This window comes from Peromyscus eremicus, chromosome 3 (assembly GCF_949786415.1).
Source record: "Peromyscus eremicus chromosome 3, PerEre_H2_v1, whole genome shotgun sequence".
Lineage (NCBI taxonomy): Eukaryota > Metazoa > Chordata > Mammalia > Rodentia > Cricetidae > Peromyscus > Peromyscus eremicus.
The window spans coordinates 111,500,565-111,644,379 of record NC_081418.1 but is presented as its reverse complement, the minus strand read 5'-3'; the positions used below and the strand labels follow the sequence as shown (position 1 = coordinate 111,644,379).

General features: G+C 45.9%; 4 protein-coding genes across 7 annotated transcripts in view; 3 read left to right on the top strand and 1 right to left on the bottom strand.

Annotated features, from left to right (window-relative positions):
• The window catches only part of Prok2 (prokineticin 2), a 15,036-nt gene extending 863 nt beyond the window's left edge, over positions 1-14,173 (top strand). The window contains exons 2-4 of one of the 2 annotated variants that reach the window (XM_059256807.1): positions 2,714-2,839; positions 11,049-11,111; positions 13,031-14,173. In XM_059256807.1, coding sequence (XP_059112790.1) covers positions 2,714-2,839; positions 11,049-11,111; positions 13,031-13,135 — 294 coding nt within the window. In that variant the 3' untranslated portion in view covers positions 13,136-14,173. The remainder of the gene's footprint in view (positions 1-2,713; positions 2,840-11,048; positions 11,112-13,030) is intronic. The other variant, XM_059256808.1, reaches the window with a different exon arrangement.
• Positions 14,174-21,296: 7,123 nt separating this feature from the next.
• On the top strand, positions 21,297-21,663 carry LOC131906019 (large ribosomal subunit protein P1-like). The gene is made up of 2 exons (XM_059256806.1): positions 21,297-21,389; positions 21,423-21,663. Exons 1-2 carry the CDS (start codon positions 21,297-21,299, stop codon positions 21,618-21,620), a joined length of 291 nt encoding a protein of 96 aa, XP_059112789.1. The 3' UTR covers positions 21,621-21,663.
• A 12,273-nt stretch (positions 21,664-33,936) lies between these two features.
• Positions 33,937-35,623, bottom strand: Gpr27 (G protein-coupled receptor 27). Its single transcript, XM_059256805.1, has one exon. It carries the CDS (start codon positions 35,621-35,623, stop codon positions 34,484-34,486), a length of 1,140 nt encoding a protein of 379 aa, XP_059112788.1. The 3' UTR covers positions 33,937-34,483.
• A 449-nt stretch (positions 35,624-36,072) lies between these two features.
• Eif4e3 (eukaryotic translation initiation factor 4E family member 3) lies at positions 36,073-106,399 on the top strand. Of its 3 annotated transcripts, none has more exons than XM_059258281.1 (8): positions 36,073-36,180; positions 61,075-61,218; positions 80,563-80,635; positions 91,484-91,578; positions 93,024-93,084; positions 95,956-96,022; positions 100,912-101,067; positions 106,151-106,399. In XM_059258281.1, the coding sequence occupies exons 4-8, from the start codon at positions 91,553-91,555 to the stop codon at positions 106,195-106,197; spliced, it is 357 nt and encodes a 118-aa protein (XP_059114264.1). In that variant the 5' UTR covers positions 36,073-36,180; positions 61,075-61,218; positions 80,563-80,635; positions 91,484-91,552; the 3' UTR covers positions 106,198-106,399. The 3 variants fall into 3 exon arrangements, with proteins under 3 accessions (XP_059114264.1, XP_059114263.1, XP_059114265.1); XM_059258280.1 differs by lacking the exon at positions 36,073-36,180 and adding an exon at positions 60,401-60,626; XM_059258282.1 differs by lacking the exons at positions 36,073-36,180; positions 61,075-61,218 and adding an exon at positions 64,404-64,528.
• Positions 106,400-143,815: the final 37,416 nt, after the last annotated feature.

The window sequence follows — 143,815 nt, the reverse complement described above, 5'->3', positions numbered from 1 at the left end:
TCTAAAGAATGAGTTCACAGCACAACATTTCAGAAGTCTGTTTTAATAGCCCAGCAGAACCTTGGCTGCTGGCTGTTGTTTTACTCCTTAAAAAAAAAAAAAAAAAAAAAAAAAAAAAAAAAAAAAAAAAAAAAAAAAAAAAAAAAAGTTGCAAGCATATTTTTTCAGTGGATCTATTTATTTAAATCATTTTTAATATGTAAGAGTACGTTATTGGACTTTAATATAGATGTGTTTGGAACGATGACATACAGGCAATAAAATAACATGTCATTTAAAAGAAGGGCCATCGTGTTGAATAAATGAAGATTGATGTTCTCTGTGTTTCCTAGGGTACAGATTGCATTCTGAAAGCTCTGGGGCTATGACAGCATTGAGTTATGTCCCATAGATATTTGGTTTTATGCCTTGTGGTACTTATTAGAGCAGAGATTCTTAAAACCACTTACATAGCTTCAACCATAGCCAGTTGGTGTGCAGTGAACAAAAGTCTCTACAGTGTCTTTGTAACACATGCGAATGGAAACATGATTGGGTGGGTTTTCCCTCCTTCCCCTGCTGGTTCATTCTAAGTGTTTCCTAATCCTCTAAGCCCCAAGGTTCCTGGGCAGTGCAAGTGGGTTTTGTTCCATTCACAGGAGGACACTGTTTGCACGGCTCTGCAATGGGTTAAGAAGAATAAAGAGTACTAGGAAACAGCTGTCTAATTAAAAAGATATAAACTTATGCAATTCTCTGTAAATTTCCAACAACTGAAGCTTTTTGTTATGAAATGAAATTTTATCTCATTTCATGTTTATATGCTGGTGGGATTCGGGGGTGGGGGGAATTGGTGGTACAGTCATGTGGACTCTTGGGGTTTTTTTGTTGTTGCTAATTCAATGTTATGAAAAGAGTATTGGAAAAATTTTTCTCTAAAGCAACACAACAGTAAAGTGAAGTTAGGTTCCCCTGGCAGAAACCATCTGGATTCAAATGAAAAAGTCAGTTATTTATCTAGATATAGTGTGTACAGGGTGATAAACATCTAAGTGATTGATTGAATTTTAAAAGATTTTGGTCTGGCTTTTTTTATGGTCTTAGAAAGAGCTGCTGGGGCTTTAGAAGTTAGTCTTGTACATCTGTTAAAACACTGGTTGAAATACCCACCTTAAGTTTTTACTCCACACACACAAGCACAGTCTTTGAACTTGATATCTCCGTATAGATGTATTAAAACCATATTGCAGAAGATTGTTGAGTAGACCTAACATTTCAGGGCTATGATGGTCATGTTTGCATGATTTCTGGTGTCCAGACAAAAATTAAAAGGTGGGAATGTTTAAACATCATCCTATAACAAAAGAAGAAAAGCCACCCAAAGTTAAAGTTGTGGTTTTAAGCCTCTACTTATTTTGAACAACAAATGGATTGCTACACATTGCTGAAACAAAGCATCCCTTTTTTGTTGTTGTTGGCTCTGAGAAAGGGCTACAGTTCTTAAGATACATTTTCATGCAAATAAACGTGGGCTTCATTTATCTAGCACTGCATGGCAAGTCCTCCATGTTGATTCTTCCGCTGTATAGACTTGTAGTTTGTGTATGCGGGGTGTGGGGGTGGGGGGTGTACTTTGAGGAGTTACTGCTGCTGGTTGTATCTGTGCTGTCCTGTGCCTGTCCTCACCTGCTGGACCTTTGCGGCTAGTTTCCCATGTACACGTCTGCTGCTCCGAAGCCAGTCAGCTCCTTTCTGTGTGTCATTCACGTGAAAGACTAGTGGGAAGGGGCAAAAGTCTTGGTCTGTCCCTTCCCACCCTTGGACAGTTTATATTTTGAAAGAGGAAATGGTGAAAATCAGGGTGCCCATGCAGGAAGCATCTAGTCTCACAAAGCACAGGGCAAATGTTTGAAAGGGAAAATGAGCACTTCTAAATGTTACATTGGTGTCTTTACAGGTCTGCAGCACTTCGTGCCCAATTTAGAGACTATTTCCATCTCTTTTTTAAAACTAGGCCCCCTACATTCAGCAGCTAGTAGTCATAAAATCTTGTGATTTGATTTGTGTAGTTCCAAATGGCTGTGTATAGCACAGGGCCAGCGTAGACTCCTTCAATTTTAGCCATAAAGCACCAGAAGAAAGCCAAAGTGCTCTTCCCCCTCCTCTTTTCCTTCTTAATCCTGGGTTTCATCATACAGGAGCTCTTCAGTCTGTGGAAACATTCTAATCAATGTTGATTGTAGATGTATACAAGCAAATGGAGCTTATGGTTCTGTTTTATTAAAATCACCGCATTAGTATACATGCTGGGTGAGGTGTTCACACACACACACACACACACACACACACACACACACACACACGTATGGGCATGTGTGTGGAAGGCAGACATTAAGCACAGATGTTGTCCTCAGGTGCTATCCACCTTATTTTTTGAGACATGGTTTCTCACATGGCTTAGAATGCCCTAATTTGGCTAGACTGGTTGGCCACCAAGCCCCAAGGATCGGCCTGCCTCCATCTTCCCAGAGGTGGGATTGCAAGCGCGAGCCACCATGTCTGGCTTTACCTGTGGGCTCTGAGGATTGAACTCGTGTCCTCGTGCTTGGGTGGCGAGTACTTTACTGGCTGGGCATTTGGATAGTTAAAGAGGATTTTCCCCGCTAATTTTAGAGTTCCCCAGCCTGAGCCTTTCCCACTGTCTATATTTATCTGTTGGTTTATTTTGTTCCAGGCTTGCGACAAGGACTCCCAGTGTGGAGGAGGCATGTGCTGCGCTGTCAGTATCTGGGTGAAGAGCATACGGATCTGCACACCTATGGGCCAAGTGGGAGACAGCTGCCACCCCCTGACTCGGAAAGTTAGTATCTGTGCTGGGACTTCTGGTATACCTGCCTGCTGAGCAAGGCCTATATGATGGAAGACTCGGGTAGTTTGCTTGACATTGGAAGTCAGAGGACAAAACGGGGAGGCGGGGGAGAGCACTATTTCTCTCTTCTCTTCCCTTCCATCCCAATCACTGTTTCTATACCATTGCTCGCCTGACATTCAAAATAACCCATCAGCATAATTCCTAACATGTCAATGTACTCAGGTTTAAAACAGGCAAAGTAGATATTTTACTGGAACAGGCTTTGTAAAAATCAAAGTAAAGAGTTCTTGAAAAGACTCCATACTTGACCAGCTGATGGAGGAGTCAGTTAGCTTTGTGGGTTTTGTTTGTTGCGTTTTATTTTCAGACAATCGCCAATAACTAACTCACTTACTCTTGTATCTTAAATGTTCTATTTTGTTGGGTTTTGTTTGTTTGTTTTTGAGACAGCTTCTCGTGTAGTCTAGGTTGGCCTTGAGCTTCTGATTCTACTTTCTCCCCCAAAGTGTGGAGCTTATAGGTGTGTAGCACAGTGCCCAGCTAAAGTTTGGTATTCTAGACCTGTGAGATATGATTTTCATAACTTTGGAGATTTGTGACATTTAATTTTCTAACACCATTGCAGGGCGGCTCAATGTTATGGTAACCTAAAGAATTTTGAAAAGGTTATGGACCCTGAAAGGCAAGGCCACAGGCCTTCGAGGGTCAGACATGGCTTAGAGGCTGTGTTCCTATGAACTGCGGATTCTCCAACTGGAGGGCCAGTGCATTTCTGTTACATCAGGAGGTAGATAGATGGAAGGTGATCAGACAGTGTGTAGAACTGTGTCACTGTCCTTCACATGGAAAAAAAAATATCAACACAGTGTAGTGTCAAGCAAGTGGCAGCCCCTTCCTGCTATCTCTCTTCTTCCTCATTGTGCCCATCAAGCAAATTTGATCCAGAGGCAGTGGTCCAGGGCAGGTGGCTTCCTGGAGAAGGACCCTATACTCCTTTACAAAAGATGTAGCGTATTTTCAAATCAGACAGAATTCTACTGCTTTCTTTTTTTCCCCACATGTCTTTGGGTTTGAAGCTATGATGGAAGCCATCGTCCCTGTGATTCCAGCTGTCCCAGATAACACTCCGTATTTTCACCCACTCAGAGTGGACATAAGGAGATGAACTTGGGTAGCCTGTCAGGGAGGTGCACCTCAGTGTGGGGACCCCAGAGTTTGGCTTCTGTGCAGCCTGTCTGAAGGCTGTGTTCGCGGCCAGCTTTCCTGTGGTTGGTTGCCTTGTGAAATGCTTCCTGCTGCATTTGAACCATTCTTCCTGTAGTCTGACAGTGCAAGATTTCACTGTCATTTTTTAAACAGGACACACACCTTTTATTCCTGGACATTCTGAGATACAGCGGGCGTTACCGTTAGTCACCTGTCTGAACACCAGGCTTCTCAGGAGCAGGTGAGGCTGGCTCCGCTGCTTTGGACACTGAATCAGGTTTCTTCCTTACACCTATTGAGTCTTCTCTTGTGCACTGAAGCCATTGTCCCTAAGTAGCTTCCTGTTGCCTTATTGCTCTGAGAATCACGTATAGAACATACCTAAAAAAATAAAATGTGGCCTTTTGGTCTTGACAGTATCTACTCTCATGGGTCAGCTCGGATGAGCCATCCAGTCCGTATACACTGTTGTGTATGTCGCCCTTACCCAGTGTCTCACACCTGTACTGCATGTCTCGATTTGCTGTGCACTCAATACGACATTAAGCCCAGGTGAGGTCACACACAGACAGTCTGTGAGACTATACACAGCAACCTTTCCATCTTCCTGACACCCCCTTGCCTGTGGCCTGTGTGGCCTGGATTACTCCATTCCTCTACCCAAGTGAAATCAGATGTGGTCATCTGAGCATTTTTTTCTGAACGGAAAGCCAAGTGGCAGAGACAAGATGGCCACCAGGGTAAGCACTAAAAGTACAGGTGTGTAATTTGCGCCATGTGTGTATCCATGTGTACATGCTTCTTTGTTTGCCTGGGAATGTCCGCCATTGATGTTGGCTGCCTTCCTCACTCGGTGCCCGGCGTTTTACATAAGTGCTGAGGATCTGAACCTGCCTAGCTTGACAAGCAGCGTACAATCTCAGCCTTCTCCCCAGGTCCTTCCATTTGTTTTGTTTTGTTTTGTTTTTCAAAGACAGCATTAGCAGGGTGACAGTGGCTCACGCCTTTAATCCCAGTACTTGGGAGGCAGAGGCAGGAGGATCTCTGAGTTCCAGGCCAGCCTGGTCTACCAGGACAGCCAAGGCTACACAAAGAAATGCTGTCTTGAAAAACAAAACAAAACAAAAAACTCAAAATCAAAACAAACAAACAAACAAACAACAACAACAACAACAACAAAGCAAGAAGAAAGCATTTAATTGGACTTCCAGTTGCAGAGGGTCAGAGTCCATGATTGCAGAGTAAAGGCAGGAACAGCCGAGAGCTCAGAGCTCGAACCATAAGCAGGAGGCAGAGACTGCCCAGGGAACAGTCTTTTGAAACCTCAAGTCCATCCCCAGTGACATACCTCCAACAAAGGTACGTCTCCTAATCCTCCCCAAACAGGAGACCAAGTATTCAGATGTCTGAACCTATGGTGATCATTCTTATCCAAACCACTACAGACAGCTTCGTGCTGTGGGCCGGTCAACAGAATGTCTGCTTTGCTGGGCAGAAACTTGGCCCATAATTCCAGGCATCAATTCTTGTTTTCTCTACTTTTGAATTTGATGATTTACTGTGTTAGTATTTCTAGTATTTCTTTCTTACTCCTCATTGGCATATCTCTTTTTTCTAGTGGGATTTACTCATGTTCTTAATGATAGTATTTACTAAATTCTCTCTCTTTGGGTATAGGATTCTCTCAAGCATCTTTTGTATTTTTGGTTTAGTGGTGGCCATGAGTTCCCTTGATCTATTTTTACCACAGAAGGTACATACTTATCCCTTGTGAAGGACAGCCTTGCTGGGTACAACAATCTTGGTTGGTAGTTATTTTCATTCAGGACCTGAAATACATCATCCCATGCCTTCCTGCCATTTAGAGTTCCTTCTGAGAAGTCTGCTGTTTGTCTAATATATTTGCCTCTAAATGTTACTTGACATTTCCTTCTAGCAGATTTTAATATTCTTTTTGTCCTACACTTTTAACAGCTTAGCTGTGCTATGTCATGGTGACATACTTCTGTGGTTATGTGTGTTTAAGTTTCTAAATGCGTCTTGTACCTGGATGTCTATGTCTCTCTCAAAATTTGGGGAACTTTCTGCTGTTATTTTTCTGAGAAGGTTTTCTATGCCCCCAACCTGTAACTCTTCTTCCTCATGTGTGCCAATAATCTAAATATTTGAGTTTTTAAGAGTATCCCAAGGTTCCTGCATATTCTCTCTCTCTCTCTCTCTCTCTCTCTCTCTCTCTCTCTCTCTCTCTCTCACACACACACACACACACACACACACACACATATATCTTTTGTTCTTTCTTTCTGACACTAACAATCCAAATGATGTGTCTTCAAGCTCTGTCTTTTTTTCTTCTGCTTGGTCTAACACTACCGAGGCTGCCAAGTAATGTTTCTATCTGACCCGCAGAACATGTTGTTTCCTCCAAGACGCCTGTCGGTTCTCCTTCAGATCCTGTGTTGGCCTTCCTTAATTCACTTAGCTGCCTGTGATTTTTCATTAATCTTGTATTTCTGTTGAGAATGGTTCATCTGCTGGGATGGGTATCTTTTGGGACATCATGTGACAGGCTCCTTAGTGGCTTCCTTTTGAAAGTGTGTCTTGGGAGGTCTCAGTCCTGGAGTTTGATTGATCGGAGGCATGAATTCTCTCATCCTTATAATAATCTCCAAGGCTAATCTTCCGCCAAGGTTCTTCCTCACAAGACCCCAATATAGGCAAAAGCTAAAATTAGAAAGAGGCTAGCTGAGTGCTCAAGTGGGCAGGGCAGGGCGGGGCTGGGGCAGGGACTTTCTTGCTATTTTTGATATTTAAAAAGCAACCGAGTTTTGTTTCCATGATTAACTTGAAGTTCCTGCTTGCTGTAATGCCAGTTCTGAATGCAAGTGAGACAACCTTCTCTCACACCCCTGCTTGTGCCCCTGCAGTTCCTCTTGATGGCAGGGCAAATAAAGAAACCTAGGAGTAACTGTGGTTTTATAGTGAAGCCAAGTGGTAAACCGACAGAATTGCTCAAGACAAGATTCATGTCAGGTTTACCTTCCCCCATGGAGATGTCGCCATGAAATGTATTTCTAGAACTCAATTTTTATGACATCCTATATGCTTCTCTCCTATCCTGGAAAATTTGAAAGGTCATTTTGATGAGCTATTTTCAGGGTCGGTGCTGAAGCTGGTAATCTTGGTGAAGATTAAGTCAATGTAGTCTAGAAAAGTGTAGTTCTTCTAGAATGTTCTCGGCTATGTTGTCCCCAAGATAAGTAAAGAAAAATGTTTCTATAAATATGCCCTGATGAACATTACAGTACAGTTTTTCATTTCTACTCAAGTTCAGTGATGGTTTCTTAGTAATTTGTAAAAATATAGATCCTTTATGGAAAAATTCTTTCTCTTACTTCAGATTGGCATAGTTAGTAGCCCCTAAATCTGACTTTTGAATGAAAAGAGCGATATTTGAGATGAAGCCAGAGCCGTAGGTGGAGACAGGCAGTTCTGAGGTCAGGTCCCTTCTTTATCTCAAGTACGTCCATTGGCTTGTGGACTTACAGTTGGTGTTAGACTATCATTTAAAAGTTCAGAGGTTTTTATTTTATATTTGATGATTCAAAGTGGAATAAAACAGTGGGACTTGATTGCACATGCCTATAATCTCAGCACTTGGGGCCCCGAGGCAGGTGGATCCCAGGTTCAAGGTCAGCCTAGGTTAGGGAGTGAGTCCCTAGGGCAGTAGCTGAGGGTTAGAGCGAGTTCCTCATGTAACCAAGGACCTGAGTTCAATCCCAAGCACCACCCAAAGCAAAATAAACAAGGAAGCAAAGAGCTCAAAACATTGGTTTACCTGGAGAAAGCACATTTTATAGGAAACAATGGTTTTAATTGGCGTCATTTTTAATGCTTCGAGTGACTCATGAAATCATGTCTTTAGAAAACACTGTTTTAAAAACACACTATTTCGATTTCTAGTAAATTAAACGTTGTGGTTTTCACTAGATTGTAGTCTTCATAATTTGAAAAACAAGAGTACTAAACAGGAGGATTTTTATGCCAGGTTTTCTATTCGATTTGATGAATATAATTAGTACTTGATTTTTTTATTTTTTTACTGTTTTACTATTTTATTTGTTTTTTATTTATTAATTTAAAGAGCTGTTCTGATCTCATCCACCCTCTGGTTTGCTTGTACTGGAACTAAACACAGAGCCTTGTCCATGCTAGGCAAGTGCTTTCCCACTGAGCCGCACACCCAGCTCCAGTCCGCTTTGTATGTGTGTCTCTAGTATATGTTTTCGTAGGTGTGTGCGAACATGCGTGCGCATGTTGAGGACAGGGGTCGATGTTGCTGTCTTCCTCATTAAATTTACACCTCATTGTTGGAGACAGGGGCTGTCATTGAACCTGGAGCTCAGGGTTTAGCTGGGCTGGCTGGCAGGTGTTTATCAGTCATGCAGCTGTCTCCAGCGTTTCAGTGCTTGGGTTACAGATATACACTACGCCTGGCTTTCATGTGGATGCTGGGATGAGAACTCAGGTCCTTACGCAAGCACTTAATTGACTGAGCCATTTCCCCACCCCCACCCACTTTTATGTACACATTTTAACAAAATTTTCTTCCTTTCCTTTTTCTTTACTCTCCTCCCTCTCTCTCCATTTCTGTCTCTATTTCTCTTTCATTTCTCAATTGTCTCTTACTATGTAGAATTTATACCTTCTACCTCCTGAATATTGAGATTATAGTATAGGTGTGCATCACCACACTCAGCTACAATTTTTTAAATTTCACTTTAAAACTTGGCCTGTACATTACTCTTTTCTGAAAGAAAAAAAATACAATTTGAGTCTTGCTAAAAAAGTTTTTGAAGATGTCAAACTTTATTAGTGATTCCTGTTTTGAAGCCAGGGTATGACGGAAGACTGTCAACATAACTTAAGGATGTGCTCTTGTCAAAGACCATAAGTGTATTTGCTAATGTTGAACAGTTGTAGTAGGACTAAAAGGTAACTAATGTGACTTAACAGTTGGATGGTTGGAGAGAACCGTGATTTCTTCATTCCTCCTCCTGTGGCCCTCAGGAGTCACTGATGCAGTGACCTCTTGGAGCAGCATCCTAGCTGTGGCTGCAGGCTCTCAGTTGGCAGTGTCCCGGGACAGAAACATACTGCAGTTTCACTCAGGGCTCTCAGTCTTCACCCTGTACCTAGTTTCTCCAGATGGTGGCATCTTGCAAAACTGGAGGACACTCAGTAACAGGTAGTCATGCAGTCAGGATAGAAAGCAGTTCCATTAACTATGGAGCCATGTTCCTCCCTCCCTCCTTCCCTCCCTCCCTCCCTCCCTTCTTACCCCGTGTGTGTGTGTGTGTGTGTGTGTGTGTGTGTGTGTGTGTGTGTGTGTGTTGTGTGTGTGTGTTTGTGTCTGTGTCTGTGTGTGTGTGTGTGACTGTGACTGGAGACTGAAGGCAGGACCTCACCCCTTAGGTAAGCACTCTGCCACTGAGCTATATACTCAGCCCCACATTTTCTTTTTACTTTGAAATAAGGTCTCATTACGTGGTCCAAGCTGGCCTTGAACTCACCATCCTCCTGCCCCAGTCCCCTATAGGATTTTACAGCTCTATGCTTCAGTTTTCCCTTTAAATGTACCACAAGCAGGTTAGAAGCACGCTCTTTCTGTCTTGGTGAGTTAAGAATTTGCTATTTGGAATTGTAGTCTGTAAGAAGTTGGTTCTCCACGGATGCTAAAGCAAGCTACCACCAAATTTGGGACTAGTAGTTAGAATGTAGATCGATGTAAACATTTCTTCACTCCAGGGATACCCATTTGCTTCATTTTCTGAGGCTTCTGAACCTAGAAGTGAATGGGCCCAGGGAGAAGCAGGCAAGAGTCTGCTGAATGGATGACTTCAGGACTCATGCTGTTTACCACTAGGGACTTCCAAAAGGAAAGGGAGAAAGAAAAGTGCTGTGAGCTTGGACTGCTTGAAAATGATGCTTGGAAGGAGAGATGCAGATTGGGTCTTGGTTTGCATGAGAAAAGGCAAGCACCAGGATGAGGGGCCCTGAAGTTCATAGGGGTGGGTCTGGATTGCTGTTCATGCAAAGGGCCTTTCCTTCTGGTTCACTGTTGTATCCTTCAATACCTAGAATAGGGGCTGGAGATAGTAGGTAGCATATCAACTTGAAACCCGCTTGCTGGATCCTGTGCATAACCCTTTGATGGGAAGATTATTTTGCACTTGCCTGGGACAAGCACAATGCCTTGAATATTGCTGCTGGCTGCTAGTTATTAGCTTCGGTACCATGTACATTTTGAGCTAGCTTACTGTTTACTGAGAGGGCTATCCTGGATATTTAGAAATTTAGTAATATTTCTAGCACCTACACACACACACACACACACACACACACACACACACACACACACACACCAATCCCAGCTGTGACAGATACAACTGGCTGAGTATTGCTGTGTGGACAGAATCATCCCTGGTAATTGAGAGCCACTGGTCCATATCAGACACTAAGGCTTGCCTTGGAGAAGTCTTGCAAAAACTCAGAGTCAGAATGGATTGCAAAGATCTCTGGTGGTCACATCCCACACTGCCCAGTTGTCATTGTCTAAGCTGGCCAAGCTATACCCAGCTGTTGGATGTGTTCTGAGAGGTAGCCACATCCCCCGCCCCCCCCCGCCCCCCCCCCCCCCCCCCCCCCCCGCACCTCTGCCTTATCCCAGCAGTCTTGACTCCCACAGTGGCAGAACCATTCTGAGCACACCATCTGCCCGAGCCCTACTGGCAGCGTGGTCGTGGCTGTGTATAGATGCCATGTTTAGCCCCCTTGGAAATAATCACTCATCCAAAAGGCAAAGGGCACCAGGGGAGCCTGGCTGTGTGCCCTGCTCTGCCTGGCGACCACACCACAAGTCCTGCCCTCTGTCGCTTCCCTCACTTCCCTTCGTGTTTATTGACGTCAGTCATCTCCCTGACCCATCCAGAGCCATGTTGCAAATGGAAGGCAGGAAAGAAGAAGGGCGAAGAGAAGAAAAAAGAAAAAGGAGGTAAGAAGAAAGAGAAAGCACACGGCCTCGCCGAGGGATACACCCAGGACTCCTGGTTTTTACTCTGTACATGAGCATTGGGTCCACCCTCTCGCCCCCTCAGGTCAACCCAGGAGTAAGGTTGGAATGGTTCTGCCACTGTCTGAAGATAGCCTTTTGCCTTTCTTTTTTAATTTATAAAGAAATATATTTTGAAAACATCTGGGTAATTGGTGTGGGGTGGCTTCTTTTGATAGGATAGACCAGAAATACATAGAAGGACAGCTAATAAAACATTTGAGTTGGAAACAGGGTTCACATTCTGTCTCTGTCTCTGTCTCTGTCTCTGTCTCTGTCTCTGTCTCTCTCTCCGGGGTCTTCCCCCAGGCTATTCTCCCATTCGTGATTCTCCTTTTCAGCATCCTGAGTGCTGCTGTTACGGGACTGAACCACCCAACCAGACCAGGGTGTTAACTGAGCTCCAGGCCCTGTACCTATGGGGTCGGGGGCGGTTTCCCTGTCTCTCCTTGTTCTAGAACTTTGGAAAGCATACATATTGTGAGTGCTAGCTGTCGGTCGACCTGCCTCAATCCAGTGCCACCGGTGGCTTGTACAGGGATTGTGGAGTGGCTTTGGGCACGAAGCAGGCCTTCCCCTCTGAGTCAGGCTGAGAGCCTCTGGGTGCAGTAGTTATACAAATTGATTTAGCTCTAGACATCCTCAGTGACTTAACTTTGGTCGCTATGTGTGAATGTATGAATTTCCGTATTCCTGACTGGCTATGGATTCATTCTTGTGCATTGGATCCATGTGGTCATACCTAGGCTTGCCTTTCCTTGTGGAGTTTACAGAGCAAGACACTTTAAAACAAGAACAAAATGGAGGGCTAGACAGAGATGGCCCATTCAATAACATGCTTGCCACAGAAGCATGAAGACCTGGGTTCTAGCCCCCAAAACCTCAGTACAAAAGCCAAGGGCAGCGCTGAGCTTCTGAAATCCCCACATTGAGGAGGAAAAGGCAAGTGGATCCTGGGACTCAGTGGATCCCGGGGCTCAGTGGCCAGCCAGCCTATTGGAATTGGCCAGCTCCAGTTTTATTAAAAGACCCTATTTCAAAATGGAAAAGAGATTGAAGAAGGAAGGCATTCAACATCCACCTCAGACCTCCACATGGACCCTGCATAAATTTCCATGCACACCCACACACGTGTGTATGCATAACACACACACACACACCACCACCACCACCACCACCACCACCACCACCACCAAAGTGAAAAAATGCAGAAGGCAAAAAGACTTGGTATTTCTGGTCCATCTATAGCCAAGCCTTCAGCTCCAGATGTGTGAAGTTGGGCTATTTGCTCATCTCTGCACTTCCATCTCTCATGTGCAAAACAGGTGTGAGTCTGCATTTGAAATCTTCACATGCTGATGGCAGGGACGGGAAATATGATGTGTATGTAAAGACCTCTGTGTATTGCCTATTGCGCGTTTAGTAACACAGATTAGGATCCAAGCATCCACAGAAAGGCTTCATTTGTTTTTATTTTTATTTTTGTAAGAGTGATGGGCAGATGGCTCAGTTGGTAAGAGTGCTTGTTCTGCAATCTCAAAGACCCTAGATCAAATCCCAGTGTGCACATAAAAAGGCAAGCATGGTGGGTGCTCAGTGCCTGTGACCCCAACACTGGGACAGGGGAGGGAGGGGGATAGAGATGGATGTACCTCAGGACCTGACTGGCCTGCCAGCCTAGTTGAAACAGCAAGCTTATCTTCAGCAAGCATGTTACTGAATATATATATATATATATATATATATATATATATGTATATATATATATGTACATATATATATACTATATATATTGTACTAAATAAATGAACAGGTAATTGAAAAATCAAACTTTTCTGACTCGGTCCCCTTTTCTCTTTTAGGTTCCATTTTGGGGGCGGAGAATGCATCACACTTGTCCTTGTCTGCCAGGCTTGGCATGTTTACGGACTTCTTTCAACCGGTTTATTTGTTTGGCCCGGAAGTGATCACTTTGAAGTAGGAACTTGAAGTGTGAATCTCCACTGCACAATGTCTGTCAAGTCTCACTTGTGATTGTGTCCCACAAAGAATACGCCAGAAAGAAATGCTCTCGCTTCCTCAACTTTCCAAGTAACATTTTGAAGTGACTTTTTTTTTTCTTTTTGAAGGAGAGTTTTGATTTTTGGATAGACTTATAAAGGGCAAAGCATTCTGGAATGGCTTCTCATTTCCCTGTTTATGTTTTGGCTTGACATTTTTTGAATGCCAATAACAACCACTTTCACAAATAGGAGAATAGGAGTAGGTGTTTCGCTGCAGAAACTTTTTTTGTGTGTCCTTTGCAAACCGTCTGCCCATCCTGCCCAGTGCACAGACACTCCCTCCCTCCCTCTTCAAAGACTCTGTGGCCCTCACTTTAGCCTAGAATTTTAAAGTGGGGTCTCTACAACCCTAGCCTACTGCCAGAGCCACTGCGGAGGCTCAGACAGCTAGCTCTAGACTTATTTGGAGGCAAGAAGATGCATTTGAACCAGACACTCCAGACAGCTCATTGGGAGTGGAATTTGGGAGTGCTTCTGGAACTTTGCTGTACCCATCTAGCCCGGCGGCTTTCAGTTGTACTGTTTAACTGGTGGTAGGACAAAGTTAATGGACACTGAAGGAATGTGGTCCATTTTTCTAGATTTGTTTGAGTGAAAGGTGTTTTCTCCCTAATGGAATATTACATTTCTTTTTTCATTTTTTTTTTTACTTGAAGCTCTTTTTTATTTTTAATCTTCTTGTTGGAGACATTCTAAAGAACGCCACTTGAGGAGGAAGCATTGGTTTTCATCTGGTACGACAGGAGTCATCATTTAAAAATCGGTGTTAAGTTATAATTTAAGCTTTTACTTGTAACCCAAAGGTCTATTGTAATGGATTTCCTGATATCTTGCCATTTGTACTGGTATCAATATTTCTATGTAAAAAATTCTGTATCAGAATAATGACAATACTGTATATCCTTTGATTTATTTTGATATTATATCCTTATTTTTGTCACAGTTGTCAACAGTTTTTATTACAAGCAGATTTCTATATAGCCCTCGTCCTAAAGTGGGCAGACACCCCAGAGCTGGTGAACTCACCCTAACACTGTGTGGATTTTCATTTCATTCAGGAGAGTTGTGTTTGTGTGAATTTCAAGGCAGCACAAAAATGAATAAATAAACCATGTGTACCCATCAAAAAGGCTTTGGAGAGTGAAGGAAAAAGTGACACCCAGAAGTGACTGTTAGCCAGGCTGGCCCTGCAGGTTTGCCCTGCAAAACCTGATGGAGTGCGCATGATGCATGGGCTAGGCTCTCACGGCATAGCAGTGCCAATGCGCTCTGGCCTTGAACAACTCCCTAAATGTTGTCGGTCCATGCTGCATCACAAATAAACAACATCTGAAACCTTAAGTTGAACTGACTACACATTTGCCCACGCCCACCCACCACCTGTTCCCCCAAAGTAGATAGCAGTTGTCCATTCCGTGGTGATTGGCTCAGTTAGGGCTTACACAGGTATGTTGGATATAATTTATCCCTCAGGCCAAAGTGTGGCACAATTGTGTGGGATCTGGGTGCACAAGTCGCCATAGCTTCTCAGAGAAGTGTTTTCCATTCACTTTTCACCGAAGGAAACATCCTTAGCAAGTCTATTGAAAACAAAATAAAAATCACTTGAACAAGGGGAACTGTGGGAAAGAAATGGGCGTGTCGGCAATTTGGCTAACGTTATTTTCACATAGCGTTCAAGACATTTTCCAATAAGTGGCAAAATGTAATTTTGATTTTCACCAATTAAAAGCTGAGACTATCCTTTATACAATCTTGCTCTTACGTTTATCAATCCAGTTCAAAAGGCTCATACCTAAAGGGACAGATGGCGTCTCAGGTGCCCAACCCAGAGGACCAAAATGTATAGAAAGTAAACAGGTGAGTTGGGCACTCGTTAGCACCTGCCGCCCCAGAGCCTTGCTCTCTCTCTCTCTCCCTCTCTTTGCCTGTTACTTTCATTGTGTCTACAATCACACACTACTTGGAGATTATTTTAATTGCCATCAAAACCAACACCTTTCCAATCACTGTCTCACAAACCTTGTACTCTCATTTCTCAGAAGGTAAATGTTCTTTAAGTATTGCTATTGTGTGTGTGTGTGTGTGCGCGTGCGTGTGAGTGTGTGCATGAGGAAGGGGAGAGGGGAAAGGCGAGTGTGCCAAGGCACCCCTGTGGAGGTCAAAGACAACTGTGTATGTTGGTTCTCCCCTTCCATCTTTTCGCAGAGGCTCTGGGGAGCGAACACCAGAGGTCAAGTTTTCACGGCAAATGCTTTAATGGGCTGGACCATCTCACCAGCCCTCGGAGGTTGTTTAGGATGGTTTCGTGAGACACGTGTTAGGTGTATACCCTGGTAACTGCGTTTTCAACTCCCAGGATGGCCCTTCACAATGTCTGGGGTGTCCTGAAACTCTATAAGGTAAGGCAAAGTAAGGATTTTCAGGTGAAAAACCAAATACCCGGTGTATGTATGTATATATATATATATACATACAGAGTGTAGTGAGTTCTCTGGAGAGCAAGGCAGAAACAGGTCTGGTGCTGACAGCTAGTAACCAAACTCAAGTGGACCATCCAGCTCTTTCCCACTGTCAGCTGTCATGGACAGTGTTGAGATCTGATGTGAACTGTTCTCCACTTGGCCCTCATGGCAATGGGCCACCACGAGGCTTCTACCCTTTGTGTTTCCTCACTCTGGGTGCATTGTGGGCAGCAGCTTCAGACTTCTGCCGCCATGCCATCCCCTCGCTGATAGACTGTAGAGTCTCCTCAAGCTGGGCACCTACATAAACCCTTCCTCAAGTGGCTCCTTGTCAGGAATTCTGTCATAGTAATGAGAAGAATAACTACTACGGAGCGCCATTTCTACCTGTTTAACTTTGTACTTAAAAACTTGTTTTCCGCCGGGCAGTGGTGGCGCACGCCTTTAATCCCAGCACTTGGGAGGCAGAGGCAGGCGGATCTCTGTGAGTTCAAGGCCAGCCTGGGCTACCAAGTGAGTTCCAGGAAAGGCGCAAAGCTACACAGAGAAACCCTGTCTTGAAAAAAAAAAACAAAAAAAACAAAAAAAAAAAAAAACAAAAAAAAACCCTTATTTTCCTTTGTTGTTTGACCAAAGGAAGTTTGTGCCAAAACTACTTCTCCCGCAGCTGAAGCTCTGGTGCTCATCAGCATTTCAATATGGCTCTGGTTAAGGTCCTGCAAAGTCAGTCAGTTGAGGTACAAACCAAACATCAGTCCAATCATCCTCTTCTCTGGTTCTCATCCTGTTATTTCCTGGCTTCACTTTCTAGGGGATGAAAGGCAGGGGCTGTTTTTAACTTTAACATCAGGACACTTGCAGTGTTTAGCATGCATCACTATAAAACCCCTGACAACCTTTTGTGACCTTTCCATTTTCACATTGTCACACATTTCAGATAATATCCTTGGAATTGATATTTCATTAGTTCTGTTATCTTTTCTCCCTAATCCATTCATTTAACATCTGCACATCTTCCAATAGTGAAAAAAATGTTAATTGGCAGATAAAATATGTCTGTCTGTGATAGCCATAGTATTTTGAGTTATACATATACTGTAAAATGGCTAAGCGGCACCAGCCATTAGCATGTATCTCACCTCATATGCTCTTTGTTGTGAAGACACTGAACATCTATGTGGGGATGTAACACTAACACTGATCATCATTCCATACCACAGATTTCCCTGTTAGCTTTTCTAACGCCGTTCTAAGGATGAGTGTACTTTGTCCCTGGATCCTTAAGGGAATCAATCTTTATTCTCTACTCCCACCAAAGATGCCAGGCTGTTTATGGCATACACATTCCCCAAAGGTAGAGGCGCTATTAATATGACTCACTCTGTTAGAGGCAGGGTCTCACTATGTGTCCCAGGATGGCCTGTGAACCATTGTGTCCCTACCTCAGCCCCCCAAGTGCCACGGTGCTCAGCTGATGAGCTGTTTTGGAGGTACTGTTCCCAGTTTTCCCATTTACCATCCTCCAATGCGCTAATTTGGTTTGTTTTGGATGAAGCCTTGGTGTTGTGAGACTTTTTAAATGTTTTTCCCTTTAAGATCCACCTATAGTTAAAAGCCATTGATTAAAAATAAAGGATGGCACGTCTATGGATGACGGTGTTCAACAAGACCGTTTTCTAGTTAAATTAGAAGGCAAGAGCTAAACGTAGTTGGAAGTTCCTTAGGTCCTTGGTGTAACTGACTTGGATTTCTTTCTCATTCTAGAAGGAAGCACGGGGGCGGGGGGGGGGGGGGGGGGGGCGGGGGGGGGGAGAACGCCACTGGAGAATTCAGGGGTGGTTGCTGTAGTGTGTAGCTCATTTGAGAGGCAGGTGAGGGAGGCAGGTGGTGGGAGGGAGGGTTCCACCCAGCTGAGCTACGGTAGCTCAGATCTCCCTTGATTGTAGACTTTCCAGGGGGCCAACTCAGGTGACTCATTGTCTGAAATCCGCCAACAGCTGGTCCTTCTCCTTGAGTCTCAGGACTTCTGTTCTACTGGTCCATAAACCATTATTTCCACAAAATGTGCATTAGTCTCCAAAGACTAAGAACATTTGAAAAAAGGGAAATTGCAACATTAAATTGTGATTTGTGGTGACAAAATGCTCAGATTGCATACATGTTTGAGTATGTGCCCTTGTGTCCTCCTGGGGACTTCCTTGTAGTGTCTGGAACCCTCATGTCTGTAGCTGTGCCGTGGCCTGCTTTCTGGAATTACCACTCATGAATATTCCCAGGCACTCTGTCCCATGAGTTCCCCAGGTCCATGGCCCGGGCCCCCGCTTACTTTCTGGATCACAGTGTTCCACACTGTGGGTGATTTCTTAGTTGTACTAGGATTCCTGCAACCCCAGCTCTGACAGCTGGCAGGGTCTTTAGACATTGTCATGAATCTTCCAGAGGCAGCAGGTACAGATGAGGACCTGTGCTTTAGACCACAGCTATTCTGTGTCTGTTTGATATTTTTTAATTATACACTTTCCTTCTCAAAAGGTAAAATAATCGTAAAAGTTAACCCTTTGCAGACTGGGGAGACATCTCAGTTGGTCAAGCACTTGTGCAAACACAACGGCCTGAGCATAGTCTTCAGAAATCACATAGAAAGTAGAATGTAATGGCAAATGCCCATAACCCCAGAGTCAGAGCAGCGGAGACAGGAGTCCTGGGGTTCAAACCAGCCATCCTTGGTACTTTGGTGAGCTTAGATTCGGTGAGAGATCCTGTCTCAATAAGTAAGGTGGATAACTACTGGGGAAGAGGCCAGACGTTGGCCCCTGGCCTCTACACTCAAATGAGCATACATGCGAACATGTACACACATGTGCACACAGACACAGAAGTAATTATGAAGAGCTAAACCTCAGCAAAATCTGAGGAAATGAAATACATTCAAAGTATTAGAAAGCCGCAGCATGTCACTTGTGAGTCAGCGCCCAAGCAAAGGGCCCAGTGACATTCATCACTGAGGAATGATTTGGCCTCTAGGTTGTACTGCTAATCAAATTTCCACAATTGCTTAAGTTCATATTTTTATCTTCTTGATTAAGATGCAAGCAACGTATGTGTGGGAGGGGGATTTCCACTGAAGGAACTCGGGCCAATGTGGAGAAAACTGTGTTTTATTAAGTGTGGTTCGAGCGGCTGTTGAGAAGTTTCCTGGATTGCATTTCTCTGTGACAAGATTAATGCTGGCATGAGGATGTTTAGCCCGTTCTTTAAACACACAAGCCAACCAGCAGAACTTTTTACTATGGAAAATGTAAACAGACATTCTGAAGAGGAGGGTTAGTGCGATGGCTCGGCAGATAACGGTGCTCACCGTTCTCACTCTGCGAGCCGAATGGCCTGAGTTCAATCCCTGGGACCTGTATAAAAGGGGAAGGAGAAAAGAGACTCCACAAAGCTGTCCTCCAACCTCCACATGTGTGCCTTGACACATGTGCTCTTGTGTAGATGCATGCACATGCACACACACGCACACACACACAGTAATAACAAAATTAAAAATTTTAACTTCTTAGAAATGATAAAAGGAAACATCACAGAGCTATCACCCAGTGTCTCATCAATGCCAACAGTTTTGGTGGTGACCTTATTCCATCCCAGGCTCTTGCACCCCACCCCTCCTCCTCACGGTCCTAGTGCAAACCAACTTAGTATCTTCTTGATAATCTTCTTGTCACTGTATGTAGTATTCTGTTCTCCATTACTGTGACAAAATGCCCCTTGTTAGGTTTCCATGTGTGTATATCTCTGTGTGTGTGTGTCCATGTGTGTCCGTGTTCTTGTGTATGTATATACGTGTGTGTGTGTATATACATGTTCTTGTATATGTATATACTTGTTTATATGTGTGTGTGTGTGCATGTGTAGGCAGGGGCATGTGTGTATGGAGACCAGAGGTCATCATCAGGTACTTTCCAAGATCACTCTCCACCTTTATTTTTTTAAGATTTATATTTAATGACATGTCTATGTGTATGTCCATGTGTGGATATACACACTTGTGTCCTGGTGCCCATGGAGGTTGGAGGTGTCAGATACCCCTTGAGTTGGAGTCAAATGAGTTTTTAGCCACCTGATGTGGGTGCTGGGAACTAAACTTGGATCCTCTGGAAGAGCAGTACATACTCTTAATCACTAAGCCATCTCTCTAGCTCCTATCTATAGTTTTGAGACAGAGTCTCTCATTGAACCTATTTATTTTTTGGCTAGACTTTCCAGCCAATGAGCTTCAGGGATCTGTAGAGAACCTTTCTCTGTCTCACCAGCCAGCTCCCAAATAATCACATGGAGACTTATTATTATGAAAGCTCAGCCAATAGCTTAGTCTTGTTCCTAACTAGTTCATATAACTTAAATTAACCCCGCATTTTTTAATGTACATTCTTTTATGTGGCTTGGTTACATTTTCTCTGTACTCCCCATCCTGCTTCTCCCTGTCTGCCTGGCAATTCCACCTTCTTCTTCTCAGCATTATTTCTGCCTCAAAAATCCTGCCTGGCTATTAGCCATTTAGCTTTTTTTATTAAACCAGTCAGAGTGACATATCCTCACATACTGTACAAAAAGATTATTCTGTAGTTGGTTTTCTTTTCTCATTGCTTGATCTTCTTCTCCCAGATTTCTCCTCCTATTTATCCCCTCTGCCTACCAGCCCCATATCCTTTCTCCTGCCTTGCTATTGGCCATTCAGCTCCCTATTAGACCATCAGGTATTCTAGACAGGCACAGCAACACAGCTTCACAGAGTTAAACAAATGTAACATAAAAGAATGCAACACATTTTTACATCATTAAACAAATATTCCACAGCATAAACTAATGTAACACATCTTAAAATTAATATTTCACAACATTATTCCACAACAGGATCTGCCTGTCTTTTCTAACACACACACACACACAAACACACACACTGGGGATCCAAACTTAGATCTTCACGCTTGTGTGTCAGACAATTGGATGACTGAGCAAGCTCCACAGTCCCTGGCTAGGTTCTTTATAAAGAAAATAAAAAATAAAATAAGGCAATAATACTTACCTCAGGTTTTGAAGGCTCCGAGGAGCACTTTCTGGCTGCATTACATCTTAGTAGACGGCTTGATGGCGAGAGGGAGCAATCATGGGGTGCCACATGGAGCATGAGGAGGGGAGTAGCTAGGAGGACCCAAGTTTGCTTTATATATAAAAGCTTCCATCAGTGCACACCTTTAATCCCAGCACAAGGGAGGCAGAGGCAGGTGGATCTCTGTGAGTTTGAGGCCAGCCTGGTCTACAGAGCTAGTCCCAGGACAGCCAGGGCTCCACAGAGAAACCCTGTCTCAAAAAGAAAAAAAAAAAAAAAGAAAAAAAAAAACAGTCTTAGTTAGGGTTACTAATGCTATGATGAAACATCATGAAGAAAGTGACTTGGGGAGAAAAGAATTTATTTTCCCTTAAACATCAATATCCCTTTGCTCAGCTGCCGCCAAGGTGCTCGGTCTTTCTGAGGAAGCAAAGGCTGCGTTGGGGTGAGGTCCTCGCTTCATCTGGAGACTAGCACCATGCCAGTCCACGACATGGCCTCCGTCTGCAAGCTCGCCTGCATCTACTCCGCCCTCACCCTGCAGGAGGACAAGATCAATGCCTTCATTAAAGCAGCTGGTGTCAATGTTGAACCTTTCTGGTCTGGCTTGTTTGCAAAGGCCCTGGCCAATGTCAACATTGGGAGCCCCCTCTGCAGTGTAGGGGCTGGTGGGCCTGCTCCAGGAGCTGGAGGGGCTCCAGCAGGCGGTCCTGCCCCCTCTACTGCTGCTGCCCCAGCTGAGGAGAAGAAAGTGGAAGCAAAGAAGGAAGAATCTGAGGAGTCTGATGACGACATGGGCTTTGGTCTTTTTGACTAAACCTCTTTTGTTAACATGTCCAATAAAAAGATGAGCCTGTTTAAAAAAAAAATCAACATCATTGTTCATCTCTGAAGGAAGTCAGGATAGGAACTCAAAATAGGGCAGGAACCTAGAGGCAGAAGCTGATGCAGAGGCCATGGAGGGCTGCTGCTTACTGGCTTGTTCATCATGGCTTGCTCAGTCTGCTTTCTTAAAGAACCTAGGACCACCCACCCACATGGGCTGCACTCCCCCATCAATTACTAAGAAAATGCCCTATAGCCTTGCCTACAGCCCAATCTTACAGAGGCATTTTCTCAATTGAGGGTTTCTCCTTTCAGATAAGTCTAGCTGTGTCAAGTTGATATAAAACTGGCCAACACAACTCCTTTGAGAGCACTAATCAGATTCTCAAGGGAATTTCAATTTTTTCCCCCAAGAACATCTCCCCCAATGGCTCAGTTACTTCCCTATAGGCCCTACCACCTAAAGCTTCCACCCCCAACACCGCTGGCCAAGTGCCTAACATGAGGCAACTGTGGCACAAACCATCCAATCAGATGCAAACTGTAGTACTCTCCTCTCCTTCTGTCTCTGAGGGCCATGGAAGGGTGGGCTCCTTAAACAATTACTTTTGGGGGTATAGGGTTGAGTTTGGAACTGAATCTCATGGAGCCAAGCTGGCTTTACAGGTTCTGTAATGGGATCTTACCTTGAAATTATGAGCCTCTGCTTCTGCCCCCCAAGAGATGGAATCCCAGAATGCTCCTACCACACCCAGCTTAAACACTAACTTGAGATAAATTTTTTTAAATCCCAAGTTGGAGTACAAAATTAAGAAGCCAAATAGTTCAGGCCAAGAATCTTCACATAAATGAGTATTTGTTCCTGTGTAAAATTTTAGAAGATAATATTTTGCTTCTCGAACACAAGATGCATAGCCGATATCATTCGCTATGTTTTTATGGGGATATAAAAATAAGTTATTAGTCCTTTGCATGGCAAATGTTAATATTCTCTATTATTTTTCTTCCATTTCATTAAGAGCAGAGAAATCCATCAGTAGAAGAGGAGAACTGTAGATTATAGCTGCCCTCTACGGATCATTTGTTCCCCCATTCAGAGTCCGTCCACGTGGGACTGTGGGACTTAAATTCTGATCAAGGGAGAGAGAAGATATAATCTCCCTCACTTTACTAAAAGGAAATTGAGCTTCCTCTGCCATGGGGAGAGGTGAGTACTTCTGGCATATGGCCCGGGCGGTGAAGGCCCTGGGAAAGCTGGTTGAGTTGACCCACTGGCCAGGATCTTGGGGGAGCCTCCTGAAGCACACACATGCAAAGCATGAAGAAACACTCAGGTGGCTCTTGTTTGGAGTCATCTTGGTAAACATCTTCATCATCTCTTCCCTGATCACTAAGCTGAATATTTCTTTCTAATGCATTATCATTTTGTTATATTTTAAACTTCAGTATGTGGTAGCCAGAAGTTTTCCTGGGTCCCATCTGGTCCTGCAGCCACTCAGACCCAAGCAAATACAGAGACTCATATTACTTTCAAACTATATGGCCTAATGGCTCAGGCTTCTTGCTAGCTGGCTCTTACATCTTAAATTAACCCATTTCTATAAATCTATACTTTGCCATGTGGCTTGTGGCTTACCAGTACTTTACATCTTGCATCTCCTGGTGGCAGTTAGCAGCGTCTTCTTCCTCTCCTTTCTCTTCCCACTATCTCTCTTGGATTTTTCCCTCCTGGCTCCATCCTGCCTGGGCCATAGGCCAATGCAGCTTTATTTATTATCAACCAATCAGAGCAACACATATTCACAGCATGCAGAAAGACATCCCAAAGCTGTTTGTTATCTTTTAAAATAACCGTGGGGTGCTAGAGATATGGCTCAGTGGTTGAGAACACTCTTCCAGAGTATCATGGCCTCCAGGGGACCCAGACATGCATGTGGCCCACAGACAAACATACAGACAAAACAGCAATACACATAAAATGAAGATGAACAAATATTTACAAAAAAATAAATAAAATAGTGGTGGCTAGATATGGAGGCATACGGCTATAATCCCAGCACTCAGGAGCTGGGGGCTGGAAAATCAGGAATTCAAGGCCTTCTTATTATATAGTGAGTTTGAGGCTACCTATGTAGCATGAGACCCTGTCTCAAAACCAAAATTTAAAAATAAAGATGTCCATTTGGTAGTGCTTGTCCTTCTGAGAACAGGATTTAACCTCACACTGACCTCAAATTGGTTTGGATGTTGGGTCTGATGACAGACCAAACCCCAAATTTGCGTGTTCAGACTTAATAAGGATGTGTGGTAACAGCCAACAGGCACACATTAGCAACGACAAGGACAGGAGATCTTAGCCCTTAATGTGACCAGAAGTAAACATGGGGCTGAAGGTCCTGTCAGGGGCTGGCTGGTTCGGGAATGGAGCCAGAATCGGGGAGAGGATGTGGCTCGGGAGTCACGGTGTTCACAGGTCAGAAATGAGTTCTCCTCCCCACTGAGGTCTGAGAATGTTCCAGCGATGGAGACCTAGACTGGCATGTGTTTCCCGTTTGCAGTCTTGATTCCCCACAAGAACTTGCTAACCAAGCAGAGCTAGGGTCACAGTTGAAATGGAGAAACCTAGGTAATTCGATCATGAGCACATCAGGATGGCAAAGACCAGTGAATCTATTTGTTTTCTTGCAGCTAGCATCCAAAGCCAGAAACGTGTCAAATACCTACAGATTAAGAAATATCGGGGGTCAGAGAGTCACAAAACAACTGGAAATTTTTCCCGTGGTGTTTAAGTGAATTTAAATCTTTCTAAGAAGTGGTGGTGGGGGCAGTGAAGGAGAAATAAACTTTAAATATTAAACTTTTAGTGAACAACAATAGCAAGGGTAATAAGCCATTGACAGCAGACTAATGGCTTTATGTAATTGTGTTCCTTTCAATAGAGACAGGTTATTAAATATATACCTACCACTATTTAATTCTAATATCCTTACAAACCTTATAAAGCAACTTAACAAATTTTTTTTCAAAAATCCTTTGTCAGACCACACATGTCACCGTATTCATAAAAGATTAGAACAATTATGCAAATAGCATTCTAGAAATAGCTCTGGGTATCCCATAATTCCTCAAGATAGATATGCAAATGAAACTGATGGTGACTGTGGGCTTAGAGAATTACACATGGCCCAATTCCACTCTCCGTGCCTCTTTGCTGAATGCACGCCTATGATGGTGGTCCTTTCTTTCTCGGCCTGGCACATGGCCACACTTACAGGGAAATAGTCAAGGACTATTGTGGAAAAAAGGGGAAACAGAATGTTCAATGAGGAAAAAATCTCATCTTCTGGTGTATTTTAATTTAGGATTTCCCCTCCCTCTCCCCACCCCAGGGCTGGGGATGGAACCTAAGCCCTGTGCTTGCTATACCAGTCCTCTACCACCGAGGTAAATCCTCAAACTGCTATAGATTTTTTTCTCCTCTCTTACTCTCTCTCTTTTTCTCTTTCCCTCTCTCTCTCCCCCCCCCTGTCTGTCTCTGTCTCTGTCTCTCTGTCTCTGTCTTTCTGTCTGTCTCTGTATGTCTCTGTCTCTCTCTGTCTCTCTCTGTCTCTCTGTCTCTCTCTCTCTCTGTGTCTCTCTCTCTCTCGTGTGTGTGTGTGTGTGTGTGTGTGTGTGTGTGTGTGTGTGTGCAGTATATATGTGTATACATGTGTGCAGATGGAGGCCACAGGTTATCCAGTGTCTGCCTCAATCCCTCTTCACTTTATTTTTTGAGACAGGGTCTCTCACTAGCCTGGAGCTCATCAGTTCGTCTAGACTGGCAGGCCAGAATGTTCTCTGTGGCCCCTAAACTATGGGGCTTCAGTCCTCTGCTGCTGTCCTTAGTTTTTTCGTGGGTGCTGGGATCAGAACTCAGGTCCTCACGCTTACCTGCCAAGCACTTTACCCACTGAGCCGCCTCCCCAGCCCTACTATGTAACTGTTAAAATGAGATTCTACTAAGCCGGCCTTGAAACGTAAATGACTTCCAGGGCCCTTCTGAAACTGATGTGTGGCTCTGTCTTCCAGAAAATGAATCTACTCTGCTCTCTCCAAGTTCCAAGCAAGAAACCAGGTGGGCTTCTCACGTGTCATTTCCTGGCAGAAAATTAAGATATCCCTCCCACAAGGCTACACAGACTGTCATTCTACAGGTAATATAGTTGTACCCAAGAAATGTTTATTGCGTAGCTTTCTAACAGTTTATATTCTCTTCACCTGTTGTACGGTGGCCACTTAAAACTTAATTTGTAAATGACTAAATGACTCCTTCTGGAAAGCAGGAAGTAATAGCTTCCATTTACCTGTCTCTTTAATGTTACCAGGAAATGAGATGAGTGCATTTATACCTCTTAAATGTGCTTGCAGTTTCTTGGTACAATTATAACTGACTTCAAGTCTTCCAACTTCCAGATGTAAATCTCAGGCTATTTATTTACCAGGATGCCGGGTTGGCTGGGTACCTCCTAAGCTTTCCCTTGATTAGGTCTGTTCTTTCTTAAAACAAAACCCACAAAATACCTAAGCCCTGTGGTGCAAGCCTGTTCCTCCTCCCTTGTGCTTTGGGAGGGGTTCAGTGGTCTCTTTGAGGGGAAACGTGTTTGCTTTCTTTAAAGTGTGGACAAAGCTCACCAGTGGTACCTTTGCCAGCTCTTCTGGTATTGACAAAGTTACATAACAAACGACTTCCACAAAAATGACCCCATTCCTTTCTGACACTAGAATATTCAGATACAATAGGGGCAGGAAATTTTGAAGAGAGAATTCTGTGATTTTATTTGACTGAGAGAAATAAATTTTTTTAAACGGATTCCAGAGTGAAGGGGCCGCTGAAGGAATCAGAGGGAAATGTACAGCCCAGGAGGAGGGCAAGGTGGAGCCTGGGCCATTTTGGTTCCAGAGCCCTGGTTTCCCCTTTCTCATCAACTGGGAAACCAGAGCTGAATGCTTGTCAGCCTTTCCAGTCAAGCTGGAATGAAGTCTGGCCTCTGTGTTAGCCCAGCTCTGTGTGGACCCGTCTTGGCATCTGTCTGGTTCTGCTTTACTTTATGACTCGGAGTTCCTTTGCCAAGTTCCCCCTGCTAATTAACTAGTAACCAAGAAAACTGTACCCCATTTGCCCCTGTGTCTGGCACTGGCCAACACAGAACAGGCTTCGTGCTGGCTTCCAATGCATGTTGATTGGGTGGGTTTATATGTCACTTCCCAGATTCCTCTAATTAGATATATGGCTGTTGTAGTTACTTTTCTCTTTGCTGTGACCAAAAATATCTGATGGAAGCAACTTCAGGGAAGAAGGATTTACTCTGGTATTACACGAATCTTAAAGGGTCTTATTAATAAAAACAAACCCAGGAGCCAGGTATTGGGGTGAATGCTGGAAGATCAGAGAAGCAGAACAAGCCACAGCCACTTCACCTCACCAGTTCCTCAGCTGATCTTTTTTCCTTAGACTGGAAGCTTCTGTGTCCTCATCCAAATGGATCTCAGCTGAACTGCTTCTCGAAAGCTTGAAAACTTAACCAGCTCTAGTTCCTCGTCCTCACACCTTAAATACCTTCTGCTTCTTGCCATCACTTCCCGGGATTAAAGGCTCTTGTTACCACACCTGGCTGTTTCCAGTGCGGCCTTGAACTCACAGAGATCCAGGCAGATCTCTGCTTCTGGAATGCTAGGATTAAAGGTGTGTGTGCCACCATTTTCTGACCTCTATATCTAGTGGCTGTTCTGTTCTCTGACCCCAGATGAGTTTATTAGGGTGCACAATATTTTGGGGAACACAATACCACCACACTCTGGCTTACAGTTCAGGGAATATAATTCACCATGGCAGATCATGAGCACCCTGTGAATGCCACGTGAATATAATTCACCAAGGCATGCTGACTAGAGAGTGGGTGGGTCTGTGATGGTAGGTGTCACAACAGTGGCCTCTCACAGAGAGTGACCGGGAAGCAGAGGCAGGACAGGAAATAAGGTGGGCTATGACCCCCAAAGTGTGCCCCTGTGACCTATGTCAGCCTACTGCCTATTTGCCAACTGCTCTGCAGCTTCCCAAAATAGATCCACTAGCTGAGGTACCAAATATTCAAACACATGAGCTTGGGACAAGGGGAGAGAGCGACAGGAACTTTCATATTCAAACCATAAGAATAACCTTTAAAATTTATACATACCTTGATCAAAAAAATTTACTACAGTATAATTATATAGAACCAACCTTGTAATAATAAATAATAAAAAACTATTTCAACCCAGGTGTGGTGGCCCACGCCTTTAATAACAACAGTTGTGAGGCAGAGGCAGGCAGATTTCTATAAGTTCAAGGGCAGCTTGATCTACATAATGAGTTCCAGGCCAGCCAAGGTTACATATTGAGACTCTGTCTCAAATAAACAAACAAAAAAACCTAGTTCATTATTTTTCCGAGGTCAAGATTATTAGCAGCAGACAGGACAATCTGAGAGATAGAAAGTGTGACTTTCGTCTCCAACTTTGTGTGTGTGTTCGTGGGTGCAGGTGCATATATGTACAAGTGTGCAGATGTGTGAGGATGCATGTGGAACTCAGAAGACACCCTATAGTGTTATCCCTCAGGCACTATCTACTTTGTTTTTTTTTAATCTTGTCTTTTCGAGGTGTGTGTGTGTGTGTGTGTGTGTGTGTGTGTGTGTGTGTGTGTGTATGTGGTGTTATACGTGTGTTGGATGTCAGTTGCTCTCCACCATATATATTGAGGTAGGGTCTTTCACTTGAACTCAGAATTCACCAGTTGAGCTAGTTTAGCTAGCCAGCTTGCTCCAGGACCCTGTCTCTAGCTTTCTTGTTCTGGGGTTACAATCTGGCCACCACACCTACCATGTGCTTGCATCGGTCCTGTGGATGAACTCTGCTCTTCTGATCTTCTGGCTTGCTCATCGAGTGCTTTACCCATACTTTTAAAATGTATTGATGTATATGAGTACTCTATTTGCATGTATGCCTACATGACAGATGAGGCCATGAGAGAGAAGAGGCCATCAGATCCCGTTGTAAATGGTTGTGAGATGGAAATTGAACTTAGGACCTCTGGAAGAGCAGCCAGTGCTCTTAACCATTGAGCCATTTTTGTAGCCCCCAACCCCTCTTTTTTGAGACAGGGTCTCTCACTAGCCTGGGACTCATTAAGTAGGTTACTCTTGCTGGCCAGTGAGCTCTATGGATCCTTGTAATGACTGAAACCATGGTTGATTTTACTTCAAAGTTAAGAGTCTAGAGATTATGGCCTTCACTGAAACCAGTGTCTCTCCTCATGATCTCAAGATAGCTGGGCTGCTGTGGCTGTGAGCATCACGTCCTCACTCAAGAGCTAGGTTCAACCCTAAAAGTTTTGTTCAAGTTGGAGAAAAAGGAGAAAGAAACTGTTGAACTCAGCTCCATCTTGCCTTTGCTCCTCTTTCCTCCTGGGGCAGGGAAGAGGTGTGGAAAGAGTGCTGACGCAGAACCAGGTGTCAGTGGGTAAGGATGCTCCCCACTTTCTCCCTTACCTCTCACTGAGAGGACCTTAGGTCACTGGTCTTGGCTGCCCACATGGGGGAAGTATCTCCCAGGTGATCAGAGAGAATTCTTTGAGGCAGCTGCATTTCACAACCCAGCCACCTCAGTGTCCTGACAGTTTAAGGTGCTTGAGATAGACAGTAAGCCAGTGGTTGACTGCTCCAGCCTGCTCCAGGCAGTAAGAGTTCATGACTACAGCAGCTCCTCAAATCTCTCCCACAGTGTCCAGATGGGATGAGGTCCACCACGGCATGGAGTGAGGCATTCACTCTTTTTTTTTAAAAAAAAAGATTTATTTATTATGTATACAGTGTTCTGCCTGCATGTCAGATCCCATTATAGATGGTTGTGAGCCACCATGTAATTGCTGGGAATTGAACTCAGGACCTCTGGAAGAGCAGACAGTGCTCCTAACCTCTGAGCCATCTCTCCAGCCCCAAGGAACTTATTTTTTAAGATTTACTTATTATATATATATATTACTTTATCTGCATGCACACCTGCATGCCAGAAGAGGGCTTCAGATCCCATTATAAATGGTTGTGAGCCACCATGTGGTTGCTGGGAACTAAACTCAGGACTTCTGGAAGAGCTGCCAATGCTCTTAACCACTGAGCCATCTCTTCAGCTCTGGCTTTCACTCTTTATGTCTTGCCACTCTTTAGGTCTGAAGTTTAATATGTAGTTCAGAGGCATGGGAGCAGTAAGGTCTTTGGACACAGGAATGAATCATAATGTGTGTGACACTGCCAGTGACCAGGGGTGGCTGGAGGACAATAGAGGGGCAGAGGAGAGACTGGGGGAGGGAACAGGAGATACCATGTGACTCATGATTTGAGGCACAGCCTTCCTGGAGGGAATAGAGTGTAGGGCATTGTAGCTGGTCAAGAAGAGTTTCCCACAGACCTTGGCCTGCATCTAGCACAGAGCCAGTGTCCAGGCAGGACCTGGGGCACTGTTGTTTGTACAGTCTCCTTGGGTTCATGCCTCCTGAGATGTTGGCCATTTCACCTATTATCCTGCTGGACATAAAATGGGGAGGAACCCCCAGGCAGATGTGGAGAGCATGGAGAGTTATACCCACAGGCAATTCAAGAAGGGAATATGGAACTACAAGGAGACCCAGAGCTGGAGGAAAGAGCAGGGCCCATGAATGCCCTCCTACGGCCACAAAGACGGTCCACCCAGTCCAGAAGGTTGTTAGGAAGACATGTGGTACATCCCACCTACTCAGTGACCCACTTGAGCTCTCAGCGGGGTCCCATCTTCCTGGGAACTTCTGAAGCATTAGAGTAAAATGGCAGAAGAAAGAAAGATGCCGAGGAACCAGGAAGTTGGCTTGTGCACCCATGGAGGCTGCAAGGCAGGAATAAGGCCTGCCAGAGGCTGGGATGCTGGTGGAATTGCCGGACTCCGTGTCATATCCATAGTTGGTCGGAATGATTGGGAATGTCACCATCTGATCACTAAGACCACCTCTGAGGGACTGCCTTGACTTATGAGCCAGATAGTCCTTGTTAAACCTCTGCTCCAGACCTGGGGCATTTGGGGACTGGTTGTGTCCTCAGCATCTCTTCTGCTATTTCAACATTGAAACCACCACCACCACCACCACCACCACCACCACCAAAAACAAGCAAACAACTAAGTCACAGATCAGACCTAGACTCTCGCCTCTCCTGCAAGGCAGGGCATCTGAAAAAGAGGGGCCTGAAATAATTTTATTTCCTTTCTTTAAAAAGATCCAAAAAAAGGGGGGAGATGGGAGACAGAGACGTAATAAAAAGGAAAGGGGGAAGAAGAGGTGGGCTGGTGAGATGGGTCAGCAGATGAAGCAGCTTGCTGCTCACCAAGCCCAAGTTGTTTGGTCGCCAGGACCTGCACAGTGAAGGAGAGAACCAACTTCTTCAAGCTGTCCTCTGACCTCCACATGCACACCATGGCATGTACTCGTGTGTATGGCACATGCATGCACTCACACACAGACACACGCATAAAAAGAATGGGAACCAATTTGACAAATTGACAGGTAAGACCGCACAGTGGATCCAGCGATTACTCATCATGATGGCTGCCGATTTGTTACACGCTCCCCATTTTGCTAGGAGTACCCACGTTTTAAAAAAACGAAAAGTCAGGTTTCAATTTGCACAGCTCTACTCTTTCTGCAAAGCTCTTTGGTAGAGGGTACCAAAAGACCTAAACCTGCTCATTTTAAACTCGATAAATCCATGCCAGGACATGCAGATGGAGATTTCTATACATAGCTTTTTTTTTTTTTTTTCCTGTTGCTTTCAGTATGGGGACAACTCATTCAGCTCACCCTGGGGAGGGGAGTGTGCTGAATTAATGTCCCAAATTAGCAAATGAGGCTTCTCAGTGCCTGTCTTCCTTGAATGCACTGTACCTGCTATGCTACAAGGAGCTGAGTATCGGGGACACAGCTGCACTTGCCTTGACGACCACTTTGTGCCGCTCTGACTTGAATCCTCACTGGAAACCATGACCAAGTTTGCACACAGCATGGAGAAAGTAAGTCATGTCTTGCTTTGGAGGGCTGTGGAAGATGATTCTCCATGGAGAAGGGCTCCTGGCTCAGCACACCCCAACAGGAACCACTGCATTGTGTAAGCATGCCAATCTAACTCCTTTGAAAATACCCCCAGGATCTCAGGGCCCCCAGTGTCAACAGGTGAGACTGTCTCTGCTATAGTCTAAATGCTGCCTGAAGCTGGAATAGCTCAGGAATGTCCTGTGATGGGTGGGGTCTGGTGGCATGCTAGGTACTAAATATTCTGTATAAAATATGGCCTTGGTGACCTCTGTGTTTTGAACGTGAATTACTTGGACAGGTGTGTGGCAGAGGATTTACTTCCCCTGACCCCTCTGTCTATGGCCCTTGAAAACCCAAGGGCAGAACTCTATCTGAACTAAGGTCACAGAGAGTAAAAGAGCCTTCCAAATAGAACAGTGTCTTCAGCTTTCACAAGCAGAACAAAATAATGCTGTTTAGTGGAGACAGATTGCCCACACGGACTTATTGTTCACCTCTCTTGGACTTAATGTTTAATAGTTAATATTAAGCTCAAAATAAACCACATATTTACTACATCTATTATAAATAGTATGTCAAAATGATTACTTTGGTCATACCTTTTATTTATTTATTTTTAATCAGTGGATCTTTCCTCCTTGTGTCTCTAGGAATCAAACTCAAGGTCTCTCAGGCAAATGTTCCCCTACTGAGGTACATCTCCAGCCCATTGGTTTTGTTTTTAAAACCATTTAAAATAGTATGTGTGTTCATATTTCTTTCATTTAAAGAGAAGGTTTGCCGGTGCCCCCCCCACCCCGATTTTTAAGATTTGTTTATTTATGTATACAATGTTCTATCTGCCTGTATCCCTGCAGACCAGAAGAGGGCATCAGATCTCATTACAGATGGTTGTGAGCCACCATTTGGTTGCTGGGAATTGAACTCAGGACCTCTGGAAGGGCAGCCAGTGCTCCTAACCACTGAGCCGTCTCTCCAGCCCCAATTTACCCATTTTCATCTTGCACTTCAAAGTTCAAAGGCAATTGCTGGGGAGATGGCTCAGCAGTAACCTGCTTGCTGCAAAAGCGGGAGAAGCCGAGTTCAGATCCCCAGTACTCACGTAAAAAGTAAAACTCTGGAGGCACCTGTAATCTTCAGTGCTGAGGAGGTATAGACAGGAAGGTCCTCAGCCAATTGGCAAGATCCAGGTTTTGAGAAACCCTGTCTCAAAAAATAACATGGAGAGGAATAAAGGAAGACCAATAGAGGCCAACTTCCAGCCTCCATGTGTATATGCATGCACATCTACACACACATACACTAGCCCCAACCCCCACTCACAAAGGGCTCCCAATGTCTCAGAAATGCTAATGTCCAAGCCGAAAACCTGAACGGGGCCAGCACGTCCTAAAGGACAGAACTAAGTAAGTTCCTTAGCCACAGCCTAAAGGGAGCTCAGCCTCAAACAACAGAACAGCCACTCCAGAATGAAAATACTGGTATATTTGTGTAATGCAAAGAGAAGTACAGATAGAAATCTTCAAAACGCAAGTTACATTAATAAAAACATAGCAGTTTAAGCAAAAAGTATTATACAGTACTTGCAATGTAGTCCTTCAGTTCCAAATGACAATGTCTAACAAAGAGATAGTGTTTTAAATTATAGTTCTTATTAATCATTGAAATCAGCCATCAATAGAACAGCACCACCTAACTCAGCAAACACCGCAGGAAAAACGTTTTGTCTCCTGGGAGAGGCACCATTTATATCCCATTTCTTTTTACCATGGACAAAAGTCTTCAGAGTGTAAATTATTTTTATAAGACAGAGCAAAACTGGGCTTATCAAAGCACAAGCCATTTCCACAAAAAAGTATTTTAACTTTTTACTGGGGGGGAAAAAAAACCCAAACCCAAACCCCAAACCCAAACCAACCTGTGGTTCTCTGCCCTCCAGAGCCCGCCCCATCCGCAAATCACGATCAGCACAAACACATGCAATAACTTTTTTTTTCTCTCCACATTACTATCCAAAACACTTCTTACTGTTTAAAAGCCAGTCTCACAGAAAGTTTCCGTTCAAGATTGATATACAGAACAGCTGTTGCTAACGCGTCGTCTTTAAAGTAATATAAACAGGGCTCCCAACCTTGCTTGTTAACTGACTCCAAAGTGACTGCCTTCCTACCCATTCCCATTTCCTCTTAAAGTTCAGTGTCACCGCTGGGGAAAGTTCCCCGCACTTCCAAACAAGGTACACAAGACACCTAGTCCTGTGGCCTGCGATTCAGAGGGGTCTTTAGACAACTTCGTCTCTCTCTTCCATCTCCAACAGAAGATCCCCTAGCCCTCTCTCCTTAACTGCAATGCAAAGGTAATGCCACTTGAGGTTGTCAAAAATAGCTTCTGTAGAAAACTGGCCATGGTCTCTAGGAAACTTTGCATGAATAAAACCAGTGTAGCCTTTATTTAAAAAAAAAAAAAAATCACACGTGGAAGAAAAGAAGTCGGTACCAGTACAAAAAAGACTGCAGGGCCTACGGCCAGGAGGAAAGAATAATTATAAGGACGGAACTGGACCACGGCATCCCCTCCCCCGCCCCCAGAACAGGAGTCTGTACAATCCAAGTGCGTGTCCACTTTGAGAGTCTTGTGAAGGCAGCGGAGAAAAACCAGACACGGGACAGAAGGGGAAGAAGCGGTCACAATCGAAGCCAGAGGGAGCCTGGGTGGCAGAGCGCGCCTCACAAACCAATGCCTTTCAGGTCGCAGGGGAGGGTGGCCTGCGAAGCCTGGGGGCTCTGGCAGCAGGGAAACTGGGCTCTGAAGCAGTCCCTCAGCTCCCGGTTGAAGAGGAAGCACACCACGGGGTTGATGCCAGCCTGCGCGAATGTCAGCCACACCGAGGCTGTCAGGTAGGCCTGCGGGACAGCGCCCGGCTGCACCAGGACGCGCAGGTAACTGGCCACCACATAGGGCCCCCAGAGGAGCAGGAAGAGCAGCGTGATGGCGTAGAACATCTTGCACAGCCTCTTCTCCGTCTTGAACTCCTCCAGCACCAGGAGGCGCCGGGCGCCGCGGCCCGGGCCTGCAGGCCTGATGCCCACCAGCGCGGGTGGCGTGGGCCCGCGGCCGAAGCCCGCCGTCCAGTTGGCAGCCGCTTGGCCCGTGGCTCCCGGGCCGTGGAAGGTCCAGTCGTGGCTGACGGCGGGCACCAGGCGCGCGGGCCGCATCTTGCGGCGGTCGTGGATGAAGAAGAGCAGGCGGAGGTAGACGAGGTGCGTGGCGCCCACCACGGCGGCCAGCAGCAGCAGGAAGCCTAGCGCGCCCGGGGCGCCGTCGGGCCGCTGCTCCAGGGCACACGGCGCGTCCTCGTCGTCCGCGCCACCGCCGTCCAGCACCGGCGGGAAGGCCGCGGCCAACGCCAGCGCCCAGGCGGCGCACACCAGCATCGCGGCGCACGGCCAGCCGGCCAGGCGCTCGGCGTAGAAGCGGTGGTGCGCGATGGCCAGGTAGCGGGTGACGCCCACGCCTAGAAGCAGGAAGGCCGCGTGGAAGCAGAAGAGCGCGGCTAGGAAGGCCAGCAGCTTGCAGCCCAGCGCGCCCGGAGGCGTCCCCGCCGCGGCCGCCGCGCGCCGCGCAGCTAGCATGACGGCCGGGAGGCAGGCGAGCGCGCGCAGCCCGTCGGCCAGGCACAGGTCGAGCAGCAGGTAGTAAGGCGCACGGTGCAGGCTGCGCTCCCGCACGATGAGCAGCGCGAACAGCACGTTGCCCGCCAGGCTCACGCACAGCAGCAGGCTGAGCGTGGCCAGCCTGAGGCCCAGCGCGGCCGCCTCGGCCCCGCCGCCGCCGCCGCCGCCGCCCGGCTCACTAGCGTTCGCCATCGCGGCCGCGCTCCTCCCCGCCGGCCCTCGCCGCTCGCCGTAGGCCGCCCCGGGCCTGCGCTCCGCCGCGTGAGCTCCCCGGGCCCGCGGGGCTGTCAGCCCGCGCCCGGCCGGCCCTGCCCCGGGGGCTCCGCGCGCCTCGGCCGCGCCGCCGCCATCTCAGCCGCGGTGCGCGCGGGAGGCGACGGCCACTCCCTGCGCCCTGGGCGCGGCGGGCTTCACTGCGGGCAGGCCCGCAGCCCCCCGCATGCTCCGCGTCCTCCTCTCGGTCCTCTTCCGCCGCCGCGCCTCTTGGCTCTGCCCCCCGCCGAGCCTGCCGCTGCCGCTGCCGCTGCCGCCGCCGCCTTCGCCACCGCCTTCGCCGCCGTCGCCGCCGCCGCCGCCGCCGAGCCCCCTCCCCTCCGCCGGAGCGCGCAGCGTGGCCGCCGCCGCCGCCAGTCCCGCCGAGGCATCCCGCGCCGCACCGGGCCTGGCTGGGCTGGGGGCGCCGTTGCGACAGCCGGGAGGGGAGGCAGGGCCCAGGACGCGAGGTGGCGACAAGTCGCGTTTGGCCCCAGGTAAACGGGGGTCCGGCGGAGGTGGCGTCAGGCGCCAGCGCTGGGGTCACTGTGGCCGGGAGCTGGGAACACGGTGGCCTGGGGTGGCAGGGTCTGGGAGGCCTGGGGGAAGAGGAGACAGGGATGTCTGGGGTGAACCTTCTGTTGGCAAGCTGGTAAGGATGGGCAGCAACATAGCTGGGTAATCACAGAACACTAATACCCAGGTGAAGCCTGATGTGGGCGGCAGCCCGCGGGGGACGAGCATCCCCTGCCACCCCCACCTCCAGCCACAACTGCAAAGTTGCTTCTGTTCCAAAACCCATCAGGTACCCCAGGAAGCCTAGGTTTAGAGGGCAAGGGAGTCCAGAGCCAGGAAGTGGCCCCCCGGCTGGGCTCTCGATGTTACTTAGTCCTATTTCCAGGACTGGACTTTCAGGGATTCTCAAGCATGCTTGCTTTCTAACTCTTAAGTGGAACGTCAGCCAAACACGTACCACAGCGTTTTCCTTAAGTGATGCCTGCATTTCGTGGGGTATCCATTTCCTGGGTTAGTCTGAAATGGCCAGTCCCATGTTCTGGTCCTTAAACACCTTTAATCCTGCTGGGCCCACTGTCTGCACCAGCTTCACAGACAGGCTCTTCTTCTTCTTCAGGCTTTTGGAGCAGCCTGCCTACCTTTCTGTCACTGGCTTCTGTTCATTTGCTTCTTGGTACTTTCACATCATCTGCTTTTTTTTTTTTTTTTTTTCAAGACAGGGTTTCTCCGTGTAATTTTGGTGCATGTCTTAGATCTCAATCTGTAGACCAGGCTGGCCTCGAACTCACAGAGATCCGCCTGTCTCTGCCTCCCGAGTGCTGGGATTAAAGGCATGTGCCACCTGCACCCGGCCCATCACCTGCTTTTATTTCTTCTTGAAATCCTGTCCATATAACTAGTCCCTAAATATTGTGCATGTGTGTGCGCATATGTGTGCCTGCATGTCAGTGTGTGTGTTTATATCGCTATCTTCATTTGCTTAGCATGGTAAAACCAGAATTAAGGGCTGTATTGTTTTTCAGATATATTCATTTTAAAAATAATCTACATGCATAATGGGCCTCTTGGTGAGCATTCCTAAGATCACCGTTACAGAGAGTCAGAACTTAGCCTGTGATAGAAAAGGAATCTCAAATGGTGCTGGAGAAGAAGAGGGACGAGGAGAGCGGTGATGAGCAGGTTGTCCTGGCAGAAGGGTTTAAGAGGGATGACAAAGTCCTCGTGGTACCTTGCACCTGTGGTCTCAGCGCCCAGAAAGCTGAATCAGAAGGATGGCAAATTGGAAGCCCATCTGGGCAGCGTAACAAGTCAGAGCCAGAGAGCAGAACTTGCAAGTTAGTCCAGAGCCTCAGATTTTGCATTTGGAAATCACTGGGGATTCCCTTAAAATGCGGTCCTGACTCAGTATGTCCAGAACGGGCCTAAATAATGACACCAGTATTGGCTTTTGGCCCCACTTTGAATGGTAAGACCTTTGAATACAGTTTGGACACTTGGCAAAAATCTAAAGGGACTGCCCTTCTTGGTACTCCTAAGTGGTCACGGGGAAGTGGCTGACGAGGCAGTCCTGTAAATATATGTGACAGAAAAAGAGCAGTGTGTTTGGGAGGCTACACTGGTTAGGAATTGGGTTTTGATCATGGTAGCAGAGACACGTTTGGAGGTGAGTGGTTGCTGGTGTTGGTTATTGGCTCACAGACGGAGTCTGTGAAAGTATTTCCCTACCCTCATGATCACACTGGGCTACAGATGTCTCAGGCAGAGAAAGAGGGGAGAGCGCAAGTGTTCCTGGCATGTAGGTGGTTAGCCCCCATTGTGTAGCTTTCTAGAAGACCTACACTACAGCAAGCAGGATGTGATGGACTCCCACGCTCAGTGAGAGAGGGGGAAAGGGTTCTTTCTCTTTGTTTAAAGCCAGATGCGTAGCCCTAGACAATGGGATCTTGCCATCGTGTGGGCTGTACTTGCCCAGAGAAGGAAATTCCTTACAGTCCATGAAGATACCGTCTGTGGGTTCTTTATGTTGTTATTAAAGGCAGCTTCCATATATTGAGCACACAGCTATCAAACTGTGTTAAATAACAGAATTATTTGACATCATTGCCATGGGCGTGTGAATTATGTATGGGTACGATCTCCACTTTGCAGATGAAGCAGTGTGCACATGCTGGCTTGGAGCTTGCAGAGTAGACTGGGCTGCCAGGCTAGCCCCCAGGGATCCATCTCTCTCCTCCTCCCTAGCACTGGGGTTACAAGCAAACTTCACTGTACTTGGCTATTTTATTTTAACATGAGTTCTAGGGATCAAACTCAGGTCCTTCTGCAAGGCACGTACTTTAGTAACTGAGCTCTCTCTCCAGCCCCAAATTCTGACTCTTGAGATGAGAAAGTGGTTGAGTTTATAAAGACAGCCGGCAGTAAACAGCAGGTGCTCAGGACAGAGAATGATAGACCCTTCAAGGGGAGAAGGACTTTTCAAAACCCGCTAAGCCAATACTGAGGTTTTACAGAGTCATTCATGGATGAGTGAGAAGTAGGGCCCAGGTCCTCTCATTTCAGGTCAGACCCCTCCCCACTGAGATGGAATATTGACAGCATTTGTTGTTATGAATATAAATCACTCAACAAGTCATTTAACCTCTTGAAATCTAGAATGTTCACATTTACAAAATAGGGTATTGATTTCCTAGGTTCTTGGAGTCTTCAGTTTAGTTTGTATGTGAGGGGGAAAAAAAATGGAGTTTAAATGGGTCTGTTTCCCAAATGGAGAGAGCTAATCTTCAGAGAAGGTGAGGAAAAAGAATCCATAGTTCTCTTGTGCTTTATATTATATATAAAAACATGTTTGTATTTTTATATTTATATTTATCATATTTATATATTATATATAAAAGTGTATTTTTTCTTCTTTTCCACTGCTGCCTGTTTAGTCTGGTGCACTTCTCTTTGGCATCTGAGGTTTGGTTTAATCATTTACCCAGAATCAAACAGGATCAGCAGCAGTAGGACATGTAAATCTGGACCGTGGTAGCACTTACTTGTCCACAGCTTTCATTCTCAGTGTTTGTTCAATAGATTAACACTTAAGGAAAAGCCATTAACATTTCATCGGCCAGAATCAGCTCGTATTCTTTTTACTTCGGGCCAGGCTTTTAAATATTTTCTTAGACACCAGGTTGAATGTCTCATGTTAAAGGCAAATGAGATTTTTTTTTTCCAATAAAATTTTCTACTTTGGAAGCAATTCTTTTCTTTTGCATATAGATAAACGAGTTGGAAAACCCCCTCCGTCAGTTATGCCACCTCTTTGATGCAGATGGTGTGACTGGTAATATAAACCAGCTTGTTCAGAGGGACTAGTTGGCACACTTTGGCACATGCATCTGTGGCCCTGGGTCTTGTCATCATGGAAGCCATCTTGGCCGCTGCCTCGGGCTTCTGTCTGGTCATTTGCCTGTGGGTACAAGGAATGCCAAGTTGGAGAGGATTGCATTGACAGCCCCATCTTGACTCTTAGAAGCAGTGAGGCAGAGTTTGGACCCATTGGATGTTAGGTTATCATAGCACTGGGCTGCTCTGTGGCAGTCAGCTGTAACTTCAAGAATGCAAATGGGCTTTGGAATTAGATATACCCTGGCTCACACCCAAATCAGTCATCATCTGTGTACCTCTGGGAAAGTCCTTTTCACTCTGAACCTCTGAACCTCAGAGGCCTGTTGTGAGGAAGAATCAGTTAAATGAGACCTACTGATAGAAAGCGGAGCACAAGGTGTGTACACGGTGGCATGGAATTAGTGATAGCTGCAGATGATGACCGGGGACAGATGTGTCAGGTGCCTTCTCAGATGCTCATACCTCAGTCCGGCAAACAAGAATGACTGAAGACAAGAACAATTGGATCCCAGCTGACCAAATATCAGGCAAGATAGCCTCCATGCGTGCACACACTGGCTTGAATGGCCATGGATTGTAAAATATGTGCACCAGATTTATGGGTCTCTTAAAGAAGCAAGGAGCTGCCATGAAACCTGGGGCCACATGACCCCACCAGCAAGGCAAGACAGCAACATAGACAGAAGTTAGTTTGCTAAGGTGCAGTTATAGTTGCCTTGATTTTATGGATTTACCTCTGTGTGTGTAATGCAAATATTGGAAATCTACTGTGTGACAAGATGACTTGAGTTTGAGTTGACGTAGAGGATACATAAATGGGTCAAGCTACAGTTAGTTGGGGCGCCAGTCAGGTAATGTCACATGACCACACACAGTGGTCACTGGTTTCATGCCACTTGTGCACAAGCCTTGTCCTCTGCAAATTCATAGAGACAAAGTTGGTTGGGGAGGAGATTGGAGCAGGGCTGGGCCTGGCTATAGCATTTGTCCAAAGAGTGAGGAAAATTTCCTGAAATTAGGTAATTCGGAGAGTTATACAATCCCGTGAATGGCCCAAGAAAACAGAATTGCAAATAATACAAAATAAAACCCAATTTGTATTCAAGTAAAACCAGCACTACGACCTTATTAAAGAATGGATTGTTGTCTAAAAGTGATACACCCTCCTGCTCATAGTTTTCTGAATGAATGTCAGCCTGGAGGGTCTGGCTTCTGGGACTGTCCTGGGAATGGCCACAGAAGCCAGTCACATTTTCCATATGGTCACATGTACAGGCTTGGCTCCTGCATGGGCTTCAGGATTTGCAGCAGGAGAATGCTAATGTGAGTTTGGGAGGACATATAGAGGGTTTCAGTCAGTACCCTTCTATCAGCATATATGCTCAGAAAGCTGTCATTTGTTGGCATCCATGATGCACTGCGGTGGTTTGTGTACATCATCTAGGTACTTCTATAAAAACATTCAACTTCATAGAGTGATGATTATGTAAGCTAGGCACAGACAGAACAAAGTGGAAAGATAAGGTGAATATCTCAATTCTTTTTTTAAAAAAAGATGTGGGGGCTGGACGGTGGTGTCACACACCTTTAATCTCAGCACTTGAGAGGCAGAGGCAAGCAGATCTCTGAGTTCAAGGCCAGCCTGGTCTACAGAGCAAGTTCCAGGACAACCAAGGCTGTTGTACAGAGAAACCCTGTCTCAAAAACCAAACAAATAAACAAAAAAAGATGTGTTTGGGGGTGGGCAGTTATATGTACTATGTGTTGCAAGTGCCCTCAGAGGTCAGAGGCGCTGGAACCCCTGGAACTGGAGTTATAGGCAGTTGTGAGCTGCCAGATGTGGGTGCTGGAAACTGAACCTGAGTCCTCTGCAAGAGCATGTACTCTTAAATGCTGAGCCATCTCTCTAGTCCTCCGTTATTAATAAGTGACAGATAATTGCAGGAAACCATCAGCATGACGTTGTCAAACAGACTGCACCTCTTACTACAACATTGAGAAGGAAAAAACAACACTGTATTATAGTACACGCTCCTTAAATCACCTGAAAGTGTTCTGAGACTCAAGGTCCCCGTCTACAGCTGCATGCAGCGTTTTGTTAGGGGCTTTGGGTAGCATATGCAAAACACCCTCAGGTATCTGCGTCTGAACAGATGAGAGCTCTTCTAGGGGGTACCCTGCAGTGGACAGGTGATTCTAGCATTGTAAAGGGTCATGCAGGATCAACAGTGATGTGCCATTACCACCAAATTTCCACCATTGATGCTTGTTTACTGCATTAAATTCTCAAGTGACTTAGAGCCATGCCTCCACATGAGGAAGAATGGCTACCTTTTCAGGTTTTTAAAACTATAATGTAATTATGTCAGTTTCCCCTTCCCATTTCTCCCTCTAAACTCTCCCATGTACCTACCTTGTTCTCTTTTAAATTCATGTCCTCTTTTTCTTCAGTTGTTAATATATGTGTGTGCGTATATATACACACATATACACATTTGTGTATATATGTGTGTGTGTATGTATATATATATGCATATATATATACATGTATATATATTGCCTGCTCAGACAATATTTATCCTTCAGGGCTAACCATTTCAGGGTTGAGGCCTCCTGAGCTTTCCCCTCTGCATGATAGCATGTCTGTGGGTATTGTCCTTATTCAGGTCATGGTTCGGCAGCCATGTTGGTGAGACTTCATAGGTGTACATTATCTGGCATTTCTAGGAGACACAATCTCACATCAGATTTCCTGTTGCTCTGACTCGGATGATCTGTGTACCTGCCTTTCCCACAGTGGTCCCTGAGCCTTAGGTGCAAGGGTTGTGTTGTAGATGTATCAACTGGGACTGGGTTTCACAACTCTGGATTTGGGTGGAGATTTTGGTGTGTGATTTTTCTCTAACAGTCTTCATCAATTGCATGGAGAAGTTTCCTTGGTGAGAAGGGGTGAGAACTAGACTTACCTGTGGGTTTAGACAGGATAAGTATGTAGAACGTAGTTAGAGATTGTGTGAGTTTGATAAAGTGGTGGTTGTAGATTCTCCTCCACGACCCGTGACTTCTCTAGCTGCCAGGGCGTTGGCTAGGTTTCCAGCACTAGGCATTATTTCCCTCTTGTTGATGTCAGTCCAATTAGAGAGCTGCTGGTTACCACCGAGTTACATGTGCCACCTTTGGGTTATCTGCTGTGCTGGCCATTGTTGCTGGTGCTTAGATGTCATAGGTGGGTCGGACTATTGGTTGCTTCCCTCCTTTGGAAGTGTGCATGGTGCCTTCTAATATCATGAGAGCTAATACTTATGGAGGAGGCTTTGGGCTCAGGTCCACCTTGGGTCCTCAGGTCACTGTGTCTGAAGCATATGGTGTCTTCAGCAATAGGGACTTGCCTTCCACCTCCGGGGGACAACCAAAGGCAGCATCCTATAATGTTTTGGGAGTCTCTTAGACACCCCTCACTAACTGCTCAAAAGAAAGCTTCACAAAAGAGGGCTTCTCATGCCTCGTGCTGGGATCTTTGTCAGGCTATGACTTTTGAGGCAAGCATTGTCAGCAAGATGAGAATGTTTCATTTCAATTATATTTGTTTGTGTATTCACAGCTATTTCTAGGTAGATGGTTAATAGCGTTCTCTCTTATGGCTTTTCAGACCGCTTTACTGGTACTGTACCCTCCCTCATCTGTATTTATCTCCCTCCCCATCTGTAGTTGAAGTCCTCCCCCGTTTTCCTCCTTCCCCCATCAGATCACTTGGACCCTGCTCTTCCCTCTCTATCGCTCACCCGGCCCCGCCCCCTCCACAGTGGCCCCCTTTGACTTTCCTGGTTTCTGCAGTTACTCCAGGTCACATGCTCACATCTGAAGACTGGGGGCTTTGGAGCCTTCTGTTATGTGACCCTTCTCATTACCAACTCCACTCGAAAGCCGAGTGGACTCCCTCTAGTGGTTAAACTAGCTAGTGTTGTGATCCTCACTACTGAAGGCAGGATGTGGGTGCTGCCCCGAGGTGCTGCCCCGAGTCAGATGATTAACACCTCAAACTCCACCCATCAGTCCTCCTGTGGTGCTTGGAGCTAGCAGCCATGGATAAGACCTCATGTCCTGCCCCTTCATCCTCTCCTCCACTTCTTTCTTCACTCATAAACCAAGCAGGAGGGGTAACGTAGTTGGTGAAGTGCTTGCCTTGTAAGCAAGCACACCTGAATTCGAGCTCAAGAACCCACATCAAAAAGCCAGGCCTGGGGATGTGTGCTTATCATCACAGTTCTGGGGAAGACAAGATGGGCTCCCTGCCTGGCTGGCCAACCTAACTTAGACTAACTTGGCAACTCCAAGCCAATGAGAGAAGATGTCTCAAAAAACAAGGTAGATAGCACCTGAGAAATGACACCCAAGCTTGTTCTCCGGCCTCCACATGTTATGCACACTCTGACACGTAGATGTATCCTCCAACATACATATACACAATTAAATAGTGCACGGAATATTGTAATTCTCTTTATTTTCTGAGGTGTAGCTTTTGTGGCACATTCTTTTAAAGTGTCTTAAGCTGTGGAACTGAGAGGTCTATCATTCAGGATACACCTGCTATTAGTTGATTTTTCTAGTTTGTTGCTGTGGTTTGGGATGTGGTTTGTGCCCTCCCACCCCAAGCCTTCCAGTGTTGGAAGCTTGGTTCATAGTGTGGTAGCATGGGAAATGGAGCGGAGGCTTTGGGAGGTGGAACATAGTTCAAAGTCCTCAGGTCACTGAGGCATGTTGGCTTGTTTCTGCCTGCCCACCAAAGATCATGCAAGGTCTGATTTGGCATTACAGGGCATTACAGGTATTAAGCTCTGGCACCTCTCAGAAAGCCTCCCAATGCCACCATCCTTCCATCCTCCTTCCATTGCTCTGCTCTGGTCTGGACCACTCTGCTCTGCTGCTGTCTCACCCCTTCCGTAGCATTCTGTTCCCCAGTTGAGTGTCAGAGCTGCCATGCTGTGTGGCTCACATCTTTCCTTTTTTCCTTTAGCCTCATATTCATGTGCTCTAGATAGGCCAGGCGACTCCGGAGAAAGGTGCTTGGGAGGTCAACATGTAAGATGATTGTAGACCTCTGGAAATGGTGTATTTTGCCATTGTAGCTGGCAGCATGGCTGACAGAGTCCTACTAGGCTGGAAATAACTAATATAGGCAATTTTCCATATGCTTACCTGCCATTTTTATATATCCTTTACTGATTAACTTACCCATTTTTGCCCATATATTTCAGTAGGCTATGTATTATTACTGACTTTGAGAGTTGGCATTCTTGAGGGCCATCATGGTTTTGAATGCTATTTATGTCATAGATGTAGCTTTCATGGCTTGAAATTGAACTACCTCAAAGCTCCTTTTGTGTAGTAAGCAAAGCCCAGTGGGTACTGTCATGGTGTCTTTTTCTGTGAGTCACTGAATGCCCCTGACATATTTTCTCATTGTATGAGTCTTTTGGTTCTTTATTGTCTTTTTAACAAATTTCATTCATGTGTGTGTGTGTGTGTGTGTGTGTGTATGTGTGTGTGTGTATGTGTGTGTGTATGTTGCATATGTTTGTGTATTGCATGTGTGTGTGTTGCATGTGTGTGTTGCATGTGTGTATATATGTGTGTATTGCATGTGTGTGTATGTGTGTGTGTATTGTGTGTGTGAGTGTGTGTGAATTGCATGTGTGTGTATATGTGTGTGTATTGCTTATGTGTGTATTGCGTGTGTGTGTGTGTGTGTGTATGTGTGTATTGCATGTGTGTGTATGTGTGTGTATTGTGTGTGTGTGTATTGTGTATGTATGTGTGTGTATTGCGTGTGTGTGTGTGTGTGTGTGTGTGTGTGTATATGTGTGTGTGTGTGTATGTGTGTGTACACACTGCACATGTGTGGAGGTGAGAGAACACCTGTAGGAGTTGTTTCTCACCTTCCACCATGTACTTCCTGGTGATCAGACTTAGGTCATCAGGCTTGGTGGCAAGTGCCTTTACCCAGTGAGCCATCATGCCAGCCCCTTTAATGTATTTTAAAAAGCAGAGGATTTTCATTTTTATCAAGTCTTATTTTTATTTAGATTATTAAAGGGATCATAGTTTTGACAAATTCTTGCCTAAACCAGGTCACAAAGATTTTTCTTCCATATTTTCTTCAAGTAGTTTTATTTTCTTCAAGTAGTTTTTGGATTTTATGTTAAGCTTTTTTTATGTTCCACATTTAATTAATTTTTACAAATAGTCTGAAGTACAGGTTGAAGGTTCTTCTCCCCCACCCCTACCTCCACGGATATTCAGTTGGTCTAGCACCCTTTGTTAACCTTATTGGTTACTCAGTTGCTTTTATATCTTGGTCAAAAACTAATTGTCCATCATCTGTGGGTCTATTTCTGGACTCTCTCCTCTGTCCCAGCTCTCTATTTCAGGATCTTAATGCCACACTACATTGATTACTGTGGTTTTACAATAAACCTTAAAAAGAATGTTCTTTTTTATTCTTTTTATCCAGCTTTAGTCTTTTTCCAAAATTTGGTTATTTTTTGAGTCATTACCATTTAAATATGTGTTTGAGAATAAAGTTATCAACTTCTGCAAAAATGCCTGCTGAGCTTTTAATTGGGATCATGCAATAAAGAATTAAAATCTTCAGAGCATTGTTTTCTCCCGAACAGGGTGGAGCTTCTTATTTATTTGGTGAGCTGCTTTGTGTTTTGTTTTTGTTTTTGAGACAGGTGCAACAACTTTGGCTGTCCTGAATCTCACTCCCTAGACCATACTGGCCTCACATTACAGAGATCCGCCTGCCTCTGCCTACCTCCCAATTAAAGGCTCAGGATTAAAGTTGTGCACCACCATTGCTGGTGAGCTACTTAATTTTAACTTGACACAACCAAGAGTCACCTAAGATGAGAGCCTTGATGAGGAATTATCTAGATCAGGTTGGCTGGTGGACATGTCTGTGGGAAATTCTCTTGACTGTTGATTGAGGTGGGAAGACATACCTTTAATGGTGGCATCATTTCATGGCTGGGCCCTGGGCTGTGTGGATGTAAAGGAAGCTAGCTGAGCCACTGAAAGCAAGGGGCCATGCATTTCCTCTCTCCGCTGCACTGTGGGTGTGACACTTTGAGTTCCTACCTGAACTTCTTGCATTAATGGAGTGTAACTTAGGATTCTGAGCCAAATAAGCCCTTCCTCCCCTAAGTTACCTTTTTCTACATAGTTACCACAGCAACAGTAACGAAATCAGGACATTTGGGTCTTCCTTAGTTTCTTTCACCAGATCTGTATTTGTCCATGTGTATTGTTTGTCAGATTTATTTGCCAGCATTTCATGTTTTTAAACTATTATAAATAGTATTTCAAGAACTCTCTCCTTCCACTATAAAAAAAAATTGGATTAAATTTTGTAAACTGTTCCTGTATTTTGAAACTTTGCTAAACTCACCCACTCTAGTAACCCTTTGGGGAAGTCCCGTCAGGTTTCCTACATATAGATTATTGTCTGTGACTGAAGAGGATTTTAACTTCTTTTCCAATCTGGAAATTATTTTTCTTTTTCTTAACCTTATTGCCTTGGTAATAGGCTCCAACAATATATTAAACAAGGGCAGGCCTCAGTGGTCTCTCCCTTATATTAATGGGAAAGTGTTTGGTCTGTCACAGTTAAGTATAATATTAACTGCAAGTTTTTGTAAATACCTGTGTGTGAGGAAGCTCCTTAACTTGGCTGGGAGTTTCCCCATTTTTTAAAGTTTGGGTATAAATGTTAGGTTATGACAGATGCCTCTTTGCATCTATTAATAGTGTTGTGGATTTACTTTAAGATTTTTACATTTATTTACTTTATGTTTATGAGTGTTTTGCCTGCATGTATGTATGTGCACTATATAAAGGGGTCAGAATATGGTGTCTGATCCCTTGGAATTAGAGTCGTGGATGTTTGTGAGTCACTATGTGGCTGCTGGGAATCGAACCCTTGTCCTGTACAAGAGCAACAGGTTCTCTAAACCACTGAGTCATCTCACCAGCTCCACATTTACATTCTTAGTTTGTTGTGAAGTGTGTGGTTGACCCTTACATATTATGTGTTTCCAAGGTAAACTCTGCTTTGTTGTGAAGTATTGCCACTTAGGATATGCATGTGTTACACTTGTTAACATTTTGTTTAGAATTTTTGCGTTTATATTCATGAGAGTTATTATTTTTCCTTCAGGGTAAAGCTAACCTAATAGAGAAGTACTTCACACACATTCTCTCTCCCTCCCTCCCTCCCTCCCTCCCTCCCTCCCTCCCTCCCTCTCTCTCCTGGAGTTCACATGAAGTTAGTGGGTTTTTTTTTTTCTTATGTGTTGTATAGAATAAGTCTGTGAAGCCATTTGGGCTGGGGATTTTCTTTAAGGAATGATTAGTTATATTCCAGTTTTGGTTTCTTTTTCTTTCTTTTTTTCTTTTTTTTCTTTTTTTTGGTAGATACATAGCTGTTCTAATTATGTTTCTTTTTGAGTAAATGATGTAGCTTGTGTCTTTCAAGGAGTGTTTACTAGCTCGGTGACATTCCCTTCTGTGTATCTATAAAAACAACATTGATGTCACCTGCCTCAACTCCGACATCAGTAACTCGTGTCTTCTCTCCATTTTCCCAAGTGCTGTAACTGGAACATCATCATTTTTTTAAAACCTTGAAGAATCACATACTGGTTTCATTGTTTTTTGTTTTTTTTTTCCTGGTGGTGATTTTGTTTTCTTGTTTTCTGCTCTGACCCTAGTTTCCCTTTTCTTTAATTTGTGTTCAGTTTTGTTTCCTAGTTTAACGTGGCAGCTGAATCCCTTGACTTGAGGCCCTTATTCTGTGTGTGCCATACACTGTCCTTGGTTGTTGAAACAGCATCCCATGGAGTTAGTGTATGTGTTTTCATATCTACTCATTGCAGAATGCTTCTAAATACCCTTTTGATAATTCTACTCACCAGAGAACATTATTATGTGACTGAAGTTCCATTAAATTGGTTGGCACTAGGTTTATGGCCTGGGATATGCTGTGTCTTGGTTTAAAAAAAAAATAAGCTTCACATGCACTTGATAAGAATATGTTATGTGTGTATTAAGTGGATGCTCTATAAATGTCAATCAGATCAAGGTGATTGACATTTTGTTAAAATCTTTCTGTGTTGTTTGTCTACTTTATTGATTACTGCGGGAGGAGTATTAAATCTCTTAACTGTAGCCAGAGGCGGCAGTGGCACACGCCTTTAATCCCAGCACTCAGGAGGCAGAGGCAGGTAGATTCTCTGTGAGGCCAGCCTGGTCTACAGAGTGAGATCCAGGACAAGTACCAAAACTACACAGAGAAACCCTGTCTTAGAAAAAAACAAACAAACAAAAACAAACAAACAAAAAAAAACCAAAACTCTTAAGCTGTAATTCTGGATTTCCATATTTCTTCTTGAACTGGTAACTATTCGCTGTGTAGTCTAGAGTGCTGCCGTCAGGGCCAGAGTCTGAAATTATTGTATCCTCTTGGTGCACTGGCTCATCTGTGTCGCCAAAGAGTCTTCATTGCTGGTGTTAAAAACAAACATCCTTTGTGCTCACACTTCCTTAATGTGGCATAACACGAAAAAAACTATTGCTAGAACAAAATGAAAGTGCATTGTCCACACCAGGGGGACGGGGAGATCGATCCCAGGCCTAAATTGAGAGAGAGAGATCCCAGGCCTAAATTGAGAGAGAGATCCCAGGCCTAAATTGAGAGAGAGAGAGAGACTCCAGGCCTAAATTGAGAGTGAGATCCCAGGCCTAAATTGAGAGAGAGAGAGAGATCCCAGGCCTAAATTGAGAGAGAGAGAGATCCCAGGCCTAAATTGAGAGAGAGAGATCCCAGGCCTAAATTGAGAGAGAGAGAGAGATGGCTTAAATTGTGGGCAAAAGTAGAAGTGACATTGATTTGTAGCTTGTTTTTATGATCATATCCTGAGTATATCCAGCAATAAAATTATTCTACAATAAATAAGACTGAGGAAAGACTCTCATCTATACAATTGGAAACTATGGTACTTAATTTTTTAACTCTTTTTTTTTTTCAGAGGCATCTTGTAGGTAGCTTCTACTTGACTCTTGCTTGTTATCCAGCTTGCCAGTCACTAACACGCAGTTGGGATATGGTCTGTTTACAGTAATGACGATACTGATATCATAACATTTAAATCCATCTTCTTGCTGTCTGTTTCTGCTCCATTTGTTTGCTCTCCTCTTCTGAAATTCAGTACCTCTTTTGATTTTTTTTAGAGCCTTCACTGGATTATTTGCTATACTTCGTTGTGATTTTAGCACTTTCTTTAGGGTCCCAGCATGCATCTGTAACTTATCACAACCTACCCTCAGATGCTATTTGGACTCCTCACGCACTGCATGGACCTACGGCATCCCCAAGCATCTCCTGCGTGTGGCTGTCACAGGTTTCTGTTATGTACATTATGAAACTCACGATCCACTACTATACCAGAGATGTTCTTAATAAAAATTGTGGGCTTGTGTTTCCTTTGCTTGGAAGGGCTCCGAGCACTTCTCATAATGCTCATCTTCTGGGGATGATACCTTTTTAACCTTTGGCATACTTGAAAGTATCTTTCTTTGTTTCTCCTAGGTTTTTCACTTGGTTTTTTTATTTCTCTCCTAATTTAATTTCTCCATGAATACCACATTAAGTTTAGTTGATTTTCTCTATTCTTTCTATACTTTTGACTTCTTTTTCTCTTGTCTGCTTTGGGTTGACTCCCTTCCCCCTCTTCTCTTCCTTCCTCCTTCCCTCCCATCCTTCCATCCATCCATATTTTTATGAGGCAGGGTCTGAGACTGGCCTGCTCACTCTGTGCGGCTCCCCCTGCCCCAATGGGGCAGTCACTGAGTGCTAGGATAACCGGTGTGAGCCAGCATGCCCAGCCTTGCAGTTCCTTGTTGTAAGGATCTATGCTGTTGATGGAGACCTGTTCTCTCCTCTCGTATAGGCATCTAGTACTATACACCCCTCCCCCTCAGCAGCGACCTGGCTGCTTTGACACATTGGCCCATCTTACATTAATTCAGGTGTATTTATATTTTCAGTTCTTTGCTATTTTTTCTCCCTATGAAAACTGTTTCATTTTCAAGTGTTTGGAAATATTCTGTCTGTCTGTCTGTCTGTGATGTATGTGATATATGTACATACTGATGTGGGAAGGTGGACATGTGGGGGGGTGCACATGCATGTGTGTACCTGAAGGCTGGCCACTGACAGCCAGTATTTTTCTCAGTTGTTCTCCACTATTTGGGGGGACAGGATCTCTTGGTGAACCTGGACTTCACACTGGCTGTGCCGGAAAGCCAGTGGCTCCAGGATCAGCTAGGGTTACATGTGCTCTGAGCCCTGCTTTCGTGCCAGCCAGCAGGCCCTTGTGCCTGCACATCAGACACTCACTGAGCTGTCTCCCCAGCTCCCAGATTTCCTTACTGGCTTTCTGTTACTGGTTTCTTTTAAATATTGTACGGCTTGCTCTATTGTCTAGTGCATAATTTATCTTGTGGAGCCATTGGAAATACTGTCTGTTCTGTGAAAACGGTGTGTGTGTCAGCGAGGTTGTATTAGCTGGTTTGGGGGTTCTTCCCTTCTATACCTTTGTTGATTTCCTTCCTGCTATCAGGAGGGGGAGGCCCAAATCCCCAGTTATAATTGTAGGTGGCCTGCTTCCTTCCATGCCCATCAGGCATAGCTTCATGTACCTCCAGGCTTTGAAGCCCCGTTGGTTGGGGCACAAGGATTTAGGTTGAGACATCATCCTGGCAGGGGATGCTTCCCAGTGTGCCGTTCACTTCCTTGTTTCCAATAGACTTGGCTCTGCTTTCCCTGACATTCAGGTGGTCACATCCATCGCTTTTCCCCTCGCAGTGTTGTGTTGGAAGTATGTCTTGTAAGTAGCATTTTGTTGGATCATGATTATTTTAACTTATGTGTGTTGTGCATGAGTGGACATGTGTGTGTGTGACACACACACACACACACACACACACACACACACCTGTGGACGTCAAAAATCAGCCTTGGGTGTCATCAATCCCCACGCACAGTCCACCTTGGTTTCTGGACATGGAGTCCCTTGCTGGCATGGAACTCACAGGTAGGCTAAGCTGACTGGCCAGGCAGTCCCAGTGTCTACCTGTCTCCACCTCTGGAATGGTTGGCAGATGTCCTGGATATCTGTCCACGCACCCCTCCCCGCACTGGGATTACCAACACAGGCTCTTTGCTACCTGGGTGCTGGGGATTGAACTCAGGCCAGCAAGGCAAGCTCGTTACCACCGTACAGACTGCAGTTTCCTCAGCCCCGGCTTTTGTTTCCCTCACGCTGCTGCTTGCTGGGTGTCAGCATCTCAGCTCCCTCCTGGTTGCTGGCCTGGGTAGCTGCACAGTGACAGCTGTGTCCTTTGTGTCTGGCGGGTGGCGTTGTCTGTGAGCTGCTTCTCTTGCCAGCTCCCCGCTTCCTGGTCCTCTGTCTAGAGAAAGCCCTTTCTTAGGACTCTTCTGTCTGTGCTCATGGGTATTTCTGGGTACCAGTGTCTCCCGCTCCAAGTGTGGGCAGTAGGAAGCGAAGGGAAACCTAGGGTGCATCCTGCCGTATCAGCCCAGTGTGTCAAGGCCCCCAGCCGGAGGCTGCCTTCTCCCCCTCCTCACTGTCATCTTGTGGTTTATTTATGGCACTTCGGGGCTTCTGTGTGCTGGATGGGAATGATCGGGAAAGCGTGGTCACTGTCTTTCTGGGATGGATTTCCTCGCTTTTGCAATTGAACAGTGTTTGACGTGGTGCAGAGTCCCGGGTGGACAGTCTCGCTTTATCTTTTCATTAAGTTGCAGACCTTGTTCTCCTCGTCCACCGTCTTTGCACCCGAATTATCTTCTGTAAAAAGAACCCTCTAACTTTGCTCTTGTTCTTCTCCACACAACTCTTCTGGTATTGAGCTACCTGATTATACCGTTTTGGTGTGATTTTTTTTTTCTTCATTTGTTTGTGCTTGGGTTTCATTGAGATTTTCTAAAATTAATTGATTGATTATTTAATATGCTGAAAACGTAATGTAATTTTCATTCAAATCTGTAAATGAACTCTGAATATATTCCCTCATTCCTCCTGTATGCCAGGCAAGCACTGAACCATACCATCAAGTCCTAATTGAGATTGTATCTGTGGGCTTATGACACGTAAAAAAAATCCTTCTCTAACTGCAGATGACTCAACTGAGTTTATGATAAATATCAGCTTTCTTTAACTTGTAGTCTGACATGTGCTGGTTCCTCTACTGTTTATTTAGTGGATAGGTGTCCACATTCATCAGGTACAGAGAGGTACTTCCCTCCACCATGCTGTTTCAAATGCTCAGAGACATAATTCAAATATGTGCCCAAGTCAGGAGCCCACGTCATTTCTCAGAAGACAGAGTTGCTTTGAGGGGAGGGAAGTGTGTGGTGGAATGGGCAGGTGTTATAGCACAGGCTTAGACGCTGGGAGTTGAGTTTGAAGTCCACCTCTGTTGCTACATGTTGGGAATGCTATTAAAATCTAGAGAGTCCAGTATATCAGACAGGGAGGGTAATGTTACCTGCCTCATAAGACTGATGTGTGGATTATATAAGTGAGTGCAAGACATGATTAAATACTGATGAAAATGGAGGGGTGTGTGTGTGTGTGTGTGTGTGTGTGTGTGTGTGTGTGTACACACCTGTGCATACTCATATGAATGGAGGGGGACAACATTGAGTGCCTTGCCATAGTCCCTTGAGATTGGTTCTCTTACTGAACCTTGATTGGAGGGCGGGGAGGTGGGTGGGTGGAGCTGAGCTCAGCTTCCTAAACAATATGCTCCCAGGATCCACTTGTCTGTGCCCCTCAGTGCTGGGGTAACAGCGCTCAAGTCACCCCAGAATTCACATGGGACTCCAATCTCTGGTTTTCATGCTTGTGCGGCAAATACTCTCTTACCCATGGTGTCATCTCAACAGCATCATTAATGGTGTAGACCAGGCTGGCCTCCAACTCATGATCCTCCTGCCTCTGCTTCTTCAGAATATCCTGCTGGCATACACTGCCATGCTGGCAATTTCACTCACTAAAATAGTTTGAGCTTCACAGCCAAATTGGGCAGAAAATACAGGGATTTCCCACATGCTTCCGACCCCTTCCCTCAAGTGCATCTTTGAGATAGCTGCTGTGGCAGCATCACCACACATCATCACCTAAGCTTTGCTCTTGGTTTAAGCTTCTGCTAGTTTTGGCAGGTACATAATGACATGTGTCCACCATCGTGGTCACATAGAGAATAGTCTCACTGCCTTAAAAAGTCCCCATATTCTACTTGTTCATCTCCTTCTTCCTTCCAGGAGTCCCCAGCCCAGTGATCTTCAACCGTCCCCATAGTTTTCTTTTCCAGAGTGTTATGGGCTTGGGTTCACACAGTTGGTGGCCTTTTCAGATTGGTTTCTTTCAACAAATAAAGTGTGCCTAATGTTCCTCCCCGTCTTTTAACAGTTTAATAACAGGCATACTTCTCTTTAATGGTCAGTACTAGTCCACTGTCAACTCGCCCGCTAAAGGCCACCTTGATTTCATCTGACTTATGGCAGTCGCGAGTATATCTGCTGTAAACATTTGTCTGTGGCTTTGTAACTCAGATGAAGAACTGGGGTGCTATTGCTGGGTCTTCTGGGAAGAGGACTCCTTGCTCTGTAGGGTGCTGAGGGGCTCTTTCCAAGTGGTTGTACCATTTGGCACTCGCAGCAATGAATGTGTGTCCCACTGCTCCACATCTTTGCCAGCATTTGTGTGTGTCAGGTGTCAGGCTTGAGGTTTATCGTCATTCTAAGAAGTTGTTACGTCATCGCTGTTTTAATTTGCAGTTTTCCCGTAACGTAGGATGTTGAGCATGTTTCCATATACTACTTGTTGCCTATATATGTCTTCAGTGAGATATACAGATTTTTTTCTTCTTTTTCTAGTTAGGTCATTCATTTTCATGTTGAGTTTAACGTGTTCTTTATGTATGCTGGAGCTGTTCCTGTTTTTATTATAATATATTATTGTCCCAAGTGCCTGCACAAGGGACTTTTTTTGAAACCTGAGCATAGCTGAAGAAAAAAAAAACCCACATACAAATATTTTTTTCCTTTTTTGTGGAAGAGATGGAGAAATATTTTTTTTCCTGGAAAAGATTGTTTTCCTAGGTTCCTTTGATCCAGAAAGCTAGCTCTTCAGGCTGTCTCTTGTAAAGAGCCTGCACTCCGTGTTCCTCAGCTATTGATGAGGGGTGGAAACTGCCACTCAGCTCAGCATCCCCTCCCTTCTATGGCTCCATTAGGAATCCAGGGCTAGCATCAAACCTGTTAGCAAGTCACCTTAACTTCCAGGCAGCTATTCTGGCCTGGATCGTTCTGTTCAAACTAGTTGCTGTTGCCCCTGAGGAAAGGCTGGCCCTGTGGCGGGTAGGAGGCTCTACATTAAACTGTCTGGCTCCCGCTCTCCAGCTTCACAGTGATGGGTTTATATTACAGGGCTCATTTTCATTTTGTGTCCTTTTATTTACACACCAATTCTTTTGGAAGTAATTTTAATTCTCTGTTTTATGAGAGAGGGGCTCTGTGTCTGTGCATTCCTATATAAAAGAAAGAAAATGATTGTTTTTAATGCAGATTTGAAGGAAATATAATGGATTTCAGCTACAACAATTTCTCCTCATTTAGAAGAGATGAACACCTAGTTAGATGAACAATGTCATTCCTCCTATAATCAGAATATATCCTGTTTCCATGACAACCTGTACTTACCAGATTGCCTGGTAAAAGAAGTATTTTGATTCTGTCTTTGATAAAGGACTTGACCACTTTCTTCTTCATTGTGATAGTTTAATTCTATTTGGGGCTTTTTTTCCCCCACCCTTTAACATGGGCTGCTTTTGAGAGTATGGCCTCCAGCCCATTTTAGAGGTAGATTTCCTTCAGGAGGAAAGGAGAGGCCTCCCTAGCCCAATGCCGATGAACACAGGAAATGAAAACACTGTCACCCTTCAGGTCCTAGTCATTTTGGGGGGACCTCCCCATTAAATCAACAGCCGCAATGCCCCAACTTCGGAAGAGGCTGTTTGACCCGCGGAGGAGCGACTCTGCTGTTCGTTTACAGCTGGACTCTCCAAATGGGAAGCTTTCTCTCCACTACTAATTTATATCTTGTCTTTAGGAATGGCCTGTGTCCTCTTATAGCTAAATTCTGTTCTTGCAAAGAGAGTGCTGTTAATGATTTTCTCTCAAAATGAAAAATAGGGAATTATTTGCATCATTAACTATGCTTTTTCAAAATTTGAGAAATAACGGTCCTACATTTTATCGACAAGATTATGTTTAATGTAACATAAAATATTTAAGTCCAATATGCTAAGAAAACATGACCCTTGGGCATTTTAAGAATGGTAGGGAATTAAACAAAAATGTGGGAGTGTTCAGTCTAGTTCTGAGGGTTCCACTGGATTTAGGAGAACAAAGTGATTATTTGGTATCCCCAAATCATTGTCAACCATAGCCATTATTTATAGCCTGAAACACCCAATACAAAGTCACCAGAGGGCCACCAGATATCTCACTGTCTATCAGGCCTGATATTTTGTAATAGACGTCCAGTGTCAATAGGTACATAGTGATAGCCTCTGAGAGTGAGTTACTGACAAAGAAACTTTTAAAGCAGTGGTACAGCACACAGTGTAACAGTATGTATATGCTGTTTAACAAATGAAAATAAAAACAAGTGAGATATCACCAGGCCTCTCTGTATTTAGCATCCCTGCTGATATATATCCCAGGTCAGGAGATTTAGTAACTATAGAGGTTCCCCCAGCTGAAGTTTTTGTCCGCCCGGCATCTTCATGGTTCCTAATTAGCACTTTGCATGGCAGTTACAGTCCTGAAAAAGTTACACAATTCTATTATTTTGTAAAATGTGGCTTCACTTTAAATCCTGCTTTCTTTTTCTTTACTTATTGACTGATCATCAGTTGATGATGAATTCTCAAGCTTTAGTGTACTCAACTCTTCAGAAGTAAATTGTTGTTGTTTGTTTTTTACTCTTTGGGGAGGAGGGTGCCACCCAGCTCCCAAATAAATCACACACAGAGGCTTATTCTTAACTTTAATGCCTGGCCTTAGCTTGGCTTAGTTTCTAGCTAGCTTTTCTTAACTTATATTATCCTGTCTGCCTTTTGCCTCTGGGCTTTTCTCGTTCTCTTACTTCTGTAAATCTTACTGTTATTATGTGGTTTGCTGTGTAGCTGAGTGGCTGGTCCCTAGAGTCCTCCTCCTCCTCTGACTACTTCTCTTTTTTTCCTCCCAGATTTCTCCTTCTATGTATTCACTCTGCCTGCCAGCCCCACCTATCCTTTCTCCTGCCTTGCCATTGATTGTTCAGTTCTTTATTAGATCAACAGGTATTTTAGACAGGCACAGTAACACAGCTTCACAGAGTTAAACAAATGCAACATAAACAAAAGTAACACCCCTTCAAATACTGTTCTACAACAGGAGATGACTGGTCTGGAGAGATGACAGGTCCATTAAGTGCTTGTCCACACAAGCACAAGTGTTCTGAATCCTCAGCATCTACATAAACATCTGGGCACGGAGGTGCGCTCCCACCTCTGAAGAGGCAGAGGCAGAGGGTGCCTGGATCTCACTGGCCTCCCAACACAGCTGAATCAGTGAGACCAGCTCCAGTGAGAGACCCTGTCTCAAAAATCTGGACTGGACTGAGGGCTGTACATGTGGACCTGTGGCCTATACTTACACACGCACATTAACATATGCACACTCACATAAGACACACGTGCCACCCCACCACACCAAGGGGAAAAAAGAAGACACGATTTAACAGAGTATTTCGACAGGTGCTTTGATGAAGGCATCTTCTTCTTGCAGGGGTCACTCTCCAGACATTTGTCAAGTACCCACACCATAAATAGTACTTTATAGTATTTTTTTTTTTTGAGGTCTTCAGAGGCAAGCTCTCACCTCAGGGGCTTCGGCTAACTGACCTACAGGTCTACTTCTAACTGACCAGCCACTCCAGTTCGTCAGGTTTTCCAGGGCAGGATACTAGGACATGCCTAGTGCTCACACTAGGTCTATCCTAGGCAAATAAGGTTGTTCATGCTATGCAGCTTTTGTCAACTCCCCCAGCAGGGCAAAGGAGAACACTTCTATCCCATCCACCAACCTTATGCATGACTGGCCCTAGCCAGAACTGCCTACGGGAACAGGGACAGAGCACCATGAAGTCACAGCACAGGTCCCTTCCTTGCTTGGAGTTCCTAAGGCTAGGCACATGACCATTATTTCTACAGCAACAACCAAAACAGAGTTAATTCTCAGCATCCCTCTTGCCAGAGTAAGTGTTCCTAAGTTGGATACTTCGTGTCCCTGCTTGGCAGGGCTCTGCATTTCTCCGTATCTCACACAATGGAACTTTCCCTGACCGTCAGAGGGCAGTTAGATTGTGAATGGCAGAAAGGAAAAGTCTCTGGTAGTACAGAGGAAATGTAAGCGCCACATTGTGGGAACCAAGTGTAGAGTGGGCAAACAGGATCAGTAGATCTGATTCTCCCATGAGCCAGGCAGATGCTGAGAACTGGGATGCAGGAATGGGGAGAGGTCAGGCCTGTCTCCATGAGTTCATATTAAGGCTAAGCTTAGATACACCAAAGGAATAGGGGCGAGCTTGCTTGGATTGCGGGTATTTTCAAATATATTCAATATATATTTACATATTTCCAAGACTATGTAAATAAAGGTATGTGTATGCACCTCTATTTATATACACACGAGTATATATCTGCATACATTTAGAAATAGACTTCCAACTGTGTTTGGAAAGGTGGAAGGAGGTGTGGAGGATTCAGATGCTAGACTGGAGAATTCAGACCTCAGCCTGTGAAGAGGCAGCCATTTGGGGCCTTGAACAAAGAAAGAATAAAACAAAGCCCATTGTAGGAGGTGAACATGCTGTCCATGGACAGGAGGAGGAGTAGGCAGGGAGAGCAAGACAGTCAACATGCTTCATGTACCTTTTTCAGTTCCTTACCAAATCTTGGAGGTGTGCCAGCAGGTGGCAGACCTGCTCAATGTGCTGAGACAGAGACAGGAAGAGGCAGGTCCCAACCTTCCCATCTGGCAGATGCACTGTAGATTCAGGAAGCCTGCGACATGGCCTCTCAAATAACCAGCAGGGGGCACTCTACAATCGAGTGGAGGCTTGAGGCAAGAGACAGGGCAAGCTACAAGGAGCAGAGGGACTGCTGGGTCAGTAGAGGAACAGATGCACAGGTGCCGTGCAGCCCTAGAGAAGTTCTGAGGACTGGAAAGAGAACAGCTCTGTCATGGAATCAGTGTTTGGAGGTTTGGACCTAGGCTGCTGTATCAGCTGTTCAGAAGACATGGGTTGGAGGTCGGAAGACTGATGAAGTGGGTGGAGTATCTGCCCATGATGCCCTTTGCTGAAACTCAGGAAATGAGGAGCAGGAGTAGGCGGCATCCTTGAGAAAGAAGGAAGACCGACTCAGAAGGTGTGGAGAAGACAGGACATGGCCCACAGCTGGCACATGGGTGGCTATGGAGTTCAGAATGCCCCGGCTTCATTGACACATTTTTCCAGGCTCAGCAATCAAAAGACTGCACTCCTCAAGTCCGGTGCAATTTCCTGTACCCCTCTTTTAATCTGCGGCTCAGAAACAGACCCTGTAACACTGGCTGAGCTTTTACTGTGTGCAGCTTATAAAAGAGGGCACTCATGCTAAAGGGAGCTCATGTTACCATCTCTTTTTCTGGGGTGAGAAATACGGGGCCCAGCAAGTTTAATGTCCATGCTTTGCAGTTAAAGCCTAGTTCAAACCCAGGCAAAGCAACTGCTGTTAAAGTACACTGTGGTCTCCCCTCACCCCATTGGAGTCTGAGACTAGTTTCATGCCCCTCGTCCCCATCCCTCAAAGCCATGGCTTTAGGACCAAGCAACTGTGGCTTTGCTGGAGGCTCTATGCAGGTCTATGCCCCAGGCTTGTGTCTTTTTTACCTTGTGTCTAGGGAATCTGGGGTCCGCCACCTAGTGGCCACATGCATCCTTTTTCTTTGGGATTCCTAGGTGGAAGACAGGCAGACCTGGGTATTTATAGCAGCACAAGCTGTAAACGGGAAACTTCTAAGCCTCAGAGGAGCCCAGCAATGTAAACAGCATATTACCAATGAGGGCCTGCACCTATCCAACGAATGCTTGACACGTGACTACAAATCTCACCATATATTTGCACACACCCTTGTCACTGCGACACGGGTCTCTCTTGTTTATATTGTTTCACTGGTGATCTCAAGAGCCTAGGATGGTGGCATTTGCACAGCAGATACACGAGCATGCATTGGATGGAACACTGGCAGCATCTTTGTGACAGCCCTGCGGTGTGCACGTTTTCTCGGTTAATGATGGCTTGCGGGATCAGTGGCTTGGGATGGCCATTGCTCACAGATGGGATCTTGGCACATGTGACTTGCGCTGCCAGGATCTACTCTGTGCTGAATTTTGTATGTAGCATTCCCATTATGTAGACACATGGTAGAGCTGTCTGCTCTCAAAGAAACCACTAGAGACATTTACACTCACGTTCTGACTTTGGAGTAGAAGGTTTACCTTCCTGTTCTGTGACAGAGTCTGTCAATGAAGGGGATGTCAATAGACTTGCTGTCTCTCCATTCATCCTTCATGGTTTAAAGGATGGGAGCGAGTCAGCATCCTTGCCTTTCCTTCCCTTCCAACTCCAACATTCTACTGTTTCTGTGCCTCCCAGGGAGCCGGATATGAGTGGAAGAGAGAGGACCACTTGTTACTAGGCAACCAGCACTCGCCTCACCCATGTTGCCATGGTGATGATGAAAGTTGGGCTGATGGGATTACCAGCTCCTGCTAATTGCACATGAGCACTCAAGGTCTCTGTCTTTTTCTTGCTTGCTCACTGGCTTCGACCCTCTTGTTCTTCTGGGAACCATAGAGAGAGCCTCTCTCTCATGGGTAGTCCTCCTGGGGCATCCCCGGTACACTAATGAAAAGCAACGGGAAATGGAGCCTGGCTGTGCCTCTGAGTAGCTGTGTGACCTTGGGCAAGTTACCCAGCTTCTCTGGGCCTCCATTTCCTCATTTGGAAAATGAAGGGGTTGGAATGCTGATCCCTGCGGAAGGCTCTTCCTAGCTCTCAAATCCTTTGATGCCTAGGGAGCATGTCAGGGGAACAGACCACACTGTTACCAGGCAACCAGCAGGCACCCTGCCCAAGTTGCCTTGGTGACTGGATACTGGAGGGGAGGGGAGTCACTGCTGCAGCTAATTGCTTAATTATTTATGAGTGCCTCAAGTCCTTTCTGTTGTTTTTGTTGCTAGGGGCTGTGGGGTCACCTTCTCCTCCCTCCTGCCACTCCAAGGCATCTGCACTGTGTGTTATGCAATGAGAGAGCACCTTGGCCTGGACCTCCAGCGACCCACCTCCTAGTTCCACCTTGTAATGTCCTAGAGCAGAGGCCTCAGGTAAGTCAGCTCACCTCTCCAGGCCTTGGGTTGCCTCTTTCCTCTAGCCGTGTGCGTGTTTAGGGGAACACTAAGTGCCCCGTCTACCCAGAGGTTCTGGCTCCTGCCATCTACTTATGAAGTAAGGAATACAAGTGAAATGCTCCTAATTTGTTTTCAGTGAAGTATAATTTTGAAGCATAATGAGAATCAACATGTGTTCGTTGGGAAGGGGACGGAAGTGCTCGCTGTTGCCTCTCCTTGCCTTAGTCATGTTGCCTGAATTCTTTATTAACTTAAGGTCATTGATATTTTACTCCTTAGGTATCACCAACTCCCCAACTAGGTTTCAGGCCTTCACAGCATAAGATGCAGTAAGCCATTAAAATATAAGTAGAAATAAATACTAAAATAGAGGCCGTCCTTCATTGACTAATAGCCGTGTTATAATCTTGAGACCAATGTAATTTTGAGCACCTTAGAAGCTAAAGCAAAAGAGTGATATAGAATGCAGAAAAACTTTCAGGCTTCTTCCGATCCTAAATCCTAGAAGGGATTTTTTTATGTGGCTTTCTATTTTATAGGAACTGCAGATAGAAATTTAAAACTAGACCTTTCTGGCTGAGTGATTGTCACAGTGTGAGGACAATCAAACCGTGACAGTTTGGCTAGTTGCGATCATTAGAAAGCAGCCATCCTTTCTACTGATGCCTTAGAAATTCAGGCGGATAAATGTCAGTAAGTCTGAGTCCTCAGAGTTGGGAGCTATTTATAACTCACATACATGGATATGTGCTTATCTTGTACAACTTGGCAACATGTATCAGCTTTTTAAATGCAGGCAGCTGTTCTCATCCCCCAAACATCCTGAAGTAAGCCTGTACAGATGAGGATGTAATTATGAAGATGCCCGTGGTGGACTTCCTTATAAAAGAAAATGGCTAGAAAGTACATACTGTTGGGAGCTATGTCTTTACAGTGAGCCCTGTTGACATCCTTGGGGGGGGAGTAGATTTGTTTTGATATGGAAAAATGTTCAGAGACACAATGTTAAATAAGAAAGGAAGTGCAGTGTTGATATTAAATGCATCTGTTTCTTCTATAAAAAGATTGGGAGATACAGTTTATAAATTAAAATGTATGTTTGTATGCACAGATGTGCATTTTTCTAGAAGACGTTAGCAGCAGTTTCCTCTAGGAGAAAGACCTCTCCTCTATTCCGCTATGACTTACTTTTACTCTCTGGACCTTTATTTTTCACTTCAATGGGCAGGAGAGCCTGGCAGTGGAAACCCTGAACTCTAGAGTCTCAACACACTTGTTCAAATCCCAGCTTTGCCATGTGCTAGTCATGTGACTTTGGGGTTAACCTACCTACTCTGTCCTGTATCTGTAAGATAGGTGGAGGTAGTACCTTCTGTATTTCTTCTTGCTCTTTTTGAGGGGGCCTGCCACTCAGCTCCCAAATAAATCATACTTGGAGGCTTATTCTTAATTATGAATGCCTGGCCTTAGCTTGGTTTAGTTTCTAGCCAGCTTTCCTTAAATTATCCCGTCTATCTTTTGCCTCCGAGCTTTTCCCGTTCTCTTACTTCTGTAAATCTTACTCTTACTCCGTGGCTTGCTGTGAATGTAGCTGGGCAGCTGGCCCTGATGTCCTCCTCTTTCTCTGGCTCCTTGATTTCTCCCTTCTCCAAGATTTCTCCTTCTATATATTCTCTCTGCCTGCCAGACCTGCCTATGCTTTCTCCTGCCTTTCTGTTGGCCGTTCAGTTCTTTATTAGACCATCAGGCGTTCTAGACAGGCACAGTAACACAGCTTCACAGAGTTAAACAAATGCAACATAAACAAAAGTAACACACATTAAAATAGTATTCTACAACAACCTTCCATATCACGTTATTTAAGGGGTACACAAGCTCTCAGAAAGGCTCGAACAGTACCATATATGTGCTTTTTTGAAAGGTTAAAGAAAGATTGAACAACAAATGCATCTGATCAGGTGGCTCCTAGTACCTCCGTGATGGAAGACTCGATCAAACAGTCACATTTCCAGAATCTTGGGCTATGTGGAAGTTACATTTCAAGAAGGGATCACAGAGCACACACATTGTTGTCATTTTATCTTACCTTGGCTAGTCTGTGGGGAAGACAGCGGTCCTGGGTTCAGGACAACCTGTCACGAACCTACAAAGCCCTTATCCCTTTGTGTTCCCAGCTCTTCTCCCTCAAGCAGAAAGCAAAATGAATGCTGTCAGGTAGAAAAAACTCCATGTTCCCAGCTGTTGGAGGCCAGAAAGGTACTATCTCAAAATTTGGGTTAAAGAGGGTGTCCAGGGCTCCCAGCATGCCTCCAGGCCTCTGCCTTTCTCATGAAGAGAGTAACAGAGGCTGAGGAGGAACCTTGCTGGAGGGTTCCTCTTGTTATGAGCTGAGGAGTCTCATGGCTACAGTGACTTCCTGGATTTTCACACATGTAGGCTGTGTGTACAGAATTGCGGCTTCCTCTCCCCTCCTCGGCCATGCTTGAAGGCAGACCTGGAGGAGAACTTTGGCCGACTCTGAGGAGTCTCTTGGAAGCTGGGCATTCTGTGGGCACATCCAGAGAGGGAAGGAAGCTAGCCCTGGTCCCTTAAATACACTGAGTTAGGCAACTTTGTTCTCACCACCAGGCATACAAAGCTTCAATACTCCATGGCCTCAGTGTTGCCAGATTCCATCTCTGTCAAATACCTTGTTTCTGCACCCTCAGACACTGGAGTCTCTTTATCTGTTCGGCCATTGGTCCTCTCTCCATCTATCTGTCACATCCAACTGTGCTTCCATCTGCCCTTCCATCCCTGCGTCCCTCCTCCAGCCATCTGCCAGCCTTCCCATCCATCCAGCCTTCAGATTGCTGGTATGTCAATCCATCTCTCCTTCCTCCCTCGCACTGTTGGACTCTGAGACTCCATCCACACTGATCCATTGGCCGGACCTTCCATCTGTCCTTGGCCTCCGCTGCAGGGCCAGCCGGGTGACTGTTCTTCTGCCCTTCTCCCTCGGGTCCCCTGCTCCGGGCGCAGGCCGGCGGGCTGGCCGGCCTTTGTTGGGCTGGGGCAGGGCCGAGGCCGGCCGGGGCGGGGCGCGGGGCGGGGCGGGGCTGGCGCCGGGAGACTACTAAGGCGCTCGGGTCCGCGCGTCCGCGGCCTGGCCGGCGGAGAACATGGCGCTGCCCCCGGCCGCCGCGCCCCCCGGGGCTGGCGAACCTCTCGGCCTGCCGCTGTCGGCGCTGCGGCCCGAGCCGAGCGGCGTCCCGCTGCACTCGCCCTGGACCTTCTGGCTGGACAGGTGAGGGCCGCGCCCCGCCGCTTTGTCTCGGCCGCGTCCTCGCCCCACGCGCGCCGCTGCCTAGGGTTCTCCCGCGGGCGCAGCCAGAGTTCCGCGCGTTCCCGGATAGCGTCCAGCCAGCCCGACCGGGAGTTGCGGCAGGCCGGGAGAGGCTGTCCCCGGCGTGTCCCCCGGGGCGCTGAGCTTGCTGCTGCGACCTTCGCAGCGACAGCAGTCAGAGAAGTCCGGCCAGCGGCGGGGAAGCGTGCGGGCCGGGCTGGGACCTCGCTGCGGGCACCTGCGCCTCTGGCCCAGGCAGGGGGTCTGGAGTGAGCTGGGGCTTCTGTGATCCAGGACTGCTTTGTGGGGACAGCTCAGGTGCCCTCGCCCCCGAGAGGCCTCAGCGGAATCCCTGTCTAAAATAGAAACTTTTCGCACCACCCCGGGTCTCCATCCTGCCTTGTTTTTCTTCACAATGCTCAATGCCACCGCGTTCCTCCAGTGTGAACTTATTTTCAGTTTGTTCCCTGGCCCTCCCTTGTTTTCCCTGAGCGAGATTCGCAGAGCAGGGGCTGGCTTTGGATGTAGGCAGAATCCTGCACCTAGATCTGTGCCTGAGTGGTAGTAGAACGCCTACTTTTGGTGCATGTATAGATGCGTGGATAGCCTGTCATCTTGATACCTGTCGCCTGTGTGGGTCATGACAACTTAAGTTCGTTCCAAAAGTGCTTGGGAAGTTTTGATAAAAACTGTGTCTACTGTGGTTTAAGAGTTAGGAGGAAATGTTAAGAGTTAGGAGGAAATGTATGTGACAGTTTCCGGAGAGACTTAGTCTTACGGGCTACACTGATGTCTTTTTTTTTTTTTTTTCAACTTAGCACCAAATGCCTGTAAGTTTTTTAAAACTGATACTCCTGTTTTAAGTGAAGACAGTCCTTTTCCTGGTGGATTAGCACCTACCTCTAAGAACTGACACCTAGAGCCCGTTTGCTTTCCTGGGACCTAGAGAAGCTGGGGGTGGGGGAAATGGGGTGAGTCTCATTTGCAAAACATTTTCACTTTCATTCTGAGACTCCAGCATTTGACTGTCATAACAGAAGTGGCCTTGGGGTTTAGCGGTCATTAGCAAAGTGAAGCCACGTCTTTGTTTTCAAAGGTGTCCTCTTGCTGTGCAGTTGTTACCTGGCATCTGTTTTATCACACTCCGGCCTGTGGTCCAAACCGCAGACCTGCTGACCCGTAGAAACAGGATGGAGAGAACTCCACTTTCAGCAGATTTAGTCTACTTAGAATGGCACATTTTAGGACTATGCTAAGGTGTCAATGCTGTGTGCCCAAATGTGCTTTCCGAAAACATCTAATGTCTTTGAACATAAGAATATGCAGGCTGGTGGTGTAGCTCAGTGGTAGGGCAGGTATGCATCATGAACCAGGCCCTGGGGTCAATTCCTAACCCTGGGGCAGAGGGAGAATAGCCTTAAGAATAGGTAGCTCTAATAAAAGCACAAACTATATCTTTCTTATATTGATTTGCACTTTTCTCCCCTCTAAAAAGTCAATACATGAAATGTGTTATTTCTGTAGTGTCTAAACCTTTCATAGAGACGCCGTATTCATTTAGAAATTATAACTAGTTTCAGCATTGTGCCTGATCCATCATCTCATAATTTTTATTGAACTCTATTTTACTTCTCTGAGAATCTGTGTATTTACAGAGGCTCTACCCACCCCCAGGCACACTCAGGGTTGTGAACATCTCAAGTTCTAGAAGTTAACGTGGAACTTTCCCCCAGAGAAGCAACATTGCATGGAGTGGTGAGGTTCTCGCGAGAGCTTTGCAGGAAGCCCAGCCTTCCCTCAGTCCAGAGACCCACAGCATCCAAAGGCCCCCTGCCACCCGGAGCTTCCTTTCGGCACCTCCCTCTTAGGAAGTCCCGCGATCATCGTGTCCAGGCTCACCCAGCTGCACTCCATGGTTGAGTGAGCACAACTGTGGCATTTGTCGCACAGGGCTGTTGTGAGCTATGGATGTAAAGTACTGAGCAGGTGCCTGGCTTGGAGTAACAGCTTAATAAGCGCCGAGTGATGAGGCAGAGGAGCTAGCTGGGTTGGCAGATAGCTGTGTACACAGGAGGACCTGCATTCCCCTGCCTCTTTCTAGGACCCAAGTCAAAAGCCAGGCGCAGTGGTGCGGTACTCCTAAGTACTCATTCAGTACGTATGGTCTTAGCACTGAGGAGGCGGAGACAGGTGGATCAGTGACACCACTGGCCAGCCAGTCTGTCTTGTCTTGGCGAATGCTCCAGCCTAGTGAGAGATCCTGTCTGGAAAAGACCAAGGCAGACAGCATTACTGAGGAAAGACACCTGAGGTTGACCCCTGACCTCCACATGCATCACTGTCTGCAGAACAGCTGATATGAGTTCAGCAAGAGGAAACCAGCATCCTCCATCATTTCCCTGGTAGGCAAATTGGAGAACCCTTCAGACGTTATTTGCATTTACAGTAGTCAACTATAAAAATCCTTACTTGGTTGAAAATCAGTGGGCTATGTGGCTCTAAGAATGTATGTATGTGGGTCAGGACACTGGATGAAGAGACTTCTTCCCCTTCACTGGGTATTTAAACTCTCTGTCCCCTCATTCCTTGCCTTTACTCCCATTAGTGTCTGTGCATGTTTCCTGGTCATTGTGTGGTGACCTCCTTCCTTCTGTTTCTCACAGGACCCAGCCCTTGGGCCTGTCCTGCACAGGGCTGCCACCCAGGCACAAGGCAGGTTTGCAGCTCCCGCTGAAGCAGGAGATGACAGAACACCACAGGCAGATCCTGCAACCTGTCTCTACTTCCCATGCACCCTGTGCCGCCGCCTTTTCAGCTGTCCTCACAGCTGTCCACCAATGTGTTCTGAGCTTAGATATGAGCAGTTAACAGTTAATGCCATCTCTATCCTTCCAGTTTCTCAGCCCCCAAGTTGTGGAGTCATCTGTCACCATACTTGCCCAGCATAGAAACTGAAGAATAATGGGGAGACTATACTCTTCAGCTCCCACTGAGCACCTCTTACTGCCCTGCTCCTCTTGCCGCTGCCCTGCAGCCCATTGGCCTCCTTGTTCTTTCCCTAATGTCCCAAGCATGGGCCTGTAGTAGAATGTTACCTTAAGGTGTATTACTTTTGTTTATGTTGCATTTGTTTAACTCTTTAAAGCTGTGTTACTGTACCTGTCTAACACACTGTATGGTCTAATAAAAAGCTGAACGGCCAATATTGAGGCAGGAGAAAGGATAGGTGGGGCTGGCAGGCAGAGAGTATAAATAGAAGGAAAAATCTTGGAAAAGGGAATTGAAAAGGAAAGAGCCAGAGGAGGAGGACTCCAGGGGCCAGCCACCCAGCTACACAGCAAGCCACGGAGTAAGAGTAAGATTTATAGAAGAGATGGGAAAAGCCCAGAGGCAAAAAAGTAAAAATAAAAATAAAAATAAAAATAAATAGATGGGATAGTTTAGATTAAGTAAACCTGTCTAGAAACAAGCCAAGCTAAGGCCGGCATTCATAAGTAAGAATTAGACTCTGTGTGTGATTTATTTGGGAGCTGGGTGTCAGGCCCCCCAAAAGAGCAAAAAACAAACAACATGGGCCTTTGCCCCTGCTGCTGCTGCTGCTGTCTCTGTCACTGTCTGGACTGCCTTCCCAAGTCTGCTCTCTGAATCCTTCCAGTTTCGGCTCCTATGTCACCTTCCAGGTGAGACCTCCCTGGCCCCTGATGTGGAAGGGCACACATGCCCCCACATGTGCACCCTGAGTCCCTGATGCGTTACATTTTGTCTTTAGAATCTTCACCCTTGGCTGCTCGCTTTCTAGAATGTGAGCCTCTGAGGGCAGAGCTCATTCTCAGCTTCTAGACCTGGCATGGTGTTCATAGTGGCGTTGTATGATTCCCATAGCAGCTGTACTGTCCTGCAGTGGCTTGTTGCACTTCTTCCCATGTCTGTCTGTAACCCTCAATTCTCTTCTCAAGTCTGGACACACACAGCCAAGAGCCAGGAGGTCCGCAGTCTGGATGCTCTCCTGATTACTCCAAGATGGAGCTGATTTCTCCCCAGCATCTTCCTCTTCTGCCCCCTGCCGTTGCTTCATCCCCCTACCCTACTACCAGCGTTTCAAAGTTGTCATTTCCGTCTGATCCTCGAATCTTCTTTTCTAAGTACCCTGCTCCATCCATATCTATACTTCTGTAGTCTTAGTCACCCTTAGCAAACTAAAGTCTAAGACATCCCCTCCTCCCCACGAGCCCCTCTCTTTCTGCTGGCCCTGGTCATCTGTAGCTCCAGAGCAGAGTGGCTTGCTGAGGTGTCTGCTGGTTCCCAGTCTCCTCCTTCCAATGCCCTGTCTGAGAGGTGACCCTTCTGAGCATACACCTGATCTGGCCCTTCCGGCCTTTCTTACCATGCAGCAGAGTTGACTTATCTCTCTCATTACCTGAAGCTGCTTCTGCAGAGGCCCGTGTGATCCAGATGAAGCGAAGTTCTGGATCTCTACCCGTACTTCTACCAAAGAGGCTCTCAGTGGTGAGGTGTGTTGGGTGGTATTTTAGTATCAGCCATAATAGGTTGTGTTTCATTTTGTTTTTCAAGGTAAGATCTTACCCTGTAGCCCAGGCTAGCCTAGAACTCTTGATCCTCCTGCCTAACCCTCTGGAGTGCTGGAATTTCAGGCAGGTGCCACCACATCTGGCTTTAGACATGAGCCATATTTGCAGGAAAAAAAAATTACTTGTTTTTGTTTTTGTTTTGTTTTTAAGGAAAACCTTAAACTTACAGGTTATGGTACCAGTTTATGTTTTTCCGTTTTAAGCTCAAAACTCTCCTTTTGTCCTGGCCATTACCTTCTCCAGTTCCAAAGTACTTGCATTTGTTCCCCCACCTCCCAGTAACAGCAGACTTCTGATGCTTGTCTTGGTAGGGACTTCACTGCTAGTGAACTTTGTCTCATGAGCTCCTGCTGTTTGTGAAGCAGGATGACTCCTGGTCTGCCTGGAGGGCCCGGCTACCACAGTGCTCCTCAGTCTCGGTGCTTACAGCTTCTGTGACTCTACAGCATTTCTTTCTAGGCAAGCATTCTACTATGGCTGGTTTATCTTTTGTCTCTCACTCTTGATGGTGAGATGCTAATGTCTTCAGGTCTGCGACCAAAGGGAGTGCCTGGTACATAGCAGGCACTTCATATTTGTGGACTTTGTTGTTGTTGTTATTACTGCTACTATTATTAAGTTATTATTATTACTTAATACATGTATGTCTATAAAGTGCATGCATGTCTGGTGCCCACAGGGACTAGAAGAGGTTATCAAATCCCCTAGTGCTGGAGTTAAAGACAGTTGTAAGCTGTAATGTGGTTGCTGGGACTTGAACCCAGGTCCTCTGGGAGAGCAGCCAGTATACTTAACTGCTGAGCCATCTCTTCAGCCCTGAACTTCTGTTCTGATCACAAAAGTGGACCATCTACCACCAACTCCACCAGATTTGTGTGTCTGAGGTGTAGTGCGCTCTCTCTCTCTCTCTCTCTCTCTCTCTCTCTCTCTCTCTCTCTCTCTCTTTCTCTCCTCTGTTTCTCTGTCTCATAATCCCCAGCATGTGCTGTTAAAATGTTAGTTTCTACCCTGCCCAGGACCACTCAGTAAGACCTCTGGGTATAGAAGATCATGAACCTGTTGCAGATACCCCTTGTTTCTGAGCTGGAATGTCACCTGTATATGCCTTGATTCTATGAACTGAACATATAGAAGTGAGTCACTGATAGGTGAGAGTGAAGCCATGGCCACAGTGTGTCCTTCCCTCTTAGTGGGCCACCTCACATGCCACATGCTTCAGGGGCTTGAGTGAGACTTCAGAAGTATGAAATCCTAAGGGACCTACCTTGTAGTGTGTGATGCATCCTGATGCCTGCTCGTGGTGTGGTCCATAACCCCAAATCTGACACCCGGAGGTGGGGCCAGGCTTGCAAAAGGAGACCTCCACATAATCTCTCTTCATTAAGTGGCTTGCATGGATGAGGTCAGCAGAGGACACAGGAAGAGAGGGACAGGCATTGACCCTCCTCCTCTCCCACTCTTGCCCTTACAGCTCCACAGACTCTGAGTGGCTGAGGGTTTTATTTTTGTGGACGGTTTCAGTATTGATCTGTCTGGCAGTCAATGCTCTTCCCCAGGGGATGCATGAACTCGCCACATGTGGACAAGTGGATACTTCTTACAGAATGGCCCAGGGCCTTAAATATCAGCATCCTCACTTTGAAAAGTTACTCACCCTTGGCTGGTAGTGACTGTTTAAAAAAAGCTATCTTCCCGCTTTTCATATTATAGATGCTATTGACTTGTTCTTAAACCCGAGGCAGCAGGCAAGAATATCGATGCTGCATGATGGTGTCTCTGGAGTCAGTCGGTCTTGGCAGGGTCTGTGAACTTGTGTTGTCCCTCTCCACCTAACTTCTGACTCCAAAGGATTAATCGTAAGTTGAGATGAAAAGAGCCCCATGGCTGCTGTAGAACAGGAGTGACAACATTTGGAGGTGAGGGAAATCAAAGCCAGATAAACATGTAGAAAGAATGCTGGGGTTATGCGGACAGCTTCAGCAGATGCATCGCTGCCAACAACAAGCTCAGCCCCTTTTATATGTGACTCTCACACAGGAAACTGGTGTAGCCGCAAGCCACAGATCTATCTAAAAGTGATTAAAATGAATTCATCTTTAATGGAGTGAATGATGTATGAGGGGCGTACTTAATCACGGTCCTGGGCCTGTGTGTGTTTTCCCTCTGACAGCTGAGCCCGATGTTGATGTAAATTGCTCGGGAAGGGTGAATGTCGGCAGACACATCCCCGGCTTTGAAGCTTTTCCCCTTCAAATTTGTTCTCTTGGCTAAAATGAAATCATCTCCTGTAGGACGTAGAATATTGTCATCATTCATGTTTTTCACAAAGTGTATGTGCACTGGGCATATAATTGGAGATGTCGTACTATATAAAGCTGTAAATTGTCTTTCCCCATCTTAGCCTGTTAATATGACATACATAGTACTCCTGTGTGTTAGACAGTGGCCCAAATGCTGTATAAACTCAAGTACAAAGTCCTCATGACATTACAATCAATGTCTCAGTAACATGTTACAGATGAAAACATTGAGGTCCAGAGAAGTGCCCTGCCTCAGGTCACATAGCAGTGCAGGAGAGAAGCAGGATTGGAATAGAGCACAGGGTGACCACCTGGAGATTGTGAGCCCCTGACCACTGCTTTCCTGGGAATAGGACTCTCATGCAGTGGCATGGATTTAGAGGTAATCTCTCTCTCTCTTTTTTTTTTTTTTTTTTGAGACAGAGTTTCTCTGTGTAGTTTTGCGCCTTTCCTGGAACTCACTTGGTAGTCTAGGCTGGCCTCAAACTCACAAAGATCCACCTGGCTCTGCCTCCCGAGTGCTGGGATTAAAGGCGTGAGCCACCACCGCCCGGCTTAGAGGTAATCTCTTAATTTCAGCCATTTAACTTTAAAGATGGGGAAACTGAGGGCTGCTTTCATGGAAGTTTTAAGCCAAGGACTCCTTGCATTAAACTTTGCAAAGAGAGCTAGGGAGATAATTCATTGGGTAAAACAATTGCTGTGCAAGCATGAGGCCCTGAGTTTGAATCTCCAGGACTCACTTCACGCCAGCCATAAGAGCATGCCTCTGTGATCCCAGCATTCCCACAGGGAGATAGGCAGCAGGCAGAGACAGGAGAATCTCCAGGCACTTCCGGGCCAGCTAGCCTCAGAGTGGAAGGCAAAGACCAACACATAACCATCTCACATTTGAGCTCATACTCATCTCATGCGTCTCTCTCTCTCTCTCTCTCTCTCTCTCTCTCTCTCTCTCTCTCTCTCTCTCTCTCTCTCTCACACACACACACACACACACACACACACACACACACACACTGTAGAGAATATAGAGAACCCTATTTAGAACCCCACATCTAAGCCCCCGGACAGGACCATCCTTCATAATCATTGATCCTGTTGCCTTAGTGATATCTTTGGGTAGTGATGAGGGCTCTATAAGAACAGTGGCTTTTACATTTTGCTCATGATGCTGCTACTCACTGTACAAGGTGTTTGCATTTCTTGTGATGATTTATTCAGAAAATGCAGGACCAGCGTGACTAGAAGAAGTATTGGAAACCCCAGGGACTTAGCATGTCTGGGACCTAGACTGTGCCTGCCTCTAACAAGCCCCCAGGTGCCGCTGCTTGTGGGTTGATCACCCCTCAGGTCACCAAGGTGCAGGGAGAGTGTGGGAAACCCTGACGGCACTTCTGCTTTGTGAGAAGCCTCACCGAGTGTCTAGATGGCTGGGGAGTAGTGCCATGGCCATGGGGAAATTGTTTCGGTAGGAACTGACTCCAAGCCCCACATGCAGTGGCCATGTCTTTACAGGTGCACCTTCATGGAGAGTTTTCATCAAGTTGAGGATTGCAAGGTGTGGTAGTAGGGTTCCTTCAAGGGTCACCACTGACTCAGGATGTCAGCCAGCTGTGGCTCAAGTCTCAGCTCTGCCACTGCCAGTGGTGTGTCGTTTAGTGAGTTCCTGTACCAGCCCAGCCTTAGTGATCTTATCTGCAAAGTGGAGATGGAACATGACTTCCACTTGCAGAAGACATGTAATTTCTTCAGCTACCGGCACATGGTATCTCAGAAAGAAACAGAGGACAACATGATTTCAGACATTTGAGACGTCAGTGAAGAGAGTTTTTTTTTTTTTTTTCAAGGCAGAGTTTCTCTGTGTAGCTTTGGAGCCTGTCCTAGAACTCACTCTGTAGACCAGGCTGGCCTTGAGCTCACAGAGATCCACCTGCCTCTGCCTCCCAAGTGCTGGGATTAAAGGCGTGTGCCACCACCGCCCTGCAAGAGCATGTTCTTGTGAAGAGTCTTGGGGATCTGTTTTAGTGAGTAAATGTGGTTCGTAAATAGCGTATTAAAATTGTGTATGCAAACGGTGCTTTGGTGCTTGGGGACCATTTAAGTAGACCAGTTGATTCAGTATTGCTGGGCCCCCTGCATCCTCCTGACTCTCCAAATGAAAAAAGGTTTTCACCAGTTTTATAAAAGAGAATCTGAAGATCCCTTCTGTCTTATCCTGCTAAGTCAGACACACAGGAGTAATATAAAAAGGGAGCTTGGGATTCGGGCTTAAGTAACATAAATGGCTCTGTGACGTCTTCACGTTACTCATTGACTTGGCAGGCCCTAGGTCCCTTCTGCCTTAACCGCCGGTGGCTTCTTAACTAACTTCAGTTCACAAGGAGCCAGCCCCCAGCATGGCTGCAGCCGAAGGCTGGGAGAATCTGGTGGGTGTCTTCTCTGCAGGTGGACACAAGAGGCTCTCCGCTGTTTGTGTAGCCTCTTCCCTGTTTCTGGTTGGTGCCTCCATACTGGTGGCTTTCTCCTCGTCTGTGTCCCGTTCTGTCTGTATCTCCTCAGAGGAGTTAACTACTGCTGATGAGGTGCATTTTGGACACACCGTGTAAGAGACTTCTGCCTAGCACTAGCTCATGCTTTCAGGCAGCGAAGCACTAGGTACAAGACTGTTTCTAGAGGGGAAGAGCAGAGGGCGAGGCTGGTGGCAGAACTGGGCTTGGCCTGGGAGCTGTTGATTATGGAGGGTAATCAGTCTCTATAACTTTCCTGCTCCAGCCGCTCAGTGGCCTTTGTTGTGTGTGTTGTCTTCCTCCTGTGCCCAGCCCTTAGCAATGATCTAGAATGTTCCTCCTCCAATGCTATGCTACTTACATTGCCAGGCATTTGTACCTTGCCTGCCTGTGTGTCTCCCCCAGTGTGGCAATGGACAGAGAATGGGCAAGAGCAGAGGGTGGACCCTAGGAGAGCAGGTAATGGAGGAGAAGGAGGAGGAAGAGGAAGAGGAGGAGGAGGAGGAGGAGGAGGAGGAGGAGGAGGAGGAGGAGGAGGAGGAGAGAGGGATTTGCCATAAGACCTGCTCTGTGGGTCGCCATGCTGACAGTGGTGCCTCAGTCTCTGTTGAGAGGTAGCATAGTCCGAGGAGAAAGTCAGGAAGGCGGTGGCATTAGAAGCAGCAGACGAGGAATCCAGATCTGCTACTTCAAAACGAATATGCAGAATCTCTGTTTCCTGAGTGTTTGTAAGTGTGGGTTATGATACTAATCTGGCAGAATTGCTTTGTGAATCAGAGCTAATACATGCTCAATAAAAGGAGGCTGTGATTATATTGTAACTGTTAAGTAGAAGGCAGTCTTGGATAGAACAATTCAAAATCTAGACTCTGATCCCCTGGAGCAATTCTCTCTCCATTGCTGTGTTCTCAGATCGAGCACTGTGTTGCGAGGAGGGTCCTGTAGACTCCAGCGAGCTGGAGTACAGACCTGATGCTAGGTTGTATGATGGCCCACATCTATGGTCTTCTGGGAATGGCTACAATGTACAGTCCCTTGTCCGCTTTCTTTCCCATCTCTTCTCTTTCGGGAAAATGAAGCAGGTCCAAACTTTGTTCCTTTGCCTCCAGGAGCCTGGGGTTGGGGATGGGGGAATTCCAAAAGCAGAGGTGCCCTCTGTAGAACATACACCTCACCGGACAAGGGCTTTGCCTAGAATGATCATCCAAAAGACATAGTAATGAGTCTTGGTAGTGTGACTAAATGTTAAATTCTCCGAGACTCTTCCATGTCTACACCAGAGCTGCTTTCTGCACTGCAGATTTTGAACCAGAAGCTTCTGTATTGTGGGACATTATGTCTTGTACATTATGGGAGGTTCACCCACTTATTTATAGCAACACATAAATGCCTCCCAGTATTGCCTTTGATCATCTGGGTCACTGCCATCCCAGAGCACCCTGGTCAGCAGGCAGAGGGCTCTGATTACTGTTAGTGTTATAGTATTCTGTATAGAGGACGAGATCTCTGATACTGGTAAGGTGAGAGATATAATGAAGATATGTTGCACATGAGCTCTCGGGAAGAACGTCTCTTGTTTGAAACCTATTGTCCATCTTTGCCCTTCCGTTGCTTATGTGGCAGCATTGCCTTCTCAGGAAGCAGCCCCAGACCTGTAGTCCCAACTACTCAGGCAGCTGAGGCAGAAGGATTTCAAGTTCAAGGCCAGCCTGGACAACATAGTGAGACCCTGTCTCAAAATATGTCTTTACAAAAAACAAACAAAACAATGCTGAGGATGTAACCCAGTTGCCTAGTATGCGTGAGGCTCTGGGTTCAGTCCTCAGTAATGGAAAAAAAAAAAAAAAAGCTGTCACCATAGCCAACAGCAGATGAGACACCTTGAATCAGCAAATCCAGTGCACATTGACCTGCTTACGCGGCAGGTCGCTTGAAAACCTTGGCTGCTTTGCCCTTCTAAAATGGGCTCTGTGGCTGTGGCCCAATCTTGCTTGTTAAGGAAGCCTGAGGTTCAGGGGTGAAGTGGAGACATAGCAGCGTGGTTTAGGGACTCTTGGGATCGAGTTTGGTGAATAGAACCCCAAACCTGCACCGACCAGCTGAGCGAACATAGTCCTGACAACACTGTTGTGTTAGTATGCAAGACAGATATTAATAAAACCACCCAGCAGCTAGATGAGAGTTACAGCTTCCTTCGTGAAGTAACTGGGAAACTGACCGTCCTTTACAGTCGCCGAGATCAAACACGATGACCCAGTGTAACCTGAGGAGAAAGGGTTTCTTTTTTGCTTTTTTTTCTTTTTGGTTTTTAGAGACAGGGTTTCTCTGTGTAGTTTTGGTACCTGTCCTGGATCTCGCTCTGTAGGGCAGGCTGGCTTTGGACTCAGAGATCCTCCTGGCTCTGCCTCCCAAGTGCTGGGATTAAAGGCGTGCATCACCGACGCCTGGCTAGGTTTCTTTTTGCTTAGGGTTCGTGAGAAGCTGGAGTCCATCCTGGCAGGGAAAGGCATGGCATGGCAGCGGGAGTCAGGAGCTGGCTGAGCACATTTCATCTGCACACAGGGGACAGGGAGGACGGGAAGAGGGACAAGGCAATCGCTCTCAAAGGCCACCCCCAGGGACGCACTTCTATCCAGCAAGGCTCTACCTCTACAGGTTCCCTAACCTCCCCACAAACAGTGCCGCCGCCAGTTAGGTACATTTCTTCAGATGGGGGTATTTTTCATTCTAACGACCACCCTGAGCTGCTGTGGAGCCAGACATTTCCTTCCTGCCCTGATTCATTGCTATGTTAGCCTATCAAAGGATGGCTGTGGCCAAGCATGTTCCTGTTGAGTGTTGTGAGGACCTTCCCTCCGCTGCTTCATTGGAAAGACTTTTAAACCATGTCTTCTAATTCCCACAGACACACCCTTGAATTAAAAATAAGATTAAGCAAAAGTGATGATGGCCTTGTCGAAAACACACCAGGATTCCTTACGAAATGATGACGAATGGGGCTGAGGGAATGGCTCAGTAGCTAAAGCGCTTGCTGTTTATGATGGGGATTTGAGCCTGGATCCTCAACGCCCATGTGAAAGCCAGGCACGTAATGCTTATAACACGTCCCCCGCCCCTCGCTACTGCCATCCCATCCCCAGCACTGGGGAACTGAGACAGGAGGACTCTGGAGATTTGCTGACCAGCTATTGTAGCCTCAACAACAGTCTCCAGGTTCAGTGAAAGACCCTGTTACAGAAAAATAGAGAAATAAAAGTAGAGAATTATAGAGGAAGACATTGGACATCAACTTCTGGCCTCCATATGTACACAATTGAGTGAGCATAGCACACATGTGCACACACACACACACACATACACACACACACACATACACACACCACATACAAACAGAAAAAAGGTAGCTTTTTGTTTTCTTTTAGAAGTACAAGTGTGGGCGGGAGAGTTAGTGCTTACTCCGCAAGCATGAGGTCTCGGGTGCTGGTAAAGAACCAGGTGTGCTAACCACGCCTGCAATCCCAGTGCAGCACACTGGACACAGGAGGATCCCAGACACTTGTGGATCAGACAGCCGAGTCAGTTAGTGAGCTCCAGGTTTAGTGAGAGACCCTGTCTTCAAAACTACGCTACCAAGTGATTAATGGAGATACCCTGGTACACACATGCACACCCAAGTGCATACACCAAAAGGGAAGTGTGGAACTGGGCGGAGCTCAGTTGTAGAGCACATGCTCAGCATGCATGAGACCCAGGTTTTGTCACTGCTGGGACTTGACTGGGCAGCTCCCCAGTGTTGGGATGAGGAACAGCCATCAGAAGCACATCATCTGGGTTTGTTAAATGTCCCTGTCCTGGGGACAGTTGCCATGCCTCTCTGAGCCCCAGAGTGCCCACTGTAAAATGGCCCCAAGCACCACTGTAAGCTACAGGGGCCCCTGCAGGACTGTGCCACCTCACACTGGCGTCTTCCTCGGGTGAATACATCCCAAGTGCTTCCTTCCAGATGCTTCTCCTGAGCTCTGGAAACTCAGCATCTGCGAACACTTGGACAGAGAAACAGAGCCCTTAGGTGACTTGTGTAATTGTCTCCTACCCCAGAGTATCAGGAGGAGACCAGACTAGAAACAGGGTCCGTGAAAGAGCCCCAGAGACCAAATGCTCATCAGTGACTTTTGAAAGTTAAATGGTAGCTACCACCTGCGTGTTGGATTTGTATAATTTGACATGATAATGTCCGAAGTGAATACTCACATAATACTCACTCTAAGCTATTTTAAATTGAAGAGTAGCTGTGAAAATTTCAAATATATCATTTTATTCTGCAGATTAAAATGCAGAATTCATTCCCTACCTTAGGCTCTCACTGGCCCCCTTCCTGAGTGCAGCTAGGGAAGGAATCCTGTCTAAAGTGCTTGTAGGATCCAGGAATATATTTGCTGGATGTACTTGGTAGGGCAGTCATTCAGTACAAAGAAAGAAAAGTTAGTTGGATTAAGTGCCAGTTGATTTTCATGTAAAAGCAATAGACTTTGAAACAGTCCATGCCTAGCAAATTTAAAGAAAAAAAAAAAAGTGTTGAGTTCTTTCCGTTTTTTCCTAATGTCTTTCTAATCTGTGATGGCAGTAACATGCTTTTTCTAGCCTATTTGTCTTTGTCCAAGTAGATGCTTTAGTGACCACTGTCCAGATCATCCACGCTCCCTGATGGGTTTCTTTGAGGTCCAGGCAATTGCTGTTATCACCATCGTGTTGGTCCCTGTGTGTTTACCGTCGCTGTCCACTCAGGTCAGCTTAGGTGAGACCTGACACCAACAGGCAGCCATGTTTGTGGTTGTGGTTTTGCTTTTTAAAAACAAAGGCCATAAAATTTGTAAACAGTTAGGCAATAACTATATACCCATGACTTACTTATTAGAATGTATCTGCCTAGTGGGTAACAAGACATCTTTGCCCCTAAGCTAGTCCATAGTTGCTTCCTTACTGACCTCTAGACAAGGGAACTATGTCCAAAAATGCATTTTGGTATTTTGATGTGTGTGTGTGTGTGTGTGTGTGTGTGTGTGTGTGTGTGTGTGTGTGTGTATGTGATGTATATATGTGTATGCCATTGTGCAAGCCCACATGTGCATGTGTGCATGCCAGGGGTTGATGTGTATCTTCCTCTATTGCTCTCTACCTTATGTTTGGAGACAGGGTAGTCTCTCACTGAACCTGGGGTTTGCCATTTCAGCAAGATGGCTGACCAGCAAGCCCTTGGGACCTTCCTGTCCCCTCTGCCCCCCAGTACTGGGGTTATAGATGTCTGTCACCACCCTGGCTTTCACATGGATGCTGGAGGTCTGAACTCTGCTCCTCACGTTTACATGGCAAGAGCTCTCCCCACTGAGCCGTCTCCCCAGCTCTGACGTTCTCACTGGTGCGTGGTTCCAGAATGTGGGCAATGGAGCCCTGTCTCCAGGGCATTAACCACCTCATCACCTCTGCTTCAGAGCTGGTGGTGGTGGTGGGGGGGGTCTTCTCTACATCTCTAGGATACAGTAGATAACAACTCTCTGCAAAGTGTCCCATGTTGATGACCTCTGGGACTGGGCCTCTTAGGGTCGTTAGGGTCAGTGGCTGATGAAGAGTGTGCTTTTATGGATTGTGGACGTTGGTGTGTCCGTTATGAGCAGGGTGTCTCCCCTCTTAGTGAGCCCTTGATTCCTCACCCACAGGAGACATGGGCTTCGGAGTGTTCTTTGTGTGGTGAAGCATCATTTTAGACCTGATCCTAACAAGGACCCCAGTGCCTTGGAGCACAAACTGCTAGGTCAGCAGGAGGAAAGAGAAACAGTGGTAACAGAGTGTCTGAATACCTAGAGATCGGCACTCCCCAACCCGGGGAACTGTACTGGAAAGCCAGGCAAAGTGCATTTTTTTTCCCCCTCTCCCAGAGAATAAACCTGTAGTGTGTTGCCATCTAGTGGAATATATAGAAACTGGAGATTAATGTGTTATGGCCATAACAGTTCCCAACAGCTGCTTGCATGAGCTCAGGGAGAGCTACTGAGCTCAGGGTTGTTTGTTGTTTGTTTGTTTGTCTGTTTTTCAAGTCAGATTCAGGAGGGAAACCAACACTGATTATTAATCGTATTCTCTAAAATAACTGAATGCTCCTCTGTTTCCCAGGGGTGTGTGGATATTCACCACCAGGGGTTTATAGGATTTTAAACAGATCACCCAGAAGAGGAGGGTGCATTCTCATTGCCGTTGGCACAGCAGACAGTTTTTTTTTTTTTAATCTGAAGTCCTGAACAATGCCTTTATGATCATCGGATATTTTCATACTTTTTACTGTGTAGTTTTAAAGTGTCCAGTACCTTTCTTGTATACTTTACTTTTTATCTGTTAAATTTACACAAAATAAAAATTCTATTAGGAGATGCAAACCCATGCCTTCACAATAAAAAAAAAAATTAAATTCTGACCAGCATCTCCAAATGTCCTGCTCGGAGGAGGCTTTAGACACACGTTCTATGAAGACCTCCATAGTTAGATTGTGGAATATCTTCCGCCACTGACTGGATTTGTTTGTTTCTTTGTTGTTTTGCTGCCCTTAGATCACTCCCTGGTGCCACGGCCGCTGAGTGTGCCTCGAATCTGAAGAAGCTCTACACTGTGGGAACAGTACAGGTAAGGGTGGAAAGGGACACACTGGGTCACTCGGGATAGTAGATACTTCTTCACCCAACTTGAAATTCTCTACTGCTTCGGCAGCCCTTGCTCAGAGCTCCACCCTGGAGTTGTTCTTTAGGTTTTGTTGTTGTTGTTGTTGTTTGTTTATTTGTTTTTGTTTGTTTTTGAGACAGGGTTTCTCCGTGCTGTTTTGGTGCCTGTCCTGGATCTCACTCTGTAGACCAGGCTGGCCTCAAACTCACAGAGATCCACCTGGCTCTGCCTCCCGAGTGCTGGGATTAAAGGCGTGCGCCATTGCCGCCTGCTAGGTCCGTTTTCGTAGCAACCGTTTATCCACCTACCCCAGAGGCAGGCTTTCTCTGGCCCTGGAGAAAACTCCATCACCCAAATCTTTCAGTGATGTGCAGGGGAGGCAAGAGCAACGCACAGCTAGGGGTGAAGTTCTCGGAGACGTTCATCTGTGCTCCTTGTAAACTTGTCTGTGTCAACCATTTCTGCCTCTGTCCCTGTAGGTTTCTGTATGACTGGTGGGTAACAGTGGCACCTACTGCCATTGGTCACCGTGAAGACTGAGAGTATGATCATGTTGCCACTGTATTTGGCAGGATACTTGATGTTCAAGAGACCCCCCAACAAGTCCAGAGTTTTATTTGACTTCTCTCTGTCTCTGACACTTGTGTGTGTGTGTGTGTGTGTGTCTGTCTGTCTGTCTGTCTGTCTCTTTCTCCCTCCTCTCTACCTCCCTCCCTCCCTACCTTCCTGTGTAGAGTTCATTTGTGTGTGTGTGTGTGTGTGTGTGTGTGTGTGTGTGTGTGTGTGCTCACAAGCACATAAAGATCAGCATCTAACCTTGGGTGTCATTCCTCAAGCACGGGTTCTTTCACTGGCCTAGAACTTGCCTGGGAGGCTAGACCACCTGACAGGGACCCATTTGTTTTTACCTCCAGCTCTCCGTTACTGGAAGTAGAGATGGACATCACTACACCTGGCTTTTTAAATATCAGTGCTGGTGAGCCAGGCGTGGTGGTACATGCCTTCAATCCTAGCACTCAAGAGGCAGAGGCAGAGGCAGATCTCAGTGAGTTCAAGGCCAGCCTAGTGTAAAGATCAAGTTCCAGGACAAGTTCCAGGACAGCCAGGGCTACACAGGGAAACTTTGAAAAACAAACAAACAAAAAATCAGTGCTGGGATCAAAGCTTTAAAAGATTGGTTTTGCCATTTCCCCAGACTTGTTCTTTTATTTTCTACCCCTGAAGACCGTTTCAACACCTGATTTACTCTGTTAATCCCATTTCCCATTTCTTCCCAAGCAAACTCTACCAAGTTTCTCTTCTCCTGTGGTGTCCTTTCTAGCTGCAGATACAAGGCTTTTGAGACTGCATCAAAGCCATGCTGGCTACATGTCCTGGATTTTCTACACGGCACAGTTTATAAGCATTTTCCCCCTTGTGCTCTAAATTTTGTCCTATCTTGTAATTGTGTTAGGTAGGTATCCTGACTGTGTCCTGTGCGGAGCGAGCACAGACTTCCGTTTTTCTTCCAGACCCTGCTGCCAGCATCAGGTTTAACAAATTGCACTTTCATACTTACACAGCCCCAGGTGCCTGGTGGTAAGCAGCATGAGTGGTCTCTGTGGACACAGTCAAATGGTGTAAGGACAGTCCCAACCACAGGCCATCCCTTGTCTTCTTGGGAAAGTGACATAAACCTGTGAAAAACAAACTAACAGTGTTGCTCTAGAATCGCCATGCAGTGCTAGTGTGATAAGTGTGGAGAGGCTCAGGAGCCGCTGCCCAGAAGGCTGGACTCCCCAGAGTCTCCGGGAGCACCTCCCCTTACTTCTGTTTGTCACTCTTCCTGGCAGCCACGTTGTAAACTCAGAGCACTTGGTTTTAAAGCCAGCTGCCTGAGGAAGCTCACAGACCCTTCTGGGATGTTGAGGGATTCCTACTTTCTCCACTCCACTGTGAAGTAAGCACCTTAGAATGGGGTGTGGGAGCCCAGGACAGAGGCTAGAAAGTGATCTTCCCACCACAGCGTGGAAACAGTACACGCAGCAGGGTTTGGATCCAGCAGTATATCTGTTAGGATCCTTGGGGACCAATTTAAAGACCCCGGACTGACACACACCAGGAGAGACTTCTCTCTAGTGTGCTGAGAGATAATTAGCGGGATGCAGATTCTCCGTGTTTAGACTTTTAAAAACTAAGGTGCATGTGCATACCTTGCATGTCTTCATACCCCTCCTTCCCATCAGACTCCTCCAGCTGCAGCCACTATCTCTGACCTGCTGGTGTAAGTCTTTCCATCTGAGACTGAACTTGAGTCACGTGGAAGCGTGCGGTACCGTGCTTGGCTGTATCTGACCTCTTTGCACGCAGTCAGTGCGGAAGGATGGAATGAACGATGAGAAATGAATGCATGCACGGACTTTTCTGTTCTCTGTACACTGTTCTCAGAAAGCTGTGCCCAGTGGCGGCTGCACATTCCCAATGGGACAAAAACGTGGTTCTTGGGAGGTCCATGACCAAACCTTAATCTCACGAAGCACAGACACATGTACAGCCCTATAGATAAACACAGGGTTTCCCTGTGGTTTGAAATGTTTTTCAGGGCTGATTTAGAAAGGGTTCCTTCAAGGTGGTGGGAGGGGACAACGATGAAAAAGAGGTTGTGAAACACCCCGAGTTCCTTATTTGTACGCTTCATGAGAATGGCGTCTGTTCCATGAGGCTGGCTGGGGGTGAGACCAGATGCAGCTCTCTGTGGGGCTGCTGTTTATAAGCCCTCGTAACATGTTGCCAGGTGTTGTTAGGTTCCTGGAATCTGCTCCTTTGCTGACTAGGGTGTGGGTGGGGATGCAGAGAAGTCACACTGTTTGAGTGCCATAGCTGATACTCAGTAACATGTACACATTTTTCTTTCCTTTTTAAACCTCTGTATATCTTATTTACTCGTCTTTAAAGCAAGAACAATCATGGCAGGTTTTATCATGCTGCAGTGAGGATGGGATGGTCAGGTTAAAATGCACAGTCAGTGGCCTATGCCAGTAATGTGCTGGCCTTCATCTTGCAGTCTCATTGCAAACACCCCTCTGTCATAGTTCATGTAAGAATATTATATACCACAGCCTCACAATCACTCATGCCAAGCAGATACTCTCAGATGACACCATGAAAACCTTTTATTTACAAAAACATATTTGACTTGTCCATAACTTTTGGTAACTCGGCTGTGATTGCCTTTAGCATCTCAGGAATGGTCCTTAGTGCTTAAGAATTAGCAGGGGCAAGAGCATTTGTGCACATGAGGAGAGGCTTTGCTCCTGCTTTCTTTATTCCCTGACTGTGTGTTAATGTTAATTCACTCTGCTACCATAGCATTTACTTAAACAGTTGCCCAATGGTATCTGTGCCCCTCCCCATTATGTTTTGGTGAAGTTTTAAGAACCATGTGCAGTGAACGATGGTTTACCTTCAGATATAATCTCTTTATTACCCTGAGGACTTTCTGCAAATCCAAGTTACATCTCGGGAGCATCGGGTGAGTAGTGGAAAATTATTACCCTCTTTTAGGAGCTAGGGAAACTGAGGCACATGACCCAAAATTGCAGTGGCAACAGCTGCCCATGGACTCTCTAAGGCCGGAAGTCCCTCTGCTTCTGTGTCGACTCTGTTTTCCCTCCCCTGAGTGAGGGGTGGAACAGGAGAGGCATGCAGAGGATCCTATGACCTCTGCCTGGAACTTGCTGTGGTCACAGTACTTCTCTGCCCAGAGATAAATTATTCAGCTGCTTTGCTGTCTTCTTAGAACATCCCACTTTTCACTTCAACAAACACACTTCAGTGTGTTTCCCACTTTTTGGACATAGACAGGATTTGCTCATTTCTCTCATGTCTCTGCATCCTCAGTGAGCAAAGTTCAGAACAGAACATGGCTTCTGAGCCTGCCCAGCCCACCCTGGGGCAAAATGAAGAGTACTAATCCAGTGTGATTCACAAGGGAGGGTTACCTGGTAGCACATTTTTTCTCAGCATTTCCTGCCTGTAGACCTTTAATTCCACCTTTGAAAGCACTCCTTTACAGAATTCCATCCCACACCTCAGGAGTTTGTGTTATCACCTTCATGAATTGCGCGCGCGCGCGCGCGCGCGCGCGCACACACACACACACACACACACACACACATACACACATGAGCACATACAAACCCACACATGTGTGTATTAATTTTTTAAGAATAGCAGTGCATGTCCCTTATGTGGAGGTCAGGCTACCTGACCGTGCTGTGCTGTTAAAGGTCATTTCATCAGGGCAGCAGATTGTTTTCCAAAGCCTGAGGAACAAAGGCTATTCCAGTACAGAGGTTTCCTAAGTCAGGGTTGATGGGGATGATGGGGAGATTGGTTCATAACGGAGTAGCCAGTGGTGGGTGGCGTCCCATCACAGGAGTATCTGGAGGCCCCTTGAAGGAAGAGAGAAAAAACTAACAGGGAAAACAGGACAAGGACTTGAAGCCAGTTTTGCCTATGGTACTGTTCATACAAACTTAATGTCATGTGTAAGAGGATTCTTCACTCATCATTTAATTGACATACTGGACGTATAATGAAGTCAACGTCTCTGGTCACAACCCAGAACTAGAATTAAGTCACATTGCTTGTGGTTCTGTTTGCTTATGGCACTCACTAGAGGCCATTGTGTGTGTTGCAGGGGTAGGGCCTGGGAAGTGAATGAGATTTTACAAACCACAAATGATGTAGTCACTTCTAATGTAAAACTTGGAGTCTTCCAGTGTGAAATCTTTTGGGGGTACCTGTGTGCCCTTTTCTCTTTGGCTCTGCCGTGGCCTCAGATCATGATGGCCTCTGTTGGGTATACTCACATCCAGACTTTAGGCCCCACTGCCATATGCTTTCTATCAATCTCATGCTCCAGTGTGTGTGGGGGGGTTTGGTGAGGGGGTTGGGAATGTTGTCTGTCCTCACTTTACCTTCCCAGAGCAAGAGGAGCTTTGAGGCTGTGGCAATCCCTCGAAGTAAGAGTACTCCCTGGTCTGGAGAGATGCTCAATGGTGAAGAACACTGGCTGCTCTTCCAGAGGACCTAGATTCAATTCTTAGCTCCTACATGGCCACTCGCAACCATCTGTAACTCTGATTCTAAGGGGATCTGATGCTCTCTTCTGGCTTCTGTGCTCTTTCCACGCATGTGGTACTTAGACATACATACAGACAAAACACCAGTACACATAAAAGGAAAGGGAACAAATCTTAGAAATTATTTTAATAACACTACCCCACAGCTGGTATGTCAACTTCCACTGTCCTTTACGCCTTCAGCAGGAACTCCAGCATCATGGACCGTATCCAGGAAACGGGTACACGGCTCTGTCTGGGGTTTCCCCAGACTCTGGCTTCCCCCAACCTTCTCAAGGTTCAGACCCCCCTCTCCTCTCAGGGCCCTGCCTCATCTCAGACTAAGGCAACAAAGCCTTCTGTCTGGACTGTGATCCTGTGCAAACCAGCAGCTCTCTGCTTTCAGCCTGGGGTCTGCTGTGAGTTAAAAACATCCAACCAAACGGCTGCCTGCTGGGTTCAGAGCTCCGTCTCTTTCTGTAAGTGTCCTGGACGCTGAAGTGTAGGAAGCCCTGGCGACTAGAGATCTGTGTGTTCACTGTCTCCAAAACACTCTCCGCTATACATGCTGCAACACAGGACAACCCGACTGGTTCCCGCTCCCCCACCCCCACCCCCGCCTCGTTCTTTCCTTCTCTCTCGCTCTGTTCCTCTCTCACTTGCTCCTTCCCCTACTGACCTTTCCCTTTCTCTTTTCCTCCCTTCCTCCTCCCTTTCTTCCTGTTTCCCCCTTTTCTTTATTTCCTCATTCCCTCCTGTATTAGTCAGGGTTCTCTAGAGTAACAGAACTTATAAAATGAATCTCTCTCTCTCTCTCTCTCTCTCTCTCTCTCTCTCTCACTCTCTCTCTCTCTCTCTGTGTGTGTGTGTGTGTGTGTGTGTGTGTGTGTGTGTGTGTATAAAGAGGATTTATTGGAATGCCTTCCAGGCTGCAGTCCAGCTAATCCAACAATGCCTGGCTGTGAATAGAAAGTCCAAGAATCCAGCAGTTGCTCAGTCGACAAGGCTAGATGTCTCGGCTGGTCTTCAGTATATGCTGGCATCCCAAAGAAGTAGGCTCCGATGCCGGTGAATGAATTGGTGGGCTCCAAGGGGAGGACAAGTAGACAAGGAACAAACACTTCCTTCTTCCAGGTCCTTATATAAACTTCCAGCAGAAGATGTGGCCCAGATTAAAGGTGTATCTTCCCACCTCAGAGGTCTGGATTAGAAGTGGATTCACCGATTTCAAACCAAGCGAAAAATCTCTCACAGGTCTGCCATCCAGATCTGATGTCGGATCATGTCTTGCATCCTTACGTAGGTCTCCCTTTGCTTTCAATGCACTGTGATTGATTCACCCAAGGAGGTAGCCATGTGGTACTCATATGTGTGCACCCGGGGGGTGGGGATGGGGGGGGGCTTTTGATGACCATGTGACCTTTTCTGAGAAGCAATACCTTAAATCCAGGTGTTAGACTTCACTGGACTAGGGTCTGTCCTGCCTTAGTTCCTCAAGGACAATGATGTTAGAAACTTGTCAGCCAGCAAGTGGCCCCCATGCCTCAGCCATCCTTCCACACTAACTTAGTCCCATCCCAGTGAAAGACACATGCTGGCATACAACTGGCATCCCCAAATGCTGACCGAATGAACGGTGCCAACATCGATACCTATTCTAGCCCTTAGGTAATCACTAAGGCTTCATGAGGTCGGGGAACACTTAACTGTCATTAAGAACCATTGTGCTTAGCTGTACTTCAGTGCTCTGTGGAAGGCCAAAGAGGATTAATCATAAGCCTGGTGCCTCTGGGAATCTACTTGCGAAGTTGAACCTGCAGGAACATTTAGGTGTTACGGGAACAGTCATCGTGAATCATCAGGCTTGCACAGTGTCAGTCCTTTGCCTTCTGTGGGGAGGAGCAGGGTTCCAGGAGTGTGCAGTGCTAGTTCCTCCCTCCATCCTTCTCCATCAGACATACTGACGAGTAGATGACAGAGGAGAGAGGTTTGCAATAACAGGGAAACAGCTGCTCAGTGCCATGTGCTTCCTGAGCGGGTCCCGGCCCACTGGCATACCTGGATCTTTCGCTCCCATTGTGTGTTCAGGCACAAACACACGCAGTGATAAACAACTTCCAAGTTCAGCCTACCATTGCATCTTGCTGGTCTGTCTTCTTCCTGCCAGATTCGCCAAAGTAAACAAGCTCAGGGCTGTTCTTGTTTTTATTCTTCCAAGGCTATAACCCTGAACAGGGTCCGTTGGCCTTTTCTCAGTTTTAAGATAAAAGAAGTGTGTGCTGTATGTCATTCTCTAAGTACTTCAAATGCTACGCAAAAGGTCAGGACCGTAGAAGACTGGCAGGGATGTCGGGGAGCTTTGGTAGGGCTGACCTTCAGAGCTGAAGTCGGCTGTCAGCAGCATCCTCTTGGCTTTCTCTTAGATGGGGCTCTGGTTTTGCATCATTTTGCCCATGGATTCTGCAGAGACCATTGCCATGTCATAGCAGGAGTCTTGGGCTAGAGTTATGTGCATCACCAAATTAAGTGGAGGTGAGGGCATCTGACTGATTGAAAGACATTGTAAACAGGTGTCCTTCCTTCTGTGACTCTACACATGACTTGTCTGTGATTTCTAAGACTGGAAAGATATGCACAAAACATGTAGTAGTATCATCAAAGAATATAGGTTAGTAGTTTTTAAGAATTAGGGACTTGGGACTCAAGTTCCAGCTCTGTCTGCTCACGGTAACAGCATAGCCGGGAGCCAAGGTGTTGCAGAGATCTTACTATTGGCACTAACAGAGAGGGCATGAGCCCCTCCACAGTCTGTTAGAGGATCTACTGTCACACCATGCTAATTTTGTGATTGCCTAAATTAGCACCATTGAAGTAGAAGAGTTTTGGATTCCCCACTGATACATCTGCCAATGTATACTCTATATATGGCCTTTGATTTTCTTTCAGTCCATCATTACCATCTCTGCAGTATAGCTAGCTGTGTGTGTTTGGGCATGAGTGTGTATGAAGGCCAGAGGACTGCCTTGGAAAAGACACAGAATCGAAGTCCATGTATATCGCATCTCGTTACCTTCTGGCCTGGCTGCTGAGCTGTTCTCTGGTCCCTCTAGGAAGAGCAAGAGAGGGACAAGATCTAATGTGCTTCCTCTTGTCTTCCTTTCCACCCTCAGCCCCAGGCAAAGCACCCCAGACTTCTTCCTGGGAGAGTCTGCTGTAGGGAAATGGGGTTTGATAATCATTCTAAAGGTTCTGCTGAGTACCACGCCAATAAAGTATCCGTTAGCAACATCCTTTCTGCTGAGAATGTGTGTGTTTTAGAACAGGGCTTCTGGCACTGTCTCCACTCTTGAACCTTTGCCTCTGACAGTTTTATGTGGACCTGGGTACATAGGAATGTAAACTAAGTGTATACATTAAAAAAAAAATCACTGGTAATGGACCTCAAGAATATTTATCTTAAAACAGTTATTTGGTGCATATATGTGTGTGTGTCATTTAATAAAGATAAAAGCAAATGTGCGTACTAATGAGATGGAAATGCTTAATTTTTATCTAAAGGAATTCATCTTAGCTGAATATTTGATATTGTAGAACAGACTACATTCAACATGTTTCAGAGTTAATAGACATTTGATTTTATAATAATGCTGAGAATGCCACTTTACATAAACATGTACTACAAAATGGCAAAAGTGTTTTTACAGCCATTTCAAAAATCACTGGAAATTCTGTCTTAAGCTCAAGCCAAAATTCATTTAATGTTTTTTTTTTTCAGTGAAATGCAAGCTAGCAACTCAAACAGCAAGTTTTAAAAATCAAACAGTCTAAAAAAATTTTTTTCTGTGTATGCATGTTTTTGTCTTCATGTATATCATATGTGTGCCTGGTGCCCACGGAGGTCTGAGGAGGGCATCGATCCTCCAGAATGAAGTTATGGATGGTTGTGACCTGCCATGTAGGTGCTGGGCATCGAACCTGGGTCCTCTGTAAGAGCAGCAAGTGCTCTTAACTACTGAGCTCTCTTCTCGCTAGCCCTCAAGCCAAACATTCTAATCCAGTCCAATCCAAATATATTCGAACTTGATACTTACATGCTGAGGAATGGTGATAGGAAAGGGTTAAAAGTCTTTGTATTCCATAATTAAACATTTGACTTCTATCAGAGCAGAACATTTCGTATGTCCAGTAAAAATACAGCAGTGATAGCATGCAGTCTTCCCAAATCTGAGTGGCGGGGACCCAGGCCTGCTCATTAGTGTTGCGTTTTGTGACAGAAAGCCCAGTGCACAGTGCACAGGTTCTGTGTTCAGAAATGAGACTGTGATGTGAGCAGCGCGGGCAGATGCTCCAGAAACACGCCAGACTGATTACTCACTTAATTCTGAATTAATCCTGTTGTTGCCTATTAGAAACCTTGTCCTTCTCCCAGGTCCTTTGCAACCCCACATGAGGTCATGACCCACAGTTCCCATAAGCCGAGTCTTACAGGGTCAACTTAGTTATGACGAGTCTCCACGGATGATGAAAGGAGAGCTGATGGGATCTTTTGTTTATTTTGTATGTGTGTATATGTACGCTCCTGCCTGTCTGGATATGCACCGTGTGTGTTCACATGTCCACAGAGGCCAGAAGAGGGCATCAAAACCCCTGGAACTGGAGGCACAGGTGGCTGTAAGCCACCTGATGTGAGTGCCGGGAACAGAACCCAGGTCCTATGCAAGAAGAGCAAGTGTTCTTAACCACTGAGCCATCTCTCCAACTCCCTGATGAGGGTCTTAGAATAAGATTATATTGAAATGTAGACTACAAAGCATGCTCTTCCTGTAATCTTCCTAATCAAATGTTCAAAAACTAAAGATCTGGGCTCCATATCAATATATTAAGGTTAGTGAGTTATCATATCCATCTCATATGCTGTCGTGACAAGAGCAGCTGAAATCTACATTTTTAACAAAAAATTCCTTATGAAAAACGACTTTTAGCCGGGCGGTAGTGGCACACGCCTTTAATCCCAGCACTCAGGAGGCAGAGCCAGGTGGATCTCTGTGAGTTCGAGGCCAGCCTGGGCTACCAAGTGAGTTCCAGGAAAGGCTGCAAAGCTACGCAGAGAAACCCTGTCTTGAAAAACCAAAAAAAAGAAAAAAAAAAAAAAAAAGAAAGAAAAGAAAAGAAAAACGACTTTTATTAACATCAGTCCTTGGGGCTGGAGAGATGGCTCAGTCATTAAGAGCACTTGCTGCTCCTGCAGAGGACCCAGGTTTGGTCCCCTGCACCCATGTGGTGGCTCACAACTATTCATAACTTCAGTTCCAGGGGATCTGACACCTGCTTCTGACTGCTGCAGGCACCAGGCACACACATGGTGCACGTGCATACATGCAAGCAAAGCAGTCAGAGCACCCAAAAGGAACCTGAAACTATTAAGTCCAGCCCTGGCACCGCACAGTGTTACCTTTCTGGTTTTATGGTACATGCTGCTTAGGAATGCTTCCTTCATAACAATGGCTTTCTAAAAAATAGAACCTAGCCTAACATCTAGAAGGAACCATGTTTTACTGTTCTGCATTAAAAACTTTGAAGAGCTAATGAGAAAAAAAAATCCACTCCAAATGGCTAGGACTAAATGAGAATCAATATTTATTTATATAATGTACTGGCATTGTTAATCCATACTGGGTATATTCAATGAAGTGTTTTTCTTTTAAAGATATTCTGGAGTGTGTACAATAACATCCCTCCTGTGCCCAGCCTGCCTTTGAGATGTAGTTATCACTTAATGAGAGGAGAGAGGCGACCACTTTGGTAAGTGTGTGTGGTTCACCTGGAGGTCAAGGTGGGTGGGAACTAGCCATGAACCTCATGGGGACTCTTTTCACCTGTGGCATGCCTCTTAACAGGAAGTGTATCCTGTTTATCAAGGCCCAGGCTCTCAGAGGAGCCTGATGTCACTTCCTTAATCACTTGGTGTAGTAGTGAGGGCAATGGACAGTTAGCTTGCCCAGGCTGGGGCCTCTAGTACCAATAAATCTTTATGTCCTTTAACCTTTCACACTTACTCACAAGTAAAATGAAATTATGTTTCAGCTCATTTCTCAGTGAATGGTAGAAACATAAATTGAACAAAAACAAAGTAGGATTTTATTGGAGCCTGTGACTGGGAAGTTCACCGTCAGAACTGGCGTCCCACACGTCTGGCTTGCCAGGCTTCATCTGGACTCTGATACTCTCCACCACGTTTCTTTGCTTTCTCGATGTTTGCTGGGTTTTCAGTCAGGCTTTTCTGTTTCTGGGGAAATAGATCTCTCAAGTTCCAGTCCTTTTGAACATTGGGATTGAACCTGGAGCCTTGCACCACATGGTAGGCAAGCACCCTACCATTGAGCTCCAGCCACACCCTTGGCCTCCCAACCCCATTTTTTGAGACAAGGTTTGACAGAGTTGCCCAAGCTGGCCTTGAACTCACCTTGTAACCATGATAAGACTTGAACTTACCGTTCCTCTGCTTCAGTCTCCTAAACAGCTAGGGTGACAGACTTAGACCACCAGTCCTGCTAGCTGTGAGCTGTGATTTATGCCCTTCAAGTTTATCAATATGTCAGCATTCTCCAAGCACAATAAAATCTAGGGCTCACCACCATTGGCTCACTGTGGATCAGCTCTCCATCCCTGGCCAATCATGGGATGAGGAAGAAACGGTCTCATAAGCAAACCTGGGATGCAAATGTGTCTTTAAAGCTAGGATATGGAATCAGTCCTACCAGAATGCCTCTTACAGGGAAATTGGGATGTTTTCCCTAGATAGGAAGTGGCTATTAAACGATGGTCCACCATAGCAACACTTGTTAAATCTGTGACCCAAGTCACAAGTCACATGGGAATTAAATGAGACAGTATTATGAATATGCTTTGGAATGTATAACTCTTCCCACCTGCAAAGCTGTTGCATCAGCTGTCCATCCCCAGCGAATCAGGGAGACCCTGGGTACCACCTCCTTGAGAATGAGGACCTCGTATCCCTGCACGCACCCTCATCCCCATCACAGCCGATTCCATGTTGCTCCCTCTCTCATCTCCATTCCCTACCTTTTTCATTCTTCTGCTTTTGTTCCCAATCATAGAGCTGGAGAATATTTACTGGAAAATGCCTGTGTGCTTTTGTGTTTCATGTCGGCTATTGTTAAACTAAATGCAAATAGGACTACCCCTTTGTCATGGAGTGAAACTTTAAATGTTGTTCTTTGATGTAGGGAGGAGGAGAGTAATGCAAAGGGTGGCGTGTGGAAGATGAAAGTCCCCAAGGACGGCACGGTATGTCTCTGCTGAGCATCTCCCAGAACCGTCTGCGCATGGGGTTCAGCATGTCGTACTTTAAAGAGAGCCTGTCCAGAAGTCTCCTGGCAGCCCTAGGTGGAGAAATTCATTTCTAACATTGGTGATGGTCACTTAATTCTGTCAAGAGGTATAATTGAAAAAGCCAGGTATTATGTTGCATACCTTTAATCCCAGCACTTAGGAGGCAGAAGGCAGGTGGATTTCTGTGAGTTCAAGGCCAGCCTGGTCTACAGAGTGAGATCCAGGACAGCCAGAGCTACACAGAGAAACCCTGTCTCAAAAACCCAAAAAAGAAAAAAGAAAAGATCCTCACTCTCAAAAAATAAGGTGGAGACGTGATTGAGGAAAACACCAGAGATCATCCTCTGGCTACAACATGCCCTGCACACACACACACATACACACACACACACACACACACACACACACACACACACACACGTGCATACCCCAATAAATACATAAGGAAGAAAAATCATTAGAAATAAAATGGACAGAAGGGTGATTTTTTTCTTCTGATCCCTTTCATGCAATTATGCTCAAAGAATTAAAATGTTTCTGGGAAGCCACTCACGTGGGCAAGAGTCACCTCCCTGTGAGTACACATTTGAAATTACAGATTCATTGGGCAGGGCTGCAGACCTGGTTGTTCAATGACAAGCATGAAATACACCAGAGCAGCTAAACGAGAGCCAGACGAGGTGTATGAACCCCTCTGCCCTGCTAAGACAGAGAGAGCCGAAGATAGGAAAGAGCAAGATGCTCCTAGATTCTCCAGTTTCACCGGTGTGCTTCCCCGCTTTCGTGCGTGTTACTGTACTTACGTGTTTGCTTATTTTTGAGGAGATGGGGAGCCACCTCAAATGGGACCATGCACATTTATGGGCCTTATTTGGAAGTAGACTGGGAATCACCCTAGACTTGGAACTCTAGTGGAAACCACCGTGATACCCACACCCGTAGACTGGTCCTGTCCCACCTTGTCAGCTCCCTAGGCTGAATTTAGGCGCCAATATACTTTCCTGTCTGGACAAGTGCCTGGGTTCTTATGTGTCAGCCCCCATAGAAGTCTGGAAGGCTAGAGCTGCCTGTGTTCAAAACAGAAGCAGGAAGTCTCCCTTGCCCTGTTCTCCTCTCCTACCCCAGCTTCGTCATGTATGGAACTCAAAATCAAAGTTGCACAAGTAGGAGGAGGCAAGGGCCAGGAAAGAAGACATAGGCCTTTCCAGGAGTAAGAGTTCACCTTCAGCTCCCTAGTTAAATGCTGTTGCCTCGATGAAAAGATAAGCAGCTGCTGCAAGCTCATTAGAATGTAATAATAAGCATTGTTATGGTTAATGTGCACTGGGCACCTCTCATATGATGCATGCAGCTGTTTTTGGTGCAGTCTTAAATCTGGAGCCCTCTTGTTGCAGTTCTTGACAAATGTTATACTTGCAACAACCCTGTGAGGTCAGTTCTGTTGTTATTCCCTCTAAGATAGAAACTAGAGAAGCTGATGGCCTGCCCAGGTCACAGAGTACAATGAGCAACCCTCCACTGAGCCTGGTCTCTAGGAGGCCTCAAAGCCTAGGAACCAGGGCAAGAGGGGAGCCTAGATCTTTTCCAGGGAAAAACTGGGAGAGCCATCGCCCACCAGTGGCCTGGGAGTGGATTCTATCTACTTGACAGCATTAGTCCATGTCCCATAGAAGGAGTTCTGGTGCACCTCACTGGCAGGAGGCAGAGTGGCATGCAGGCTAATCATTACTTCCAGGGAAATTGTGTGTGTACAATAGTACATAAATTTACCACTCTGTGCAAACAACCTGTCAGCAGTGAATGGAATTTTTCAAGCCTCTAGCATTCAGTAAATAACAATGTTTCTTAACATTCTTGACTTGTGTAACATCTTAAATGGTAACATTTTAAGTACTCGATCAACTGCAAGAGAGAAACAAAGAGAAGGATTTTACTAATGGCACTCAAATACGATGGGTTGGTACACTGAATCAGTAAGAGTTAGACATCAGAAAAGGAGGTGAGTTGAATGTTGTACAAACTCAAAATAGTCTTATAATAAAAATCCCGGAGCCAGATATTGATAGAAAAGCTGGAAGATCAGAGAGACAAAGGAACAAACCACAGCCACTACCTCTTACCTCCAACTCCTCAGCCTGAAAAGGCCTCAGCCGATAGGCCTCTAGCCAAATGAGCTTCCTCAGCCGAAAAAGCCTTCAGCTGAAAAAGCCTCTAGCTGGAAGGGACGCTTCTGCCTAAAAGCCTTTAGTTCCTGTCTCCTCACACCTTATTTGTCTTTCTCTGCCCAGCCATCACTTCCTGGGATTAAAGGCGTGTGTGCTTTCCAGTACTGGAATTAAAGGTGTGTGCCACCACTGCCTGGCTCTGTTTCTCTCCTAGACTGAGTCAATCTCATGTAGTCCAGGGTAGCTTTGAACTCATAGAGATCCAGATGGATCTCTGCCTCACAAGTGCTAGGATTAAAAGTGTGTGTGCCACCACTGCCTGACCTCTATGTTTAATCTAGTGGCTTGTTCCGTCCTCTGATCTTCAGGTAATTTTTATTAGGGTACACAATGTATCACCATAGTTGAAGGTGTGTACCTCCCAGTTCTTCTGGAGTTCATGGGGGCTTCACTAGCATTTAAGGCCCTGGATCACTTACTTGTATCTGTGTGGGCAGTCATTTGCAAGTTGTTCCCATACCTGCATAATTGCACATGTTCACTTCTGTGCTTTGGGGGTGTCTGTATGTTCCAACTGTGGGAGGGGGCGCTTGGATTTCTTTGGCACCTGATGATAACTGCCTAAACATTGTCTTGTTTTTACTTTTCTCTCCTACCTCAGTCCACAGTTTGGAAAGAGCTGTTGTTGGCGACCATTGGGGAGCAGTTCTCGGACTGTGTGGCAGCAGGTAGGGAGGCTACCGCCGGTATGCTTGGGTCATGTTTGTTACTCACAGGCCTTTGTCTTTATGTGTTAGTCTTTCTACCTCCCTGCAAGGTGTTGACTTTGTAGCTGTGTTGTCATTGAGACTTGTTTGTGTGGTGTGGTGTTTGGTGTGAGACTTGTGTATTTAAGCTCCTGTGCATATTTACATGTGTGTACAGGCAGCCCTTCCTATCCTCAGATCTTGCATCCATGGATTCACAGATCAAAAACAGTAGAAAGCATGAACAGTGTCTGAACTAAACATACATACGTTTCCCCTTGTTCTTCAAGAAACAATACAAGGCAGACAATTTGCACAGCATTCACATTTTGTGTTACAAGTAAAATAAGAGATGGCTGAAAATAAGTTTGGCCTGGCCGTATAGCTCTGTGGTAGAACACTCGCCTGGTGTACAAAAACAAACTGCTACAAAATAAGACCTAAATAAATATTATCTGCAAATGACCTTTAATAGAAGGGACTTGAGCGTCCGTGGTATGGAGGGGGTCTAGAACTTATCCTTCATACATACCAAAGGCTGGATATATATTACATCTATAAAAACACACGTGAATATGTATATATATAAATATATATCAAATAATGTAGGCATATATGTACATATATATAGTATGACTGTTATAGCCATTCATCCAATATAAATAGGCAGAGAGAAAAGAGAACTCTTCATCAGTGGGCCAGCGTGATTTGTAGTAGGCTTTCTGAGGCTGTCTCATCTCCTGGAGGGGGAAGTGTCTGCCATGCCTAGTGGGATCTGTGGGTGGATAAGAACAGTCCTTTCCTTCTCTCTGTTTATTCCCTCCCCTTGTTCTCCTGGCTCTACTCAGAGAAGCAGACAGTGGGAAACAAAGATGTCTCACTGTTCCTGCCCACAAGCTCTCAGCTGAGGTTGAAACAAGAGCTTCAGGGACTTGCCTTTGGAGAAGGCTTTGCCCTGCTGAGTGGTTTTCAGGGAGCCCCTCTGAGAGCAATGATTTTGTGTGTGTTAGGGCTGGGACCCTGGATCCTGTGCATCCAGCCATGGGCTCTGCCACAGCCCCAGCTCTTCTCTCTGTGAACCATCTTCCTTCACCATTCAGAGAGGGGTTCACTGCTGATGTCAGGATCTCTTCTCTTCTTTCCCCCAAATTTTGTGGCGTTTTTTTGTTTTGTTTTTGTTGTTATTGACTTTGGCGTTTGTTGTTGTTTGTTTTGTTTTTATTCTCTTCCATGCTGCTTTTGGTTCTGGGTTTTATCTGCTGTCTTTGCTGTTTTGTTGTTTTGTGTGTGTGTGAACTCGCGTGGGTCAGTTGGCACCAGACTTAGGCTGTCTCTGAGAGCTCTTGTCATCCTGACGGCACTATGACCCATCTCACATTCACCTCAGGGGAGGTAGGGGGTGCTCAGGCATTCTGCCTTTCACACCGCTTTTACTCACTTCAGACAAAATGTGTATTAAGATGAAATGATCTTACAAGTTCAGGTTTCTTCTGTTCCAGTGGAGAAAGGCTAACAACTTTACACTACACAGCCCAAAGATACCCTGTGTGTAGCTAGAAACACAGAAGTCCCGGAATAGTCGATAAGTAATAGCAAATACCCAATAGTGCGCAAAGAAGGCCAATTCTTCTGTGGCTGACTAGAAAGGAGGACACTATTAACTATTAACCTTCACCATGTCCATTAACCAGCTCTGTCACTTGAGGCAACCAGTTAATCTTTCTCAGCCTCCCTTATAGAGCATCTTTAAACAATGGCCTCCTGGCCCCACTGTGTTCTGCTGCTGGAACTCTGCCACAGTCCAGGTGTCGCTGACTGATTCTCCATGGGGGCTTTATGTATTTCACCATGGACCTGCCTTCTCCTAAGAGCCGTGGGCTTTTTACAACACTGTTTGCAAAAGGGCTGTGCTCAGCTGTTCCTGTCTGCCAAAGCCAAGCCAAACTGAAACAGTTTGCCCTGTTTGGCATCTGTTGGTGACCTCACCTACAACCAGTTGTGTAGGAAAGGATAATCCCAAAGGATTGGGGACACTCACATCTCCCCCAAAACTGGTGTCCTGGCCCTTCTTGAGAGTGAAACGCTGGATCACCTCTTTCTTTGTGTAGAAATTTTATTTTTACATGAAATTTATCATTGAGCTCTGACAACCATATTATTTTAAATCAAAGAACAAAATGAGGAGCAGTGCTTTTCATGGTGCCATGAGAGATTCTGAGGTTGGCCGTGAACTGGATGCTTTCTTGCTTTTGTTTAACTTGTGTTTGAATGTGATGAGTGTGCAGAAAATCCCAACATCACAGCTGTGGAGCCTGGCGACAGGTCACAAAATAATCATGTTCGTTTAGTGAGTTTATATATTAAGAAGCAGGACATTAATGCCTTCTTGCCCACCAGTGCCCCCTTATCTTTCTCTTCATACGATGCCATCAATCTAACTTTTAACACCATAGCTTCATTTTGCCAGGTTCTGAACACTCGTTTACGTGTTCACAAGGTGTTCATATTGTGCACCCATAGCCATGGTCAAATTCATTCATAAAGGAAAACAGGCAAAGAGGAAGGGAAGGGGGAATGGAGAAGGGGGATTTATTTCACAGAAAATGGTTTCTTTGGGAAGACTGGGTACGCCACTATGTAAATCATATTCAACATGTAGGTCCCACCAAGCCCCTGGAACCTACATGTATGCTCTCCCAGTTCTGGAACTGCAGGCGTACACTCAGGTCTTTTTACATGGATTCTGGGGATCTGACTCAGGTCTTGTGTTTGCAAAGCTAGTGCTTTACTGACTGAGCCATCTAACCAGCCACCACCACCACCACCACTACCACCACTACCACCACAACCACCACTACCACCACCACTACCACCACCACCACCACCACCACCACCACCACCACCACCACCACTACCACCACTACCACCACAACCACCACTACCACCACCACTACCACCACCACCACCACCACCACCACTACCACCACCACCACCACCACCACCACCACCACTACCACCACTACCACCACAACCACCACTACCACCACCACTACCACCACCACCACCACTACCACCACCACCATTACCACAACCACCACCACCACCACCACCACCATCACCACCACACTACCACCACCACCACCACCACACTACCACCACCACCACCACCACCATCACCACCACCACCACCACCACTACCACCACCATCACCACCACCACTACCACCACACCACCACCACCACCACCACCACTACCACCACCACCACTACCACCACCACCACCTCTGTCATCACCATGACCACACCACCACCACCACCACCACCACCACCATCACCACTACCACCACCACCACCACTACCACCACTACCACCTCTGTCATCATCATGACCACACCACCACCACCACCACCACACCACCACCACCACCACCACCACCACCACCACCACAACCACCACTACCACCACCACTACCACCACCACCACTACCACCACCACCACCTCTGTCATCACCATGACCACACCACCACCACCACCACCACCACCACCACCACCACCACCACCACCACCACTACCACCCACTACCACCTCTGTCATCACCATGACCACACCACCACCACCACCACCACCACCACCACCACACCACCACCACCACCACTACCACCACCACCACCACCACCACCACCACCACCTCTGTTGTCACCATGAGCACACATCAGTGGATAACCCTCATGTTGCTTAGTCATGCAGCAGTTTACGGACATACGGGTTGTTGTTTGTGGTTTTTTTCAACATGTTCACATGTCCAGGAGACAAGTAGAAAAATGGATGGCTTGACCATTTCAGCTTCCAGGGGGACGGCAAACCAGCAGTGTGTCTGAGCTAACACAAAATTCCCTAGCTGTGCTAATGCCTCTCTCTCGTGTGCTGCCTACTGGTGCAGAGTGTGCAAGGATAGAGAACTGACTCTGCCTTGTGAATGTGTCAGGAGCAAGCAGACGTTGGAATCCAAGGCCCCCACTTCTCTCACTTTGCTGCCAGTTAGCGTGGACAGAGTGGCTGCACAGGAACATAATGCTACAGGAGGCTCATCATCCGGCCGCCAGCTCAGGTGCTTCCGTGCCAAGTGCCTTACTGTTGGAGAAAGTCTGTAGTAACCAGTGTAGCTTGATGCCTATTGACCGTTCACTGTGGTCATGGTAAGGTGTCACTCAGCAGACACTCTTCCTTGACCTGAAGTGCTAACAGGTGGCTGTCAGCTCTTTAACCCTTGGTTCAACCCAGTCTGAGGGGATGATTGACAGAAGGAAGCACCAGAGGGCAAAGTGAATAGGAAAAGAACAGACAGACAAACCCCACAAAGCAGAGGAGCCACTGGACACACACAGTCTGGGTCCAGCAGGTTTCAGAGCAGATAGCGCTCACAGCCCCAACACCTCCAAAGACTTAGCAGGAAGTCACAGAACATCTTACTGCTCTTAATAGAGAGGGCCAGGCTTCAAGCAAAAAGTTCATCTGAGTTCACTTGGCTTTCAGAGGGCAGAGAATTATGCAACCTATTTTAGAGAAAGTCTCTTCAAAACAGAGTCAGAAATTGACAGAAAGCTTTGGGTAACATGTTAAAAAGGGTAAAATTACTTATCTGGAAAATTCATTTGGCTTGAACACTCTGTTTATTGAGTCCCCAGCTAAATGTGATGCAGCTCTGGCAGAGTCTGTGCCGACTTGACTTTCCCCAGCGGTCCCCATGGAAGCAGTCACTTACAAGTCCCTATCTTATCCATAACTCACAGCTAAAGTGATGGGCGCTTAGATGTGGCCAGACTGGCTTGGAGTTGTTTACTCATTCTTGCCTTTTCCTCCTCTTCCCCTCAGATGACGAAGTCATAGGGGTCAGTGTGAGTGTTCGGGACCGAGAGGATGTCATCCAGGTCTGGAATGTCAACGCCTCATTAGTGGGTGAAGCTTCTGTGCTCGAGAAGATCCATGAACTCCTGCCCCACATATCTTTTAAAGCAGTGTTTTATAAACGTAAGTGGCTTCATTTCCAATCACTGTTTTCAAGGTTCTTCTACCAGACTTCTAGAGATAGAAGCACATTGCAGATGAGGTGAAGGCGGAATCACTCAAAACTCTATTCCTGCAGAAAACAGTTCAACACAATGCTCTTTAGTGTTCTTTTAATCAAGCTTAGTTTCAGAAATTAAAATGAGGTTTTGTTCTTGCCTAAGTACATGAATCCAAAAAGCAAATACACATTGTATCTGTTATTTTAAAAATTTAAACCTACACTTAAATTTGTGAGAGATAATCATATCCTATTGGAAATAATAATAGGAAACAAACACACACACACACAAAAATCAGTCAGTGAAATGGCAGGCAGATGGTCAATCATCCCTTCCTACACAGAAACTTACACTGTTTAACATCTGTGTTTATGGGGGAACTCAGGTATGATTGACAGTTCTACCTAAATGCTACCACTTCCTCATTATGGTGACTGTGGCAAAGTCACCAAGAATTCACATGCAGCGGTACATACAACTCTTGGTGTGAACAGGTGTGTGGACCCATTGTTTCCATTGTGGTTTGTGTTCATTGCTTTTGTGTGCTCTCTAGAGACAGTCATCTTTTCCATAACGAAAACATCTTAGCACTTTTGACCTGGTGTTTGGTAGTTCAAATGGTGGCTTACACGTTCAATAGTGAGTTAAAGGAAATGATTGATAGCCCCACACACATTGCGATGGATTTTCTCTGTCCCAAATCATTCTGGTAGTCACTAACCCACTTTTTTCTTACTGTATTTCATTGACTCTAAGGTGCTCTTGCACATAGTACATCCTATTATCTTAGTATTTAAAGAAAGAAAATAACAAAAGGTTTTCAGTTAAACCAGGATGCACTGTTGACTCTAGAGGTTTTGAGATTCGCAGGGGACAGAGTACGGGGCATCTTAGAATCTCTGAAATATACTTCATCATTGTCTCACTAGTCCTGGTCCTTGTCAAGAGGCTAAACTAATTCCAGTTTTGTGATTGCCCTTGTGTTATAGCACATATGAAAACTCGGGCCTCCCTGGGAGGAGTCTTGTAGCCATCATCAAAGAATCAGGATCCACGCAGAGAAATGGATCCTGCACTCTGTGCACTTAGAGGGTGCTGATCCTCTGCACTGTAATAGAAAGCTTAAAATGGAAGAGACAGAAAATGCACACTGAAGAGTTGCTCTTGGCTGTGCAGTGTGGAGACAGGACAGGCACATGGATACCATTAATGCTCCACAGGGACATGTCAACTGTAGTTCACCCCAGATATCAAAAGGTCTCCAAAGTGTTTTCTGATTTCCAGTCCACAAGAGTAACTAGCAAAAACTACAGAAGGGAATGTGAGTCAGTGCCGAGTTCAAGTGGGCCCACACTTGAGTCTGCCCTCTACTTGACTCGGAGGAGGAGAAAGCCATTGAGAGTCACAGGGTTTTTACCACACTTCACCGCTGTGTCCCTGAGCAGTTTCACTCTCTCTCACCTGTGTCCAGAAGGTCTCAGATGATCTCCAAGGTTCCTTCTTCTTTACAATTCTGTGAACAAATTGACAGCTAACCAACTGGTCAGCAGCTCAGCATGAAGTCAGGATCTACTTAGGTCATTAGACTCCAGCTTTAGGGCCAAGGCATAGTCACGAAAGAATGACCAAGGGCAGAGGATTCACTGCTTAGCTGTTGGGGTGGCTGACAGGAGGTGTGGGGGTGTGGGGCACCAAGCAAAGAGAAAGGAAGTTGCACTCAGACCAACCGAGTGGAAGCTGAAGAGACACCCTGAAGGCAGTTGACATTGTCAGGTGTGTGAGTCAGAAGGAGCTAGCTGCAGCTCGAAGCTGAAAACTGCTTTTTGATGACACACTAGCATTTAAAAGCTCAGAGTGTGCAGTTTAAAACTCGGAATGCGCTGCGTTTGACATGCAGCAGGCTGTCCTCTACTTGGCATGGTTGCCAGCGTGTGTTACAGAAGTGACCTGGAGAAATGAGAGCTGGACAGAAGCTGGTTCATAGGGCGAGGGGCAGTCCTGGTGAGCCAGTTCACGCCACCTTTGTCTTCTTCACAGGGAGGGTCCTGGTGCTCTGGAGTTTGTAGAAGCTAGCTGGCTAGATGACTGGAATGCCGGGAGAATCCCAGTATACCCAGTCCTGGCCTCCAGTGGGCAGATGAGGAACTGGACATTGGCACTTAATGTGATTTCCATCCAAGATTGAAGATTTGAGGGAGAAACTCACAATTAATACACACACACCCTCCCTGGTTCCATTAAGTTCCTTGGAAAGCTGAGGGACAAAGGCCTTTCTCTAGTGTGAGCACTGTGTAGAACAGGGATTGGAAAGCCAGGAACTGAAACTGAGCCAGCCTCTCGGCTCCCGCCCCCACCCCCCCACCTCAGTCTTTCCATGGGAGTGAAGCATATGATTGGGAAAAAGTGAAACTGTTGTGTGACACATGAAATTATATCAGTACCAAGTTTCTGTAGCTTGGTTACATGAAGAAGCACTCATTTGTGCCTCTATTTTGTGTAGCTTCTTCATCAGTCAGGAATTGCATGAATTACTACTAAAAGTCCGCTGACTCCTGGATCTGAGAAGTCCTCTAATTTTTTCCCCAGTTGCTCCAGGGGTGGCCAATGGCCCTCAATGCCCAGATGCTCACAGTACTGCAATGCATCTGCTGGCTGTTAACTTCTGACCACTGACACTGCAGTGTTTCTGCTGTGGCTATCCTGACCCCACACACCTAGAGATAAGGAAAATCTTTGCATCACTACTGCCTTTGGATTTATAATTTGCAAATCAGCATGGCTGTCGTTTTGTGGTTCCTCAAATTGGCCCTGAAACAGTCTATTTCACTGAAGACCAGACTATGTTTTATTTGGTGTCTGCCATAAGACATCTTTATTAAAGATAGGAATAAGGGCTGAGGAGCTAACTCTGTAAGGGGACCTAAGTTCAATCTCCAGAACCCACATTTAGAAATAGCTTGGGCTAGGGCCTGAGGAGAGGTCTCAGCAGTCAGTGAGCTCGGTTTCCAACACCATGACAGGTTCTTTACAGCTGTCTGAAACTCCAGGTCTAGGTGATCTGACACCCAGTTCTGGACTCCACAGGCACCCACCCTCATGTGCACACCCCCACACGAGTACATATAATTTAAAAATGAATCCCTAAAGAAAATGGCTAGGGCTGGAGAGATGGGTCAGTTGGTAACAGCACTTGCTGGGTCAGCATGATGACCTGAGGTCACATCCCAGCATCTGTGTGAAAAGCTGGGCATTACCACACACACTGTAACCCTAGCACTGTATAGGCAGAGACAGGAGGCTCACCAGTGCTTTCTGGCCCTAAGCCTGTCCCAGGTTCAGTGAGAAAGCCTGTCCCAAAGGAGTCTGTCAGAGGTGACAAAGCAGGACACCCAGTGTCCTTCCTCAGCTTCTAGACATGAGGCATAGGTATGTGCACCAGTACAATCAGGTGCTCATGCAGCATGTATGCACACCACACACACACACACACACACACACACACACACACACACACGCTAACACACACACACACACGCTAACACACACACACGCTAATGCACACACACACACACCACATACACACACACACACACACACCCCACATACATATGCAGATACACACCATGCATGTCACATCTGCATACACATATACACACACATATATATGTAAACACACACCTACAAAAAGCTGAGTGTGGTGGTATCTACTTATAATCCCAGTATTGGGGAGGTAGAGACAGGTGGACCTCTGGGGCTTGCTGGCCAGGCTAGCCTTTAACAAGTTCCAGGCCAGTGAGAGATCCTGTCTCAAAACATGAGATAGATAACATCTGAGTATCAACAGCTGAGATTATTCTTTGCCTCCCTCCCTCCCTTACTCCCCCCGCCACACACACACATACACTACTCCCTACACATGCATGTGTACCTGCATATGCAGAAACATACCCAAATAAAGTATTTAAAAAATTCGATACTTAGAAAGTTGATGTTGTTAGAGATGTGCAATTAAACTTGGGCAGATATTAGGTCACCAATCCTAGTCACCCTGGGAGTTACAAGGTGCATCTTTCCCAGTGGTTTATCTAGATGAATTGCTGCTTGGAGTAGCTACCTGGGATGGTCTTGAAGGACAGCTCTCCCGCCATCCTCTCCCTTGGTAGTCTATATTAAAAACAAGAATAGGAGATAGATATGGAGGTGAAGTGGAGCACTCAGCTCTGTCTCCCTTTATTGCCTGGATGAGCAAGTGGATGCAGTTGGGTTGAATAGCCCCGGATGGATTAGACCTTGCCTCATAGTGACATCTAGACACCCTCAACTCAAACTTGGCCCTTTGCATTACAGCTAATATTGTGTGTCTCATGGGCCTCCCATTTCTTGTCTTCCAGTTTAAAAAATTTAAGTTTTTGAAAAGCATAATTTTTATTGTCAGTTTCCTAATTAGTAATTCCACAAGACAAACTATGAAACCCCTGAGGTGTGGGGTGAGGGTTGGGGAAAATAATAGAAGCATTATTTTATGAAACTTCGTTTCCCACAGAAGGTGTTGAGAAGCAGGGGGCATAATGTAATCCACCCCCCCCCCCTTGCATGGTTCTGTTTTGTTTTGTGTTATTTTATTCTTGAAGGTAGACTCGTGAATGGCTCTGTCTTGGATCCTAGGTTCCCCCCTTCCCATGCATTTTTGTGGGCTCATTTTCCCTGTAGCGTTTGCCTACAGCCCAGCATACTCTCCTCATCAGCTTGTGTGGATGAGTCATCCCCTCGAGGCACCGCAAGAAGAAGCAGGCAGCATGCCCATAGCTTGTTTATTCCTTGTTTTAATTTTCATTATTACGTTTCTCAGGAAATGCATGCCTTAGCTAACAGTTACTGGCAAGAAAAAAAAAGAAAGAAAGAAAGAAAGAAAGACAGACAGAAAAGGTATTTGAGTTCTTGCCAACATCTGGGGAAGCTGAATGAGATGCCTAGAGGGGGTTGGCCCATCCTTTGCTTAAAGTTTTCTTTCCTTCTTTTCCTTTTTGTTTTTTTCTGTCCTTTAGCCCATGAAGAGCATCATGCTTTTGAAGGTGGACGTGGAAAACACTAATTGCACTCTGTAAAGAATTCTTTATCCTTTGCTGATTGGTTTTGGAAACGGTCTTAACAGGAGGGAGAGTGAAGAGAAGACTTGCCGAAGCCCGATGCTGGTCCATTTAGAGTGGGTTTCTGTCCTGGCAGACTGGGCGGTTAGGACTCCGAGTGGCAGGTGGGGTTGGGGAGAGCCTGTGGGTTTCTGCCATCATATCACTTGGGTGTTTTTTTGTTTTTTTTTTTTTAAGAAAACTTTTTTTTAAAGCTTTCTAAATTCTCTGTTCTTTGCACTCTTCCCCCTCCCCCTAAGGGTCCTTATTCAGGGTAATTATTGTTTTCTGCACACCCTTTCATTGAGGCATAAGAATTGGGTCTCCCCTTCAGTAGTTCTCCTGTACCTTGTTAAGGAACATCTGCATAATCGCCACGGGACTGCCTGTGAAGCCACAGGGCACCAGGAGGAAGCCTAGCCTAGCAAAACCCCCTGTCTGATAAATTGTTGTGACACTTGCCTGCAGACTGTGAGCTGGGCATTGTTTCTTTTGTGTGTGTGTTCCATAGAAACCGTACTCCTTGACAGCACGCACATCTTAAACCCTTTTTAAAAAGCACTATAAGGAAAAGAAATTGTTGGTTTGCCTAACATGAAATCTTTAATCACAATTGAGTGTCAGGCTCAAAATCAAACTCTAGGATTTGGGGGCCCACTGTGCAAGTATTTCTAACCAGAATCCCAAGCTGGCCTTTTCAACAGAAGCCCCGTGATTTGTCCAGAGAGGAAACCTGGTATTTCGGATTCACAGAAGAGGCCATGTTTATTACTTGTGTGGAATGGAGTTTCTTCCTAAGTTCCCACATGTTTACCCACTTAGAACCTTCCACATCAATTCTCACACCTTGTGTTAAGTGATCCCTCTTTCCTGCCCCGGTCGTGTGTCCTTTCTGAAAATGGATGGCCTTCCAGTGTGGCCATCATTTGCACACTGTTTCAGGAAGCACCGGGGCACTCACACAGTTGAACTTGAGTGCATCTCGTTCCTATTAACTGTGCTATTAGATATTGGATGAGACTACCAAAGAAATAGTAGCTTCAGTAGAAGAAAACCTTTCAGAGAATTGCAGCTCCTCCCCGGTGTTCCTGCTCCCTTGTAACTTTGCCCCACCTCCCGGTGATGTTCCCTGTGAAAGGGCCTCCCTCCTCTTGGCTTGGACTCGGGGCCATTGGACCAGTGTGGTTTCTATATTTCTCAAAAGGGCAAATTTTTAATTCCCCTTGCACTGTTGGCCAGCGGAGAGAGGGGGCTGCTCTAAGCCTCCCACATGGACTTGTAACTAACATTCCCCGTTTAGATATTTTAAATGGCTCTCAGTAGCATCTGTTTATAAGAGTCGTGGCCTCCACTTGCATTGCTAAACACTCAGCCAAAATAATTAGCTGTCAGAGTTTAGAAAGTGCTTCTCTTCTGAACCCAAGTCCCTCGACAGTTTCACTCATTAAAGTGTTGGATACTTCCAGAAAAATCCCAGGACGTGTTTGTCTAAATGACGTGTACCTCTCTGAACAATTTCTAAACTTGTTTTAAAAGTATAACTCAAGGATTTAAAACTTATTCTGGACATGAATTGAAATTCCTTTTTATAAGTATTTTTCTGATAGATTAGCAAAAAGGATATAACTGACTTCCTTATTATAATTGTCATATATATATATATTTCCATAAGTAAATAAATTTTGAGGAATTTTTATTTTTGAACTTTATTTAAAACATTTGTAATGACATGTTCAATTTTTGCATGTATGTAGCTTTTGAAGTAAAAATAAAATAAAATAAAATAAATAGGAATGTTAGGCTCACGTTAATGCTTTCGAGTTTCTATTGTTCATGAACATGAAACATGACAAGCACACAAAATAGATTTTCATCCCAGTGAACTTCTGCAACCGCTTCTCTTTGGAAAACACTAAACATGAGCCGTATTTAGCCCGCCTAATGTTCAGAACCTGTCATCTGGATTACTTTGAGTGGATTTTGTCAAATTTGGCTTTGGAAATGGTTTTAATTGAATATTTAGTCATAATTGACTTTGTGAGAACTAAGCTGACTTAAGCAGTTGAAAGCCTTTCATTGTCTTCCTTAAAGAAGCCGATGCTCTGGGAGACAGGGGGCAACATTTGGGGGCAGGTGACTTGGTGTCAGAGCAGTTCAGCCAGTTGGCCACTGCTGGGGCAAGTGTCGACTCCAGTAGAATCTTGGTCCTTTAACGGAGTCCTGCGGGTACATCCCTGTCTGCTCTGCAGAGAGCCACACAGAAGCCAAGGGGCTTGCTTCATTATCCAGTAACTCTTCAGTCTGTGAGGCAGAGCCAGGAAATCCGGTAGAAACCAGTGCGTTTTCTCCTCCATCCTATCATCCCTAGATTGCCATGTTACAGGCTCTTGTTTACATTGGGAAAGATGCACCCATGGGATCAGGATACGTAGTAGTCGTGAAGGACTTGTCCTTGAAGCCTTTCCGTGACTTTTGTAAACACTTTCTGAAGGTTTTTAAGATGTGCTCTTTTACCTCTGCTATCTGCTTCTGAACTGGCCCAGCAAACCTGCAATGCTGTAATTTAATTCATGGTTCCCCTGACAGAGAATAAACGTGAGAAGAAAAACAAGACTCCGAGAAACCATAAGGTTAAGTTCTAGACTTCCCTTTGCTTTAGCATGTCTACACTGTATGTGCAGTCATGAAACTTCACTGTTGGAAGGCACGTTAGATGTAATTGCATCCGGTAGACACAACGTACAATATAGTAGTTGAGCCTTGACTCAACTTGTCCCAGTTTGAAGGATGGAGATCAAGCCATCAGGAGAGCTGGGCACTGAAGTCTGTGAACAGTAATCTACACAGGGTTCCACATGGGGAAGACAGTCTTCCTGTCTGTCAGCCCTATCCTCCCCACCAAGTCACCTCTGACCCACTCTGGCTGTAGTAACAACATATACTCAGACTTCCTCATGTCAACGGCTGCTTGTTCCTTCCCACTCACTCCCCTGACTGACTGGCATTAGATTTGGGGTCTAGAGACCATTGTAGTGTGACAAGAAGTGGATCTCTGCTGTCGGATGCTCCACTCCCCGAGTATCCCAACTTTCCTCCTTACACAAACCTGACAGCATTCACAATGATCACATGGTGGCGCTGCCTCCCAGCTGATGGCTCTGGACCAGAGGCGGGATGAGTCCTGCTATGTGTGGGATTATTTTAAGATCTTGCTACATGCCGCAAGAGAACATTACAAAACTTGCTTTACATACAAATCATATTTAGCGATAGACATTTAATTCTCATATGCCTAATAAAAAAAACGAATCGCAGATAGAATGCTCCAGACACGCTTTTAAAGATCTCAGCTCCTAGCCTCTCCTTGGCCTTTGAAGTAGTTATAAAGAGAAAAAATAAACATAGGAATACAGGGAGTGTTTTATCAATATTTGATTAGCATGACTAATGATGACAAACTATGAGGATTCCTTTTTTTTTAGATAATTACAGAATTCCTTTAAGAATGCAAAGCTGCCGTTCTCCTCTCCTATATTAGATGAAAGTAGAGGACTGCCTGTATGTGGTTTGTTTCTTACTATTGAGATCACCTCAACTTACTCTTTAGAGTTTGGTGGCTCAGGGCTGTGTAAAGCCTGGATGGGTATCTCAAGAGCCAGGAAGAGTCACAGAGTAAAAGGGAAGAGAGAATGAATAGAAAAATCCCTTGGAAAATGAGCTACTAGGGCAGAAAGATGGGTTCCCTTTCACCCTCTCAAGGAAAAAACCCGAACTGATTCCTTAACCATCTAACTAGACTACTGCAGGTTAGCTTTTCTGGGTTGGTTTTTTTGTTTGTTTGTTTTGTTTTTTTGTTTTTTTAAGACTTCTTACATTTAGTTAATCTGCTGAGCCCAGAAGGCATCATCATCCTTCATGGTGCTGACAGAACTCAAGATTTAAAAGAAAACCCAAAGACATGGAATTTGAGAGTGGAAGGGACCTTCGAGATCATTCAGCAGTGTGTCTGACTGCTTAGCGCGCAGAAGGACCACTGGGGTGCTAACTTATCAAGCACATTCCTCAGCTGCCCTGGAGCTTTGGGCATCTGCGTTTTGAGCTAGCCCATGCAGGTCTTGAGACCTGACTTAGAGAACCTCTGATTGCATCCAACCTCTGCATATGGCAGGTGAGGAACACCCATCCAAGCTCTCCCAGACACCCTGATAGGAGGGTAAACACCAGCACTCTTGGGGAAAACCATTACTACTTAAATAGAAGATACTCATAAATAAGAACTTTGTGACTAAGACCACAGCAATCATAAGTAGCCCATTTCTGGAAGTCCATAATATAAACCTTTAATACAGAGCCATGGCTTTTCTCTTTTCTAAATAACATTTCAGCCTGTTAAGAGAAGAAAAATTAATGTTCAGAAAAAAAGTAGCTACTCCATATGTGCAGTAACTACTTTTCTATAATGTCTTATGGCGTCTGGGGTTCAGCATCATTGAACAAGATTAAATGAATGTTACAGAGCTATAAAAGTGCATGTAAAATACCGCAAAACTGTTCGGAGGACTATCAAAGTAGCCTGGGAATGAGTTTCCACTAAAATTAATTGTCACTTTCTAAACGTAGCTTAGCCAAGCTGTTACTAAACTGAAGGGAGTCTTTAATACATCCAAGTGTTAAAAAGAATCAAACAGGCATTCCCCAGAGCATGTGGATGGTAAGCATAGGTCATCAGGAAGTCAATACTTCTTTGTCCATCATTGCTACGGAAATTTATAGTCTCATTGTATCTGTGTGTGTCAGATGTGCTTCTTAGAATATCCAACAAACTGGCCTTTGGATATTCTATGCTCTGTGTCCTTCTGAAGTCATGGGTTTGCAGGAATGTGTGTTACATGTTACTGTTTTGGTTGCTGCCTCAACAACAACAAAACAACAACAACAAACAATTGACTCATTCATTTAATGAAACACACTTCCAGATTCAACTTGGAACATTAAGGTTGGATGTTTTTTTCTTGAACATCTGTTTGGGAAGAAGTGTTTGATTTGGGATTTGTTAAACTGGCAACTTTGTGTTACAAAAGTGATCCTGAAATCAGTGCTTCTGAGTTTCTAGTGGGCAATTAATGTATCTATTGTCTTGTTACCTGCAAAGAAGCAGTTTTTATTCAAAGTGTAAAAAGAAAGAACAGAGTGTAGTTTTATCACTATATAATGAATGAGAGCTATTGAAGACTTTGAATCCATTAATACACATGTAACAGGCTATTCTCAAGCGCAGATGTTTTGGGAGTGAATATTAAATTCCCTTCAAATTTCACAGACTGTAACCAGGTAATGGGGCTTTCCACCACTGTATGTGTTTTTAAGCCCAGTTGATGCTGGCTCCATGGTATTCACTAACCCTAAGTCACCATGACCTTGCATGTACCCTCTGGGAGCATCTGTTCCCATTGAATTAGTACACAAGAGAATTTCAAATTTAAACGTGTTGCACACACTTCAGCTGGAGGCCTCTAGTAACATTTGTCTCACGTTTAAAAGCTTATCAGTTGGCTTGAAAGTGATTCATTCTTTCAAGCCGTCTTACCTGTGTAAGCCAAACCAGGTTTGCTTGCCTCATGTTTCAGATGTACTTGCACCCCTCCCCCCTCCTCCACCACCCCATTTTATACCATCTGTGCCCTGTGCAGTCTGGGACCCCTTCACATCTGGCTACAAGCTGGTGTAATGCCCTTCCTTTTGATCTGGTCTCATCTAGTGATTTGCTCAGTATTTTTAAGGTCAGACTGAAAACTTTTTCTGTTCTAGTTATTTTTTATTTTATATCTGTGTGTGTTTGATGTTCAGATACATGTGAAAGTTGCTTCTATAAGCCAGTGATTTTTATTCCAGCCTTTTGCAGCGGTAAGGTAAGTTGAGCCTGTGTTCTTCCCATCAAAAATGTCGTGATTTATATGTTTGGTGCAAATGTTTATTTTTACCAGAGTCTTTGCTGTTTTTGCATCTGGGACTCTATGGCTATGAATTTATTATGTTCCTTCTTTTTTTCAAGAAAAGAAATTTAGAGCATGCCTAAGAGTTACTGTTTGTCGGGACTTGATTTTGAGATCTTTGCTCATCTATAGCCACTAATTCTTACTCTAGATTTGGGTCCTCGTCATACAAAAAAAAATACTTTTTCACCTTCTGGGTTTAAAATCTCATGCAGTTGCATTATTTTAATCTTAACCGTGTTTCAAATATATGTCTGGTGGTGTTCATATCCATGTTTATTCCAGCACAGTGCTCTACTGGACGGCTCTAATGTGCGTGGAGCTCCTTCTCAGTGCTCAGCATGTAGCAGATTCTAGGTGACTCCTTGTTTCTGGTTTATGGAATGAATGCAGTTGCTATAGGACTCATCTTGGCCTCATGGAAAACATTACGCATATTCAAATTCCTTTTATTTTTTTTTTAGCTTTTTATTCAGAATAGCTTAAGTACATTAAGTCTACTACTTTTGTTTCTCTTTGGGTGCTACAATGTGTCCATGTGGTTGGTTCAGTTGTCCCACCTAAGGAAGCAAAATGAATTGATTCTTCCTTTCTGGTTGCACAATGCATCCCCTCCAGAGCAAAAAGAAACAAACCAAACCTGAAAACCCTTGTGTCTTCTATTCATCTCTATGCTTTCCTGTCTTCCTACAGGAGCAAGCAATTCAAGATTATGAGTGTGATGCCCAATTAATTTTAACACAGCACACTTAATGAAATCTGTGAGGGGCAGGGCATAACACAGAAGACTTTAGAATGTCACACTGCCTCCTCAGATTGGAGTCCAATTCCCATGGCTCTGCATGCTCTGTTGATGTTATCATCTAGCGGGTACTGATGTGCTTTTGAAACTTGCTGTCGGTTGGTTGTTGTGTCAGCACAGGCTCTGCCTTCCCACCTCATGGACAGTGTTTGGGAGGCTGAGACCATGCATGCATGCCTTCTCTTTCTCAGTGATTCTTTCAGTGTGATGATTACTGTTAAGAAAACAAAACAAAACAAAAGAAACTTTTAAGTGCTTTCACTAATGAATGTGCTCAAAAATTTCTGGAATCCTACAGGCTGATAGGTCTTTTGTTACAGAAAGAAAAGAAAACAGTAGCTTTTACAAGGCTCAGCAAGTTCAAATATATATCATTGAAATATATTTCTATTTCCCATCATCTGGCTAGGGTACGGTGCTGACTAGCTTATTTCTTGCCAGAGAAAATAAGTTTAAATCATAAGCATATTTAACTAGCAAGCATAAATCATAAGCCTTTCTAACCTAACTGTAAGCATGCTGAACTCTGCGCAGTTTGTACAGATGGTGTGGCTGACTCTGTACCCTCCCCACGGTGAGGATGTGGACAGGCTCCTACTCCCCAATTTCCTGTGCAGCTCAGGGAACTGAAACCATTTGTTTTACTGCACATACAGGATTCTATAAAGTTTGGACCCAGAGCAAGGTTTTAACATGATCCTCCTTTCATACTGAAGAATGATGGGGGTGAAGATGGACTCCCTTTGGAAGCTACATCCCCCAGATACCCTAGTTACAAAGGACAAGATGCCGGTGTTTTGAACGTGTCTTCTTAAAAAATAAAAACAGCATCATAGGGTCAAAAATGCTAACAGAGGTTTATGGGCTTCAAAGAGCAATTGCTAGGAGGTTGACTCCATGAAATTCTGCTTGTGTCTCGTAAGCCCTGGCTGACCCTGTGAGTCAGTGTCTGGGCAAAGTTTGACATGCCTTGGCTATAGTGTGGCTGTGTTCCTGTGCTCATAAATATAGTGTCAATAACAATATTAACATGTATTGAGTGGCATACCATCTAGTCGCATAGATGACTCCCCCATGCCATTACTCCCATTTTCTGTATGTGGACGTGGAAGCTAAGACAGGTGAAGGAACTTGCCCAAGGTCACAAGTGAGTCCATTGCCGAGCTCCAACTTGCCTTGATTGTTCTCCTGAGTCACTTGGCTCTAGTTTGTTCTGATGCTAGGGCCTTGATAGAAACTGAAGATTCCCAAAGGCAAGACGTTCGAGATTCCTTATGCCCGCCCCCTTTTTAAGGATCTGTAGCTTTAAGAAAAAGATGGAAAAGTTTCTGGCCTCATGCAAAATATTCACATTACGGATGGGGCAATGACCCAGAGGCATGAAGTGTCTGTCTGCTTAAGGTCACATAAGTAGTTGTGGAAAGGGTCACAACTGGATCCCCAAACCTTCTGCCTGAAGAGCACGGGCCCAGCCTTTGCTGCCGTCAATGCCTCACCCCCCAAAATTACACATTTTCTCACCTGCCTTGAGCAGCAGATCCTTGTGAGCAAGTCAGTCTTGAAAATAGTTTCCATCCCGGGCCCCCTCCACACACTTGCTTATTTTCTCAAGGTTTTAACGGGGAATTAAAAACACTTACATTTGAAGCTTGCTTTTCTGTCTCACTTATTGAGTGCCCAATCTGTAGACACACATGCCTAACACTCTTCTCCGGAGAATGTACAAGAATAACACGTTTGACTGCTGTGGATGGCAGGTGAAAAATTACTGCTGCAGCGTGTAGGCCCTTAAACATATTCACGGCCAACTCTGGATTATCCCAGCACAGATGGATCAGGCAAAACTCACTCTCCCACTGCTCACTGGTGACCTTTAGCTGTTTGTGTTTGTGAATGCTTCTATCCGAGACTAAAAAGAAGAACAGAGATGCTCCGACTTGATTTCTTGACCAGAGTACCATTGTCCTGATTGAAGTTTTAGAGGTTTTTCCACTTAAGGCAACGGGATGATCGCAGGAGACTCTGAATTGAACCCACCTGGGATGCACAACTTGGCCTTGGTTGTGAACCATCGGAAAGCAAACTGGATGTAATGCAGGGAGCTTAATTATTGGGTTCAAATCCTATTAGCTGGTGCCTAGAGCTAGTTACTCAACTGCTCTGAGTCACAGCTTCCTCATCGTTAGGAGGGAGAAGTCAGCTGCTTGGAAATAAATAACATAGGAAGGGAGCAGCTGGGGACTGCATTGGGTAGAGAATTAGCAGAAGGCGCTTCTCTGGGTTCGGTCCGGTGGTACCGAGAGTGGCTGATACAGGGAAGGTTGCTCACTTGACACTTGAGGTGCTGACCCAGCTTATCTGGTTAGGATACCACGAGAGTCTTTGGTACTCTGGCCAAAGCTACAGATCACTGTGCCTGGTCATGCCATCTAGGGAAAACCAAATCGTCCCCTTCGTTGGGTTCTGTGTACCTGCTTTCCGAGTTGGTTTGCCAGGAGCAAGATTAAAACCTAAATGAGCTTTCCAGTGCATTATTTTCCAACAGCATTATTGGCATTTCTTGGGAGTATGCAAAGGAAGTTCAGTATATGAAAAGGTTTTCTCCGCTGGACAAATACATGGTAAAACGCAAGCCCTGTATTGTCCACTGTGGATTATAGGCCCCTAAACGTGTGATTGTGAGACCACTGCTGGATGGTCTCCAGAGTTCTTTGTGTGATGTGAATGTGGTTATTACCATCGTCAGGGTGTATGCGTGTGTGGATATGCATGCGCATGCAACGTGGAGGTGACAGGACATCCTTGGGTGGTTTTCTGGAGACAGGGTCCTTTCCTGGGACATGAGGCTGGCCGGGAGCCCCCTCGCATCTGCCAGTTGCTTTCTGCCCAACATGTACTACCTACTACACGTGGGTCTTTGTTGTGTGTCCTGGAGATCGAACCAAGGTCCGAAAACATGCATGACAAGTATTTTATGGACTGAGCCATCTATCCCCAGGCTCCTGCGTGTGTTTATTTCAGTCACTGACAGCTTACAGGAAAGCTGATGGGCATTTCTATAGCACATTTCTCAATGCTATATTGACTCACTCCCTCATCAAGTGATTGCTGATCAGCTGTAGTGTGCTAGGCCCAGAAAACACAAACAGCACATCCTCTCTACTTCATGGAGCTTAGAATTTAGAGAAATATCCTTAAGATGGGGCCACTAGACCTAAAAAGGGGAAGAAATGAACTCTAACATCTTGGAGTTCCCCGTATGTGGCCTACAGTACAGACCCACTGAAATGTTTTAATGTTGTCATAAGCAAAGTTTACTTTTGTTTTCAATTCAAAATGGCCTTAGCTTTCTAAAGCTGAGTGAATTCACTAAGCTCCTTATTATTTTAGAATTCTCTAATAACAGTTTAGACACTGGAGTCAGAAACCACAAAGGCTGTTTGTAATTTGTTGGCGCTTCCCAGACCTCTTTAAAAGCCTAGCAAGCCCCTGACTTTTGCTCCCTAATTCACTGGGTCTTTATGTATACACCCGAGGGGTAACAGTCATAAAAAGGCCCATGCACCAGCATGTTAACAGTGGGGTTCTTACACTGAGGAATGTATCAAGATGGCTTACTCTGTAATTTTTAAAAGCCCTGTAACTCCTTATAAACCATACATAGCACCTGAACAAGAAATGTGACACGAAGTCCAGGCTTAACTATCTCAGGGTCACTACCTTACGCATTTCCAGCAAATCAGGAACTCCACTAAGTGCAGGTTAACAAGACCGGAGCATCATAAACGAGCATCTGCCCCGTGACCCAGCGGGAGACCCCTTCCATATTCATTCCGGAAGCACAGGCTGACACCGGTTCAGCCCTATGACTCTCCCGCTCTCAGCGGGCTTTTAAGTTTGGTGGGAGGTCACATCCTACCACCCCAAGGCTTTGTGGAGTGGCTTAACGTTTCCTAGACCTTCCTTGCTCTGTGTAGCCCTGATCACACTGTTTTAACAAAGACAACAAAAGGGAGCCCTTGCCAGGGAGGAGCCCACTTAGACCACTTGCGTGGAAAACGGTTTTGAAAGTAAAAGCAGTGGTGTCGATGTGAGCAGGCCAGACGGTTGTGCCTCTGTGGGCTAGTCCCTGGGACACCACTGCTGCCTGTCGCCTCCTGACCTGGGCCTCCAGCCCAATCCTTCCACTTCAAAGGCTTGCCTCTGAGGGGATCACACATTTTGCTTGATGACAAATTAATCAAACTTGATTTCTTGGATGAGATAGATACTAAAGAGCTACAACTCCCCACGGGCCGAAAGTCAATACGGCCCTTCTGGCTCCGATTAAAGTAACAAAAGGATATCTGAGAGCCATCTTCCTCCCAGCCTGGGCTGAGGGCTGGAGCTGAAAGGCAACAGGACTTGTAAAGGAGAAGGGCCTTATTAAAACACATTTCAGCTGTGGCCAAGTGCATGGCAAGCCCTCCTGATGACTTTGAGAGATGCCCACCTCGTCTCCAGAGCAGCGTTTCCGCTTCGAGCAACCTAGAGGAAGCAGTATATTAAGCGCCTGAAATGTTTATGGATCGCCCCCTTTTATGTTCCTGCCGTGAAGATGAGTTTAAAAAAGGAAAAGAAATCGGCCTGGGAGATCTGGCAAATGTTAGAGATAGCTCAAGTTTGGATAAGGAAATTTATTTCCACGGGGGTTAAAAAAAGAAACTCCCAGAGTCCAGGGAATTATTTATGTACCTGTGAAGGCAGGCCTGGGACAAGGTGAAGTGGTAAGCCTCGGAATGCAATCACCCGCAGCCCACTCACGTGAGGGAGCAGAGGGAGCCTTCTGCTAAATCGGGGAGCTCAGGATTTCAACGCAAAACCCTCTTAGCAGCTCTGTCATCCGCCTGTTGTGTGGAGCATCCAAGGACATCTCCTGCCTCCTTCGTGTGATTGCTCTGTGTTCTATATTTAGAAGAATGGCTGCTGCACAGAATATGGTCCCCTGACTGTTCTGGGGGTGCTTGATGCCCTTTCCTGAAAGACTTCGGAAAAGGGGGTTCCTACCTTCGTAGCACATGGCAGTGAAGGTCCCATAGGTGGTCCCTTTAATAAGCGGGTAGAATGCACCAGTCTGTGTAACAGTGAGCTCCTGTTATATAGGACTGACTTGAGGGCAGCCAATCCCTTGCCAGCAGCAGGCACAGGCCGGTACCGCAGGGACACTCCAGGGATGGTTGTGAACCCTGAAGGAGGCAGTGAGGTCACAAGGACCCGATGCTTCTCATTCCTGACATTTGTCTTGAAGATTCTCCCCCCCAAGTATCTTTCTGTTCCTGACTGCGGTGCCCAAAATGCTTGTGCCATTCCAGAATGCTTAATAACTTAAAGCTGTGTTTTAGATTCAGACAAAGAGCAAAATACATGGGGTTCGGCCCCCCCTCTCCCTGTGAACTCCTCCAGTGCCATCTTGCCTGGTTCTCTGACATGTGTGTTCTGTGCTGTGGCCACCCAGCCCCATGTCCCTCTGGAGCCCTGGCCTGAATCCCCAGCTGTGTGCCCTTAAGGAGACCCTGGGGAAAGCCAAGAACCTCCTTCAAGCCTGTTCTATGCTCTAATGGGGAGCGTCCTTCCTTTCTTATAATACAGGGAGCTTGGGTTTTCCTATGGCCTCCACCATGGCCTCTGACCTATTATTCTACATGTGTGTGACTTTGTCATTGTGGTCCTGAGCATATTGTTCCCAGGCCTTGGTCACAGTCCTGCTCATTCACAGCCCTTCACAGAGCTGGTTGCTGGTGGACAGAGGAACTAGCTTTCCCCAAAGCTCCTCAGAGATCTGCTTTGAGAAACCCACCCAGATGAGCGGAGCACTGAGCTCTGCCTGAGGAGACCAGCTCCTCCCTCTCCCTCCGGTACCCTATCTCATGAGGTCTGTGACTGTGACTGTGGTGCCTGGCTTCCCAAGCCTCAACTTACCCATCTGTAAGAGGATCAAGGAATGTCGCCATCATGGAAGGTGAGAGGAATTAACTAAACCCCTGAAGGCCTTAAACCAACCACTCCAAGCTGGCCATGCAGGTCTGAGAATCAAAACCTTGGTACCAAAGTTCTCTGGTCACATTCCACTTTGGGATTAGCTACCTGACTGGTTATTTTAAACTCTTATTCGGAAGCAGAGTCCAGATACTAACCCCCTTTCCCACAAAAATTCTTTTAATAAGGGCAAAAATAATACATGCTTGTTTTCATAATTGTGAACAATAACCATGGCTAACACCACATTTTCCCCTGCCTCAGCCCCCACCCCATGTTAAAATTAATTCCTAGGCTGTTGTGATATATGCGGTTGAAATTCCAGCATTCAGAATACTAAAGCAGGAGGTTTGAAAGTTCAAGGCCAGTCTGGGCTGTCTAGGAGATCATGACTCAAAGATCAGAATAGATTAAAAAAAAATTAAATCCAAAGTGATATTTATAGGAAGCAACAAGTCCTGTGACTATGTTAAGATATGGAAGGGCCAGGGTAAGGAAAAGACATAAGAAGAAACACTAAAGACATAAATAAATAAATAAATAAATAAATAAATAAATAAATAAATAAATAAATAAATAAATTTTTATTTATTAGGCTCTGTCCAGGTGAAACTGGAGGCATAGTTTATTAGCAACACCTGTCTCCTCCCCGCGTTTTAGCTGTTCTGCACTGGAAAGGTAGCCATTATGTTTCCTGTCAGGGAATGGGGTGTCTTCCACACACTCAGAAGGCTGCCCGGGCTCCACATGCGGAGAGGTAAAGAGTCCTGGGAGTACTGAGGTCAGCCAGCACCTTTATCAGGGCACATTCTTTGTCTTCCCACCAAAGTTCAGAAAACCATTCATCCTCAAAGCTTCACTGGAGGCTGATGGGTTCAACCTGGGGGATTCCTGTCGCTATTGTCCTGTGTCCTGCAGAGTGGCCTCTGGTTCTTGTGCTGACGTGACAGAGTTGTGCATTAGAAACAGTTGCCAGTGGAAGTGTTTGCTTGTTCTTGAGTCTGTGTCAGATTCCAAGAGTAGACAAATGGGAGTTAATAGCTTTGATTTCTCTCTCCCTCCCCCTACCCCTTTGTGTTCTGCTAAATAGGCTGTTGTGTCTCTTTGCTCTGGGATGGGGGAGGCTCAGTGGCCCTAGGATGTCAATCAAAACGAAAGAACTAAGATTGATGGGCGTCAGGACTGATTCGGTGGGAATGTTCTCAGATGCCAGTGACATCGATGACTTCTCCAGACTGTGCCCTGACCTGGTCTAACAAGTCTCCACAGCCCCTTTGTCTACATAGTTTATTTAGTTTTAAACTCCTTTTGAAATCTCATGTGTTACAGACAAATACACGTAATTAGTTCAAAGATTGAACTGTTGGAGAACAGAATGTATTTGTCTGTGACAGTACAGGTTTTTAAAAGCAGATCCTGTGAGAAGTGACAGGTTTCCTATCTCTGATTTTTCTTACTTGCATTGTAAGAAGTTCACAATAGGTGACAAGTGTCTATTTTTAGCTGCGGTGGCAATCAATGCTCGGCTTCATTTTTAGCAGGTAAATAAAGCCCCGAGAACATCAGGTTCTTTGCAAGCCCCTCTCTTGTGCCTCCCATCGGAGTCTGCATGGATGACCTCAGCAGCATTGTAGACAAGGATCCCTAGGGTCTGCCTGGCATTGTACTGGCTAGCATGGTCCTAGAAACACCAAAGAGTGGAGCCCTTGAGACTCATGCTAGAGGTTGGCATTGAATAGTCCTGTGATGGCCAAGTGTGTTAGAGAGTGAGCGCTCTCGGGGTCTCAGATGGAACCCCTTCATTCCTTTTTAATAAGAAATGCCACCTTATTTCTCCCAGGGCTGCCATGACACGTTTTTAAGACCTAGCTGAAGCCGTTACTCTAGAAGACCCCCTGTGTCACAGGATCCCATTGCCCCAGGCCCAGGCCCAGCAATGGCTTTCTCAGAGCACCCACAGCTCCCTGCCAAGTCTCTCTGACCTTTGTCTACCCAGGGCTTCCTAATTCTACCTTTGAGTTTTTCAAAGTCAGCTTGGGAAGAGGCCAGAAGCCCAGAGTCCCTTCTTCTGTAGTTCGGGCTAGAGAGGAGGGGACACTTGTTAAAGATCCCAAACCAGATGAGCTCAGAGCAGCATTTCCGCCCCGTCTCTTGGCCACAGCCCTTCGCCATACACAACTCTAATTTTACATCTGCCTGAGAAGCACATCTCTGTATGCCATACTCTGCTTTTATTTTCAGATCTCAATTTATTCCTCGGATGAATTTTTCACTTGATTTTTTTTAATATAAGAATTTTACAAGTCAGGAATTGCTAGCTTGTAACATTAGGAGTAAGAGAAGATAAAGCCACTGTGAACACCTTTACCGTAACAATACTTTGTTGCAAGTGACCCCCCCCGAAAGAAAAAAGCAACTAAGACTCTCATAAAAAAAATAAAACAAAACAAAAACAAAGGGGCCAGGCAGTAGAGGTGCACACCTTTAATCCCAGCACTAGGGAGACAGGCTGGTGGATCTCTGTGAGTTCGAGGCCAGCCTGGTCTACAGAACAAGTTCCAGGACAGCCAAGGCTACACAGAGAAACCCTGTCTCAACACCACCACAGAAAGAGAGAGAGAGAGACAGAGACAGAGAGAGAGAGAGAGAGAGAGAGAGAGAGAGAGAGAGAGAGAGAGACAGAGACAGAGAGAGAGAGAGAGAGAGAGAGAGAGAGAGAGAGAGAGAGAGAGAGAGAGAGAGAAAGTTTTTGACCTAAGGGTGAAGGGGCTCCACTCTGGGTGTTTCCTGCCTTGGAGTTACTCTATCTAATGCCCAAGGCGAATGTTTTGCTCTCTCCTTCCTCCAGCCCTCCTTGAGTGTAGTTCTGTAGACAATTTTGTACACTTGTGTACATATGTACACACACACACACAAATCTTAGTTTGAAGGCATGGGCTCGTTCTTGACTCACACAATAATAAATATTTTAATCCATAGATGAACTTTCCCTCTGTGTTTGAAAGCAACACAGGGCACACATTTCCCTGGCTATGTTTTTTAAGGGAATTTGTTCTAGGAAAGAATGAGAAATGTAAAAGAAACACAAGTATGAGAATGGGGTGGCCAGATGTGTCCTGGCTCACCTCAGCCCCACCCTGGGAGCAGCAGTCTTGTGAAGAAAAAGGGAAATCTGGTCATGATGGATTTTCTAGTATAATTTTTTTTCTGTAGTTGAATTTGGTGTTGAATATTCACCAGCTAGATTTCAAGACCTGCTTTCTTCTTAGAAATGCCGGAGGAGGGAGGCAGAGACTTAGGGCTGGGCGGAGCATCCGAGAAGTAGATAGCCAGTATGCTTTGGGCTCAGATTTCAAGCCATCTCCCCCACCTCACGCCCCCCACCTTCCTTTCAGGGGACTGGCCCCTCTCTTGCTGGCTTTTGCATGTGTTTGCTGGAGAGGGAAAACACCACCAAGACATCTGCAGAGTCTCCAGGCTTTGAAGTATCCACAGGAAACTGCAGCCGAGAGCAATCCAGAGTTTCTGTGTTGCTGGTGGATGGGTTGTTTGTTTGGTTTAGTGTTACAGCAGCTGCTAGTACAGCCGGAACCGTGGCCTGGCACCACCGGAAATTAAAGTGCCTTCATTTCTCTACCAAAAATAAGGGCCTTTACATGTTTTTTCCTCCTCCTCTTCCTCCTCCTCCTTTTCTTCTTCTTCTTCTTCTTCTTCTTCTTCTTCTTCTTCTTCTTCTTCTTCTTCTTCTTCTTCTTCCTCCTCCTCCTCCTCCTCCTCCTCCTCCTCCTCCTCCTCCTCTGCAATTCAAAGGAAAGAAAAACTGATGCCCACATGGAGAGAAATGTTCCATTGTCCCTTGTTCATACGGACATGCAGGTCTTTGTATGCTTTTCAAGTAACTTGTATGTTTTGAGCAGACAGCACCCCCCCCCTGCCCCCGCATGGGCACTGAAGGACTTAGAAAGGGTAGCCTCACGTGCTCTTTCTAGAAATGCTAGTTCTCACCCTGTGGGTGGAGTGTGAAGTGTCCCTCACGGGCTCCTGTACTTGACACTTGCTCTCCAGCCCTGTGGCAGACTCCTGCCGGACAGACCAGGCTGTCCCAGCTAGTATGTCTCCACAGCCCCGTTAGACTGGAGCCCCCCCCCCCTCCCCCCGAACATTCCAGTGGTTTCTGTCAACTCTTCCAGCACAGTGACGAGATTCCCGAATCCATCTCAGTTTAGCAGGGAAACTGGGAAAAAGTGGGAGGGACACGTCCTAGATCCCTGAGCCCAAGGATGGGAGATCACAGGACTCTTTGGCTCCAAGGGGAAAGGGCTCCCAGCCAGGGGACATTTTTTCCAGTTTCCTGGGGGCAAAGTGGCCCTGTACGGAGCCATATCCCCTACACACGCTGCCCTCACACTGTGGAGTAAGTGTTGTGCTGCTTCCGGGCTGCACAGGACAAAATAGATGCGAGGAATTACACAATGACTAAAATACAATGATAACTTAGTCTTGCTGTGACCGATGACTATTAACCTGCTTAGTCTTCATAGGAACCTTCCTTATCCAGAAAGATGAAGTGACTTGTCCATGGTGACTTAGTGGGATTCAATACAGGCATCTTGACCCCCCCCACCCCACCCCGCACCCCTTATTCAATCTCTGGTTCCTTATGAAGCACCAACTTCGGCCAGACCCTCTTTCTGTGCTCCCTCACCAAACTGTTGTCACAGTTTCACTGATGAGGAAATGGGCTTGGCGTGATTCAGTGACCCGGGAAAAGCCATCACATTTAGGACGTGTTGGAGCCACAGTCTGAAACAGGCTGCCTGTCTCCCAAGTTTGGATCCTTCTCTTCCAACCATGCCCAAACAGTCCATTTCTGCCTCAGCGTATAAAACTCCCTCATTTATAAAATTGCAGTAGAGCCCGTGGAGGGGGGTTGGCTTGATGGTGCCTAGTGGGGGAAGGGCTTGGGAAAGAGGCCCTGCTGGTGTTTGCAGTCTGCCTCCATGGAGCCCAGGGGTCCTTTCTGCACCCCTCACTGAGGTATCTTCAGCTCTTGTCAGATGGGGAAGTTGAATACTAGGAAGACCGAAGTGTGTTACCCAGGGTGCTAACACGATCTGAGTAGAGCTTGCCTTAGGATGTCGCCTCTAGAGAGTGACGGACCCAGGATGGCACTGCGGCACATTGTGGGAAGAACATGGGGTTCCCACTTGTCATCTGGGGTCCATCCTCCCTGTTCCCACAGCACCTTTAGCCCTACTCTTTTCCTTGCCTCCCCTTTAGCACCATAGAGAAACTACCACCCACTGTCCTCACGGGGATTTATGGAGATTAATTGGATAATCTAGAATAGTTCTTTGAGCCGCATGAAGGAGAGGTGCCATCTAGAAGAACAAAGGAAAATAACAATAATAATTATAATATTTAAAAGTATTTATGAAAATCTCTGTGGGGGCAATTAAGAGGAGACCGGCTTAAACTTGTGGAAAACTCACAAGTTGAAGAGACAGCCGCATCCCCTTCCCACTGGCTGGCTGGTGGGGTGAAAGTGGTGAGGTCCACCGGAAGGAAGTACAGGTGCTGCAGGTGTGGGCCTAGGAGCTGCAAGCTGAAGCCCCTCTTCGACTTGTACCAAAATAACCTGTGGGGGGGATTAGGCCTGCAGGGGGACAGCACCTGTCACTACCTGGGTGTGACCTTGCCACCGGACATTCATGCAGCAATTTCCAAAGACTACAAAGGGCCCCCACTTCCAGAGCCTCAGCCTGTGAATGATAAGCAGTCCTAGTCACCCTAGGGACAGATAATTCCTGCTGCTTCACTGGGGCACCTCGAAGGACCCACATCATCTGTTCTGTGGAGAGGCCTGTGTTTGGCATCTGAAGGGCTTGGATGCTACTGAGCTGTTGAGGGGAGGGGATCTCCTAGCCGAGGTCCCTGACTATTACCATCTGGTCTACTGTTGGCATGGTGCCTTCTCCTACCTAGAGGCCTAGGTTAGCTAAGCAAGATGTTCTCTCCACAAGCCTTTGACCATCCAGACCAGCTTTCTTGCTCCCACACCCAGCCACACTTGGCCTCTGCAGCTCTGTGTGCATTCACAATGTTGTTTCCATTCCTCCGTCCCTCTATCCCTCCCTCCCTCTCTCCTTCCTCCCCACACACTCCCTTCCCCACACCCTCCATTCTTCTCTCTTGCCTCACTTTCTACCCACAGATAGCTGCTGTGCCGTGTGAGAGCAGGGTGTGCTGCTGTCCACCCCACCCCCCAGCCTAGCCAGTTCAGACCCAACCTCGTAAGTGAATCAATCCTTAGAAACATTCCTATATCTTACAACTTGGGTTTCTGCTCACACCACCTCCGACCAGCCCACCAAGTGTGCCAGGACCCCACAACAGGACTGCTCCAAAGAGCAGAGAAGTTGTTGGGCTTCTGCTCAGAATTCAGGGCTGGATCCTAAGGACCTGACAGGCCTCAGAATCTGGTTTCAGACAGGCTCCATGTGATGCTGATGTTGATCTCTGAGCCGCATATCAATTGGCACATCCTATGCTACCTTTGGAATTAGTTACACTCTGGTCGCCCCAAGTAAGGTTTCTATCTATCCCCGTTCCTCTTCAGGAAATGTGACTGCCTTATCCTCTACTCCTGTAGATGCCTCCTTACCCGATGTGACTACTTCATGTTCAAATGCTCAGAGCTAATAGAGAAGCAATATGTAGACGCAGTAGACTGTCTCAGAGGGTACAATACAGGATCTGTGTTGAGACCACACCGTGAGAATCGCATTTCCAGTGGTTGGGCCATTGTTATTTTTGATGCATCTCTACCCTGAGAGACTCTGTGTGTATGAGTGTGTATGCACACAGCTGGAATATGGAGGACAGAGGTCAGCATTGAGTGGCTTTCTTAATCATTTCCTACCTTTTTTTAGAGAGGGTCTCTCAGTAAACTTCTAACTCACTGGTTCCGTGAGGCTGGCTGACCAGCAATCCCCAGGGACACTCCAGGCTTCACCTCTCCAGCATTACCGTTACAAGCACACAACAGTACACCTTGCTCTTTATATGGGTACTGGGGACTCAAGTCCCCATACTTGGATGACAGACATCTTACCAACTAAACTATCTCCCCAACCCCTCCCTTGATAGGATATTTTATTTATTTGTTTGTTTGTTTATTTGAGACAGGGTCTCTCTACATAGCCCTGGCTGTTTTGAAATTCACTATGTAAATTCACCAGGCTGGCCCTGAACTCATAGAGATCTCCTTCCTAAGTGCTGGATTAAAGATGTGTGCTGGGCTTGATGGGATTTTTTATTTAGTTATTTAGTGTTTTTGTATGTGTATTTTTTTTTTTTTTCGAGACAGGGTTTCTCTGTATAACAGCCTTGGCTATCCTGGAACTCACTTTGTGGACCAGGCTGGCCTTGAACTCACAGAGGACCACCTGCTTCTGCCTCTCCAGTGCTAGGATTCAAGGCGCCATGCCAGGCTGTTGATAGGATATTTTAAAGAAAGAATGTTGCTGCTCTTGCAGAAGACTGGAGTCTGATCCCCAGCAGCCTCACTGGGTGGCTCACAACTGCCTGGAACTCCAGTTTCAGGAGATCTGACGTCTTCTGGTCTCCAAGGGCCTGCATACACATCCAGAGATGCACATGCGTATCCATAAATAAAAAGTAACTAAGTCTCTTTTTGAAAAAAGAAACATTAGCGATATGAAATTTGGTATTGAGTCTTCTCACACATTCCCCCCCCCCCCCCCCCGACTCCTCCTCAAGAGTTTACACAGCTACAGTTCACTGCTGAGAACACTGAGATCTAAAGATGGTGTCAGGCTAACTAATCCTCAAGAAGCCAGGCTGCACCTCTAGCCCACGTGACTCTGCAGCTGACCCTGGACCACTCCTTCATGAGAAAAGTCATTTCTGTGTATGAACTCTGATGGCATAATCAAAACCTTCCCATCCACCACTGAGCACATGCTTGCCTCTTAATGAAACCTCAAGGGTGGCATTCAAGCTGAGCCCCTGACATCTGACATCTGCGTGATGGAGTGGCATGCTGTGGGAGGGAAGTTCCTTTGGGATGTCTTCTGTGGGCTCTTGTGATTCTCTCACTGACACATCCTGCTTGGCAGATAAGTGTGTGTGAGTTCAAAGTGCCTAGACCTGCATCCTGGTCCTATATCGTGATTTCACCCTTGTTCTGTAACCTTGGGAAAACTCAATTTACCTACATGTAGAATGGGTGTATCACAGTGACACACCTAGCCCATGGTAGGCTTTTGTATAATCCTCTTTTGTACAGGACAGCCCTGTAAAGCTGTCATAAATCCCTATAGCAATATGTGCAACAGGATACCTATCAAAGAGAATATGCCAGCCCTTGCCCTGGAGGATGTGGTGCCTGACTCTACTATGTGTTATGAAACCTTGTTTTGTATGGATTGTTTTGGTTTTGGTTTTGTTTGTATTTTTAATTTTGTATCACATTTAGTGTGTGTGTGTGTGTGTGTGTGTGTGTGTGTGTGTGTGTGTGTGTGTTGTGTGTGTGTTGTGCAGGTGTATGCTACAGTGCTTGTATGGAGGTTGGAGAACAACTTTTGAGAGTTGGTTTTCTCCTACTGTGTGGGTCCCAGGGAATCAAACCCAGGCCCTCAGGCTTGGCAGCAATTCGCTCTACCCACTGAATCATCTCACCAGCCCAGCCTTGAGGTAGGGCTTTTGTTTTTGTTTTGTCTTGTGAGACAGGAATGCTCTGTGTATCCTAGGCTGTCTTTGATTTCGTGGTCCTCCTGCCTCAGCCTCCTCAGTGCTAGGATTATGGTCACACCCAGCTTCTAGGGTTTTAGTCTTTTAACTGATGTGAACTACCAAGGAGTAAGCAAATGGTTCGCGCTGTCCCAGACAGTGCGTGGTGATGTCCTAGTGAGGTCCTGATGTGCCCACACTGGAGCGAGTGGCAGCCCAGCAGTGTGATGGAGAGATTTCGTGTTGACGGTACCTGACTGCACTGGTGTGCGAAGCGGGGGAGTGTTGTCTTGGGTATTTAATAGCTCAAATATCTTTGCCCTTCCTCTGTGCTTCACTCTTCAGCAATGGGTTTCTGCTTGAGGTCTGTGCTGCTGCCCCCCAGAGCACCTAACCTCCTTGGGATCCAGCCGGCTCCCTACAGTGTGACTCATGGATTCCAGCCCCCACCCCATGGCTCCCCACAGCCACGCCACTGCACCAGGGAGTTTTCTAGCTACAGGTTGGTGAAGGTTTTCAGGGCAGGATGTTTACAACCCCTAGAGGAATGGGCAAGGAACCAAGCAGCCCTGCTTGGCAACCCTTGGCTGTTCTCTGCAGCCCAAGGCACCCTGCCAAGCCAGCTCGGGAAGGGAAAACACAGCAAGTGCTGATGTGCCTCCATTTTACATGGAATGTAATACAAGTTTGCAGGGTGATTTATTTTTCTAAACAAGAAAATACAATGGACCCCATCCATTACCCACATGCTGCTGATAACCTCTGCTGTCTGGTCCAGGATGATCCAAGGTGTTCAGCAGAAGCATGAAGAGCCAGGGAACACACACATTCATGGATCCACAACACCGTGGTGATGGAAAGTAACTCACCAGGCCAGAAGATTCAAAACTTAGGAAAGATGTTACTACCCATACAACTGTCCAAGGACATTCAGACAGGGACGGCTTTAATTTTAGGCAGTTGACTGGAAAACAAACCTCATAGGAAGCGACTCTCCATACCCATGGGTTGCTTTATTATAATTATTATTTTATTTTGTATATTATGGGTATGTATGTGTGTGTATTTGCACGTGGGTGTGTACATGTGTGTTCAAGTATGCTTAGAGACCAAAGGCCAACCTTGGTGTCTTTCCTCAGGAGCTCGCTACTTTGATTTTTGAGGCAGGGTCTCTCAGTGGGACCTGGAGCTCACTGATTTGGGGAGGCTGGCTGGCCCTCTATTCCCAGTGAACCTCCTGTCTCTGCCTCCCCAGTGCTGGCACTGTAAACCACACCTAGCCTTTTAAGTGGCTTCTGTCCCTCAGGTTTGTGAGGCAAGCGCTTTACTAACGGAGCTGTAAGTTTTACAAAATGTATCCCTTTCAACTGTCATTACTAGAAGCATATGGAGCAGACAGAATGGAAATAAGCTCTGTACCTGTCCCGGTGAACATAGGCACGTACATGTCTGGGAAACCCGGGGTACCCCAGAAACCAGTGCTCTCTTTTCCTTTTTCACCTGGGAAACTGTCTGAGTGCTTAGAATTACAGCTAACCAGGAAATGGAAGCGCTTCTGTTTTGATTCTAAGTATGCTTGATAGAATAGCAAAAATCCGTACTTTCTCGTTTCTAGGTGGAGAATAAATGTTACTAATTTCCCAGTTGGTTAGTGATACCATGTGTGTTCAAATGGATATTAATTTTTAAACAGCAATGCAAATAGCTTATTTTAGAGCCAGCCATATAACTCAGATATTGATGTTACTAAATACAAATTCTTCTTAAAATGTTCCAGGCTGGGGATAGAGTTCAGTGGTAAAGCTGTTGCCTAGCATGTATGAGAGCAGAACACATGAACAGAACATGTCCTTCCATCCTAAGGTGTTTGGGTAGCTGTGGACCAAATGAGTGCGTTCAGGTGGAAGAGAGCTCCAGCGAGGCCGTCTGACCCTTGTCCATGTCTAGGAGAGTCTGTGTGTTAAAAGAAGGAAAAAAAAAATGAAAGTATTTTTGGACTCTACCAAATGGTTTTTTTGGCTATGAAAATGTAAGCATCGCTGAGAACGATTTTCATGGCTGCGGCCCTTCTCCAAATATTTCTTCCATCTTGAGGTTTAGATTGAAGAGGGACTTCAGAAGGAGCGGTTCTCAGCTCTGACACAGCAGAATCGTCAGTAATGGGAGCTGCTGGGGCGTGGGTTGTGACGGTCTCCTTTGGGTGACCTGAGACAAGCCGGCTAACCGCTCAGCTGGCCTGCCATTCTTCAGTAAAATGTAAAAGACATCGCTGGTGTAGAGGAGGTTTAGATGAGGCAGTACGGATGGAATGCTGAGCCTGGTAGGTAGCAGAAGAGATTTTGTGAGAACTCTTACACTCCCCTCTTTACTCCAGCCCCTGCCAACCCAAAGAAACAAACAAACAGAAAAAATCAAAATACATGTCAATGTTAAAAAAACAGGATGGGGAAGTTAAACACACACACACACACACACACACACACACACACACACACACACACACACCCCTTCCTTCAGCAACCCCCAGCCTGTATTGAGTACTAATAACAGAAAGTCTTTTGAAAATTCTCTCATCCTTTGCATACATGTTGAGTGTCTCTCATCGCTAAGGCACCAGCAACAATTTCCTTCCACTCCGAAGCTGGCAACACTCGCTTTGCAAGCAGTCATGTTGAGTTTTTAAAGGTCTTTCTAGCCAGAAAATTAAAGAAAAAAGTCTAAAGGAAACATGACTAAAACCAATAGGACATAAAATTGAACCCCAGGGTCTCCTTCTAGAGAATTCTAAAAGGTAGTTCAAAAATTCTGCTGTTCTCTTCGAAGGGGCTCCTAAAATTCTTTAGGCTTAATTCCACCATTCCCTACTTGCAATATCATGTTGAGGATTATTCTAAATGATTCTGAGACTTTCCACAACTATGCCTATTTCAAGTCTGTTCTCGGAAGATGGGACTCCACAGAAGGCGGTTCACATGATTTTTAGTCCGAATCTATAAATAATTGGTGTATCCATTTTAGCCCCCAAAACTCCCATCTGGTTCTCTGTTCACACAAGACACTGGGCCGAAAGCTTGGAAGGATAGTAAATCCTGAGAAACAGGAACATCGTGGGGTAATTGTGATCATAGTAGACACTGCCGGCTTCTGGCTTTCTGAGAGCTTCCACTTGGCTTTCCCACGGTGGTTTGTACCTATGGGCAGACACGAGGGGGAGAAGAAACGTCCCTTCTCGAAGGGTGTGTCTATTAAGTCTTCCCTGTCCGGCTTCTCTCTGTGCTTCTAGGCATTAAAACTCCGATAGCTCAGACCCGGGTAGGTCTGACCTCCTTCCCATTGAACTGGAGACTTTTTGTAATTTCTGTCTGCAAGAGAGGCAGAAAGCACACAGCTTGTTTGGGGGATCCCAGATGGAATCTGCAGGATGGATATTAGAAAAACCAGCTCTTTGGGGTGGCAAACGGAGACATTGAAATCAGAGCGGCAATGAAACCCCATCCATGTTGGGAGGTGGGGTGGGGGTGAGGCAACCCATAATGTTCCTTCTGCATTGGTAAACAGTCACTTTGAGGACTCCGTCTGCACTTGAAGAATTCCTAATGGGTACAGTCAGTTCAGACAGCGCTGTGCTGTGTTGGGAGTCTCTGATCCCATTCTTCTTGTTAAAGAGGGGTGAGGGGGGGGGCAAATAACAGACACACAAACATATACTCAGCAAAAGATGGTGGGAATATGGGCACTAGGCACGCCCCTGTGCATGTAGCGGGGGACGGTTGAAGAAACAACATTCTCAGTGCAGGGACGGCAGGCAGCGGGATCAGCCTCCCAAAAAGGAGGGCCAAGGTCAGCAAAGGTAAGTCTCTAAGCAAAACAGAGTTGGGGTGGGGAGTGTGGGAGAGGTGGGGCTAAAATGGGGACTAAACAAAGGTTAGAGCAGCGAGGAAACAAAACCCACCATGGTTTATTGGGCATGTTTAATTTGAAATTGTGATCCCTACAATTACTGAAAGTGGAGCACTTAAAAAAGAAAACACTTCTATTGTGACAGGGCAGGAAGAGCTAGAGAAATATTTGACATTTGGATGCCTTTTTATAAACTGCCTTTGTTCCGTGCTTCTTTTGCATTTAGTAAAATGCATATTAATTTTTTTTTTCTTCATAATGAATCACCGTTGTATTCTGGGTCTTCTCTGCAGAGAGGAAAGGACTGGAGGCTTCAGTCCTTGCTTTCCTTGGTGGCTCAGAGTTTTAAGCTTGATCCCTGTAGGAGTGGCGAGGTGCTAAAGGGGCCGACATGAGAAGAGATGGATGGCATGGGCAAGAAAGCCTTCTCGGCTATGGGGATTGGAAGCTGGTCCCTTGCTCTGCTCGGCTTGGGGCACTTTGCTACCCCACAGGATGGGGAATGACTTTAGTAGAACCTTTGCTAATACCACAGCTTTCCAGATCAATTCCATTTACCCAGAGCCCCCTAGGCAGACCTACAATTGGAGGCCTCTCTTTCTCCCTGTGTGTTCCTGAGAGTGACTGGCTGGTGGCGTAGCCACAGAACTGGCAAGTTCGGGGGAAGGAATTAAATTCAGGCCCCTTCACAATTTGACTTGTGGGTGGAGGAGGGAGAGGAAATAAGCCTTAAAGCCTCCCAAAATTGGCAGGCAGACTTCCGGAAGGAGGCTTCTCCAAGGAGGCTTGTCTTAGAATTAAGCTGGGAGTGAAATACATGTATAAATGGTGGGGCTGAAAAGTGGGCTGGCTGGCCTTGTCATGCTGCTACAGGACCAGGGAGTTCTGTGGGTTGGTTTTTCTTTCTTTTTTCCTAAGACGAGAAAGGAGAAATGTTGTGTAACGCGAACTCAGAGCCAAACATTCCAGGCCGAAAATCACTGACTTATGGCAGATATTTTTTTTCTCTCTGATATTCTTCCCAAATACATCATGGAATTCACAAAGAAGGCTGCTTCTAAATGTCGGCGTGTGCAGTGATAGTCTGTGAGCGAGGACATAAATGCCTCTGAAGAGATTCTCTAGCTGTCTTTAAGGTTGGTATGGCTGCTCCATCCTTTCTGCGGAGTTTGGCCTTTGGCCTGCCACACTGCAAAAGCTTTCTTGCTTATAGATCACCATTTTGACATGTGTATCTAGTGTGATTAATTAAAGATGGTTTTTAAACCCTTAGATTTCTTCAAAACACAGAGCTGAGACAGCCCCGAGTTTTTCCTTCCATAAATTGTAGTTCTAAACCACCATAAGATGGCAGTGTAGCATAAATTATGGGAAAAGGTGGCTCTCTGGTATAAGGACCGTGGGTGTGAACAGTGTACACCCCAGCTTGGCAGGTGGGCATGGGACTTCTTCCCACAGAGGTCTATTCACGAGGACACACGTTAAGAACTCACAGTATGTTTGCCACGAGCTTGAACTGGTAAGACACTAGCCAACATGGATGGCCCTTTCAGAATTTCTGAGGAAATGAATTGGAATATAAAAATATAAGAAAAAGAGAAAGCAGACCTCAAGTGCCAAATTGGAAAGGGCTTTTTTTTTTTTTTTTCACTCGGTGTTCTAGCTGAGATACAGAATAACCAGGGGCAAAGGGAAAGCCTGTCATGTGTCCTCTTCCCCCATTCTGCCTCACGTCCCGTCCTGTCCTGTCCTTACAGGACGCGTGGTAAATACTCTCAACAATATCACCGGGCCCGCAGTGCCGGGCTGCGGAGTCTGAACGTCGGCGCCAGCACGTTCGTCCCCTCGTTTGTCACAGCTATCGCCTTTCACAGATAGATATCGAAGAATAAAAGGTATTCTGGGATGTGAGGCAGCAGGCATCTTTTTTTTTTTTAATCTTTCCTTCTTCTCATATTCCAAGAAGGGCTGGGTCACAGCTGCCTCTGTCAGTGTGGTCCTGGGTTAGTGGCAATTCCTTGGAGATTAAAGAGGAAAAGGGGAAGAAAAACCTCATCCCAGGCCCTTTGTCTGGGCTCCTTAGCTTCAGATACAGTTGAATATAGCAGCCTTGCCAACATGTTCTCTGGCTTTGTAGAAAAGCTTTAAAAAAAAAATCACAGTTTCTTGGAGATCTTTGGCCATTGTGACAGCAAGTGAGTACTCTCAGGCTTGGCAGAGGCCCAGAGGCAAGCTTTGCTCTGCTTAGCAAGCAGGTATCCGGGCCTGCTCAATCCCTGTGCTCTGAGGAGCGGGCCAGGATGCCACTGGAGCATCCACGAGGCAGGCATCTGAGTGCTTACCGCACCACAAACACAGGACTGTGCTCACTGCAAGGCCTTCATGAGGCCTGGTGTTGTGTGGTAGCAGGGGGCTCTTAGTAGAATTACCTCCTCTCTGCCCAGAGGGGATGTCAATTCAAAACCCATGGGTAAAAGTGTCCAGGGTTGGTGGGATGGTTCAGCAGGTAAAACCAATTACTGTGCCATCCTATGTAAATTCAAGCCTTAGAACCCATGTAAAGTGAGCTGACTTCTCAAGGGGGTCCTCTGACCTCCTCGTGTGCTCTGTCACATGTGGACACAGTGTTCCCACAGTGACACATACATCAAATACACAGCATACACACTAATGTTACACATATATACACACACACCAAATACGCAGCACACACACTAATGTTACATGTATACATACACACACACACATACACACACACACACCAAATACACAGCACACACACTAATAATGATACACGTGTATACACGCACGTGTACACACACACACACACACACACACACACACACACACACACACGTACGTACATTTTAAAAGCCTGGGGTGTGATAGTCTATGAAGGCAAACGTGGCAGTCTGGTCTCAGGAGCCCATAGAGCCTGACTTCTAACAGACACCAAAACTGGTGTCTTCTCCCTGGGAGCATGGAGCTGCCGTTTTGGAGAGAACAGACTTATCCAGCCACATGCTCAAGTACATGAAAACCAGAAATGACCATTTTGATTATAGGTGTAGACAGGAGGACAATGCCAGAGTCTCGTGTGCCCTCTGAGATCAGCATGCCCTGAAGACAGCTGTTCCCCAGCCTGTCAGGACCACTGTGGCAGGTCTGTATGGGGCCAGCGAACAGAAATGACTTGCTTCTTAATAAGCTCGTGCCCCCAGCTCTCTGTAGGCAAAAATCTGCTGTGGGACCACACACCCTTCCTTCCCTCAACTCCTTGCTTCTTGGAGGACATGGAACGATCCTAATTGTCTTCATAAATGCTACTTTAAAACTCTCTCCTTCTCCCCAATGGGCAACAGCTTTTTTTCTAAATGAAGATAATTATGTTCTAGCTCATTAGTTTGTGAAAGTCCATATCTAAGGATCCTAAGCCCTTGGGGCTAGATTTTAAGACTTGGTAGCATTAGGGGTTGGGGTTTCTATGAATCTGTAATATGTTTGCCATGTTCATATGCCGTGTAGCTGATGTGGTATTACTTCTGCCGTGAAACCTGTGACTTGTTAGGTTAGGTGACCCAGGAGCCTTGCTCTCCAGAAAGAACAAACACCACGTCAACTCCAGGCTTTTTTTTTTTTTTTTTTTTTTTTTTGAGACAGGGTTTCTCTGTGTAACAGTCTTGGATGACCTGGATCTCACTCTGTAGACCAGGCTGGCCTCCAACTCACTGAGATCCACCTGCCTCTGCCTCCTGAGTGCTGGAATTAAAGGTGTGAGCCGCCACCACCCATCTTAGGCTGTGAATTCTAATCCCTGCCACCCATGTAAAAAGGTAGACATAACCACGTGCACCCATAACCCAAGCACTGTGTGGGGCAAAGATTGGAGGGTAGCGGGGCCTTGCTGGCTGACAGTCCAGCTTTCGGTTCCATGAGAGACCCTGTCTCAAGGGAATAACATGGAGGGTGATAGAGCAGGCCACCTAACAGTCTCCCGTGGCCTTTGCACATGGATAAACATGTATACCTGCACAGACACATGCACTTGCACAATAATAATGGGGCATTGTGCCCTAGATAGCCTGGCAGTTTCATAATTATGATTAAGAGAAGGTGGATGTCTATTTAAAGTGGATGTGCATGTTTACATTTTAGAGAAAATTTGATGTAGATGTTATACTCACAATCTATGGATTGTTTTTTTCAAAAACAGAAGGACTTTCCAAGATATGACATTGAAATTGCTTGTAATCACAGCCCCTTGTATGTCCATTGCTTTCGATGTTTTCTTTCTCATTAATGGAACCCTCCCCCCCACCTCTAAACCAGGGTTTCCAACCCCTGGGTTCTGTGTAAGCAGCCAAGGCGATCACATGATCGGAATGAGTAGGAGTTTAAAAATAGAGAATGGGAAGGACCAGGGCACAGGAAAATGCCTGTACCATCCAAAGGAGATGCAGATTTCTGCTAAGTGGGCAAGTTCCCTGGGCACACTACTTACCAAGAAATATTAGAGAAAAGGTTGAATGTGCTGTTTTCAAAGTCAGTGTTGACAGACTTCTGTGCAAAGAATGTCACTTACATCTTCTCATTAGTTACTCAAAACCTTATACAGTTTTAATATATAGATTATGAAAACAAATCCACATGTTACCATAGCCAGAAGTTTATCTGGTTCTGCCCAGGCTTGCGGTCAGGATGAATCTCTCCCACCCACGTCCTGCTGTCTCTTGGACACAAGTAAACCCACAGAGGCTTATATTATTTACAAACTGTATGGCCTATGGATCAGCTTATATTAGCTAGCTCTTACAACTTAACTCAACCCATTTCTATTAATCTCTATGTTGCCACGTGGCTATGGCATTACCGGTCTGCTGGCATCTTGTTGCTCTTTGGGTGGCAGGCTGGCATCTCTCTGAACTCTGCCCTTGTCTCTGTATCTCTGCCTGCATTACCCGCCTGGCTGTAAGCTTTCTTGCCATTGACCAAAATAGCTTTTTTGTTTTTTTTTTTTTTGTTTTTTGTTTTTTGTTTTTCAAAACAGGGTTTCTCTGTGTAGATTTTGGAGTCTGTCCTGGAACTCACTTTGTAGAGCAGACTGGCCTCGAACTCACAGAGATTCATCTGCCTCTGCCTCCTGAGTGCTGGGATTAAAGGTGTGCACCACCACCGACCAGCCTGGCCAAAATAGCTTTATTTATTATCCAATGAGAGCCACACATATTCACAGCGTACAGAAAGATATCCCACAGCAGGTTACCTTATACTCCTCACCGACTGCCAATGCACTTTTCCTCTGGTCTCTAAAAAGTTCTGTCATTTCTATTCTTGTACCTACTATTGACATCCATGGTCTAGTTTTCAGCTGTGTACTGGATGTAGTAAAGCTACCCACTTCCTCTCAGCCTTGACCCCACACTGTTCTTGTCTTCTGGCTCTTTACCTGTTGACAGTGGCAGACTCAGGATGATTTCATGGTTCCTAGCTGTCTTCAGCCCGCTTTCACCTGCCATATCCCCACAGAGTTCTAACTAGTGATGCCTCTGCATGCTCTCCCCTCTCTGGGTTCACTTTTAGTCTGACCCACCAGAAACAAACTGAGCCCCTAACTAACAATCCTAATGAGATCTTTCTCACCCTTGAATTAATTTGCGTCATTTAACATGTACTGTCCCTACACCCTACATCCATGTCCATTCAACCAATTCTCTGGGCACCCTCCCTTCATCTCCAACATTCCAGGGACCACACTCCATTTTCCTCTGCTGGATTCTGCCCTCAGCTTGCTTGTTCTTTATATCCCACTCCTGTGATGTCTCTCAAATCTAAAGAGTCTCTCCATCTTCAAAGGTAGACATTTTGATGTCTCTTCTTCCTGGAGACAAGCCCTAAAGGCTCCTAAAGCTCAGCTTCCCTGAATCCGAACCCCAAACACCTCTGCCATCAACTCTGGCTCTTTCCCCTGTCCCCTTTGCCTGCTGGTGAACTGCAGCAGGTATCAGTGACCCAACGCTTTTGACATCCTACGGTCATGAGACCATCCATGATTCTTTTGTCTCCGCTGGCTTCACTTCCCTCCCTCTACCACACCATCCCCACTCTCTCTCATGATTTCCTTGCTCTCTTATGGATCCAATATTTCCCAAACCCAGTAAGAGCCAGGTTGGTCACCTGTTGTCCAAATGGCTCCACGTTACTGTCCAAGTTAAACTCACTCTTACTAAGCTTGGGAAGCTGCCATTTACCCGCATCCACTGTATTTTCACGGTTATTGACCATAACTCCCATTTATGTGAACACTATAGGTTTGTTCATCTGAGCAGCTTATGGACCCATCTCCTATCTTCTGGTAAGAAACGTGTTTTTCCTTTTTACCTAAAGTGGAGGCTCACTTGAAGACCCAGAGGCTAAGATGTCATTGGTAAAGTTAGATCATTGCATGGATAACAAAACCCATGGAGTGTTATTTTTAATATCCCCTCCATTTGTACTTCCTATAACACATTATGTCTTCTCTGGACTCTCTTGCCAAGACAGGGTTTGTCTTGTATCTGTTGATGTGCTACGTACTCTAGCTAGCTGGTCCCAGAGCTTCTAGATCATTCTTCTGTCTCTTCCTTCCATCTTGCCACCAGAGTGCTAGGATTGCAGACGTGCACATCACATCTGACTTTTTTTTTTTTTTTAAGGTCAGTTCTGGAAATCAAACTCGGGTCCTCGGGCTTGTGTGGTAGGCCTGTCCAGACTGAGCTATCTCCCCTCCCCAACCCCCTTTTAAAGCTCCTTGTATTATTTCCTTAGAAGCTGTGTGATTGGGCTAAATAAAAATAACTGGCGTTGCCTTGAGTTGCCCCCTTGATGATGGATTATGATGTAGTCCAAGCCATGATCACAGGAAACACCAAGATTCAATTCTCCACTAATCATGGCCATCAGCAATGTTTAATCAGGTCCTGATAACGTAAGCATGGTTTCAAACATTGGACACATTGCTGAAATATGGTTTTACATCAAATAGATGGTTCGTTCAGAAACCTCAGGGCAAGAGGAATTATTGTATCTGTTGGAAAAAGATTTCTGGCTTTGAATTTACAGTAGGATTGTTAGAAAATGCTATTGGTACATCACCAGGGACATGATAGTTGTCTTCATTGACTGTCATTAGAAGTAAAAATTCCATGTGTTTTGCCAGCACTCAGAAACAAGAATTTCATCATTTATTTCATCTGTCTTTTCATGATACAATAGCAATAAAGATGATTCTTTTCTTACCCTCACTGGAGACAGGTGGAGGCCCACGTTCTCCAAGAAATCTGTATCTGGAGGTGGATGATGACTCAACGTAGCATCAGGTTAGGAAAGGATTTGGGGAATTCATTCTGGCTGCAGTCTTTTCCACCATTGTTTGACAGAACAGAATGTGGGGCTGGAGAGATGGGCCGGTTGTTTAGAATGCTTGCTATACAATCAGAGGCCAGGAGTTGAGATGTCAGTACTCATGTAATCCACATATGGTCTCATGTCAGCCTACAGGTCCAGTGCCGAGGGGCCTGGGGACAGAAGGGTCATTTGGATTTGCTGGCACCAGCTTCGCTGAAAAGCACAAATTCTAGATTTAGGGAGAGACTTTGCCTCTACAGATGCACATAGGCACACGCACCTGCACATGCGCGTGTTCATACACTATATACATGTTATTCAGTCATGCATATTGCACACATATAAACCACACATCACACACACATACATATACCACATGTCACACATACATGTACACTCCATACACACAAACACCACATACAGCACACAAACTACCTGCTCACACCTCACACACACACACACACACACACACACACACATATATATATGCATTACAAACACTACACACATATACCACATACCACACACACATATGCCACACACACTCACATCCTGCACACTACATACACAAACACATGAACATACACCACACATGTATGCACATATCACACTATGTACACAGAACACGCTCTATACTCACACACACACAACACACACACACCCCATATGCATACTGCACTTCCATCATAGACACACACCACACATATACACACATTGCATATACCATCACACACATATACATACATACACAAGCACACGCACACACGTGCACGCACACACACACACACACAAAAGTACACACTGCACACACACAGAGGAATATGATCCCTTCCTCCTCTGACTTTAAAAGAAAGTTTCTAACCCAATGATGAAATTCTGAGGAGATAAATTAAATCTTGTACAGTTTGACTGGAATTCCCAGCTTTTAAAACTCAATAGTTTTTTTTTTTTTCCCCCAAGTAGGCAACCACATCCTAGCTTTCAAAGTTCAATTTCCAGCCTAAGAAACTGGAAATTCTCGTGCCTTTCAGAGACGGCTCAGTTCTTTGACGTACTGTTAATGCCACATTCGGCTAAGTTAGCAGCTTCCAGCTCAGCCAGTGGGACTGAAGAGATGGGATGAGTGAGAACAGACTGTGCTTCTCGTGAAACGTGGACATTGGAGTATACGAAGACCTGCCCATCTTGTTCCTCTCAGTTCTGAATTTCGTGGCCTCCGTGAATGCTGAAGAGGCCATTTCCATTCAAGCTCAAAGTGGCAATCATAGCTGTAGAGGATTAAGACCGGTAGATAGTCACAGAGAGCTGTTGGGGGGGTAGACAACCAAAGAATGCAATATATAGCTGCGACTCCTGTATGTGTCGTGTGTCGTGTGTGTGTGTGTGTGTGTGTGTGTGTGTGTGTGTGTGTGTGTGGTGTAGTGTACACAGGTGTGCATCTGTGTACACCTGTGTTTGCACTACGGAGGTCAGTTGTCATCTTCTGTCACATCCCACCTTACTTTTGAGACAAGGTCTCTCATTGAACCTGGCCTAGCTCACTGGCTGGTCACTGAGAATTCTCCTGTCCCTGCCTCCCGCACTAGAATTACAGGCACACACTGCCACACCTAGCTCCCACATGGAGCTGGGGATCTGGACATACGTAGTTTATTAATTGAGCCATCATCCCAGTACACCAAATTTCCTACTAAGGTCATGCCCCCAAATTCTATCCTTGTAGCTGCGTGGCCAGGGAAGAACTCTCATCTCCCACACCCCTGTTTTGCATAACTGTTCTATAGGTCGACTAGCAGTTCCCAAAGACGTGCACGCAGCTGAGATTATCAAGATCTGGCACCTGAAGATGATTGTGTGTGGGAAAACATTTGTAGGCTGAAGATGAATTGCTGTCAGAATCTCATCTCAGTAGCCATAATTCTCCCTCCTTGTAGGACCCCATTTTTCTTCCAGTGCCGCCAGAGTTGTTTGAATTGAGGTTGGTGATTCCGAAGCCTGGCTGGAATGCCTGGATTTAGACAGAAGCACTTTTCCCGGTCTTTCAGGCTGATTGATCCTCACTATGACATGCCACATCTGGTCATGTCACTTCGGTTCTGTTTATGTGACATGGCATAATGTCGAGCCGTGCTGAATTTTGGCGTTCTTGTCCTCTGAAGAGATCACAGAAGTCGGGCATTATTTCTGCAGACTGCTGGCATGTTTCAAAATGTGTTCAGACTTACCTACAAAAAATGAAAGTATTCATTAAAAAGACATGTCTTCTTGAAAAGTCTTGTTCAACGAATGGATACTTCCACAGATGAGAGGGCAAAGAGATTGGTAACTCCATTGAACGAGGACTGATTGAGGCATTACTGTGGCCAAGTACTGTGTCTGGTACTATGTTTTAGGGTATGAGTAGGAACGAGGGGTTCAGAGGCAAGCATGCTGCCCATCAAAGGGGATCGTGTGCATGTGGTACCATCTGCACATTTGTGTCTCCGGTCTCCATCTCTCTCTTCAACCCAGAGCGCGCAGCTCTAGCTGCCTATCGGTGTCTTCACTCAGGTGCCCAGGTGCAGTTTGGCACAGATGCCCTCTAGACACAGAGAGTAAAACAGGGCTTGCCAGGAGCAGGGAGAGGGGAAGAGACGAATGCAGAGTTGCCGTTTGACGATAGGATGGAGTTTTCTGTTTGTGACGATGGGAAAGTTCTGGAAGTGGATGCTAATTATGGCTACACTGTGTGTGACTTGTGTGCTTTACACTGTATATTTTATATAAGTTTTACCACAAGCTTGAAAAAACTACATGTCCAAAGCCCTTCACTTCCACACCCATGAGATGAATGTTCTATTTATTTCACTTTCCATTCTCACGTGTACGTGGTAGGCACATGTTTTTGCATGTGTGTTGGTGCCTGTGCATAGGGAAGCCTGAGGTTGATATTGGCAGTCATCCTTGGGTCTCTTAATCAAACTCATAGCTAGCCGACGTGGCCAATCTTGCCAGCTAGTTTATTCTGAGGATTCAGGGGCTGGAATTATAGGCAGCTACCATGGCAAACCATCTTCCTAGCCCAAGGCTTCAGTTTTTTATACAAGGCAAGGTTCTCCTTCATCAGCAGCTCCTTTGAACCAAGCAGTGCACAGTGACTCCACTGGGCTTCTGTCCCTATGGGTCAGAACAGGTTTGCTCTCACAACCCTTAGCCTCCACTGAGTTCTTCTTTATCCTCTGGCCCAACACCTCACACTTGACCTTATCAGCGCCACTGGTGAGGCAAGCCCCCAGTTGCTCCAAGACTGCGGGATATAATGGTAAGAGCCCTTGCTTTTGCCTCTGGGTGATGTTGCTTGTGATCCTGTGTATGCCACCTGTTGTTTGTGCATTCATGGGAAAGTTGCTTAACCTACATGGCTTAGTTTCTCTTCGGCAAAGTGGGCACAATGATGCCAGCGTTGTTGGATTGAAAAGGACCCAAGGACGCATCCTACCAGTCAGAGCTAATGGACATCCCCAGTAAATGGTGTATGTTGAGTAAGGAAGTGCTCCATGCCAGTGGTTCTGCCATAGTTTAGGCTCTGGGCCTCAATGTTGTCCCGTACGTGGGTCTGGGCATGAGGTAAATGGCTCAGTTATAGTGAAGTATGATGTGATCCCAAGCACCAGAAATCAATTCTGGCACAGTTAAGTTACAAGGGAGTTTTTAGGTGTGGGCTAAAGGGCACTTGGGCAAACTTAAGGAAGAGCTGGACATCTGGACCTGGAATGTACAAGAGCCAGGGGGAAGGATAGGGATGACAACCTGTCTTGGGCACTGTGGTGAGGATGCATCAACTACAGAAAGCTTCTAGCCCTGTTGCTTCATACAGTTCCCAGGGCAGCTTCTGGTCGGCCTAGGGTAACACACATGGAACCCATACTCAGCCGTTCTGGGCAGCATTGCATCAACATATTACACCTGGGTGCCTTGGACCATTGCTTGTCTTCCAGTATTTACTAAGCACTTGACATGTGCCTTGTATTAGGCTCTTGGTGTAAAGGATCACTATTTGCAGCCAGGAGCTCACAGCTGAATGTGACTGGATCAAATAGGTCCTTTTCATCATGAGGTCTGTGTCCCATCCTAATGGTGCAGAGGACAAGGGTGGCTTCCCAAAGGAAACTCAAGCCACTCTTTGAAAGAAAGACTCAGTGAGATGTATTCTAATGCCCCAGTTAATGTTAGTTCTTCCTCCCAGGCTAAGATGTCCTCAGCTATAAAATGGGTGTGATAATGACACATGTATCATGAAATTTGTTTGCAGATGAAATGAGTGCATAGATGTAAGGCTCAGAGAATATTCTAGAAGGTAGACTCCCCTGTCCATGCTGGCTGTCCAGCATGCCCAGTTCCTTATAGTTTTGTCCTGTTTATGTGCTATTTTCCTAATGGGAACCCAACAATCAGTATGCTCTTGGCCTAGCCACAACCCTGGAAGCAACTGACTTTTGGGCAAGAGCAGTAAAGGGAAACATTGACCTTTTCTTATAATCATGGAGCATACCTTTCTCAGGTAGGCTGGCTAGTTTTTTGTCAACTTGACGCAAGCTCGGGTCATGTGGGAAGAGGCAACCTTGGCTGAGAAAATGCTTCCATCAGATTGGCCTGTAGACAAGTCTGTGGAGCATTTTCTTGATTAATGATGGGTATGGGATGGCCTAGCCCACTGTGGGTGTTACCACCCCTAGGCAGGTGGCCTTGGGCTATATA

Excerpts from the sequence above, each read along its gene's own strand:
- LOC131906019 (XM_059256806.1), top strand. The coding sequence starts at position 21,297 with ATGGCCTCCGTCTGCAAGCTCGCCTGCATCTACTCCGCCCTCACCCTG. Across the intron at positions 21,390-21,422 it reads TTAAAGCAGCTGGTGTCAAT|GCCCTGGCCAATGTCAACAT; the intron begins GTTGAACCTTTC and ends TTGTTTGCAAAG.
- Gpr27 (XM_059256805.1), bottom strand. The coding sequence starts at position 35,623 with ATGGCGAACGCTAGTGAGCCGGGCGGCGGCGGCGGCGGCGGCGGGGCC.
- Eif4e3 (XM_059258282.1), top strand. The coding sequence starts at position 64,404 with ATGGCGCTGCCCCCGGCCGCCGCGCCCCCCGGGGCTGGCGAACCTCTC. Across the intron at positions 91,579-93,023 it reads GGAGAGAGGCGACCACTTTG|GGAGGAGGAGAGTAATGCAA; the intron begins GTAAGTGTGTGT and ends TCTTTGATGTAG. Across the intron at positions 101,068-106,150 it reads TAAAGCAGTGTTTTATAAAC|CCCATGAAGAGCATCATGCT; the intron begins GTAAGTGGCTTC and ends TCTGTCCTTTAG.